Below are 121,896 nucleotides of genomic sequence, written 5' to 3'. Positions count from 1 at the left end.
TTTTCATGTGAACCAACCTATTGTGGTGCCTGCGGCTACTTGGGACTTGGAGGATTCCAAGTTACTGGACGTAGTCAGGGCCCTGAAAAGTATATGTTTCCAGGACGGCTGGAGTCAGGAAAACTGACTCGCTATTTATCCTGTATGCACCCAACAAGCTGGGTGCTCCTGCTTCTAAGCAGACTATTGCTCGCTGGATCTGTAGCACGATTCAACTTGCACATGCTGCGGCTGGACTGCCGCACCCTAAATCTGTAAAAGCCCATTCCACGAGGAAAGTGGGCTCTTCTTGGGCGGCTGCCCGAGGGGTCTCGGCTTTACAACTTTGCCGAGCTGTTACTTGGTCGGGTTCAAACATTTTTGCAACAGTCTACAAGTTTGATACCCTGGCTGAGGAGGACCTAGAGTTTGCTCATTCGGTGCTGTAGAGTCATCCGCACTCTCCCGCCCGTTTGGGAGCTTTGGTATAATCCCCATGGTCCTTACGGAGTCCCAGCATCCACTTAGGACGTCAGAGAAAATAAGATTTTACTCACCGGTAAATCTATTTCTCGTAGTCTGTAGTGGATGCTGGGCGCCCATCCCAAGTGCGGGTTGTCTGCAATACTTGTTTATAGTTATTGCCTAACTAAAGGGTTATTGTTGAGCCATCTGTTGAGAGGCTCAGTTATATTTCATACTGTTAACTGGGTATAGTATCACGAGTTATACGGTGTGATTGGTGTGGCTGGTATGAGTCTTACCCGGGATTCAAAATCCTTCCTATTTGTGTCAGCTCTTCCGGGCACAGTGTCCTAACTGAGGTCTGGAGGAGGGTCTTAGTGGGAGGAGCCAGTGCACACCAGGTAGTCCTAAAGCTTTCTTTAGTTGTGCCCAGTCTCCTGCGGAGCCGCTAATCCCCATGGTCCTTACGGAGTCCCAGCATCCACTACGGACTACGAGAAATAGATTTACCGGTGAGTAAAATCTTTTTTTTTTGCCTTTTGTTCCCCCACAGCAAAAGAAAACTCCACAATATCAGATGCAGTCCTTTCGGTCGCATAAGTCCAGAAGAGGTCGGGGCTCATACTTCCTCGTCAGAGGTAAGGGTAGAGGGAAAAGAACGCCTGCTTCGGCTAGTTCCCAGGAACAGAAGTCCTCCCCGGCCTCTACTAAATCCACCGCATGACGCTGGGGCTCCACTGAGGGAGTCCGCACCGGTGGGGGCACGTCTTCGACTCTTCAGCGAGGTCTGGGTTCTGTCAGACGTGGATCCTTGGGCGATGGAAATTGTATCCCAAGGCTACAAACTGGAAAGGGTACTATTCAACTCTGTTTCGTGGTCCCGAAGCCGGATGGCTCGGTCAGACCCATTTTAAATCTAAAATCCCTAAATCGGTACTTGAAAAAGTTCAAATTCAAGATGGAATCGCTCCGGGCAGTGATCTCCAGTCTGGAAGGGGGGGATTTTATGGTGTCACTAGACATAAAGGATGCATACCTTCATGTTCCCATATATCCTCATCAGGAGTACCTGAGATTCGCTGTACAGGACTGTCATTACCAGTTTCAGACGTTGCCGTTTGGGCTTTCCACTGCCCCGAGGATTTTCACCAAGGTGATGGCGGAGATGATGGTTCTCCTGCGCAGGCAGGGAGTCACAATTATCCCGTACTTGGACGATCTCCTGATAAAAGCGAGATCGAGAGATCAATTGCTGAAAAGCGTGTCGCTCTCCCTGAGAGTGCTACAACAGCACGGTTGGAGTCTAAATCTGCCAAAGTCACAATTGATTCCAACGACCCGACTATCGTTCCTAGGCATGATTCTGGACACGGAACAGAAGAGGGTTTTTCTCCCGATGGAAAAAGCCCAGGACCTCCAGAACATGGTCAGAAACCTGCTAAAACCAAAAAGAGTGTCTGTTCATCAATGCACTCGAGTTCTGGGGAAAATGGTGGCAACCTACAAGGCCATCCCCTTCGGCAGGTTTCACGCGAGGACATTTCAGTGGGACCTTCTGGACAAGTGGTCCGGGTCCCATCTACAAATACATCAGAAAATAAGCCTGTCCCCCAGGGCCAGGTTGTCTCTCCTGTGGTGGCTGCAGAGTGCTCACCTTCTAGAGGGTCGCAGGTTCGGCATTCAGGACTGGGTCCTGATGACCACGGACGCGAGCCTCCGAGGATGGGGAGCAGTCACACAAGGAAGAAATTTTAAGGGACTATGGTCAAGCCAGGAGGCTTGTCTACACATCAAAATACTGGAATTAAGGGCCATATACAACGGCCTACGACAAGCGGAGAATCTTCTTCGCGACCTACCGGTTCTGATTCAATCAGACAACATCACAGCCGTGGCTCATGTAAACCGCCAAGGCGGGACAAGGAGCAGAGTGGCAATGGCGGAAGCCACCAGGATTCTTCGCTGGGCGGAAAATCACGTAAGCGCTCTGTCAGCAGTCTTCATTCCGGGAGTGGACAACTGGGAAGCAGACTTTCTCAGCAGGCACGATCTCCATCCAGGAGAGTGGGGACTTCATCAAGAAGTTTTTGCAAAGATAACAAGTCTTTGGGGAATTCCTCAAATAGACATGATGGCGTCACGCCTCAACAAGAAGCTTCGGAGGTATTGTGCCAGGTCATGGGACCCTCAGGCAGTAGCGGTGGTCGCCCTGGTGACACCATGGGTGTTTCAGTCGGTCTATGTGTTCCCTCCTCTTCCTCTCATTTCAAAAATATTGAGAATCATAAGACAAAAAAGAGTGCAGACAATACTCATTGTTCCAGATTGGCCTCGAAGGGCCTGGTACTCGGATCTTCAGGAAATGCTCACAGAAGATCCGTGGCCTCTTCCTCTCAGGGAGGACCTGTTACAGCAGGGGCCCTGCATGTTCCAAGACTTACCGCGGTTACGTTTGACGGCATGGCGGTTGAACACGGAATCCTAGCTGGGAAAGTTATTCCGGAAGAAGTCATCCCTACGCTGATAAAGGCTAGGAAGGAGGTGACGACGAAACATTATCACCGTATCTGGAGGAAGTATGTTTCTTGGTGTGAAGCCAAGAATGCTCCTACGGCGGATTTCCATCTGGGCCGTTTTCTCCACTTTCTACAGACAGGAGTGGATATGGGCCTGAAGTTAGGGCTGAAATTTGTACCTTAATGGAGCCTATCTATATTCTTTCAGAAGGAATTGGCTTCTCTCCCAGAAGTCCAGACTTTTGTAAAAGGAGTGCTGCACATCCAGCCTCCTTTTGTGCCCCCAGTGGCACTATGGGACCTTAACGTGGTATTACGGTTCCTAAAATCTCACTGGTTTGAACCGCTTCAGACGGTTGAATTCAAATTTCTCACTTGGAAGGTGGTCATGTTGTTGGCCTTGGCATCTGCGAGGCGGGTGTCCGAATTGGCGGCCTTGTCTCACAAGAACCCCTATCTGATTTTCCATGTGGATAGAGTGGAGTTGAGGACTCGTCCTCAACTTTTTCCCAAGGTGGTTTCATCATTTCATATGAACCAACCTATTGTGGTGCCTGTGGCTACGGGTGACTTGGAGGACTCCAAGTCCCTGGATGTATTCAGGGCCTTAAAAATCTATGTTGCCAGAACGGCTCGGGTTAGGAAAACAGAAGCACTGTTTGTCCTGTATGCTGCCAACAAAGTTGGCGCTCCTGCTTCTAAGCAGAGTATTGCTCGCTGGATCTGTAACACGATTCAGCAGGCTCATTCTACGGCAGGATTGCTGTTACCAAATTCGGTAAAGGCCCATTCCACTAGGAAGGTGGGCTCTTCTTGGGCGGCTGCCCGAGGCGTCTCGGCTTTACAGCTTTGCCGAGCAGCTACCTGGTCGGGTTCAAACATTTTTGCAAAGTTCTATAAGTTTGATACCCTCGCTGATGAGGACCTTGCGTTTGCTCAGTCAGTGCTGCAGAGTCATCCGCACTCTCCCGCCCGGTCTGGAGCTTTGGTGTAAACCCCATGGTCTTTACGGAGTCCCCAGCATCCTCTAGGACGTAAGAAAAAATAAGATTTTAAACCTACCGATAAATCTTTTTCTCCTAGTCCATAGAGGATGCTGGGCGCCTGTCCCAGTGCGGACTATTTTCTGCAAGGCTTGTATATAGTTGTTGCTTCCATAAGGGTTATGTTACAGTGGAAATCAGTCTTTGCCTGATACTGTTTTGTTGCATACTGTTAACTGGTTGCGTATATTCCATGTTATATGGTGTGGGCTGGTATGAATCTTGCCCTTGGATTACCAAAATCCTTTCCTCGTACTGTCCGTCTCCTCTGGGCACAGTTCTCTAACTGAGGTCTGGAGGAGGGGCATAGAGGGAGGAGCCAGTGCACACCTATTCTAAAGTTCTTTGTAGTGCCCATGTCTCCTGCGGAGCCCGTCCATACCCCATGGCCCTTACGGAGTCCCCAGCATCCTCTACGGACTAGGAGAAAAATATTTACCAGTAGGTTTAAAATCTTATTTATTAACAGTTTCTTATATGGCGCAGCAAATTCCGTTGCGCTTTACAATTATGCCAATGCTTAAGACCTGTGAAGCGTGCCTCTGCTTTGATTAGCTTACAGGCCACTTGGGTAACAAGAGCTCAAGTTAATCAGAACAGATTAGGTCTAGTGATAAGTGCTTGGATAATGATTGAGATGATGGTGCTGGTCCAGGAGGTAGTGTCACTGACTAAAGGAGTTGATTTGAAATGCAGATAAGTAAGGAGGGATGAGAAAACAGCGAGGAGGATTGTCGACATCCATTGCCGGGGGACATATATGATAGTTGCTCAAATGGTTTTGTCCACAGCAACTGATTAATCATTAATTGTGCTGGTATTAGAAAATGTATTCTAACGTTTGGTTGCTATGAGTAACATCTAGATTTTCCCTTTCCCAGATTGTATTAATGTTACTGTCTTAAGTCTGAGGAGTATATTTACTTTTGGGGTCCTATCATGTCCCTGTAGTCTAACAAGTTATTAGTGCTATTTTCTTTGTATAATTGTAGAACATGACTCATCCTTTATAAATAACTGCGTATTATGCTGCATGTCTCTTTGCTGGGTCATTACTGGCTTCTGGCAGCTCACACACTGTGCCACGTTGGGTACTTACCTGGCAGGACCGCGCTGTAGTTGGAGCTTCATTCTCATGGACTGTACAAGACACATTTATGGGGAGCTGATGTCCCTTAAAACACAACCTAGGCTCTAATTAGCAACCCCAACAGTGTCTGAACTTCCGAATACAAGGCGGCAGTGTAAGTATTAGACCAGGTTGCTGGGGCGTGTTGGAGATATACTGTTTTGAAAACCGCACAAAGTAAAACAGGCACATAGAAGAATGCTGCTATACAGTGTGCATACAATTCATAGGTTTTATTTTGCTACACAGGGGAAGATTTATCAAAGGTTGGAGATGTATAACGTGGACAGAGATAAAACACCAACCAATCAGCTCTTGACTGTCATTTTACAGGCTGTTTGAAAAAAAATGACAGGGGCTAATTGCTACTTTATCTCTCTCCACTTTGTCTCCCAAGTATTAATAAATCTTTGCTTAGTTTTGAGTGTAGTAAACCATAATTTTCAGGTTGTTTGACCCCACAGTAAAACCTACCCTTGGCACTGAGCCTGATTCGTCTTTGTAAGTGAAGCAAAAAGGCAAGCAACTGGGTAAAACCATGTGCAGTGCAGGTGGGGCATAACAACATGTGCAGAGAGATTTAGATTTGGGTGGGGTGTGTTCAAACTGAAATCTAAGTTGCAGTGTAAAAGGAAGCTAACATTTGTTGGCTACGTGCAAAAGCAACCAGTATTTACCCTGCATGGAAAAAATCTAAATGTATTTGTTCCCCACGCATTGCAACATGAAACATAGAATTTGACGGCAGATAAGAACCACTTGGCCCATCTAGTCTGCCCCTTTTTTATTTTATCCTTTAGGCAATCTCAACCCTTTTTTAACCTTAATTCTTTGTAAGGATATTCATATAACATGGTTTGTTCCAGACACGAAGAGGGGATATTCAATTACTGCAGCTAATTGATTCGCTGGGGGCTACTCATTTAGCCTCGATACCTGGTACTTGATAACACATGGGTCGGGTACTTCTCCTAGATCCCATGTGTTATTATCACACCAAAATAGGACATTTTTCTCCCGAAAAAAATGGACTTTAATTTAAAAGGCCGATAATGACCATTAGTCAAAGATTGTGCTATCATCCCGTATTTTTGGGGGAGAAAAGTGATTGGGGCTAATTGAATACCGGCCAAAGTTACTTGCTTTTTTGGCTTTACTTGCAACATGAATCAGGCTCTATGTAATAAAGACATTTAAAGTTAATATAGACCCACATGCTTCTCTTCTGTAAACCGGGTGTGTGCCACACTGATCTGAGGATTCAGCTCATTCCTAAACAGTTTCATCCAATATGGATTAGAACTGGCGTCTACTAATTTGTCTAAGGTTTTCTGTTAAATCAGTTTATGGTTTTCTCTGCATTGATGAACGTGAATGGAGTTTTGCCGCAAAACAAACTTCTGATAACCTTTGTGTTCTGCTGTGACCTCACTTTTTCATGGAAAAGGAACACTACTTTTTTTTTTTTTTTAACTATTAAACTGAAAAGCAGCTGAGGGACGCGTGTGAAACACATGTAATTAGCAAGTTCCATGTGTTTGATATGAAACTCATGGGAATAAACTGGATTTAAGTTTTAATTGAGGGTCTCAAATCAGCTTCCAACATAAATGCACAAAAGTTGCTCTGATAGGGGTAATTTTAGAATGGAATTTAATATCTTTGCCTACACTCCCTGTTTTACGATGATAAATATGAAACTTACATAATTTTAAAGAATGTAACACACGTAGAACCTATGAAATGTAGCTCCGGGTATAACTAAAGATCGATCGATCTAGGGAAGCATTTTCCTTATTAATATTCCACATGGCAAAGCAGCTTATCCATATGTCACAAAGCGGAGTATGGTTTATTCAAATAACACATTCATATTAAGTAAGCTGTCTCCATTATGCAATTGACACATCCGTTTAAAAGCTAATATTTATTTTAATCTCATTTACATAGCCAAACATAATGTCATTGTGCCTGTACTGTGCAATATAGTTAAGTCCCACTTCAAGTGCCTGTGATTTTTCATTGAAGAAGCAGTTCAAGAGTTATAGCTGCCCTGCATCAAGCAACAAAAGGGTAATTATCTCTGACAGGGTGCTAACATATTTTAGATAAAAGAACATAGTACGTGAAATCAATAAACATGGCCAGCATTACGATAATCTTCAAGATGAGTTGATGGAGCAACTGCTCTGAAGGATTATCGTTAACTGGATGGACATGAACAATAATCACAGCATGATAATGTTCGATTGGTCATGGATGGCCATCGATGGTCTGACTGAATGGAACCTAGTTTAGGCATATGCAATCTCTCACCCCCCACCGATTGTTAAATACCATTGATAGTGATCACCAGGATAATTTTAAACATGTTGGATGGTCCTGTCATTCAGCCTATTCCACGTGCCTATATGTACACGCAGACACACGCGGCCTCTATCTGAGTTTGCTGGGGTAGCCAGATCTGCTACCTTATGCTAATGACAATGTGGGAAGCAGATAGTTTCCCGGCGGTCAGGATACCGACGTCGGAATCCAGACCAGCGCCCGAAATCCCCACTCGGGGGTGGATGTCCAGTTGCCACCCAGAAACCCCTATTTCACAGAAGCTAAGATCTGGCTGAGGTTGTAGCCTCCCTCAAGGTGCATATGCATGGCGCTGCACATGCACAGTTTGCAAATAATCTCGATGCATCTACATCTTGAGTGGTATGAAACTCAGAATCAGGCTCACACACATACAGTGCATCCAGAAAATATTCACAGCGCTTCACTTTTTTCACATTTTGTTATGCTACAGCCTTATTCCAAAATGGAATAAATTGTTTTTTCCCCTCAAAATTCTACACACAATACCCCACAATGACAATGTAAAACAAATTTATTTTTTGTGTGATTTTTGCAAATTTATTAAAAATAAAAAAACGAAGAATTCACATGTACATACGTATTTACAGCCTTTGCTCAATACTTTGTTGATGCACCTTTGGCAGCAATTACAGACTCAAGTTTTGAATATGATGCCACAAGCTTGGCACACATATCTTTGGGCAGTTTCGCCCATTCCTCATTGCAGCACTTCTCAAGCTCCATCAGGTTGGATGGGAAGCGTCTGTGCACAGCCATTTTCAGATCTCTCCAGTGATGTTCAATCGGATTCAAGTCTGGGCTCTGTGTGACTTACCTCCTTCATTGCATTCTGGCTGGGAGTTCCTCCCTGATGGTTGAGGTACGCAACTGGCGTTGCATTGTCCGAGCGGATTTGGACTGGTTTTTCCTGAAGGATGTCCTTTACCTGAATAAGTGCCATATATATGGCCCGAAGTTCTCATATATATTTATTGGCAGGCAACTTTCCTCCTTGGTCCACTGCCCCTGGAAGCAACTCCTTCCTGACACTGCTCCCCAGCCCTGAAGACTGGCATCCGTTGTCAGAATTTCCCAATCTGATATCCAAAAGGGTCTCCCTTTGTCCAGATGGGATGTCTGCTGCCACCAGGCTAATGGCCTCCTTACTCCCTGGGAAGGACCATAGTCTGCGTTTTAATTGTCTGATTACAACCATTCCATTTGGAAATGATCAGACGTTGCAGAGGCCTTGAATGGAACTGAGCATACTCCACCATGTCGAATGTCGACACCATCAACCCCATCACACACATTGCGGCGTGAATAGATACCATTTGACTGTGTAGCAGCTCCTGAATCCTTGACTGAATTTTGGATATTTTGTTCAGAGGAAGAAATACTCTGAAGACCTGATTCCAGCACAGCCCCCAAATGAGTTATCCGTTGTGACGGAACCAGGGATGACTTTGGCCAATTTATGAGCAAACCGTGTCTCTGTAAACAAGCTATTGTCTGTTGCAAATGACACTGAAGCAATTCCTGAGACTGTCCCAGGATTAATAAGTCGTCGAGGTATGGAAAAATCCTTATCCCCTGTTCACGGAGATAAGATGCCATCACCACGATAATTTTGGTGAATACTTTGGGAGCTGTGGCCAGTCCAAAAGGTATGGCCTGAAACTGAAAATGATGCTGGAAGATAGCAAACCTGAGATAGCGCTGATGGGACAGTGCTATAGGAACATTTTGGTAAGCATCCTGGATATCCAGGGATACCATAAAATCCTCCGGCTCCATGGCCAAAATAATGGAATGTAAAGTCTCCATAAGAAACCGAGGCACCCAAATGTACTTGTTCAGCGCTTTGAGTATGGGCCGGAACAACCCAGTTGGCTCCTGGACCAGAAACAGGTTGGAATAAAAATATTTTCCTCGTGCAGGAGGAACTGGAATTATCACTCCTGACTAAAGCAACTTCTGAACTGCCTCTTGCAAAACCCCGGCCTTCGTTTCCACTGAAGATGGACTGGTACACAAAAACCTTTGAGGAGGGTGTTTCTTAAAAGCAAATACATAACCGTGAGATACCGCTTCTTGCACCCAGGCATCTGTGGTAGACTGCTGCCAGATCTGTGCAAACTGAAGAAGTCTGCCTCCCACCCTGGGATCCCCCAGGTGGAGGCCGGCACCATCAGTCTGGTGGCTTATCTTCTGATTTGGAAGCTGGTCCTCAGGTTTTCCAATGCTTTTTAGTCTTATCAGACTTGTTGTATTGGGACTGTTTGCCATCACCCCTTCCTTTTTGCTTTTCCTTGATTCCGAAAAGCTGGAAATCTAGACTTGCATTTTTGCGTGGAAGGAAACTTCACTTTCTTGGAGGCTAATACTGTTTAATTCTTTACCTAAGAGAATATCTCCAGTAAAAGGCAAAGACTCCAGAACCTTTTTGGATTCTGAGTCCGCTTTCCATGTACGTAGCCAAACTGCTCTACGAGCTGCTACTGCTGAGGCTGATGCCTGAGAGGCAATTGTACCCATATCCAAGACTGCTGCTTCCATAAACATCGCCGCCTGTTTATGTGCAATATGAGATTTTTGCTCTCTAAATGCCATTGAAAGATAATGCATCAGCCCATGCTGCCACTGACTGTCATCCAGGCTGAAGCCATAGCTGGTCTTATGATTGCCCCAGACAAGGAAAAAAATAGTTTTAAGAAAACCTTCAATTCTCCTGTCCGTGACATCATTTAATGATGTTGACGGCAGAGGTAATGTAGATTTTCGCACCAGTCAAATTGCATGAGTATCTACTTTGGGAGCCACCTCCACTTTTAAACAGTCCCCAGCTGGAAGAGGATAACTGGAATTCCATTTCTTAGGAATTCTAAACTTCTTACTGGGCGTAGCCCAAGCCTCTTGCATAATTTCCATCAGCTGTTCTGACCCAAGAAACTCAGTCCTAGCTGTTTTAGGACGTTTAAACACAGGTGCCTAGGATTTTAACACAGGCTCTGCCGCCTCCTCTGAGTAAAGAATTGCTTTCATTGCACTAATCAGCTCAGGTATGTCTACGGAGCTGACTCCTTCCTCCTGGTCTTTGTATGCAGACCCAGAGTGTTTTGAGTCCTCATCCTCCGATGAGTCCTCATTTGAAACGTGTAGACTGTGAAGATGTTTCATATCTGTGATTTACTTACCACCGGCCTTTCAGCCTCTTTGTTGAGAGGCTGCCGCTTCCCCTGCTGAATGTAATAAACTACAGGTGGCAGGTTCCATGTAAGGGTTAACAGGGTAACCTATTCCTGGTATCTGAGCCTGCATTATCCGCTCAGCTATACTGGATAATGTCTGTGCAAAAGTAGCCCATGGGGGTTCAACGTGAACCTGTGCCTGCCTTGGATTACTTCAAAGGCTTCGGTGAAAGCTAAAACAATTTGCACATAATCCATTTTGAACCTGATCCTGAGAGGTTAACCCAGCTTTGCAAGACAAACATAAAATGAGTGTTGGTGCTGTTGTGGAAAGTGTATTTCTCTGACGTCCTAGTGGATGCTGGGAACTCCGTAAGGACCATGGGGAATAGCGGCTCCGCAGGAGACTGGGCACAAAAGTAAAGCTTTAGGACTACCTGGTGTGCACTGGCTCCTCCCCCTATGACCCTCCTCCAAGCCTCAGTTAGATTTTTGTGCCCGGCCGAGAAGGGTGCACACTAGGGGCTCTCCTGAGCTTCTTAGTGAAAGTTTAGTTTTAGGTTTTTTATTTTCAGTGAGACCTGCTGGCAACAGGCTCACTGCATCGAGGGACTAAGGGGAGAAGAAGCGAACTCACCTGCGTGCAGAGTGGATTGGGCTTCTTAGGCTACTGGACACCATTAGCTCCAGAGGGACCGAACACAGGCCCAGCCTCGGAGTCCGGTCCCGGAGCCGCGCCGCCGGCCCCCTTACAGAGCCAGAAGCAAGAAGAGGTCCGGAAAATCGGCGGCAGAAGACATCCTGTCTTCACCAAGGTAGCGCACAGCACTGCAGCTGTGCGCCATTGCTCCTCAGCACACTTCACACTTCGTTCACTGAGGGTGCAGGGCGCTAGGGGGGGGGGACGCCCTGAGCAGCAATAACAACACCTTGGCTGGCGAAAATACATCACATATAGCCCCCAGGGCTATATGGATGAATTTTAACCCCTGCCAGATTCCACAGAAAAACGGGAGAAAAGGCCGCCGAGAAGGGGACGGAGCCTATCTCCTCAGCACACTGGCGCCATTTTCTCTCACAGCTCCGTTGGAGGGAAGCTCCCTGGCTCTCCCCTGCAGTTACTACACTACAGAAAGGGGTTAAAAAAGAGAGGGGGGCACTAATTAGGCGCAGTATAACAATACAGCAGCTATAAGGGGAAAAACACTTATATAAGGTTATCCCTGTATATATATATATATATATATATATATATATAGCGCTCTGGTGTGTGCTGGCATACTCTCCCTCTGTCTCCCCAAAGGGCTAGTGGGGTCCTGTCCTCTATCAGAGCATTCCCTGTGTGTGTGCTGTGTGTCGGTACGTTGTGTCGACATGTATGAGGAGGAAAATGAGGTGGAGGCGGAGCAATTGCCTGTAACAGAGATGTCACCCCCTAGGGAGTCGACATCTGAGTGGATGAGCTTATGGAAGGAATTATGTGAGTCAGCTCTTTACAAAAGATTGATGACATGAGACAGCCGGCGACTCAGCCTGTGCCTGTCCAGGTGTCTCAAAAGCCATCAGGGGCTCTAAAACGCCCGTTACCGCAGATGGCAGATACAGACGCTGACACGGATACTGACTCCAGTGTCGACGATTAAGAGACGAATGTGACTTCCAGTAGGGCCACACGTTACATGATTGAGGCTATGGAAAATGTTTTTACACATTTCTGATAATACCAGTACCACTAAAAAGGGTATTATGTTGGGTGAGAAAAAACTGCCTGTAGTTTTTCCTGCATCTGAGGAATTAAATGAAGTGTGTGATGATGCGTGGGTTTCCCCCGATAAAAACTGTTAATTCCTAAAAAGTTATTAACATCATACCCCTTCCCGCCAGAGGATAGGGCACGTTGGGAAACACCCCCTAGGGTGAATAAAGCGCTTACATGCTTGTCTAAACAGGTGGCACTACCGTCCCCGGATACGGCCGCCCTTAAGGAACCTGCTGACAGAAAGCAGTAAAATATCCTAAAATGTATATACACTCACACGGGTGTGATACTGCGACCAGCAATCGCCTCAGCCTGGATGTGCAATGCTGGGGTGGCTTGGTCGGATTCCCTGACTGACAATATTGATACCCTAGATAGGGACAGTATATTACTGACTATAGAGCATTTAAAAGATGCATTTCTATATATGCGTGATGCACAGAGGGATATTTGCAGACTGGCATCAAGAGTAAGTGCGCTGTCCATTTCTGCCAGAAGAGGGTTATGGACAAGACAGTGGTCAGGTGATGCTGATTCCAAAAGGCATATGGAAGTATCGCCTTATAAAAGGGAGGAGTTATTTGGGGTAGGTCTAACAGACCTGGTGGCCACGGCAACGGCTGGAAAATCCACATTTTTACCCCAGGTAGCCTCTCAACATAAGAAGACGCCGTATTATCAGGCGCAGTCCTTTGGGCCCCATAAGGGCAAGCTGGCAAAAGGCTCCTCATTTCTGCCCCGTTGTTATGATTCCAGTACTTCTGACCAGAGGAGATCTTATGACAGAGGCCAGAGTACTGGAAGGAAATGCTGGTTACGGGAGCGGGAAAGCCTAGTAACCCCTGGCGCCCTAACTCCGTTGTCTCGCCCGTGTAATCAGAAATCCCCTGCGAGACTATGGTTGCTTGAGCCCATGGCAGCCGCGTTTGAAGGGCGGATTATGTCTGCCCAACTCCGATGCCCCCTCAGGTCTTAATGGGAGACAAAGGGAAATCCGAGACAGGGTGATAACAAGGGGCCCTCTGACTAAGCAACCAGGCCAGGGGCTACAAGCTAACTAACTTAAACCAGAAGTATGTGCGGACAAACCGCCAGGGAAAAGGACAACCAAAAATCCACTAATCCGTTACTCCTATCCAGCACCGCTGGATACCAGAGTGGATTTGTGAGAGCGGAATCCTCCGCAAAAAGCTCCGAAACACAATATAACCAAATAATAAATAGTAAGCGGTCAAGCCGCAACACACGGCTACGCCGCGACTCACGAACACCACAGGATGTTAAAGGTGCTCGGTCTGGACTCCAGGAAAGGATGACAACTTCCGAGTACTGGATCACTGAGGACAGGAACGACCGGATAGAACAGGACTGGAAAACTCTCTGCAACTGACACAGCAAACAGGAAGCTATAACTGGCGTCTGTGAGAAGTCCTGAGAGTGCCTTTAAATGGAAGCCCTCCAATCAGGAGCCAGACAGGGCTAATTACAACATGCCGTGCAGCTGCATGCTGCACGGCCAGGAACCAATGAGGTGATTAACTTAGACCCAGCAACGGGGAACGCGGTCCGACAGTGGCGTCCCCGTTGCTAGGGTCTGTGCGGCTCCGTGCGCCCGGCGTCTAGCGTTGCTAGGGAGCCGGCGGCTGTCCGCATGCGGCGTCCCTAGTTGCTAGGCGCCGGGCCGCACTGACGAGCGGACCCTCGGCGCCTAACACCCGTGGCAGAGGGAGAGGAAAAAGGCTGCAGCAAACAGCCAGTTCCCAGGAACAAAAGCCCTCTCCCGTTTTCTGCCAAGTCCTCAGCATGACGCTGGGGCTTTACAAGCGGACTCAGGCACGGTGGGGGCCCGTCTCAAAAATTTCAGCGTGCAGTGGGCTCACTCACAGGGGACCCCTGGATCCTTCAGGTGGTATCTCAGGGGTACAAATTGGAATTCGAGACGTCTCCCCTTCGCCGTTTTCCTAAAGTCTGCTTTACCGACGTCTCCCTCCGACAGGGAGGCGGTATGGGAAGCCATTCACAAGCTGTATTCCCAGCAGGTGATAATCAAGGTACCCCTCCTACAACAGGGAAAGGGGTATTATTCCACGAAGCCGGACGGCTCGGTGAGACCTAATTTAAACCTGAAATCCTTGAACACTTACATACAAAGGTTCAAATTCAAGATGGAGTCACTCAGAGCGGTGATAGCAAACCTGGAAGAAGGGGATTATATGGTTGTCTCTGGACATCAAGGATGCTTATCTCCATGTCCCAATTTACCCTTCTCACCAAGGGTACCTCAGGTTTGTGGTACAGAACTGTCACTATCAGTTTCAGACGCTGCCGTTTGGTTTGTCCACGGCACCCCGGGTCTTTACCAAAGTAATGGCCGAAATGATGATACTCCTTCGAAGGAAGGGAGTTTTAATTATCCCTTACTTGGACAATCTCCGGATAAGGGCAAGATCCAGGGAACGGTTGGTAGTCGGGGTAGCACTATCTCAAGTAGTGTTGCGGCAGCACGGTTGGATTCTTAATATTCCAAAATCGCAGCTGATCCCGACGACACGTCTTCTATTCCTAAGGATGATCCTGGACACAGTCCAGAAAAAGGTGTTTCTCCAGGAGGAGAAAGCCAGGGAGTTATCCGAACTAGTCAGAAACCTCCTAAAACCAGGCCAAGTGTCAGTGCAGCAGTGCACAAGGGTCCTGGGAAAAATGGTGGCTTCCTACGAAGCAATTCCATTCGGCAGATTCCACGCAAGAACTTTCCAGTGGGACCTGCTGGAAAAGTGGTCCGGATCGCATCTTCAGATGCATCAGCGGATAACCCTGTCACCAAAGACAAGGGTGTCTCTCCTGTGGTGGTTGCAGAGTGCTCATCTTCTAGAGGGCGCAATTTCGGCATTCAGGACTGGGTCCTGGTGACCACGGATGCCAGCCTGCGAGGCTGGGGAGCAGTCACACAGGGAAGAAATTTCCAGGGCTTGTGGTCAAGCCTGGAGACATCACTTCACATAAATATCTTGGAGCTAAGGGCCATTTACAATGCCCTAAGCCAAGCAAGACCTCTGCTTCAAGGTCAGCCGGTGCTGATCCAGTCGGACAACATCACGGCAGTCGCCCACGTAGAGAAGCTGCAAGGATTTTTCGCTGGGCGGAAAATCATGTGATAGCATTGTCAGCAGTGTTCATTCCGGGAGTGGACAACTGGGAAACAGACTTCCTCAGCAGAAGTCTTCCACATGATTGTAAACCGTTGGGAAAAACCAAAGGTGGACATGATGGCGTCCCGCCTAAACAAAAAATTGGACAGGTATTACGCCAGGTCAAGGGACCCTCAGGCAATAGCTGTGGACGCTCTGGTAACACCGTGGGTGTACCAGTCAGTGTATGGGTTCCCTCCTCTTCCTCTCTTACCAAAAGTATTGAGAATTATAAGACGGAGGGGAGTAAGAACTATACTCGTGGCTCCGGATTGGCCAAGAAGGACTTGGTACCCGGAACTTCAAGAGATGCTCACGGAGGACCCGTGGCCTCTACCTCTAAGAAGGGACCTGCTCCATCAAGGACCCTATCTATTCCAAGACTTACCGCGGCTGCGTTTGACGGCAGGGCGGTTGAACGCCGGATCCTGAAGGAAAAAGGCATTCCGGATGAAGTCATCCCTACCCTGATCAAAGCCAGGAAGGATGTAACCGCAAAGCATTATCACCGCATTAGGCGAAAATATGTTGCGTGGTGCGAGGCCAGTAAGGCCCCGATGGAGGAATTTCAACTAGGTCGATTCCTGCATTTCCTGCAAACAGGAGTGTCTATGGGCCTAAAATTGGGGTCCATTAAGGTTCAAATTTCGGCCCTGTCAATTTTCTTCCAGAAAGAACTAGCTTCAGTTCCTGAAGTTTAGACGTTTGTAAAAGGGGTACTGCATATACAGTCTCCTTTTGTGCCTCCAGTGGCACCTTGGGATCTCAATGTAGTTTTGGGGTTCCTAAAGTCACAATGGTTTGAACCACTTGAATCTGTGGAGTTAAAATATCTCACATGGAAAGTGGTCATGCTGTTGGCCCTGGCCTAGGCCAGGCGCGTGTCAGAATTGGCGGCTTTATCCTGTAAAAGCCCTTATCTGATCTTCCATTCAGACGGCGGAATTGAGGACTCGTCCTCATTTTCTCCCTAAGGTGGTTTCAGCGTTTCATCTGGACCAACCTATTGTGGTACCTGCGGCTACTAGTGACTTGGAGGACTCCAAGTTGTTGGACATAGTCAGGGCCTTGAAAATATATGTTTCCAGGACGGCTGGAGTCAGAAAATCTGACTCGCTGTTTATCCTGTATGCACCCAACAAGCTGGGTGCTCCTGCTTCTAAGCAGACTATTGCTCGTTGGATTTGTAATACAATTCAGCTTGCACATTCTGTGGCAAGCCTGCCACAGCCAAAATCTGTAAAAGCCCATTCCACAAGGAAGGTGGGCTCATCTTGGGCGGCTGCCCGAGGGGTCTCGGCTTTACAACTTTGCCGAGCAGCTATTTGGTCAGGGGCAAACACGTTTGCTAAATTCTACAAATTTGATACCCTGGCTGAGGAGGACCTGGAGTTCTCTCATTCGGTGCTGCAGAGTCATCCGCACTCTCCCGCCCGTTTGGGAGCTTTGGTATAATCCCCATGGTCCTTACGGAGTTCCCAGCATCCACTAGGACGTCAGAGAAAATAAGAATTTACTTACCGATAATTCTATTTCTCGTAGTCCGTAGTGGATGCTGGGCGCCCATCCCAAGTGCGGATTGTCTGCAATACTTGTACATAGTTATTGTTAACTAAATCGGGTTATTGTTGTTGTGAGCCATCTATCCAGAGGCTCCTCTGTTATCATGCTGTTAACTGGGTTCAGATCACAGGTTGTACGGTGTGATTGGTGTGGCTGGTATGAGTCTTACCCGGGATTCATAAATCCTTCCTTATTGTGTACGCTCGTCCGGGCACAGTATCCTAACTGAGGCTTGGAGGAGGGTCATAGGGGGAGGAGCCAGTGCACACCAGGTAGTCCTAAAGCTTTACTTTTGTGCCCAGTCTCCTGCGGAGCCGCTATTCCCCATGGTCCTTACGGAGTTCCCAGCATCCACTACGGACTACGAGAAATAGAATTATCGGTAAGTAAATTCTTATTTTTCCTCACCCTTGCCGCTCTTAGACATGATAAATAAATCACACACCTATACAGTGTTACTACACAATTTGTGACTGTAATCACTTTAAAATTTGTTAAAGTGACACAATCCAACCCTACCCTGCTTTGCACCAGCATTGAGGATCGGAATACACAGATAAACTGACAGAATTATAGTAAAGTCAGCAATCACACTAGCAATCAGTCACAGGTTATACATCAGTATAATAAGCAATATGAGCACATAATCGACTACAAATACATTTCAAGTATGTAGGAGAAACATATTACTGCATTACCTTATATAGGCATTTTAACCGTGTTTAGTCGCACAGCGAAAGAAAACAGCAGCAATAGTTTACAGATTCATATGCATCAAACACTTATCCAACTATTCGTACTCAAAGGTAGATGGAGACTGAAGGGTCTATTTACTAAGCCTTGGATGGAGATAAAGTCGCTGGAGATAAAGTACCAGCCTAACTGTCATTTTTCAAACACAGCCTGTAAGATGGCAGTTAGGAGCTGATTAGCTGGTACTTTATCTCCAGCAACTTTATCTCCATCCAAGGCTTAGTAAATAGACCCCTTAATGCTGTATTACCCAGCTCAGAAGAGTGGGATACAGGGAGACTTCCCTCCGCTTCCAGGATCGATCAATACGTTCGCGAACGCTGAGTGGATACAGACGCTATTAGTGTACACACTCGCCCTGTGAACCTACAGTGAACACAAGACGCCCAAGTGGACACTGATACACCAGTCACACAGCTGCCTATGCTGTGACTGGGTCCTATTAGATACACAGCGTCTCAGACGGAAGCGGGAACTCAGTTTAGGGCAGAGACTCGGAGGAAAGTGGTAATGAACCGGGGGGAGGGATGACCAAGTGAGCGTCTGACTCCCCACTGCTGACATCAACCCTAGGGATTGTGGCATCATACTACCCCTGGAGCCTATGATCCCTAGGGCCTAGCGTTGGTGCACCCTAGGTGGCAGCCGTGTCAGCGACTGTTTGGTAGTCTCCTCCCAAAACAGTACGGCTGTATTTTTGTTCCCCCTCTAAACGGAACCGATGCCTTACCTTCTCCCTGTGCTCCAGCCACAGCCTGGTAACGTCTGCTGGACTCGCTAGTACATCCTGTACACGTGGGTAAGCGTTGTCGCGACCCGGCGGGGAGTTGTTGGAGCCACTCTTTTTAAAGTACCTATAAGATGCCTTTTAGACAAGATCGCTGAAAAAAATAGACTATTAAAAAAAAAAAAAAGCTTATGGCTAAAAACCAGCAGCCGTCTGACCATGGTCCGGCTCCTGCCGCACCAAACAAAAAACTGATTTGCCTGAGCCAGGAGGCGGGGATATATGGACGGGCCCGTTGCATGCTGGGAGGCCGAAAGCTTTGACCAATTGGTGCAAATCCGCTGTCACGTCATCATATCCCAATGATAACCTGTGGACCCTGCCGGAGAAAATGATGTTTTATTAAATATCCTGTAAAGTACCAAAAGTTTCTGTCATTTTTCAAACACAGCCTGTAACATGGCAGTTAGGAGCTGATTGGCTGGTAACACTTTATCCAGTCACTTCATCCTCTCCAAGGCAGTGGCAGACTGGGCTAGGAGGCAGGGTGCCGGCTGCCTCCTGGGCCGGTACAATTTTAGTCACCTAGGGCCGCCTGCAGCCACTCTCTGTATGTCCATGGCTGGCTACGGGAGGCAAGCAGAGGATGTCCCTGGTCACTCTGTGCTGCAACACATTCCCTGCCTTTCCCCCTAGCCACGGCCACAGAGTGCTGCTAGCATTCTGATTGGTGGATGGTGCTGGCTATCTACCAATCAATAGTGTGAGTCAGGGCTCTGGAGGTAGCACCACCTCTGCCCGCCCCAGTGTCAGCCTATAATCTTATTGCTTGTCCATTATGCCAGGCTCCCACAGCTACAACAAGCAAGAGGTCCACCTGGCTGACACGCCTCCCGCTGGAGAATTACAGACTGCCGGACTCAGCGCCGCCCTAGTAGTTAGATTTGACATCTCATCGGGCCCAGAGAAGACCAGCCTGCCCTGCAAAGGAATGATGTGCGTTTAGCCTGTCCCAACCAGGACCAGCGCAACATTGTAATATAAATTCAAAGATGCTTGATAACAAATTGACCTTTGCATATTACATAAGTGGTGTGGCGAGGGGCACACTTTTCAATATCATCAAGTATATAAGGGGTGGAAAGTGGTTGGGTGTAGGGAGGCCAATCCCGGGCAGTTTTTTCAATCCCGGAATTCGGGATTGAAAAACGGTCAATCCCGGAATTGCAGTAGGGACCAGTGAAAGATGTAGGGAGCAGCGCAGGAGGGAGGGTGTAGGTAGCGGTGCGGGAGGTAGGGAGGGGGTAGACATAGGCGTGCGCAGACACTGACAGGCGGGTGCCGCTCCGGACTCCCCCCCCCCCCCCCCTCCACGGCATTATAGTGTTCTCTCACCTCCCCTGTCCTGGATATAGACTGCTCACCTGGGCGGCCCAGGTGAGCAGTCTATGTCCAGGACAGGGGAGGTGAGAGAACACTATAATGCCGTGGAGGGGGTGGGAAGTCCGGAGCGGCACCCGCCTGTCAGTGTCTGCGCACACCTATGGGGGTAGGTAGCAGTGTGGGAGGGTGGGTGTAGGTAGTGGCGCGGGAGGGAGGGTGGGTGTAAGTAATAACACTTACTATTAGGCGGGCGGCCGCTGCAGCCATGGACACACTGAACACGGCGGCATTTCAAATGAAGCGCCGGCCGCCAGCCAACCAGAGCTGGCGGACCGGCAGCCAATCAGGGAAGCTGCCGCAGCAGTCGCTCCTAATTGGCTGCCGCTGCTGCGGCAGCTTCCCTGATTGGCTGCCGGTCCGCCAGCTCTGATTGGCTGGCGGCCGGCGCTTCATTTGAAATGCCGCCGCGTTCAGCGCGTCCATGGCTGCCGCGGCCGCCTGATAGTAAGTGTTATTACTTACACCCACCCGCCCTCCCGCGCCGCTTCCAACCCTCCCGCACATGCGCTCTGTAATCCCTTGAATCCCGGGATTGGAGGCTCCAATCCCGGGATTCAAATCCCGGCATTTTTGGGCCCAAATCCCGGGATCCCGCCGATCCCGGGATTGGCCTCCCTAGTTGGGTGTAACAAGACTATGTAAAAGCTTCCATTGATGAAAATGACATCACACCTGCAGCACACACATACATGCTACACTTAACGTGCATGGCGTGTATTATGGGATGGATGGTGCTGCTCACTTGTACAGGTCCCCAGTCCTTTTGGCTTTTTTAACCCGGGTTAGAATCCAAGTCACACACAACAGCTGCAAGCAATGCCGGTGTCCATAGTAATTGTGCACTGAACATTTTTCGCAAATGCAGAGTAAACATGACACACAACTGGTATAAAAAAAAACTGCGTAGCGGACATATGGCGCAATTTAGTTGCATAATCTGGAGCATCACCCAGGGTTATTTGCTGCCTTTTTACAGCAGGCCCATGAAGCCAGCTCTGTGTAGGCTTACCCAAGGGCGTACTTAGCAAGGAAGGGACCCGTGTGTAATCTCTGGGCCTCCTCCTCTCTTGACAGCAGCGGAACTCTAAGCACTAGGGTCACTAGTGATAATGCTGATTTGATTACCTTATAACCTTCACATAAATGGGTAAGAGACTTAATACGCAATTGGCGTATGGGGTACCGTAAGGGTACGCACTTAGCGTAGCATACGCTCGGCCGTGATCGAGACGCACATGCGGCACGCTCGCTCACAGCTTAATGCGTGGTGTCGAGCACGCTATAGGCGAGCGACTACCGTAATGCTACGCTACCAGCGTAGCGGACGCTCGAGACCACGAGGAGATCACGAGCGGCGCAGACGCTCACAAGATGACATTCAGTAAACCTCGAATGTAACACACAGAAAGGATACTCTTATACTGTAAACCTTGTACTGAAACACTGTAGCGATATAACGCTGCTTAACCTGATTAACACTAAAGCTGTTTGAGCGATCGAGACGCTCCTATTACCCACTGCAATGTAATGAACACACGATACCGTGCTAAGGATCCAACACCTTTACTAACAAGCTTTTAAGTTATATTGAAAAAGGTTAACAGTTCACAAGTCATACACTACAGACTAACATATAATTCTAACAGATTATCTAGACAGAAATATACAATAACTTTACAATCTTATACTATAACAGAGAGAAAGGGAATGGCCAATACACACAGAGAATAAGTTGGTTTGCAGAGAATTACTTACACACACTGGGAACGATCGCTGCGCAGCCTGGTACCAGCTCCGAGTTAGTCAATATGAAAACCGTTTGTGGAGTGAGAGAGAGCTGCCCAGGCTGGCTGATCTTATATACACTGAGTACAGTATACTACAAAGGGGCCTATAATCTCATTGTTCATTGGACACAGGAATGTCTCCTCGCATCATAACAAAAGGTCATAGGTTAGTTTGAACAGGTGGGCTGTGACTATATCAAACTGCTCAAGTGGGAGGGAATCTGAAGATTCCCGCCGCATGGGTAATGAACCGCAAATATATGAAATGTCCAGAATCTATTAATGGCCATAACTATACGCAGGAGCGATTAATCTTTACCCAACCAACACCGGATTGTTGCTATTAAAATGTTCTTTAGTTAGGTACCAGACACAGCTGTTCAAACCCTGTCTGACCCTTCGTACCATACAAAGAGGAATTCCTCTGTCCAGCGACCATTTACATTAACCAAACTTACAGTCATTATTAAGGGGAACATTATCTATAAAACATGCTATTTGGTTCTATTATTAAACGATTGAGTCGCCCGCTAGACGCACACAAACTCTACCGTAAATGCACATACCACGCGCTCGAGCGCATGGCTGAGGCGCCATCACGCGGCTGCGTATATCCGCACGCACGGGAGAGAATGTGCACGTGCAGCAGGCACGCGCATGAGGTGAATATATGTCAACGTGTAGCATGATATTTTTCTGACTTTGACAGTCCACCCTTTGGCAGTCATCAATAACTGCCACTTCCAAAAACAGATCAAAAAGAGAAAAATATATGTCATGTATAAATACATTTCTATGATTGGGTAAGGGAGTAGAGAAGAAGGTGGGAAAAAGGTATGACCTAGTGAGATAGTAGAAGCATGTGTATGAGTCCATGTTTGAGGGGTCATGTATCATCGTGCCGTACGTGTTTTAAATCAAGCTTCGAGGTATTGCGAAGTATACATTTGAATTCCTTCTTATCCCGTATTACGGGCCTGTGGATGGGCTGTCAAACTTTACCGAGCTCTTTTCGGCTCTTTGTTGTAACAAAAGGGGGGAGCACATTTTAGTTGATGATACATGAATGGGGGGGTATGTGAGTGCTGATATCTGTGCCTATGTTCCCTATCGACTATGTGTGTCATTACCTGAAGGTTGTAGAAATGAAGATAAGGAGCAATTATGGTAAATGCAGTCATAAACTATGTGAGTTTAATATACATTTGTTGATTGAGGTCTTGTCTTGTGTCTTGTCTCGATGTACATGTTGACTGTAGTCTCCCAATGCTTTTGCTATAATTGCTTGAGCAAAAAGCTTTCTCAATGTCCATAGACTTACAATCTTTAAAGTGTTGGGCTATCGTAAAATTTTAAAGTCACTAGGGAAAATGGGGGTCTATGGCATTGTCCATCAATGGTCTGTGTATAAGGTTGTCAAATTCTTCTTCCAAGCGGATGTCTTTGTACCTTGGAGGAAAACAAAGGAGAAACGGGTGAAAGAAACGGACCGTGGAATCACATTTTCATCACAACATTGTCTCTATCGTTGGGTCATACATCAAATTAGTTGTTGTTAGTACAGTGTCCTCGCTCCTTAGACTCATCACCCTGGTATTACTTTTACGCTTCGCTAAAACCCGAACGCATCTAAATATCAGACCGACCAATAAGGCGACTCCCAGAATACACAAAAGAAATTTCCCTACATCCATGATAATACCTTGGGCCCATTCTCCTAAACCAGAGAACCAATTTCGTGGGTTCAACCATGACACCCAAATGGTCAGCTCATTACCCACAGCAGCGAGTGTGAGATTGTGTTTCCTTCGAAACTCCCACTTTAAATGTAAAATGTCATCCATCTTTTGGTCAATGACCTCGGCTGGGTCCTCCGTGCTGTTTGTAATGTACGTGCAGCACTTGATTTCATATTGAGTCGCTAGGGTAACACAATACCCGCCTGTCACAGCTGTGAGGTAATTGAGAATCATCCTATGCTGAACCAGTTCTGTTTTGTAGGCTTGTAACTCTTTCCCAGTGTACCTGAATGTGTCGTCATACATTTCGGTGATATTGTCTAATAAATTTGCAAGCGCAGATATATATTTGTAATTTATCACTCCTCTGGCGGTACGAGTGATATCTAACGCGAGTAGGAATTGAATCCCGGTGGATTCATGGATCAGGTCAGAGGCCGAATGCTCTGTTCTTTCTATCAGGTGCCGCTTAACGATGTGCTCGTAATGAGTATGAGTATAAGGAGCTTGGGCACTGCGGTGAATATCTTTCATTTTAGTGTGGGATACAGTCATTACCTCAGGCAGTACTTTTCCAATATAACATAACCCTTCTGAGTTTGGGGCAAGCCACTTATACGCCTTCCTCCCGCATATGAAATATGCATCATCGGGGAGAACATATGGGACGGAGTGTGACATAACCATATTACAAATTTTCCATGTGAACTCTCCTAACCCTAATTCTTCCATCTGTTTAGTACACGTATCTGTTTGTACGACATGTGCACAGTATCCTGGTGATACTTCTCCAACTCGCATGATCCTACTTCCTAGGGTGTACCTATACCGAAAGAATTTCCTATGGTCGGCTATCTGGCGTATAAGTTCTGTGTCTATGGGCAATCTGTCGGCTCTATGTGAGAATGTCATGGTTTGATTACTCCATGACACTTCCCAATTTCCCGGCTTTCGGGGATTGGAAATGTTAAAGCACACTAAGGACCTATCCACATGATATTGGTGGAGCTTCAAACTAGGAGGACTAGAGATATTAAACCTCTTGTCCACCGGCCTCCCACCACTTAGCTCAAGTACCTCTCCTACAGTTAAATGGAATGGTACTAGTCCTGATTTGCTATGGCCTTGAGGTACTTGAGAGCATACCCAACAGTTTGTCTGATTTAACACTTTACCCACTAAGGAGTGATAGTCACTCAATGGATGCCGGTCCATGTGGACATTAAAACTGGACTGACATTTCTTTATGCACCCATCCTCAACTATATTGTCACAATGCCTACAGATGCAGTTCTCTTCAGCTAACAATCCTTCACAATTCCTTCTATTGTCAATGCTACCAGATCGTTTTCTGATACTCGCCTTTACTCGGAGATTATGTTGTTCTTGGAAATCTACGCCTGCATCCTGGTCATCAGAACCCATTCCCGATCCTTTCTCGACCTCCATGGTACTCTCACCGAAACAGACTGCTCTGATCAACATTATGGTCAACAGGAAAATCCGGATCACAGTCTCTTGGGGCAAGTCCATCTTAGAGGAGTAAAAGGAGAAAAATAAGAAGGGGGAAAGGAAATAGGAGGGAGGTGGGAACTGGAGAAAATAACAAATGGGAAAAAGAAATCTGGCTTGACAAGCTTCCGGTCTTGTTATTCTCAGCGCTCAGGTGTCGTCTCAATCCTCCCTGAACAGACACTCTAGTGATACAACCTCTACCGTCTGTTCTTTATCACGGGACCTCTCTGGGTCAGTGACCTTTTTACAATGAGACGAATGGACCCAAGTCTCTCTCTCGGCAACCTTCAAAGTAGTTGTGCTGGTCAATAAGACTTGATATGGTCCTTCCCATCTGTCAATAAGGCAACCTGAGCGTAGAAAATTCCGTATCATTACATAATCCCCAGGTTCAATGTCATGACAAATGAATTTCATGATTGAATAGCCTAGGTATGATTCGTGGAACTACACATCCCAGCAAGTTGTACTGCATTTGCTGATTATGTCAAATGAATTTCATGATTGAATAGCCTAGGTATGATTCGTGGAACTACACATCCCAGCAAGTTGTACTGCATTTGCTGATTATGTCAAATGAATTTCATGATTGTATAGCCTAGGTATATTGAAAAAGGGTGGTTTTTTTTTTTTTTGTATGTTTTTCTCTTTGTGGAGATATAGTTGGCTGCCTTATTGGTATGTAATGTCTGTTTTTCTAAGCTAATTTATGGCCTTAGTTTAAAGGGGGGTGGTTTTGGGTGGAGTTTGCAATCATTGCATTCACATGGATATTGTTCCTATTTGAAGTCTAGTATACGGCTGGATAGCCATCGGCTGGATGTGCTTCCATAGAAGTGCTGACATAAAAGTGTTATTATAAAAATAGCATTATACCTGCGTTAAACCAAAGGAAACCAGAAGAAAAACATCAACACACCAACACTACCACAAAAGGACTGCCTTAATGCCTCAAAAGTATGTAATTAATCTTATGCATATCATCTGTTTTTAAAAAACCTATGAAAAGGCATCCCCAATCTGCTCACTACAGTTCTCTCTTATGCAAACTTATGTATGTTTCTTTATGTAATAATTTCTTGTAAATGTCATTGCATGTGTGGGGAAGTAGCTCAGTGAAACAGTTTATTATTGCATACTGACTGGTGATTACCTCCTTTGAACATTTACCCATTGTGGTCAGGTGTACTATGTCTTTATATTTAGTAAGGTATAGTCATGGTGTAAAGGACAGAGTATGATTACTGATTAGTAAAAGAAAACAAATACTGAGCAACATCCCCAAACAGGTAATTTCAACTTTAAACTTGTCATTTATTTTGTACGCTCTGGACATGGCTACTACTAACAAATGCACAGAAAAAAATCTTAAAGCTATGTCTGCAAATGCTAGGAGCTTAGGAGACAAAATTCCAGAGCTAATTGCGATAATGACAAGGGATAACCTGGATTTTGTGGCAATTACAGAGTCTTGGTGCAATGAGAATCATGACTGGGACTTAGCTATACCAGGATACAATTTATTTAGGAAAGATAGAATAGGAAGAATAGGAGGAGGGGTAGCAATGTATGTGAAAAAAAGCATAAATGCTACTTTAATACAAAATATTGAAGCCAAAACTGAGGCCCTTTGGGTCACCATAGAAACTGGGAAGAAGGACATTATTCGCATTGGGGTGATCTATAGACCACCAGGCCAGGGGCAGGATTTGGACAGGAACCTATTGTTGGACATCTCTAAAATGGCTTTTAAGGGACAAGTCATAATCATCGGAGACTTTAATTACCAGATGTAAATTGGGAGGGGTCTTTTGCAAGTTCAGCTACAAGTGGCAAATTTCTACATTCCTTACAGGGAGCATCTCTCAAGCAATTGGTGAGGGAGCCCACTCGCAAAGACTCAATATTAGATCTAATTCTTACAAATAGTGATAGGATATCTGATATATATGTGGGTGAGCACCTGGGATCCAGTGATCATCAAGCAGTATGGTTTAGTATAAAGACAGGATCCAACTCCTCTCACACAAAAACAAAGGTGTTGGATTTTAGAAATGCAGACTTTGCAAAAATGGGAAGATGTTTAAGTGATTCATTGGCAGACTGGAGGAACTTGGAAGGAGTGCAGGAGAGGTGGAAAAAAATGAAAAGTGCATTACTAAGTGCAACAGACCTTTGTATCAAAATGGTTAGGAAAAGCACCAGGAAAAGGAAGCCAGTGTGGTTCACAAAAGTAGTATCAACTAGTGTGAAAGCAAAAAAGATGGCTTTTAGGAAATACAAACAGACTCAAAATAATAAAGACAAAGAGGTGTATCTGGACAGACGGAAGGATGCTAAGAAAGTGATCAGACGTGCAAAGGCAGAAGCTGAGGAGAAAATGGCCCAGTCAGTAGATAAAGGGGGAAAAACTTTTTTTAAGTATATAAGTGAAAGGAGAAAATCAAATGGAGGAATAATAAGACTTAAGACAGAGAGTGGGCATTTGGTGGAGGGAGACAAGGCAATAGCAGATCACCTAAATAATTATTTTTGCTCAGTATTTACTACAGAAGAAGGGATGGGGCCACAGTTAAATTGCAAGGACATTCATAAAAATAAGGTAGATGAAAATACATTTACAGAGGAGAAGGTCCTAACAGAACTTTCAAAACTAAAAGTGGATAAATCAATGGGACCAGATGGGATACACCCAAGGATACTCAAAGAGCTAAAAGATGTGCTGGTTACACCTTTAACAGATTTATTTAACCAGTCACTAAATACAGGTGCTATTCCAGAGGACTGGAAAAGAGCAAATGTAGTTCCACTGCACAAAAGTGGAAGCAAGGAAGAAGCAAGTAACTGCAGACCAGTAAGCCTTACATCAGTAGTAGGGAAAGTAATGGAAAAACTATTAAAAGAAAGAGTAGTGGAATATCTTAAATCAAACAACTTACAGGATCCAAAACAGCATGGATTTACTGGTGGGAGATCATGCCAAACAAATCTTATTGACTTTTTTGACTCTGTGATGAAAATAATAGATCAAGGGGGAGCTGTAGATGTAGCATATCTAGACTTTAGTAAGGCATTTGACACTGTCCCACATCGCAGACTGCTAAATAAACTTGAAAGCCTGGGGGTGGATTATAAATCAGTTAAATGGATAAGAACCTGGTTGCAGGATAGGAAACAGACAGTCGTAGTTAATGGAGTGCAATCTATGGAGGGAAATGTTACCAGTGGAGTACCCCAGGGATCTGTACTTGGTCCAGTTCTCTTTAATATCTTTGTTGGTGACATTGCAGATGGTATTGAAGGGAAGATATGCCTTTTTGCAGATGATACAAAGATATGCAACAGGGTAGACACACCGGGAGGGGTCAAACAAATGATTAATGACCTAGGTAGGCTTGAGAAATGGTCAAGAACGTGGCAACTACAGTTTAATGCTAAAAAATGCAAAATCATGCACTTGGGTCTCAAAAACCCAAAGGCTAAGTATAGTATCAAGGGTACTATAATGGAAACTACTGAGGAGGAAAGAGATTTAGGAGTCACTATTTCAAGTGACTTGAAGGCAGGAAAGCAATGCAACAAAGCAATGAGAAAGGCAAGTCAGATGCTTGGTTGCATAGGGAGAGGAATCAGTAGCAGGAAAAAAGAAGTGATAATGCCACTGTATAGGTCATTGGTACGGCCCCATCTGGAATACTGTGTCCAGTTCTGGAGACCCTATCTCCAGAAGGATATAAATACATTAGAGAGTGTACAAAGAAGGGCAACTAAAATGGTGCATGGCCTACATCACAAAACTTACCCGGAAAGGCTAAAAGATCTTAACATGTATAGTTTGGAGGAGAGAAGGGAAAGGGGAGACATGATAGAAACTTTCAAATATATAAAAGGTCTTAACAAAGTTCAGGAGGGAAACATTCTTCAAAGGAAAAGAAGTATTAGAACTCGAGGGCATACATTGAGACTGGAGGGTGGGAGGTTCAGGGGAAATTTAAGGAAAAATTACTTCACAGAAAGGGTAGTGGATAAGTGGAATAGCCTCCCATCAGAGGTGGTAGAGGCTAAGACTGTAGGGCAATTTAAACATGCTTGGGACAGGCATATGAATATCCTTACAAAGAATCAAGGTTAAAAAAGGGTTGAGATTGCCTAAAGGATAAAATAAAAAAGGGGCAGACTAGATGGGCCAAGTGGTTCTTATCTGCCGTCAAATTCTATGTTTCTATGTTTAATTACTGTCTGGCAAATCAGGAATCACCAACTTTAGATTATCATTCTGATTCCTCAATTGCTTACTCATCTTAACCAAGTACTTTACGGTTACTTCATTGTTACATTTCAAACCATCCTGGGGGTTAATCATAACATGGGGTTGTCGACCAAACAGAATTTCAAAAGGAGACAGATTAAGAGGGGACCTGGGGGTGGTTCTGATGCTGTATAGTACGATTGGCAAAGCTTCAGGCCATAACAGTCCTGTTTCAGTCATTACCTTGCTCAATTTATTTTTAATAGTGCTGTTTACTCTTTCCACCTTCGCGCTCGCCTGGGGGCGGTACGGAGTATGCAGCTTACTATTAATTCCCATCAACTTACACATTGTTTGAAAGACTTCACCTGTGAAATGGGTACCCCTATCACTTTCAATTATTCTAGGGATACCGTACCTACACACAAATTCCTGCACAATTTTCTTTGCAGTAAATACAGCGGTATTTGTGGCCGCAGGAAATGCTTCAACCCAATTTGAGAACACATCAATACAGACCAAAACATACTTTAAATTTCTACAAGGTGGCAATTGTATGAAATCAATCTGTATTACCTGGAAAGGACCATCTGTCGGAGGGATATGGGATGGCTCTGTCGGTATTGCCTTTCCGATATTCTTCCTCAAGCAGGTGAGACATGTCATCGCTCTTTTACCCGCGTGGGAAGAAAATCCTGGGGCGCACCAATAAGCTCTTACTAGCTTACACATTCCTTCTTTGCCTAGATGAGTCAGCCCGTGTGCTGCTTCCGCTAGACTTGGAAGGTATGCTCTGGGTGCTACTGGTTTACCCTGTCCATCTGTCCAGAGTCCTGAGGACTCCTGGCCATATCCTTTTGACCTCCAGACTGCCTTTTCCTGTGGGGAACACAAATTTTGCATTTCACACAATTTCTGTGTGTTTACAGTATTAAATACCATCAGTCGTGTACTATCTGTTTGTATGGGGTTACCAGCTGCTGATTTAGCAGCTTCGTCTGCTCGGCTGTTACCAAGTGATACCGGGTCTTGGCTATACGTGTGAGCTTTACACTTGATAACAGCCACTCTGTCGGGTTCCTGTATCGCTGTTAGAAGTCTTTTGATGTGGGCTGCATGCGCTACGGGTGTGCCAGCTGCTGTCATGAAATTTCTGAGGCGCCATAGGGCTCCGAAATCATGGACTACTCCGAAGGCGTACCTAGAATCTGTGTAGATATTGGCTGACTTGCCCTTAGCCAATTCACATGCTCTGGTTAGGGCAACCAGTTCAGCAACTTGTGCTGAGTGAGGTGGGCCTAGCGGTTCTGCTTCTATGGTACCTTGGTCATCTACGACTGCGTATCCAGTACACAAGTCTCCCGAGTCCGTCTGTCTGTGACAACTACCGTCAGTGTAGAAAGTAAAATCTACATCCTCCAGTGGGTTGTCACTGATGTCAGGCCTTGCCGTGAAATTTTGGGTCAAATATTCCATACAATCATGCGTGTCATCCCCTGTATTAAATCCTCCTTCACCATCACTCTCATCCTCCACCCTTTGTGCCTGTCCAGGCACACCTGGGAGATACGTTGCAGGATTTAATGCGCTGCATCTCCTTATGGTGATTTTGACGGGGGCCATCAATGCCAATTCCCATCTTGTGAACCGCGCTGATGAGACGTGTCTGGTTTGGGCAGAATTTAGTAAGGCTGACACTGCATGTGGTGTATGAATTGTGAGGTTGTGTCCTAGCACTACATCTTCGCTTTTCGTAACTAGCAATGCTATCGCTGCAACACTTCGCAAGCATGTGGGGAGGGATCGCGCTACCGTATCTAGCTGAGCGCTGTAGTAAGCTACCGGCCTGCTGGCATCACCATGCTTCTGGGTTAAGACACCTGCTGCGCACCCAGCACTCTCTGTTCCGTACAGCTCAAAGGGTTTCCCATAGTCTGGCATACCTAATGCTGGTGCCTGCGTTAGGCACTGTTTAAGTCTCTCAAATGCCATCTCAGATTCGTCTGTGTGCGAAATCCGATCAGGTTTGCTTGATGAGACCATCTCCTGCAAAGGTAAGGCCAGTATGGAAAAACCTGGGATCCAGTTACGGCAATACCCACACATTCCTAAGAACGTTCTAATCTGTTGCTGGGTTTGTGGCAGGGTCATGTCACGAATTGCTTGAATTCTATCAGCGGTAAGGTGTCTCAGTCCTTGTGTTAGACAGTGTCCCAAATACTTCACATGGGTCTGGCATAATTGTAACTTGTCTTTGGAAACCTTGTGTCCTGTGTCTGAAAGATGAAACAGGAGCTGTTTCGTATCTCTCAGGGACGCTTCCAGTGAATCTGAACACAGTAGTAAATCGTCCACGTACTGTATCAATATTGATCCACTCTCTGGTTGGAAAGACTGTAAACAATCATGCAGAGCTTGTGAGAAAATACTTGGACTGTCTATGAAACCTTGTGGTAAGCGAGTCCATGTATATTGAACTCCTCTGTATGTAAATGCAAATAAGTATTGACTGTCAGGGTGCAGAGGTACCATGAAGAAAGCGGAGCAGAGGTCAATCACAGTGAAAAATTTGGCAGTGGGAGGGATTTGCATTAGGATAACAGCTGGATTTGGCACTACGGGGAATTGACTCTCAACTATTTTGTTGATCCCTCTTAGATCCTGCACTAATCGGTAACCCCTCCCCCCACTCTTTTTAACAAGGAAGATGGGACTATTTGCAGTGCTGGACGTCCTTACCAGAATGCCCTGTTGTAGCAAGCGCTCTATTACAGGGAAAACTCCTAACTCCACCTCTGGCTTCAGAGGATATTGTGGGATTTTTGGAGCTATCCTACCATCTTTTACTTGCACAACTACTGGGGCTACGTTTGCCATCAATCCAGTGTCTTGTCCATCCTTGGTCCAAAGTGATTCCGGTATCTGGGAAATCATTTCCTCTACCTTGGACGAACACCTATTTACAACAACAGTGTGTGACATTAATCTTGTTGGGGAGTCTAGCATATCCTGCGCTTCCTGAGCGTGGTTTTCGGGTATATCCAAGAACACACCTTCAGGAGTACAGTATATGACGCATCCCATTTTGCACAGTAAATCTCTCCCTAGGAGATTAGTCGGAGCCGATGCAGCCAGCAGGAAAGAATGCTTGGTATGCAAAGGCCCTATTGTAATCTCTACAGGTTTGCTTAAAGGGTAGTGCTGTACTACTCCTGTTACTCCTATGGCTGGAATTGTTTTACCAGTGGTTCTCATGCCCACGGTCGAATTTATCACTGACTTGGCCGCCCCCGTATCTACAAGGAAATTTAGAGATTTACCAGCTACATCAATTGTGACCTCGGGTTCACTTCCAAGGTTCGCAATTAATTTCACTGGCTGCAGATTACAGGTGTGGCCTCGCCCCTATGGTGCGTGGTGGCCTCCCTGCATTGCGCTGGCAGCTATTACCTGTGAAGGGGGTAAATGGGATCTATCAGTGACTTGCCAGTCTCTTTTTGGGGGATACCTTTTTGTTTCCCCTGCGTGTGGCTCATAACTCCGTCTCTGCGGTCCTTGATCCCAATTTCGTGTGTCATGTCGTTGTCTAGGGGGTTGATATGATTTTTGTGCATTCTTTGATCTACAGTCTCGTGCAAAATGTCCCTCTTTATGACAGTAATAACAAGTTACCACATTTGACTTACCCACAGGGGTCGGAGATTTATACAGAGGTTGCCTGGTGGTCAGGGCCTGTATACTTACGGCCATTAACTTATCACTCTGCGACTCCCTGTGTCTAGTGATATTCCGATCATGATCAATAGCGGCCTCTCTCAAAGTAGCCACCGACAGACCTCGCCAACATGGTTGGGTGGTCTGTACCCTCGTCTTCAATACTTCCTTTAAACCATCCATTAACACAGATACTGCTACTTCTCTATGATTCACATTTGTCTTAATGTCTTCTATGCCTGTATACTTAGCCATATCCTGTAGTGCCCGATGAAAATAATCAGCTGCTGTTTCTCCCTCTTTCTGTTTGATGGAGAAAATTTTGTTCCATCTGACAACAGCTGGAAAATACTCTTTTAACTGTAAATTTATTCTCTTTACATTATCTTGGTTGTACACATCCGTAAGGGGTACATCCTCATCTAATTTACAGTCAGCTAAAAATTTCGCTGAGTCGACATTGGAGGGTAAACATGCCCTCAGCAATATCTGCCAGTCTTTGTTATTGGGCTCCACAGTATTTCCTAGCTCTCTAATGTATTCCTGGCTTGCAACTAGATCTTTCCTAGGATCAGGGAATTCAGACACCATTGATCTTAATTCCATTCGGGAAAAGGGGCAGTGCATGGCAATGTGTCTGAGAGGAGTGACTCCTGAAGTGTCAGTTTTCCCATTTGGCACTGCAATTACCCTAACGGGATTAAGTCCAATAACATCATTCTGAGTAGATTCTACAGCATGTGGTGAAATGGTTTCAGTATATTGTATGGTGCCGTACTTACCAGCTGATACGATCTCACCTGTCCCTCCACTAGGGGCCTTTGATACTAATCTTACGGGTTGGGCTGTGCCCACTGTTGTTTCTGCTATGGTGGCTGCTAGAGAGAGTGCCGATATTGTTGTTGGTTCATCCTCTTGGTCACAATCCTGGGGAAAGTTTAAAACAGGGTACAGCTTGCACGGGTTAACATTTGCATCAACAATCTTGGTTACATTAGGCTTAACATTTATACAATTACTAAGTGCATGTTTATCATTCACCAGTGTGCCATTCTCTGCAACCACCCTCTCTCCCGTTATGTATGGTGGTGGTGGCGCGGTGGCTATCAGTTTTCTGATAGGGTTAGATCCACCCGCTTGAGCCAATCCTCTTTGTATTTCACCTTCCTGTTGCCATAACAGTAAATAATCATAATGTTTGATCCGTCTCTTTGCAGATTTAATGAGACATATCCTTCTCCTTAGATTCTGTAACACCTCGGGACTAAAACTGCCTACCCGTGGGAACTTCTCCCCATCGTGCACAGTCATTCTTTCCCATTCATCGCACAAAACTTCTGTGTGTGAACCGTATTTCTCACACATTACATACTTTGCCGACCCGATTGGTCGGTTTACTAAATCAACCCGAACCGAGGTTGATCGCCCCCTACCTGAACAACTGGCCCCCATCTTTGCAGGTGTTGCTTTCACTACCTCTGACCTTCAAATCAGGGTCTTCAGCGAACCCTTACAAAAACCAAGATGTCCGGGGTAGGCCGGCGGTGGCAGTTTACCGAGTACTCCACTCACTCGCCCACGTCGACCAATATGCCCACACACTGCACTAGCGCTGGCGTACTCGACCTAGGGCCCCTGCGACCTGAACCTCTATTTACTGGAACATGTGGGTGTGATCCGAAGAGCACTTAACCCTTTCCAGTAACTATTGGTTGTTGGATAGTTCCCAAGTGACTAGCAAACTTCCCTTAAAATAAAAAAATTACACAAATCACGTTAGAATGTACAAATAGCGTTTATGACCCCTCTAGCGTACGCAAATGGTACTGGGTCAAGTTACTAACTACTGCACACAATTACGTGCGGTACAATCGTTCTGCACATAAGCAACTAATCTTATGTGCGGAGCGACCAGTGGAATCGAAAATTGTGGCTGCGAATTCCTTCAGCCTGAGCTTAATGGCCTAGATGGGTACCGCACCAACCCTTCCTGGTGTTGTGCTCCTTTACTTTTTATCTATAGCGGACTTCTTAGTCTGCTGTACCTGGACCTCCTGGTCTGTTTGGACCTCCTGGTCTGCGCTACAGTAGACCTCCTGGTCTGCTATACTCTAATGCTCTTTTTTAAATGTTTAACAAGGGATGCCTCCCAAGCCACCATGCAGTCACTTACACGTATGTACCTTCACGAGAACTCGATGATTTCCTTGGTTCAAACCCCAAAAATTAGAAACTTATATATATGTATACACACTCTTTCACCTCATATACTCTTTACTTTCGTTTCTGCGCAGAAATCCCTTTCATTCAGTATCGCAGGCTAATCCCGAGGAGTTACAACTAGAGAAGGATCTATTAGCTTAAAATTTTGGACACTGAGTTCGATTTGCGCTATTTTCACGTTGCCTCCTTATCGCCTAATTAAAACAATACTATCGTGTGATTTGTATTATGTGGGCGTACCCAGACGCTCCGTTGCGTAATATACGCTCCGTGCGTCGGCCCTTGCGTCGCGTACACTAGTCCCGCCCTTTGTTAGAGACACGTGTACGCCAGCCAGGTATATCCACAGAAATACAATTAACACGTTTATATCAATGTAGATGATCTTTAACTGTAATCATCTACTGAACACCACACCAAACTTCCTTGTATTTTAGGCAAGCCGTGCGCGTGTATTACAAATTACTCCTTAACGTATTATTTTTACTCTTTAACTACCAATAGCAACAAATCTTTCTCAGCACGTTATCAATTGTGAAATGGCAACCAGGAAAGTGATATGTGAAAATACACAAGTGAAAAGAAATACAGGTGTGTGCGTGCGTGTATACGCAAAACAGAAATAAACAGTTTTTAAAAGACACTAGCGTATTGTTCTTACCTCCGGTTCCGGATTCCACCAGCACTCCTTCAACGTAGCGAAACAGACGCTTATCTAGCCAGCACTACTGTATTCCGATACGAAGGGATACTGCCTTCCCGCCCTTGCTGACAGATAACGTTTGTTTTCGCTAGTGCGGATATGTGGAGGACGGACGAGCCGCCAATTGATAATGCTGATTTGATTACCTTATAACCTTCACATAAATGGGTAAGAGACAATACGCAATTGGCGTATGGGGTACCGTAAGGGTACGCACTTAGCGTAGCATACGCTCGGCCGTGATCGAGACGCACATGCGGCACGCTCGCTCACAGCTTAATGCGTGGTGTCGAGCACGCTATAGGCGAGCGACTACCGTAATGCTACGCTACCAGCGTAGCGGACGCTCGAGACCACGAGGAGATCACGAGCGGCGCAGACGCTCACAAGATGACATTCAGTAAACCTCGAATGGAACACACAGAAAGGATACTATTATACTGTAAACCTTGTACTGAAACACTGTAGCGATATAACGCTGCTTAACCTGATTAACACTAAAGCTGTTTGAGCGATCGAGACGCTCCTATTACCCACTGCAATGTAATGAACACACGATACCGTGCTAAGGATCCAACACCTTTACTAACAAGCTTTTAAGTTATATTGAAAAAGGTTAACAGTTCACAAGTCATACACTACAGACTAACATATAATTCTAACAGATTATCTAGACAGAAATATACAATAACTTTACAATCTTATACTATAACAGAGAGAAAGGGAATGGCCAATACACACAGAGAATAAGTTGGTTTGCAGAGAATTACTTACACACACTGGGAACGATCGCTGCGCAGCCTGGTACCAGCTCCGAGTTAGTCAATATGAAAACCGTTTGTGGAGTGAGAGAGAGCTGCCCAGGCTGGCTGATCTTATATACACTGAGTACAGTATACTACAAAGGGGCCTATAATCTCATTGTTCATTGGACACAGGAATGTCTCCTCGCATCATAACAAAAGGTCATAGGTTAGTTTGAACAGGTGGGCTGTGACTATATCAAACTGCTCAAGTGGGAGGGAATCTGAAGATTCCCGCCGCATGGGTAATGAATCGCAAATATATGAAACGTCCAGAATCTACTAATGGCCATAACTATACGCAGGAGCGATTAATCTTTACCTAACCAACACCGGATTGTTGCTATTAAAATGTTCTTTAGTTAGGTACCAGACACAGCTGTTCAAACCCTGTCTGACCCTTCGTACCATACAAAGAGGAATTCCTCTGTCCAGCGACCATTTACATTAACCAAACTTACAGTCATTATTAAGGGGAACGTTATCTATAAAACATGCTATTTGGTTCTATTATTAAACGATTGAGTCGCCCGCTAGACGCACACAAACTCTACCGTAAATGCACATACCACGCGCTCGAGCGCATGGCCGAGGCGCCATCACGCGGCTGCGTATATCCGCACGGGAGAGAATGTGCACGTGCAGCAGGCACGCGCATGAGGTGAATATATGGCAACGTGTAGCATGATATTTTTCTGACTTTGACACTAGAGACCCCAGCACTGTACCCGAGTCCAGTGCGCATTCGGAGGTCTACGGGAAAATGGCCATTTTTGTCTGCCATTTTCTGGGTGGTTTTTCCACTGCGTGTGACCGCCGCAATATTTTTTCTAGTTGCAATATTTTCCCAGTGATCTGTGCAGTGCTGCCAACTCCAGAGGGACAAGTATTCAAAATATGGGTGCAGGGTTATGTGACCGGCGCTGGCATTCTAATCCGCTGGATCCCGGCGTCGGAATGGTGTCCGTCAGGATCCCAAGTGCCGGTCAGCCATACCCAACACGCCCTGGACACAGTGGTCCTTGTGTACCGCACACCTTGTACCCATTATAGATATGCCACTGTACACTGACATACACACATCCATGTTGGTTCCGGTATGAATGGTCGACCATGTTATTGTTGACAGTCATTAGGTTGACATTGACATGGTTGACATGGTCGACACATGAAAATGGTTGACACATGAAAGGTCGACACATGAAAATGTCGACATGAGTTTTTTTACTTTTCTTGGTGTCGTTTTTTGCGTAAAGTGACTGGGAACCCCAATTAGTGCACCGCTTCGCTCGCCATGCTTCGGGCATGGTGCCTTCGCTCCGCTACCGCTTCGCTCGGCACAGATTACCGTTCCAATCGTAGTCCACATGGATCGTAAAGTATGGAAAAGTTCCCCAAAAAGGAAAAAAAGTTAAAAAACTCATGTCGACCTTTTCATGTGTCCATGTCGACAAATAGTGGTCGACCTAATGACTGTCGACCATCTGAACGGATACCATCCAGGTTATACACCAGCTCCCTTGTTTCCACGTTACTCCAGCTGCCACGGGGTTAAATGTTTGTTAGGCAGTGGTCACGTGTCGCGCTAGCCCCGTCCCCAAACCTCAGGTGATGCTGCGGAATGACGTTGGGCGGGGTGTGGCTACGCAGTGCGGCTCAGTCTCCCTAACACACCGAAGCAAGCGCCGTCATGTCCGAGAACAATAATGGCGAGGAGCCCGCCTTGCACGGTGAGTTGAGTGCGGCCGCCGCCCGCTGACTCCTACGCGTCGCAGTCCGGTGTTTGGAGCGGAAACGGGGATTTGGCGTCCGCTCGGCCTCTGTGTACGGGAGGGACGGGGGCGGGGTAGACTGGACGGACGTAGGTCTGAGCCAATCACGGGAGGTGACATGGCTTGTGGGCGGGTTTTGGGCGACGAATGTCTAGTTTTGACCAATCAGAGCTTGGGGGAGGGTTTTGAGGCAGTGTTAGGAGGAGCCATCGCACAGTATTGTTATTGTGTGTACTGTAGCTATATTGCTGCTGCTGGATCACAGGCAGGCATCCATTATCATATTATACCCGGATGTGCTGCTGCTGCCCTCACATACATGGCCACAGAGCACAGTGTATATGTACTGCAGGGTTATATACCTGTAGCTATTGTTTATGTATAATGTGCCAGCAACCTGATACCTGGCCAGAGGGGGGCAGCCTATGGGGTCACTGCCTGGCATTTGTTGTTCTACAACGACTGTAAGCCACAAGCTGGTCAGTTCTGCCCTAAGTGTAAATTACAGCCATAATTAGAACCCTATTCAGCCATGCAGCAGGTGTTACCATAACTTACAGCCCATGGGTAATGTCCAGTTATCATACTGGGCTGCATATACAATAAAGCAGACTGTGTGTATCCTGTTCAGGTCTTCTAGAGATGCACAGTAATCCTATGGCGCGTTCTGCAAAGTGCTGCGATGAGCCCAGTGACATTTTTTTTTTCTTTTTTGGCAAATGCAGCAATGATGAATATTGTGGCATCCTGGGGCAGATGTATTAAGCCTGGAGAAGTGTTAAGTGGAAGGTGATAACGCACCAGCCAATCATTATGGGTTTGAAAAATGACAGTTAGGAGCTGATTGGCTGGTGCGTTATCACCTTGCACTAATCACTGCTTTATCACTTCTCCAGGTTTAATAAATCTGCTCCCCGTTACATGAGAGCAGACTGATGTCCTGTCAGTGATAAATGGTGTAACGTGTATCATTGGCCACCAATTTCTTTAGCAAATGCTCTATTGGCTGGTGGCGGATAGGGCATGCTTAAGCGTGATCCCTTAAAATGTACACAGTGGAGGCAGCTGGACCAATATTTAGCCAGTTTGTTAGGATACATTTATACAGTAGCAGAGGCATGAGGTACAGAGTACCTCATCTCTATTAATCTAGACTTTTCCTATTGCAATTGTTCAAGTAGTGGGTCCTCATTAACTTGGTTGCATTAGAATTGTGGATTTGTTCTGAATTGCTCAATTACTGTCCCCATAACACAGGTTTAAGACTGTTTCTTAAGTGTCGTCATTTACAGGCTATGGGGTTCAGAGACCTAACGCTTATATCTTCCATCCTCTTGCTTAAATGTAAATATATAGCCTTTGGTGTCCATAATTAGCAACGCGAAACAAGTGACAACTTATGCATAATATGACCTCCTTTATGTATACAGGGGAGAGATCCTGGTAGTGTTTGGATTGTGCACCTGTAATCTTGTCTTTGTATGAATATGACCACCTTACCTGCACCCGCCCCACTCCATTGTTGCTTTGAAGCATGACATGATTGTGATTGGGACGGTGGGATATATAGGAACTGCCCACCCTAAAATCAGAAATTTGTGGGGTATGAAACTACAACTAGCAAGCGTACATTGTATATTTACAGACTTGTGGTTTCTGGTAAGCTAACCTTTTCCCATGTCTGCTGAAGTTAAATATCATATGGTCAGAGCATTAATGAGAGAGGTGCCCTGCGCACTGAGAAGCATCACACTGGGAGAAGACCTCTGGCATGTGGCAGCGTTTAGCACAATGGCTTGTGTATGATCACATGAGGTTAATGTCACATGTTCATCTGCACACAGAACAGCCAACACCATCTGCAAATACTGAGGACATAAAATCTGAATTGCTCTAGAATGTTGTGTCTGGTAATAACTGTATAGGCCCATACACACTAGACGAGAAAGTAAAAGATCTCGCTCAGAAGGGCCAGTCTCAGCGAGATCTTTTACAATCTCGTCCAGTGTGTACACTCAATGTCATTAACGATGCGCGCTCCAGCTCATCGTTAACGACCCCTTACCTCGTCTGAACATGTGCAGACGAGGGAGGTCCTCGTTAGCGACAGCAGCATGGCCGTCGCTTCCTTCCCCGCCGGCATCAGCAAGTGTGTACGTCATTCTTGATAAACTATATACCTGATAAATCTGGGAATATTTTGATCCTTCTGTACACCCTGCCTGCAGTGCTTTATGTGTAGAAGTGAAGATATATAGTACCTCAGTTATGTGTGCCGCAGCTTTGCACCAGGAAGCCAAGAGGGAGGCATATGGAGGCGCTAGCTTTTCTCTGGAGGCACCTCTACTCATATCTCCCAACTGTTCTGATTTCGGCAGGACAGTCCTGATTTGAGAGACTGTTAGAGACTGTCCCATTGGCACACTCACTGGGGGCATGATCACACCGATTATGGCATAGTGACCCCCCCAGTGTGCCCTGGTCACGTCTCCATGTCCTGATTTGGGGTATGTAATTGTTGGTATGAGGGCACTGTGTGCTTAGTTAATATTGCTTTATACTTAATTCATCCAGGCAGTTGTGCGATTTGGCAGATAATGGGGATAAAATGGCTGTGTATATACAGCTCTTAGTAATTGTTACACTGCCCTGTTGTATACCGAATGGGGACGGTGCAGACATGGCAGCGGGGTATGACTGTGAGGGCGCATAGGGGGCCCCATCAGACATTATTAGTTCCACCCCTGGATATTGCAGTTAGAATAGCTGTGTAGTATGATTGGTTCTGACACTGAGGTGTCCCAATGTCCTCTGCTGTTGTAGTTGTCTTTGTTGTTGATCCCACAGGCTAATAATGCTGCCTATGTCTACACATTCTCTCCATTATGTCCATGGTCCCTCAGTAAACCTGCGTCCTTAGTAAAAGTTCATGCCGAGCCTCTGCAGTGTAGCCTGTGGGAACGTGCGGATGGGATTATTAGTGTCCCTGAGATGCCAGTGTGCGTGCCGGTCTGCACGATGTAGGGGCTGTGTCTCGTTCTGCGCACACCCTGAGGTTTCTGCAGGCAGCTCTCGCTCCCCCCCTCCTCCTCCTCTTATTCATTCAGGCCAGTCTGGGAGTATTTCAGGACAGAGATTTGCAGGGAAAAGCAGGGCAGATTATGTGCAGATGGCTTCTGGGTAGCATTTGCAGAGGTGATACCCCAGGTTGGACCCTATTGGGCCTGATGGAGGTTGGAAAAGAGATTTATGACATGAAGAATGTAAAATATGTCATGTGAGTTATTAATAGGCCTAGATCACCTGAGTGTATACAATGTAAAATGAAACCTGTTATGTACTGGGAGAGCTGTGTACTCAGTCACCTGCTGCTGGCATGAATATACAGAATAATACTCAGGACATGTGACCGACGTTTGCTCAGATTACAATAGTGATGTCAAAGAGCAGAACTGTTCTAGATGGAGGCAATATATAGCCCATGTGCCACCTGGAATACAGTGATTAGTTTGGCCCTACCTCTTTATTTTGCACTAGACAAATGCAAACTGATTAAAAATTGTGTGCCTAACTGCAATGGAGGTAAGTGAGCCCCAGTAGTAATATGTCCCAGCAGGTCAGACACCTATCAGGCTTCCAGACACTCACTCACTGGGCCTACTTTCCCCAGTGATGAAACCAAAGTATATAGTACACATAGGGCCTTATTCAGAGTTGGACATAGCCGCTGCGTTCGCATGCAGCGGCCGTGTCCATAGGGTCTGTGCAGCAGATATACTGCGCGAGTGCAACCCTTCACCATGCGATTGCACAGTGTTTGGATGCGATAGCTAGGTGTTTGACAGGCAACAGCTTCTGAGGGCGGTGAGGCGGCATTGGGGAGAAAGAGACCAGGAATCGCAGGCAAGTCACTGCTGTTTTGGGGGCCGGCCTATGCTGTCGTCTGTGTTTCCTGTGTATGGAAACATGCCGGCGGTGCAGGCTGCGCAGGCAGGGGTCAATTTCTATTAATTTTGTTTGCAATTAAATTGCGAATGCATCGTGGGGCAGTGCCACGCATGCAGGGCCCTGCTCTGTGCTGGGCAGCCCCCAGCATGTGGAGGGGATGTGTCCCAACGTGCACATCACTGACAAAAAGGCACAGCTGCTTAAAGTATAGAATTAGTGCTTTGTGGAATTAAATGAGTTAAATACAGATGTAAATAAAAGAGACAGTTTTGCTCTTCCATTTACATAGAGTGCTCAGTCTGTGAGAGTGTACTCCATAAGGCGATTGTTCCAGCTGTACGTTTCCTTCCACAGTTCTGCTAATCTGTACAGTACATCACATAACTTTCAGCCTGGCCTGTCGCAGGAGTCATGCATGACATCTGTACAGTACATCACACAACTTCCATCCTGGCCTGTCGCAGGAGTCATGCATGACATCTGTACAGTACATCACACAACTTCCAGCCTGGCCTGTCGCAGGAGTCATGCATGTCATCTGTACAGTACATCACACAACTTCCAGCCTGGCCTGTCGCAGGAGTCATGCATGTCATCTGTACAGTACATCACACAACTTCCAGCCTGGCCTGTCGCAGGAGTCATGCATGTCATCTGTACAGTACATCACACAACTTCCAGCCTGGCCTGTCGCAGGAGTCATGCATGTCATCTGTACAGTACATCACATAACTTCCAGCCTGGCCTGTCGCAGGAGTCATGCATGTCATCTGTACAGTACATCACACAACTTCCAGCCTGGCCTGTCGCAGGAGTCATGCATGTCATCTGTACAGTACATCACATAACTTCCAGCCTGGCCTGTCGCAGGAGTCATGCATGTCATCTGTACAGTACATCACACAACTTCCAGCCTGGCCTGTCGCAGGAGGAGTCATGCATGTCATCTGTACAGTACATCACACAACTTCCAGCCTGGCCTGTCGCAGGAGGAGTCATGCATGTCATCTGTACAGTACATCACATAACTTCCAGCCTGGCCTGTCGCAGGAGGAGTCATGCATGTCATCTGTACAGTACATCACATAACTTCCAGCCTGGCCTGTCGCAGGAGGAGTCATGCATGTCATCTGTACAGTACATCACATAACTTCCAGCCTGGCCTGTCGCAGGAGGAGTCATGCATGTCATCTGTACAGTACATCACATAACTTCCAGCCTGGCCTGTCGCAGGAGGAGTCATGCATGTCATCTGTACAGTACATCACATAACTTCCAGCCTGGCCTGTCGCAGGAGGAGTCATGCATGTCATCTGTACAGTACATCACATAACTTCCAGCCTGGCCTGTCGCAGGAGGAGTCATGCATGTCATCTGTACAGTACATCACATAACTTCCAGCCTGGCCTGTCGCAGGAGGAGTCATGCATGTCATCTGTACAGTACATCACATAACTTCCAGCCTGGCCTGTCGCAGGAGGAGTCATGCATGTCATCTGTACAGTACATCACATAACTTCCAGCCTGGCCTGTCGCAGGAGGAGTCATGCATGTCATCTGTACAGTACATCACATAACTTCCAGCCTGGCCTGTCGCAGGAGGAGTCATGCATGTCATCTGTACAGTACATCACATAACTTCCAGCCTGGCCTGTCGCAGGAGGAGTCATGCATGTCATCTGTACAGTACATCACATAACTTCCAGCCTGGCCTGTCGCAGGAGGAGTCATGCATGTCATCTGTACAGTACATCACATAACTTCCAGCCTGGCCTGTCGCAGGAGGAGTCATGCATGTCATCTGTACAGTACATCACATAACTTCCAGCCTGGCCTGTCGCAGGAGGAGTCATGCATGTCATCTGTACAGTACATCACATAACTTCCAGCCTGGCCTGTCGCAGGAGGAGTCATGCATGTCATCTGTACAGTACATCACATAACTTCCAGCCTGGCCTGTCGCAGGAGGAGTCATGCATGTCATCTGTACAGTACATCACATAACTTCCAGCCTGGCCTGTCGCAGGAGGAGTCATGCATGTCATCTGTACAGTACATCACATAACTTCCAGCCTGGCCTGTCGCAGGAGGAGTCATGCATGTCATCTGTACAGTACATCACATAACTTCCAGCCTGGCCTGTCGCAGGAGGAGTCATGCATGTCATCTGTACAGTACATCACATAACTTCCAGCCTGGCCTGTCGCAGGAGGAGTCATGCATGTCATCTGTACAGTACATCACATAACTTCCAGCCTGGCCTGTCGCAGGAGGAGTCATGCATGTCATCTGTACAGTACATCACATAACTTCCAGCCTGGCCTGTCGCAGGAGGAGTCATGCATGTCATCTGTACAGTACATCACATAACTTCCAGCCTGGCCTGTCGCAGGAGGAGTCATGCATGTCATCTGTACAGTACATCACATAACTTCCAGCCTGGCCTGTCGCAGGAGGAGTCATGCATGTCATCTGTACAGTACATCACATAACTTCCAGCCTGGCCTGTCGCAGGAGGAGTCATGCATGTCATCTGTACAGTACATCACATAACTTCCAGCCTGGCCTGTCGCAGGAGGAGTCATGCATGTCATCTGTACAGTACATCACATAACTTCCAGCCTGGCCTGTCGCAGGAGGAGTCATGCATGTCATCTGTACAGTACATCACATAACTTCCAGCCTGGCCTGTCGCAGGAGGAGTCATGCATGTCATCTGTACAGTACATCACATAACTTCCAGCCTGGCCTGTCGCAGGAGGAGTCATGCATGTCATCTGTACAGTACATCACATAACTTCCAGCCTGGCCTGTCGCAGGAGGAGTCATGCATGTCATCTGTACAGTACATCACATAACTTCCAGCCTGGCCTGTCGCAGGAGGAGTCATGCATGTCATCTGTACAGTACATCACATAACTTCCAGCCTGGCCTGTCGCAGGAGGAGTCATGCATGTCATCTGTACAGTACATCACATAACTTCCAGCCTGGCCTGTCGCAGGAGGAGTCATGCATGTCATCTGTACAGTACATCACATAACTTCCAGCCTGGCCTGTCGCAGGAGTCATGCATGTCATCTGTACAGTACATCACATAACTTCCAGCCTGGCCTGTCGCAGGAGTCATGCATGTCATCTGTACAGTACATCACATAACTTCCAGCCTGGCCTGTCGCAGGAGTCATGCATGTCATCTGTACAGTACATCACATAACTTCCAGCCTGGCCTGTCGCAGGAGGAGTCATGCATGTCATCTGTACAGTACATCACATAACTTCCAGCCTGGCCTGTCGCAGGAGGAGTCATGCATGTCATCTGTACAGTACATCACACAACTTCCAGCCTGGCCTGTCGCAGGAGTCATGCATGTCATCTGTACAGTACATCACACAACTTCCAGCCTGGCCTGTCGCAGGAGTCATGCATGTCATCTGTACAGTACATCACACAACTTCCAGCCTGGCCTGTCGCAGGAGGAGTCATGCATGTCATCTGTACAGTACATCACACAACTTCCAGCCTGGCCTGTCGCAGGAGTCATGCATGTCATCTGTACAGTACATCACACAACTTCCAGCCTGGCCTGTCGCAGGAGTCATGCATGTCATCTGTACAGTACATCACACAACTTCCAGCCTGGCCTGTCGCAGGAGGAGTCATGCATGTCATCTGTACAGTACATCACACAACTTCCAGCCTGGCCTGTCGCAGGAGTCATGCATGTCATCTGTACAGTACATCACACAACTTCCAGCCTGGCCTGTCGCAGGAGGAGTCATGCATGTCATCTGTACAGTACATCACATAACTTCCAGCCTGGCCTGTCACAGGAGGAGTCATGCATGTCAATCATGTAGAGTCATGTGCTGGAAAGTTGAAAGAAAGGCTGGTCCGTATATGATGTAATTAATTGGCCATTTCCTCCCTGCTGCTCATTCCATAGTGTGCCACTCATACACGTGGAGCTGTGGTGTGGGCATGTACTAAACGTGTCACAGGACCAAGCCGTTAAGCAGAAGACACAGTGAGTTTGTTCCTGGGCATTCTTACAAAAAGCTCTGGTGTCACTTAATCCGTGCGCTGCCAGTTGTGTGTTTATCTGTAGCCCCGGCTGGTGCTCGCCTGGCTGCTGTGTGTGATTAGATTGTGCAGACAGGCTTCAGGATCATTCTGGCTAACAAGTGCAGCCCGTGTCTTCAAACAGGTTCCTGGGTAGAACTGCAAATGAACAGCAACGGGAACAATGTAGACAGCAACAGGAATGGGGGCCTGGAACATGTGCCGTCCTCCTCCTCCATCCACAACGGAGACATGGAGAAGATCTTGTTGGACGCACAGCATGAATCCGAACAGAGCAGTTCCCGTAGCAGCTCACAGTGTGACAGGTCAGTGCTGTCAGGGGGCATCTGTTGGGGCACAGTTTATCTTGGTTGTCATTTGGCCATTGTCCTAGGATGTTTAGGGGATTACGGGCATCATATAATGGTCTCTGAGTGGCATAAACATAACGTTCTTCTCCTTACATTCTTTCTTTAGCTTTAAACTGCTTTTTATCTTTATAGTTGTCTTGTCTTTCGTTGTCTTGTGCCAAGCATGCCACTGTGTCCTACTTACTCTTTGTGCCCATTACTAAGTACCCTGGCAAGCGTAATGGCCAGTCCCAGCCTGGAATGCTTATTTATGAGTGGCGAATAAAAGCTCTTGTGAGATTTGTGTGGTGTTATTATTGGTTTGGCACTCGGGGTGTCTGTATATTGGCCAATCTGCTAGTATGTATCATCTACGTGTAATGAGTTTGAGGTCTCTCTAGTGACGGTATATTGAATGTTGCACTAGGAAATTGGGGGTGTCCATTGGTTGACTTCGTACTGACTGTTCTTCTTGACTATCTCTATTATGACCCTTCTGATGCAATATTCTATGTATACACATACAGGTATACAGAATTAGTATTCATCATGCAGCCCTTCAGCTGATACTGCCATGTTTGTGTAGTGACGTTATAGGACGTCTACCTTTAAGTAGCTGTTGATTATTTATGATGTCAGTATGGTGACTGTTATGACACTAATGTATATCTCGCATAGAAACAAGTGTCTATATAGGAGAATAGGGGAAGCGCAGTTTTACTCTTGATGTGTCTATATTCCTTCCATATATCACCTTCCACCCCATGTTAGGCCTATTACAGCTTCATGCCTCCCTTGCCATGTCCACCAGTTAATCTGCCTTTTTCTTCCTCTGCCATGCAGCCCTGTACCCGAGGAAGGACAGATCACCTTCGATGTGGAGATGCACACGAGTAAAGACAGCTTCCAGGTACCAGTCCCATATGAAACCCACTGTACTGCCCTCATGACCACACACACAGTTGTCACTGAGTACCAGGATCTAATTCTAGGACTTAGCACAGAACGTTCCAGCTCATCATTGTCAGCACCCTCCTCAGCAGTAACATTTGGAAATATAGGGGGTCATTCCGACCTGATCGCACGCTAGGTTTTTTCGTTGCGGTGCGATCAGGTCAAAACTCGTCAAAACTGCGCATGCGTATGCACCGCAATGCGCAGGCGCATCGTACGGGTACAAAGCGGATCATTGCTGAGAGATGGATTTAACGAAGAATCCATTCGCTCAGCCGATCGCAAGGAGATTGGCAGGAAGAGGGCGTTAGTGGGTGGCAACTGACTGTTTTCTGGGAGTGTTTGGAAAAACGCAGGCATGTCCAAGCATTTGTAGAGCGGTTGTCTGACGTAAATTCCGGACACGAACAGGCTGAAGTGATTGCAGCGGCTGAGTAAGTTCAGAGCTACTCAGAATCTGCACAATACTTTTTTGTACCGCTCGGCTGGAAAAGCGTTCGCACACTTGCAAAGCAAAAATACACTCCCCGGCGACTATCTGATCGCAGCGCTGCAAAAAGTAGCTAGCGAGCGATCAACTCGGAATGACCCCCATAGATCTCCGAGATAGCATCTGAGGTTCCCATCTGTTCTAGTGATCCCTTGTCCTTCTGCCACGCATACCTGTGCTTATTGCTGCGCTGTGAAACAATGTAAAACCCTTATAGTGTTTAAGGCAAAGGGCAAATACTGATCCTGTGTAATTGTAAAAATTTACAGCAGTTTGGGTTCTTCCTGCAGCACCTTACGTGGGTGTAGTTTGCTGCCCTGACGTGGCTTAGGCTCCACACACTTCCGGATTCTCAGGACAGAGATGGTGAGGAGAACCGGTGCATGGGACTTCCACTCTAGTGGTGACTCTCCCTAAAGCAATTACAGAGAGAGGCGGATGGCCAGGATAACTAAGGGTTAAAGGGGTCGATTCAATTCGGCAACAGATGAATAGCGCCGGGAATTAGCTCCCGACGCTATTTAATTCAGCTAAAGTTAAGTCGGCGAATGCCCGTTCTCGCCGACTTAGCAGGTATTTTTGTCGGGAGAACGGGCATTCTCCGACTTAACTACCCGCGGCGATGCTGATTCCCGACAGAATCAGCCTCGCGGCAGCATTTTTGTCGCTTTTCTTCTCTCACCCGCCAGGGGTGAGAGAAGAATTCCCGACAATTGCGGGTAACTAGTAGCTGAATTGAATAGTGTCGGGAGCTAATTCCCGGCGCTATTCATCTGTTGCCGAATTGAATCGACCCCAAAGGGTTTATTCCCACTGGTGTTTTTTAAATGCGCTTTATATACATTGCGAATGCATTTAAATGCATGGTGTGTCACTAGAACCCATCAGCGTTGCTATACCCACCGGTGTATTTCTGCATTGTGATAGTGTTTTACGGAATACTTCTTCTGTTTGCTGTGTTTCAGTCTGATATATTCCGGGAAGCCTACAGGGGCTCTGAGTGCTGGTAAGGCGCCAGCTGGGGTGTGGCCCATGGCTTCTGTAAGTTTTATGTTGTGTAGCGTGTGCAGTAAAGACTGTACTATGGCTGAGAGGTTAGATCCCAATGCTAGCTTTACTACATGAAGTTATAGAGTTTCACCGCAGGCAGATGGTAATAACCAATCACAGATCATATAAGCCATTCATAATAACTGCACTTTGTGTCTAGATTGCATTTAACGGCTTGGATAAATGACCATTGTCACTAGGCTTATGTCTTACATGTGATGTCACCAAACAGACGTTTCAGTATCCGTGCTACCCACTGTCTGAAGATTACTAATCCACCATCCACATGTGACCATATTACCACACATGCTCTGGATGAGTGAAAGTGACCTGCACTTGACTATAGTCAGTGTGTAATGAAATGCCTAAATATTATGTGGATGCGCTATTGCAGTGTGTTCTCTGTAAGAGTAATACAGTAATCCTTAAGTTTATGGCAGGAATAGATTGCAAGCCATGTTTTCTTGGGGAGAGGTAACTTGTTCACGCTACACAATATATGATGCCAATACTATGGGTATACACACACATTTATTTATTTATATAGCGCACACGTATTCCGCAGCGCTTTACAGAGAATGTTTGGCCATTCACATCAGTTATATATATATATATTTATTGATACACATATATTACTCGTTACTACAAATGTGATCTATGTAGGACGTCACTGTACAGATTTGTTGGTGTCATTATTTAACATTTATCACATAGGATGTAACAGTAATTATACACACAAGTTATATGTAGAACGTTACCGTTCAGATATGTCTGATACTGTCATTGTTATACATAAGCAGCATACACTCAGTGCCTACACTATTAGGTAGACCTACTCGCTCAGGCAAATATCTAACCAGTCAATCATATGGCAATAACTTGGTGCATAAACGCATGCCAACATGGTCAAGAGGTTCAGATGTTGTTCAGAACAAACACCTGTATAGGGGACAAATGTGAAACAAGTGACTTTGACCATGGAATGGTTGGTTGGTTTTGAGTTTCTCAGAAGAAGCTGCTGATTTCCTGGGATTTTCACCCATAACAGTCCCTATAGTTTACAGATTAAAGCGGTGTACACATTTTGCCGATGTCTGGTCCAAGGTGGGGGATGGGGGGCATGATGTCATCACCAGCGATATTCCCCATTGGCCCTAGGGACATCGCTGGTGACATGTGGGATCACGCATATCATGGGTGCACACTAGACAATGTACCTCATATGTCGCTCCGATCCGTGGGATCGGGCAACATATCATCTAGTCTAGTGTGTACCCAGTTTAAGATGAGGAAAACCAGACACATTCAATAAGTGACAGTTCTGTGAGCAAAAACATTAATGGAGGTCAAGGGAGAATGGACAGACTGGTTTTAGCTGATAAGAAGGTGGCGGTAACAGTAATAACCTTGCGTTACATCTGTAGTATGCAGAAAAGACTCACTGAACATACAGCACATAGCAGCTTGAAGTGGGTGGTCTGCAGCAGCAGAAGACTCAGCACAGGTAATAGAGGCTATAGTGGCACAGGGCCTAATTCAGCATGGGCTGTAGTTGTGCGAAATAACGCACAAGTACAACCCATTTCTCTAACGTGTGGGGACGCCCAGCACAGGGCAAGTCTGCCCCGTTTTATGCCGGGTCCTGTCACCCCTTCCCACACTAACAGCGATCCACTTGCATGATTAGGGTTGCCTGCTGCCTACGCAGCCTACGAAGGCACTCAGAGGGCATCCATCTTTTGGTTTGCAGCGGCTGCATGTGACGTCACCCCCCCGTAACCGCCCCTTCCACCGGCTCTTAAACTGTGATCACGTGCGATTGCAGTATAAGACCTCGCCCACGAAGTGCGGAAATCGGCAAATATTGATTTCCGCACTACTGCGGTTCTAGCTTAATATCCAGAGGCTCCTAATGTTTTCTTGTTCCCACAAATGCCGATTGAGCATTATTTAAATTACACAGACTGAGTATTCTTGCTGACCATGTGCATCCCTTTGTGGCCACATTCGATCCATTTTGTAATGGCGACTTCCAGCAGGAATGGGCATTGCCACAAAGCACACGTCGTCACAAGCTGGTTCCCAAAACAAGACAGTGAGTCCTTTGTACTCCAAAGGCCTCCTCATTCACCAGAACCTCGATGCAACAGGGCACCTTTGGGATGTGGTAGGACGGGAGATCTGCAGCATCTGTGTGATGCTGTCTCGTTATCATGGATCTCTAAGGACTGTTCCCAACACCTTACTGAATCTATGCCATGAAAAATCTATGCTGTTCTGAGGGCAAAGGGTGTAGGAGAGTCTAGAAAGGCAATCAGTGTAATTATTACACATCAGTTACTAGGACGTTACTGCTCCGGTATGTCACTGACGTTATTATACACATAGGGCGTCGCTGCACTGGGATGTTGGTCTCGTTACTATACGTAAAGTCTACGTAGAATGTCACTGCCCAGACATGTCACTTTTATTGCTATGGGTAAGGACTTACTGCTTTGTTTTCCATGTCATTTCATTGTTTCAAGGATGTCAGTCTGGTTATATCTGTTCATTACTGGCTCAGATTGTGCACAAGCTCCATAAACAAGTTAATGTCATATATATAAAGATGGATTTCTAAGCTTAAGCTCTTTATAGGCAAGTCTCAAAGACTGAACATTGAATACAGTCACTGAAAGCGTGGTAAAGAGGCATAATTAGCTGGGTGCCTCCCAATATTTACTGACTGACTCAGTCCTGTTAGTGAGGTCTGTCTGTGGACCAGAAGAACCTGCTCAGTGGACTCGCTCCAAGTCTCCCAGCACTGTATTAAATACCAGGTTACAGCGTGTAGCATCCGTTGGCAGATGTCAGGGTGTGTTGCCACATTCTGGTAGAAATGGCATTAGCTGCTCCATATAGAGGACGTTGCGTATCCCCAGGAGTGTATAATGTGTGTGAAGACATTGGGGCAGTAGGGTTCGAGTTTCCCGGAGGTGCGATATGCCGGCCGATCTCGGACGTTTTTTTAAAGCGCCAATCATTTACAAGGCATGGCTTTGCCTTGTACATGACTTCCGCTTTAGAAAAACATGTCCGAGATTAACCGGCATCCCGCACCTCCAGCAAACTCTAACCCTATTACATATGCCCTATTATGTCAGCCTATAGGTAGAGGGTTAAATTGCATGGCTTCATCAAGTGAACCCAAAAACTTAGGATCTTCTGAGTGTGACGTCCCACCACCCTGTACACAGGGCCTGTGAATGTGACATCCCACCACCTTGTACACAGGGCCTAGGAGTGTGTCATCCCACCACCCTGTACACAGGGCCTATCAGTGTGACTTCCCACCACCCTGTACACAGGGCCTATCAGTGTGACATCCCACCACCCTGTACACAGGGCCTGTGAATGTGACATCCCACCACCTTGTACACAGGGCCTAGGAGTGTGTCATCCCACCACCCTGTACACAGGGCCTATGAGTGTGACATCCCACCACCCTGTACACAGGGCCTATCAGTGTGACTTCCCACCACCCTGTACACGGGGCCTATCAGTGTGACATCCCACCACCCTGTACACGGGGCCTATCAGTGTGACTTCCCACCACCCTGTACACGGGGCCTATCAGTGTGACATCCCACCACCCTGTACACGGGGCCTATCAGTGTGACATCCCACCACCCTGTACACAGGGCCTATCAGTGTGACTTCCCACCACCCTGTACACAGGGCCTATCAGTGTGACTTCCCACCACCCTGTACACAGGGCCTGTGAGTGTGACGTCCCACCACCCTGTACACGGGGCCTATCAGTGTGACTTCCCACCACCCTGTACACGGGGCCTATCAGTGTGACATCCCACCACCATGTACACGGGGCCTATCAGTGTGACATCCCACCACCCTGTACACAGGGCCTGTGAGTGTAACTTCCCACCACCCTGTACATAGGGCCTGTGAGTGTGACTTCCCACCACCCTGTACACAGGGCCTGTGAGTGTGACGTCCCACCACCCTGTACACAGGGCCTATGAGTGTGTCGTCCCACCACCCTGTACACAGGGCCTATGAGTGTGTCATCCCACCACCTTGTACACAGGACCTATGAGCGTGTCATCCCACCACCCTGTACACAGGGCCTATGAGTGTGACATCCCACCACCCTGTACACGGGGCCTCTGAGTGTAACGTCCCACCACCCTGTACACAGGGCTTATCAGTGAGACGTCCCACCACCCTGTTCACGGGGCCTATCAGTGTGACATCCCACCACCCTGTACACGGGGCCTCTGAGTGTGACGTCCCACCACCCTGTTCACGGGGCTTATCAGTGTGACGTCCCACAACCCTGTACACAGGGCCTATGAGTGTGACGTCCCACCACCCTGTACACAGGGAATATGAGTGTGACGTCCCACCACCCTGCACACAGGGCCACACTGCATGGATGATGTCAGAGGCTAGGTCAGAGACTCTGAAGAGATTGTGAATTTTCAGCACCCCACATGTTACATGCCAGGAGCTGATATTTCCTGGCATTAAGTGTGAAGCTCTTTTAAATACACAGATTATGGGGTGATCATTACTGACAGTGGCTGTGATGGAGGCGCAGCGAAGTTGATAATTAGAAAAAGGAGTTTGGTAGAGTGAGGACACCCACCTACTATGGACCTGACTTTTTCTGACCATGTCCTCTAATAGGTGATACTGATTAGATGGAATTGGATAACATGAGTAAAGTATACAATTATTATGCAATCCTCAATGTTTTGCTGTGTAAAGCATAGTGGGCCTGTGTAAGAGGCAATGCCCAATGAGGATTTCATGGCAAAATGATTGAGAGGAAGTGACTGGTTGGAGAATCGCTTGCTTGTCATGGCCGTTTTAGGGGTGTGTATCTACCGTCAGCTGCGAGCTCTAACGTACAGAAACATGGCGCCAGCATCGCTAATGCCGTGTCCAGTCTGCGTATTCATAGGGCTACCCTTAAACCCGATGTTTCTTGTTCTTGCGTATAGGCTGCGAATGTGTAGACCATTGCGAATGAGTTGCGATAGCTCTGCTGGACGTCTATTCATTTCATATACTGGATGCACTGTACACATATACTATACACTGAATGCACCTTATAAATAGATACTGGATATACTGTACATTGCATTCACCATATAAATATATACTGGATGCACGGCACACATATACTGTAGACCACAGGTTCTCAAACTCGGACCTCAGGACCCCAAATGGGATGTAATTAATATTCCGGTGGTCGGGATCCTGGCCGCTGGGAATGCCAACAGCTGCGCCAGGGCTATTCCCACTCGTGGGTGTCCACGACACCCATACAGTGGGAATAGAACCTGTGGCGAGCCACCGAGCCCACATTGCTGTGAAGGGGCTTTCAAGTGCTCGCCCCGCTGCCAGCATTCTGGCTTCCGGGATCCCGGCTGCCGGGATTCCATCCCCAACCCCAATAACGTCACATTTTCCAGGTCTCCTCACAGAATCGATAGTGAACTAAATAGCTCCACTGGTGCATGTTTTAAAATGTGTAATGAGTACACCTGTGCTCCTGCTAGGTGACCTGCAAGTCGTCAGCTGTGTGGGGTCCTGAGGACTTAGTTTAGGAACCACTGCTGTAGACTGAATGCAGCGTACACATAAACACAGAATACACTGTACACCTGTACATATGTACACTGGATTTACTGTACACATATACATTGGGTGCAATGCGCATATATACTCTGGATGCTCCATACATATATACATTGGATGCAGTGCACTGGATGCCCTGTACACACATACACTGGATGCACTGTACATGTGTACACACACTGGGTACATGGTCTGCTTGCCAGTGCCATGCTGGGCTTGTCTAGTTAGTGGTTACAATGTCATATTTTTACTGACCTGCCCAGAGTGATGTTTTTGTAACCAAAATGGATTTTATTCCAGGCACCTCAGCCGGCACGCACGTGGTGGCCATATGGCAGACTACATGAAAGCATAAAACTAAACAAAATCTGCTAAAAGCGCCTAATCAGAAATAATTTAAAGTTTGATAATAGCATCAAGAGCGCTGCCAATAAAGCACTGTGTATATGCTTTAATAATTGCTAAAGGCCAAAGAAGAAAGATTGGCTGCGCTTATGATGCTAATAAACAATGTATAAATAATCCTATAAATGGAGAGCTGACAAATCCATGAACAAAAAATAAAAATATTTTATTTAAAATACCAATATGATGTAAGTATGATATCTTAAAAGATAATAAGTAACAATATAGTGTAAATACAATATCTTAAAAGATAATAAGTATAAGAATACTCTGAGCTGACCCTAAAATACTATGTAACAGATGACGATGTTTAAATAATCAATAATCTCATGAGAGATGAAAAATTAAATAGACAAGTGTGTAACAATCAAGTCATTAGTTACTGAAAAGTAAATGTTCACAACAAATTATGGCTGCACGTTCTCTATAAGTACAGAGGCAGCATGTACTTAGAGATATATGGAGAGTCCCGGCAATGAGTTATTTAATTTAGTAAATGAACGAATTACCTCTCCTGGGTTGTCAGAACCGGGCGTCCCCGGTGCGATCCACTGAGGCCCTTTTTTGTATAAGAAAAAGCAGCTGTAGCAAATTAATCCAGACGGGACTGTTTGTATACGCTTTCAAGTGTCTCTGGATGAGAGACTGATTCCTGGAGTCTCCCGTGGGCTGGTGCAGATCCTTTATTATGCCCACCAATGTGCAAGAGGGAGTGAGCCGTTCCACGCCGTTAAATGCTACCAACAGGCTGTTATACCCGATGTGCATAGGTATCGGCTTAGGCTTCCAGGTAGAGTGGTAGAGATTCTCTCTCTGCAGCTGTAATGTCCATATGCGGCAGCCGCCGCCAGCAGCGAGATGAGGCGCTTGATGAGAAGCGCTGGCCGGGGTGATCCGTGAACCGTGGTGTGCAGCCACAGCAAGAATGGGTCAGCAGTCAGCGATATTGGGAGGAGCCTAACGCGTTTCGTCACGATCACGTGACTTTTTCAAAGGAATATCTCCTCCTTGATGTCTCTTTACTTTTATGGTGATCGAATAATTAGAATCAGGTGATAGTAATATATCATACATAGATAATTAATAAAAGAAAAGTTTATAGTCAGCTCTCCATAATATAGAAACTCAAAATAATATATTTTTTTTGATACCTTTTGTAATAAAAATGATACTATAATTGAGTAATTAGACAGTAAAAGAAATATAAAAGAAAACGGGACAGAATATATGTTATGTTTTACAACCACATACCAGTTAGATGTGAAAACTGAAAACAGCTGAAAAGGTCGAATGACAGATGCAACAGTAATTGATTGCTGCAGTTATATATTATGGGACCTATAGTATCCTTAGATGTTTATAATAGTAACATAGGTAGCTACAATATGACAAAATAATTTTAAATAGATATCCTATATATACCGATGGTAGGTTATATTATTCCCCTCCAGTTGCTTTTATATGATCTATATTAATGATTTCTAAAATAGAGAATAAGAGTAAAAAATATATATAAATTTTAAATAGCAGAAAATTGTAGTGAGACCAAAAAAGTTTATTTTACCTAAATTACCAGGTAATTACCTACCCCAATATAAATTGATTTTTATTATTAATTTTATTTTATTTGTATGCTCCTAATATCTTAATTTTCCTAATGGTGGATTAATTATTTCCCCATAATTAAATTGTATTATATTTATATATGTATCCATAAAATTAGAAAATACAAAAAAGAAGATGAGTAATGATCTAAGAAGAAAAAGAGGTGGTGAGACCATAGGATAAAATTGAGTGTTGTATTATTAGTCTAACATTGTTGTTTATATTTATGCCTTGCTAAATGAAATACATTAAAAATGAAATATTATAAATTAATCGTGTATTTAAGACAGGAGCAATATGGCCCCTATCTATATTTATATCTATTCAGACCTTAGGGGTTGAATTCTATAGTCTCATTCAGACCATTGGGGACAAGAGTCCTCAATTTATGGATCCAAAAATTTTCACGCTGGCAGAGCTTCCTGTACCTATCACCTCCTCTTGGGGTAGATGGAATGACTTCTATCCCCATGAGAATAATATCCTGTGGATTTTTGTGATGATATTCGGCAAAGTGTCTAGACACACTATGCAAGAGATGTCCCTTAAGTATGTTACGCCTATGCTCCAAAAATCTGATTTTTAATTTTCGGGTTGTACGCCCCACATACATAAGTTGACAACTACAGGTTAATAGATATATAACAAAATCGCTATTACAATTGATATAGGAATTGATACTAAAGCAAATGTTATCTGTTGAAGAAAAGGTTTTAATTTTATTCTGTATGAAGTTGCAAGTTATACACTGATTGGAGCCGCATTTAAAGCACCCCTTCGTCTTAGTTAACCATTGTGAGACATTCAGAGAGGTATTTGATTGACTCGTTGTTCTTTTGTCTACAAAAAAACTGGGGGCAAGTTGTTGTTGCAGACTAGCAGAGCGTTTAAAGATGATGGAAGGTTTTTCACCAATTTCTGTTTTTAAAATTGGATCAGTTAGTAAAATGGAGAAATTACTAGAAATGATATTCTTAATTTTTGAGGAAGAATTATTGTATTGGGAGAAAAAATGTGGTAGATCCTGATTGAATTTGGAGGTATCTTGTTTATAATGTAATAGATCTTCCCTGTCTATCTGATTTACACGAGTTACACTGGATGCACTGTACATGTGTACACACACTGGGTACATGGTCTGCTTGCCAGTGCCATGCTGGGCTTGTCTAGTTAGTGGTTACAATGTCATATTTTTACTGACCTGCCCAGAGTGATGTTTTTGTAACCAAAATGGATTTTATTCCAGGCACCTCAGCCGGCACGCACGTGGTGGCCATATGGCAGACTACATGAAAGCATGCCTAACAGAGTTCTAATACAGGTTTCTATTTTGCATCTTGTCAGCTGAAACTAACCTCCGCTATATGTTTCTTTCAGTCAGAAGAGGAAGATGGAGTTGTAGAGAAGGATGAGGAAGCATTGAAGAAAAGTGCAGACTGGGTATCTGACTGGTCGAGTAGACCCGAAAATATCCCCCCTAAGTAAGATGTTCTCATTGGCTGATGACTTAATGACTAATATGTGTGACATATCTGTGTAGTCTCTCTGTAGCTGAGTCTCAGTCCTTTATGCTTCTGTAAGAACACACCATAGCTGCACTGTGCGGCACGTTTACAGTGTGATGATGGCATGGGTCCCCTGAGCAATATAATTGTTGCTGAGAATGGACTGTTGTATAGAGCTCCTCACGCACTGTTACTTTGCAGGCCTTTTGTAGTGACCTCCTATTTTTGTTCCCTCTTTATCCCCAGGGAGTTTCATTTCCGCCACCCCAAGCGGTCTGTATCTTTGAGCATGAGGAAGACGGGAGCCATGAAGAAAGGAGGCATTTTCTCTGCAGAATTCCTGAAGGTCTTCATCCCTTCTCTATTCATCTCCCATGTTCTGGCTCTGGGCCTGGGGTAAGTGACTGCCGGACAACCAACGCTAATTGCCTCATTTGAGACACGGATTTACCTATGTAATTCACATGCTAGTGTATTCTTCACTCTCAGGACCCTAAAATGGATGATTTTAAATCTGTGCTCCCGTCATTTGGTAGATCAGGTGCCCCACGTAGTGACAGTCTGGGATTTCTCACTCACTGTTCTGTGTAATGGTATTGCCCGCAGAGCTGTGTACAGTCATTATTATCACGGATGTTTACGTCTTGCACTGAATTCATTAGTTCATAATGAACTCTCTTAAGACCTCTAGTGGTAGTTAAAGGGTACTGATGCTTTTTCAGATGTTTTTTGGAAAGTTGGCCTGCAGGCATTGAAGTAAGGGAAGGTCGGCCTGCAAGTGCTTAGCTGGTGGATGTTTTTTTTCTACTGGTGTTGAAATTGTGGAAAGCTAACCTGCAGGCACTGAGGTGGTGGATGGTTGGCCTGCACGCATTGGGGTGGTGAATGATTGATTTGCATGTGCTAGGTTGGTGGATGGTTTGCCCTCAGGTGCTGAGGTGGTTGATAAATTGGCCTGCAGGTGTCGAGGTGGCGGATGGTTGGCCTGCAGGTGTCGAGGTGGTGGATGGTTGGCCTGCAGGTGTCGAGGTGGTGGATGGTTGGCCTGCAGGTGTCCAGGTGGTGGATGGTTGGCCTGCAGGTGCCGAGGTGGTGTCTGTCTGTGTTTACCCAGTTTTGTTCTATTACTGTTTTTCTAACTGTAAAGCTCAACGTAATATGCAGCGCTATATAAGAAACTGTTAATAAATAAATGGTTGGCCTGCAGATGCTGAGGTGGTGGATGGTTGATCTGCAGGTGCCGAGGTAGTAGATTGTTGGCCTGCAGGTACCAAGGTGTTGGGTGGTTGGACTGCAGATACCAAGGTGTTGGGTGGTTGGCCTGCAGATGCTGAGGTGGTGAATGGTTGTCCAGTAGAAGATGTAAGAAGTTTTGATGTTTCATCCCTTAAACCTATATCCTGCAGTGGATGGATAGTCTATTGGTATGTCATTGGAGCCACTGTTATAAAACATGACGTGACAATGTCCACCATTGGTCAATGGGCTGAAGCTTTGAAATTGTGGCTCTTGTTGAAAGACAGTGTTTTTATTTTTAGAAATTAGTAGTTGTTCTTGCTTTTCAAAAACAAATAATAAGTAAAAAATAATAAACATTTATGTCTGTGTGTGTGTTTGTAAACATTCGAGAAACATATAACAAATACTAATGAATATAATAACATGGCAGCATAATACATACACACAAACGTTTCACATGTAAAAAATAAAAGGAATAACCTCAGAGGCAAATACCATTACAGATGGAGAGGGGTGCACATCTCAGGCACAATATAAGCATAAATATAAGACATTACAGGTATGGGGGTATATCAGATAGTGGAAAGGGGACCTACTAGAGTAGATAACTGTACATCAGAGTGCCGGGGGAAGCACCTGCCCACTTCCAACTCCCATTTCTGGCTAGGTACGTCCCGAGTGAAAGACAATATTTACAGTCTGATGAAAAATATATATCCATGCTGGGTGGCCTGAAGCATTGTCCATTATTATCATTTATACTATTACTAAATTATTATCTATTCATATATAACTTTGTCTCTTCAGTGTTTTTGAGCTACAGGAATAAAGCAGCCGTTATTCAGAGTTCTTGTCACCCAGGCATTACGGCTCGTGTTGCCTTTCAGAGCTTCGGGCTTTTCTGCATGTTACACTAGATGAAGTCTTAATCTGTAATGTACAGCAGCATTTAAATGATGTAAATGTAGCAAGCAGTCCTTAGCAAATATGTAATAGCCTGCAATGTGCAGGCTGTGTTGGTGGGTTCTGCCAGTATGCCTGTATTTTTAAAGCGACGATCGTTTACAAGGCAAACCAACCTGGACTGCTTGCCACATTTACTTCATTGAAATGCTGCTGAGCATTACAGATTAAGACGCAGCACAGAATCAGCTTTGGTTATCTTTTGCATCTCGGCTTGTGCATTTCCACCAAGGCGTCTGTGAAAGTGCATAGACTTACAGCGTAAGATGGCGTTTGCATTGTAGCTGGTTTGCCTCATCTGTTGGGAGACATTGGGTGATTTGAGGACATTCATTGTCAATTAAAGAGTGGGTGCACTGTGCACCTGTGTAACGAGTTCTTAAGAGTGTTGGACAAGGTGCATTTTTTAAGGGGTTATTATTATCCACAGTACGACCATATCTTACACAAGACACTGCAAAAACTGTAATCCATACTATCCATTGCAATAGTATTTGTAGTGGTCTTACCAAATACAGACTTTCATCGCTACAATCCATTCTGAATGCAGCTGTGAGGCTAATCTTCCTTGCTGGACGTTCATTGTCTGCAGATCTGCTCTGGTTACCTGTATTCTACCCTATTCAATATAAAACACTTTTACTCACACACAAGGCTATTAACCCAACAACACCAATGGCACATCTCAAAATATCTCCCAACCCGACCACTCCGCTCTTCACAAGATCTGCATCTCTCATCCACACTCATTATTCGCTCCCATTCACCATTGCAGGACTTTCTTTGGGCTGCACTCACTCTGTGGAATGCCCTCTCACGCACAATGAGACTTTCCTCTAGTCTCCAAACCTGCAAGCGTTCCATGAAAACTCACCTCTTCAGAAATGCTTACCACATTCCGGAACCGCCAACATAACCTTCAGAAACTTTCCTAACCAATTACATCCTCACTGTACAGTCCTCACATATTTTCTCTATTCACTCTCACATCCTCCTGACCCCAGGCCAACATTGCTGTGTAACCATATCATACAGTCTGCCAAGAATCCCTTGCAATCTGGCTGGACCATTATGCAATAGATAGCACCTATCCTTGTGTATCAGTGCCTATTTCCCTATAGATTGTAAGCTTGCTAGCACTGACTGTCTATCATTACTCAGTTTTGGTTTATCATTGTTGTTTCCAGTTGTAAAGCGCAACTGAATTTGCTGCACTGTATGAGAATCTTTTAATAAATAAATAATAAATGATTCTTATCATTAAGGATATGTTAGTGCTTCCACGTTGTTCTTGGGAGGAGAAGCTCCCAGCAATGTAGTTCTGATGAGCCTTCACACTCATGATTATTTAAATCTATAAATGAGGCTAAACTGAGCAATAATTGTGGGAGAGTAGTTTACTAACAATTATTTAGTAAGTCCCTGCCCCAGTAGCGCTTACAGTCTATATTCCCTACCACAGGTACACGCACGCACATAAACACTCGGCATACCGACAGCTGGGCGAGCGCAAATGAGCCCCTTGCGGGCTCGCTGCGCTCGCCACGTTGCTGGCAGCGCGCCACGCTATCTATTCTCCCTCCAGGGGGGTCGTGGACCCCCAAGAGGGAGAAAAGGTGTCGGGATTCCGGCGCCGGTATACTGTGCGCTGGGATCCCGACAGCCGGCAAACTGAAGACCACCCGTTGGCACCATCCCTCTTCCCTCATTTGCTTATTCTTTTCTTACTTTAATAATCTTCAACTGCACCAAATCCCGCGATCTTCTGCCCCCTGATACTTATTTCAGTGTCATCTGCTGATGTAGCTATGTTTATTTACCCTGTACTTGTCCTATATTGTTCTCAACTGTAAAGGTGTGTACACACGGTGAGATCCTTGCTATGGCCGATTTTCACTTTGCGATTTCCCTTGACCTCCCCTGAGCCCAGCACCACGGATTTTGACTAACTTTTCTTGAGATATGTACTATGTGTGCTTATGATTTTGGCTTGTGTGAGATGTAATTGACGCGTGAGATGAACTAGATAGTACACCGATCTAGCAAGGATTGACTTGCCTGCCCAGTCTATCTTTTCTTGCGATGCCGACCTGGCGGGACCGCACATCGGGATAGAATCAGGATCGCAAGGTGACTTTCACCTTGCGATCTGCACTAACTTTTCTTGAGATTTTGACTATATAGTCAAAATCGAAATAAAATATCTCACCGTGTGTACACACTTTAAGTTGCTGTTTTCCTGTTTTATTTGTTTATGTACTCTGTAATTGTGCGGTGCGGAACCCTTATGGTGCCAAATAAATAAACTATAATAATAATCTGGAGGTATGCTGCTTAGTGATTGGGAATCTGTAGCTGCTGCCACAGTATCCGCTTTGGCAATTTTACATTTTTCATTTTTATTGAAACATACTTCTGTGTTATATGAAAGCCCCAAAAAAGCTGTTTAAAATGAGACCTTGACCAACTCTGTAGCTCAACTATCTGAGCTGCAAAAGCAATTTAAAAAACGTTAATACAGATTGAGTATCCCTCATCCAAAATGTTTGGGACCAGAAGTATTTTGGATATCGGATTTTTCCGTATTTTGGAATAATTGCATACCGTAGTGAGATATCATGGTGATGGGACCTAAGTCTAAGCACAGAATACATTTATGTTTTATATACACCGTATACACACAGCCTGAAGGTCAGAGCTGCTCTTGTGATAGACCTCTAGACCTTAGCCAATATTTTTAATAACTTTGTGCATTAACAAAGTGTGTGTACATTCACACAATTCATTTATGTTTCATATACACCTTATACACACAGCCTGAAGGTAATTTACTACAATATATTTTATAACTTTGTGTATTAAACAAAGTGTGTGTACATTAAGCCATCAAAAGAAAACAAAGGGTTCACTATCTCACTCTCAAAAAAATCTGTATTTCGGAATATTCTGTATTTTGGAATATTTGGAAATGGGATACTCAAGCACATTTTTTGGTTCAAGGTATTTAACTTCAAATCCAGTGTACATATCAGCTTAAGATTTTAAAGTTTTCTTCACACCCAAGGCATGAATTAATATACCAAATTTCATTACAATCCTGAAATGGTTCGTTTGAAACCCTGTGTTGATTTGGTGTCGAATAACTCTTAACAGACCTATAAATATTTGTTTGTTCCTTTCTAATGTATCACCGAATGTTTATGTCATTTCAGCATCTACATTGGGAAAAGACTGACCCTCCCATCAACCAGTTCCTATTGATGGAGCATGATCTGGAATTGAACCCATGACCCTGTGAAGGTGTGTTCCTGTCACATTTGTGCATTTGAACTTTGCACCACGTTAAGCATGATTCAAAGCACCCTCTTCCCTTCACCCATCTTTCAAACCTGGAAGCCCTTTCTAGCCATCTCGTGGGTTTAAAGCAGTAATCCCCAATGTGAGGAACCTTACTCACCAAGCAGAGTACAATACTTCTCTTCAGAGTCAGAAGCACAGCGTGTCCTGGAATGGTTGAGTCCATTGTCTGAAGGTGTCCAGCAACATTCTCACTCTTGTTGTCTGTCTGAGGCCAGCAGTGCTCTCACTGTGGGATAACCCATATAAGCAATGAAGAACACCAGGGCAGGTGACCTGTGCAAACAGCAGTAGCTCCAGATCTATGACCGTCAACTTGATGGCCCTGTCACCTTCTGCAGAGAAAGCCCAAAGATACCTTCATCAACCGAAGCGTTGCCCAGTCATGCACCCTGCCCAGCCTGTGGCTCATACAAGGTCTAGAGGTCTATCACAAGAACAGCTCTGACTTCTATTTGGACATAAGGATTATATTCCAGAAATGCTGAGGGATTTAAGAATTTTCTCTTCTAGTTCCATCTCAGGACTTCCACAGAATATTTCATAAAGTGGGAATTTGAGTCTTGATGCTAAAAAATAGTTTAGGAAAAATGTTTTTGGAAGGTTGAACTAAAATAATTAGCCCACTGATATACACATATATAAGATGCTCTGTATACACTTAAATCTAACATAGGCAAAAAGTAGTGTGAAATGTACTGACTATGAACATCTCATTTCTAATAACACTTCTGTCCCTGGGGTTAGTACATAGCTAGCGTAGTACTCAGACACTGCCTGCCCTATATCTATATATATATATATATATATATATATATATATATATATATATATATATATATATATATATATATATATATATATACAGTGATATACACCACTACTTTGTGGAGATTAGAATACATTTTGGGGGCTCAAAACTAAAAGAAAAAATCCAACTGTTGGCTTTCCTGGTGTTTTCTGTTAATACCAAAAAAGCCCAAATTCTGATTGTTGGCAAGAGTCCACATACCGCATTTGTGGACCTTTCACACCACTGGCACTTTAGCAAGTCCCCACTGACCGGATACCTGAATTATGATTACATAGAGCACAGCTTCTATCATTTGCTGTCAACCAGGATGTTTTCTGTATAAGTTTACACACTGCTCCTTACCTAACATGAGTTTCAGGGGGTAATTCAGAGTTGATCGCAGCAGCAAATTTGTTAGCAATTGGGTAAAACCATGTGCACTGCAGGAGGGGGGGACACAGATATTACATGTGCAGAGAGAGTTAGATTTGGGTGGGCTTTTTTGTTTCTGTGCAGGATAAATACTGGCTGCTTTATTTTTACACTGCAATTTAGATTTCAGTTTGAAAACATCCCATTGAAATCTGTCTCTGCACATGTTATATCTGCCCCCCCCTGCAGTGCACATGGTTTTGCCCATCTGCTAACAAATTGGCTGCTACGATCAGGTCTGAATTAGGCCCTCAGTTTGTTTTCCCGCTCCGCGCTTCTCCGACAAAGGATCCTGGACAGGACTCCAGATCGTGGGCTGCACAGTTCCTCACTGGCTTTTCCTTACATTGTAAGCTCTTGGACAGAGCATTCCCCTGATGTCTTCTCACAACCTGTTTCCTTGTCTCTCATGTGCCTCTCTCCAGGATGCGAGAATAGTGAATTTCATCTTTTTAGTATGTTTTATGTATCTGTTGTTGTCTTGATGTATAATGTGAATTTGTATTACTATAATATCCTGAGCCTTTTAATGCTAGGACATCCCCTTGTGAGGATCATATCTTATCATTATGACAGTGCTCTCCCAAGCTAATTCCCATAAAAGTACTATAAAGGTATCAATGGAAGATGTAAGGGAGACTGCGAACCACCTGATAAGCTTTGAAGACCACCAGACCTACTCAGACATTGTCACACAAGCCTGAAGATGATTACATTAGCACTGACATAGACTGGAGAATAACATGAGCAAAACATCACGCAGTTGAGCCTTTATTTGTAACTGTGCATGAGCAAAACGTTCTAAAACCCACACGCCGCATGCGTTACACAGAAAGGTGGCGGGAAAGTGATGGTGTTCCTGGTGGCTAGTAGTGCATGCAAAAATGGTCCGTTCAGTGGGCGCATTATAGACGTGTCGGAGGCTTTTCAATGCAAGCGGCTGCGTTCACTGACACAAGCGTAGGAGGCTGTGGTCAGACGGAGACACTTTTGATGGTGCAACCGATAATGACGCGCAAGGATGCACCAATCGATACTGCAGCATGCACAGGAGCTAAAAGTGGGCGTCTCAGTCCCTGCACATTCGGCTGCACGAATGTACACAAGGGAACAGTTTATAGGCCATTTACATAAATTCACAGACCGTAGACCGCCAATAAACCTTGCTGCGGCTGACTGCATTGTGGAGTGTTGTTAAGCTACCTGTGCTGTCTAGGTGCTAGTTATATGGTGCTTTGAAAAAGTATTCATCCCCAAAACGTTTTTCATTTTGCTGCAGATTCTGTACTTGAAATTAGAATATTTGGACACGGATTTACAAAGTATCAGCTACCATGTAAGGTCAAAATATTCCAGAACCTTTCCAAATTTAGAAATAATTACTTTAGTATTTGTATTGTATAAGAAAAGTGACATTTCCAGAGGTGCAGTACATTATCTCAAACGTCACATGTGAGATTCTTAAAGAAAGATGGACTGATTACACTTTTAAGGCACTGTATATAAAATAAAACAAGTTCCGAGAACTATATACGTAGACTATAAGTAGCGACCGGCGCAGCAGCCAGGGGAGAAGATGTTAGTCTTAACAGACGCAGAGTTGAACATACGCGGAGCATATCTTGCATGAATTTGCAGTGTACATGCCCAGCAGTGGGAGCACACAAAAATAGGTGGTGCAGAGCGGTATTCATTTCCATCACACCTACACTTCTGACCAGTGAGTCAGAACTGGTTGTAAGGGGGCGCATAGGCAGTGTTCAGTGAGGGCTGGTTCACGCTAACACTGGCTATGCAGAGCCTATTTGGAGGTGTACATTTTGGTTTAGAGAAGGTGCAAGTGTGTACTGATGATGATTAGGAGGGCAGATGCGTATAACTCACTATGGGTTAATAAATGCGTTTTCCTGTGCATGCCTTTCAGCATTATACACCTAATTTAATAATGATACTGTTTGAGGCCCATTCTATTTTAAACTGGAGACTGGTAAAATTATAATAACCATCATCCAGTAGTGAGATCTGGAGATCTTAGCAGTGGACCACTAAACAAGGTGCAGTCCACCTCCAAACACCACCTCCCTTCCTTATAACTGCTAAGGCGTTTGGGTGCAGCCCTGTCATAAAGGTAAATGGTTCTACAAAATATTCTATAGTATTTTTACTTTCATACTAATACAGCAATTAGAAATAAAGTTGCAAGAAACCGTAACCCTTTCACTGTATTTTATTTAGACTCTGGTTTAACAAAAGCTGGAACCCACTCTACATGTAGGTCCATGATCCAGTGTTATATTTATCAATGCATATGTGTTACAATTCCACAGGAAATTGTACTCATGTTTACAGGACTAGTGGAGTCAAATCAAAATGGCTGCTGTTATGTTCTGGCCTCTGGCGAACGAAGCCCTAGAGTGCAGCATTTACCACTCACAGTTGGGGTGAGGAGAAAGCGAGAGCTGAGGTTTAGAACTAGCAGCGTTCTCTTTTTAACAAATTCATGTTAGAGTGCAACTTACTGTGTTTGGATATGTTAAACTGCATCGGTTGCCTACACATAATGGAGACAGACATTTTTGAGGGCTTCACTAATATGGCTGACATCCTGGAAAACACATACTGCTTCAGTAGCATCCATTGAACTCCTAGGATGCTTTCATGTATTAGTTCAGCCCCCAAATTTACTGTGTCTCCATTTTGTGCACTCCTCAGGGGCTCACAAGCCAATGTGATGAGGTGTGTATTGAAGTTAACCTTTACACAACTATACCCAGTTTCCAGGGAAATGCCTAAAATGTAGCTGTAATTATTTTGTATCATTAAAGCTCTCACTTTAACCGTGTTTCTGTGTCTAGTCACTTTAGGGGAGAGGCTGTAGAAAATAAGAATTTACTTACCGATAATTCTATTTCTCATAGTCCGTAGTGGATGCTGGGGACTCCGTAAGGACCATGGGGAATAGCGGCTCCGCAGGAGACTGGGCACATCTAAAGAAAGCTTCAGGACTATCTGGTGTGCACTGGCTCCTCCCCCTATGACCCTCCTCCAAGCCTCAGTTAGGATACTGTGCCCGGACGAGCGTACACAATAAGGAAGGATTTTGAATCCCGGGTAAGACTCATACCAGCCACACCAATCACACCGTATAACCTGTGATCTGAACCCAGTTAACAGCATGATAACAGAGGAGCCTCTGAAAGATGGCTCACAACAATAATAACCCGATTTTTGTAACAATAACTATGTACAAGTATTGCAGACAATCCGCACTTGGGATGGGCGCCCAGCATCCACTACGGACTATGAGAAATAGAATTATCGGTAAGTAAATTCTTATTTTCTCTAACGTCCTAAGTGGATGCTGGGGACTCCGTAAGGACCATGGGGATTATACCAAAGCTCCCAAACGGGCGGGAGAGTGCGGATGACTCTGCAGCACCAAATGAGAGAACTCCAGGTCCTCCTCAGCCAGGATATCAATTTTGTATAATTTTACAAACGTATTTGCTCCTGACCAAGTAGCTGCTCGGCAAAGTTGTAAAGCCGAGACCCCTCGGGCAGCCGCCCAAGATGAGTCCACCTTCCTTGTGGAGTGGGCATTTACAGATTTTTGGCTGTGGCAGGCCTGCCACAGAATGTGCAAGCTGAATTGTACTACAAATCCAACGAGCAATAGTCTGCTTAGAAGCAGGAGCACCCAGCTTGTTGGGTGCATACAGGATAAACAGCGAGTCAGATTTCCTGACTCCAGCCGTCCTGGAAACATATATTTTCAGGGCCCTGACAACGTCTAGCAACTTGGAGTCCTCCAAGTCCCTAGTAGCCGCAGGCACCACAATAGGTTGGTTCAGGTGAAACGCTGAAACCACCTTAGGGAGAAACTGAGGACGAGTCCTCAATTCCGCCCTGTCCGAATGGAACATCAGATAAGGGCTTTTTCAGGATAAAGCCGCCAATTCTGACACGCGCCTGGCCCAGGCCAGGGCCAACAGCATGACCACTTTCCATGTGAGATATTTTAACTCCACAGATTTAAGTGGTTCAAACCAATGTGACTTTTGGAACCCAAAACTACATTGAGATCCCAAAGTGCCACTGCAGGCACAAAAGGAGGCTGTATATGCAGTACCCCTTTTACAAACGTCTGAACTTCAGGGACTGAAGCTAGTTCTTTTTGGAAGAAAATTGACAGGGCCGAAATTTGAACCTTAATGGACCCCAATTTCAGGCCCATAGACACTCCTGTTTGCAGGAAATGTAGGAATCGACCCAGTTGAATTTCCACCGTCGGGCCTTACTGGCCTCGCACCACGCAACATATTTTCGCCAATTGCGGTGATAATGTTTTTGCGGTTACATCCTTCCTGGCTTTGATCAGGATAGGGATGACTTCATCCGGAATGCCTTTTTTTTCTTTCAGGATCCGGCGTTCAACCGCCATGCCGTCAAACGCAGCCGCGGTAAGTCTTGGAACAGACAGGGTCCTTGCTGGAGCAGGTCCCTTCTTAGAGGTAGAGGCCACGGATCCTCCGTGAGCATCTCTTGAAGTTCCGGTTACCAAATCCTTCTTGGCCAATCCGGAGCCACGAATATAGTGCTTACTCCTCTCCATCTTATCAATCTCAGTACCTTGGGTATTAGAGGCAGAGGAGGGAACACATACCCTGACTGGTACACCCACGGTGTTACCAGAGCGTCTACAGCTATTGCCTGAGGGTCCCTGGACCTGGCGCAATACCTGTCGAGTTTTTCCCAACGGTTTATAATCATGTGGAAGACTTCTGGGTGAAGTCCCCACTCTCCCGGGTGGAGGTCGTGCTGAGGAAGTCTGCTTCCCAGTTGTCCACTCCCGGAATAAATACTGCTGACAGTGCTATCACATGATTTTCCGCCCAGCGAAGAATCCTTGCAGCTTCTGCCATTGCCCTCCTGCTTCTTGTGCCACCCTGTCTGTTTACGTGGGTGACTGCCGTGATGTTGTCCGACTGGATCAACACTGGCTGACCTTGAAGCAGAGGTCTTGCTAAGCTTAGAGCATTGTAAATGTCCCTTAGCTTCAGGATATTTATGTGAAGTGATGTCTCCAGGCTTGACCATAAGTCCTGGATATTCCTTCCCTGTGTGACTGCTCCCCAGCCTCGCAGGCTGGCATCCGTGGTTACCAGGACCCAGTCCTGAATGCTGAATCTGCGGCCCTCTAGAAGATGAGCACTCTGCAACCACCACAGGAGGGACACCCTTGTCCTTGGTGACAGGGTTATCCGCTGATGCATCTGAAGATGCGACCCGGACCATTTGTCCAGCAGGTCCCACTGGAAAGTTCTTGCGTGGAATCTGCCGAATGGGATTGCTTCGTAGGAAGCCACCATTTTTTTTCCAGAACCCTTGTGCATTGATGCACTGAGACTTGGCTCGGTTTTAGGAGGTTCCTGACTAGCTCGGATAACTCCCTGGCTTTCTCCTCCGGGAGAAACACCTTTTTCTGGACTGTGTCCAGGATCATCCCTAGAAACAGAAGACAAGTCGTCGGAACCAGCTGCGATTTTGGAATATTGAGAATCCAACCGTGCTGCAGCAACACTACCTGAGATAGTGCTACACCGACCTCCAACTGTTCCCTGGATCTTACCCTTATCAGGGAATCGTCCAAGTAAGGGATAACGAAAATTCCCTTCCTTTGAAGGAATATCATCATTTCGGCCATTACCTTGGTAAAGACCCGGGGTGCCGTGGACCATCCATACGGCAGCGTCTGAACTGATAGTGACAGTTCTGTACCATAAACCTGAGGTACCCTTGGTGAGAAGGATAAATTTTGACATGAAGGTAAGCATCCTTGATGTCCCGAGACATCATGTAGTCCCCTTCTTCCAGGTTCGCAATCACTGCTCTGAGTGACTCAATCTTGAATTTGAACCTCTGTATGTAAGTGTTCAAAGATTTTAGATTTAGAATCGGTCTCACCGAGCCGTCCGGCTTCGGTACCACAACAGTGTGGAATAATACCCCGTTCCCTGTTGCAGGAGGGGTATCTTGATTATCACCTGCTGGGAATACAGCTTGTGAATGGCTTCCAAAACTGTCTCCCTGTCAGAAGGAGACATCGGTAAAGCCGACTTTAGGAAACGGCGAGGGGGAGACGTCTCGAATTCTAATTTGTACCCCTGAGATATCACCTGAAGGATCCAGGGGTCTACTTGCGAGTGAGCCCACTGCGCGCTGAAATTCATTGAGACGGGCCCCCCACCGTGCCTGATTCTGCTTGTAAAGCCCCAGCGTATATTGAGGGCTTGGCAGAGGCGGGAGAGGGTTTCTGTTCCTGGGAACTGGCTGATTTCTGCAGCCTTTTTCCTCTCCCTCTGTCACGGGGCAGAAATGAGGAACCTTTTGCCCGCTTATCCACGAAAAGACTGCGCCTGATAATACGGCGTCTTCTCATGTTGAGAGGCGACCTGGGGTACAAACGTGGATTTCCCAGCTGTTGCCGTGGCCACCAGGTCTGAAAGACCGACCCCAAATAACTCCTCCCTTAATAAGGCAATACTTCCAAATGCCGTTTGGAATACGCATCACCTGACCACTGACGTGTCCATAACCCTCTACTGGTAGAAATGGACAACGCACTTAGACTTGATGCCAGTCGGCAAATATTCCGCTGTGCATCACTCATATATAGAAATGCATCTTTCAAATGCTCTATAGGCAAAAATATACTGTCCCTATCTAGGGTATCAATATTTTCAGTCAGGGAATCCGACCACGCCAACCCAGCACTGCACATCCAGGCTGAGGCGATTGCTGGTCGCAGTATAACACCAGTATGTGTGTAAATAAATTTTAGGATACCCTCCTGCTTTCTATCAGCAGGATCCTTAAGGGCGGCCATCTCAGGAGAGGATAGAGCCCTTACAAGCGTGTGAGCGCTTTATCCACCCTAGGGGGTGTTTCCCAAAGCACCCTAACCTCTGGCGGGAAAGGATATAATGCCAATAACATTTTAGAAATTATCAGTTGTTATCGGGGGAAACCCACGCATCATCACACACCTCATTTAATTTCTCAGATTCAGGAAAACTACAGGTAGTTTTTCCTCACCGAACATAATACCCCTTTTTGGTGGTACTCGTATTATCAGAAATGTGTAAAACATTTTTCATTGCCTCAATCATGTAACGTGTGGCCCTATTGGAAGTCACATTTGTCTCTTCACCGTCGACACTGGAGTCAGTATCCGTGTCGGCGTCTATATCTGCCATCTGAGGTAACGGGCGCTTTAGAGCCCCTGACGGCCTATGAGACGTCTGGACAGACACAAGCTGAGTAGCCGGCTGTCTCATGTCAACCACTGTCTTTTATACAGAGCTGACACTGTCACGTAATTCCTTCCAACAGTTCATCCACTCAGGTGTCGACCCCCTAGGGGGTGACATCACTATTACAGGCAATCTGCTCCGTCTCCACATCATTTTTCTCCTCATACATGTCAACACAAAAGTACCGACATACAGCACACGCACAGGGAATGCTCTGATAGAGGACAGGACCCCACTAGCCCTTTGAAGAGACAGAGGGAGAGTTTGCCAGCACACACCAGAGCGCTATATATATACAGGGATAACCTTATATAAGTGTTTTTCCCCTTATAGCTGCTGTATAGTTAATACTGCGCCTAATTTGTGCCCCCCTCTCTTTTTTAACCCTTTCTGTAGTGTAGTGACTGCAGGGGAGAGCCAGGGAGCTTCCCTCCAACGGAGCTGTGAGGGAAAATGGCGCCAGTGTGCTGAGGAGATAGGCTCCGCCCCCTTATCGGCGGCCTTATCTCCCGTTTTTTTTATGTATTTTGGCAGGGGTTAAATGCATCCATATAGCCCAGGAGCTATATGTGATGCATTTTTTGCCATCCAAGGTGTTTATTATTGCGTCTCAGGGCGCCCCCCCCCCAGCGCCCTGCACCCTCAGTGACCGGAGTGTGAAGTGTGCTGAGAGCAATGGCGCACAGCTGCAGTGCTGTGCGCTACCTTGTTGAAGACAGGACGTCTTCTGCCGCCGATTTTCCGGACCTCTTCTGCCTTCTGGCTCTGTAAGGGGGCCGGCGGCGCGGCTCTGGGACCCATCCAAGCTGGGCCTGTGATCGTCCCTCTGGAGCTAATGTCCAGTAGCCTAAGAAGCCCAATCCACTCTGCACGCAGGTGAGTTCGCTTCTTCTCCCCTTAGTCCCTCGATGCAGTGAGCCTGTTGCCAGCAGGTCTCACTGAAAATCAAAAACCTAAACTAAAACTTTCACTAAGAAGCTCAGGAGAGCCCCTAGTGTGCACCCTTCTCGTTCGGGCACAGAGATCTAACTGAGGCTTGGAGGAGGGTCATAGGGGGAGGAGCCAGTGCACACCAGATAGTCCTAAAGCTTTCTTTAGATGTGCCCAGTCTCCTGCGGAGCCGCTATTCCCCATGGTCCTTACGGAGTCCCCAGCATCCACTTAGGACGTTAGAGAAAAACTATTAAGCTAAGATTTTTCTATACAGGTTGAGTATCCCATATCCAAATATTCCGAAATACGGAATATTCCAAAATACGGAATTAGTGAAATCTTTGTTTTTTGATGGCTCAATGTATACAAACTTTGTTTAATACACAAAGTTATTAAAAATATTGGTTTAAATGACCTTCAGGCTGTGAGCATAAGGTGTATATGAAACATAAATGAATTGTGTGAATGTAGACACACTTTGTTTAATGCACAAAGTTCTAAAAAGTATTGGCTAAAATGACCTTCAGGCTGTGTGTATAAGGTGTATATGAAACATAAATGCATTCTGTGCTTAGAGTTAGGTCCCATCACTATGATATCTCATTATGGTATGCAATTATTCCAAAATACGGAAAAATCCCATATCCAAAATACTTCTGGTCCCAAGCATTTTGGTCAAGGGATACTCAACCTGTATTTCATAACTGCACTTATAGTGAGTTTGATAAGATGTCTCTGAATCCTGCCAGATTTAAATCTAGTGTTTGGTCTTAGATATCAATCCAAGGGAGGAGATTCCTACCCCTATCACACCAAAAAACCTGGGTCCAACCTGAGTTATTGAACACTGTTCCAAGTGATGCCCAGCGGCTTGAAACCCTGTTCACACCACATGCTGGACCCATGTTATTGCTGGGTCTTCCCTTCGCCGGTGCTTGAAGATGGTCATCCTGCTGTCTGTGTGCTTTTAGCGTGACCCGGGTCGGAAAACCTAGGTCACACCATTCACATTGCGGGCTACCCAGGACGGTGCCGGGTTTGACCATGGTAGCTACCAGGATTGGATTCCCAGGTGACACAACCCGGGTAATCCCTTTCTCACCCAACCTGCACCCCGGTTGCCCCTGGCAATAACATGGGTTATAAGTTTGATGTGAAAGTTTAATTCTGTTTTAAAGTTGGAGCCCTTTCACACATGAATTAAAATGTGTATCTAAAAAATAAAGTGTATTGTAATAGATGAGTATTAGTTATAATGAGTTAACACTTCTACATAATAACTAATGTGCGTTTGACACTGCAACCTATATTTTGTTTTTTTCTCTTAACCCAGATCACAGTATAAATCAGATTTTGGCATTTTTGAAATGGTAAAAAATGTCATGAGTTTTTTAAGTCTGCCCCTGAATCCATTCACATATACCACACTCCATTCATAGACCTGGATAACTATGTGATTTAGCAGAAAGTAATTTTAGGGCTAGATCATCAAATATTACAGTGACAACTACAGCAGTTTGTGGTATTTGTTATACAAGTGCCACTGTAACCACTTTTACTTGAACTGCCGTTTCCAATTTACCACTGCTTCCCCTAAGTGCCAGCCTGGCCTTTGGTGGGCTCTTTGCTCTGGCCACAGCTCTCTACAGCTGGCCTTAAGCACTACAGTGATGTTGGCACAATGTGCTGTTCCGTAAGAACATATTGCCTACATCGCTCAGTGTGTACGGGGGATTGTGCTCTCCCGCAGACACTAGCGACAGACGCTTGGTTGTATGTTCTGCACATAAAACCAAGCATTGACGCTAGCGTCCTGTAGTATGCTAATGAAAGACAGAACATGTTTGTTCCGACCTTCATTAGCATCGCCCCAGTGTGTACACACCATCTAGGGCTGACGTGGATTCGTTCCAACGTCGGAACGAATCCCCATTGCTGTAGTGTGTACCCACCATTACACCTCAAGATGATCTGTCCACCCATACAACTAGTTGGCTGGTTGGACAATATGGGAACGTAAAGGGAGCAAATGATAATCGACCATTTGCTCCCAAACACTGGAAAAATTTACAAAAATGGTTGTTCAGATAGGGGGTCATTCCGAGTTGATCGCACGTAGCAACTTTTTGCTGCTCTTGCGATCATCCTGACGCCGCCTATGGGGGAGTGTATTTTAGCATAGCAGGGCTGCGAACGCTTGTGCAGCCCTGCTATGCTAAAAAAGTTTCAAGTAATACAAGACCAGGGGTGCAGTTACTCACCCAGTGCGACGGATCCAGCGATGAAGGTCCTGGTCCTGACGTCGGACATCCGCCCTCGAAACGCCTCGTCATGCCTGCGTTGGACTCCCCACGCCTGGAAAACGGTGAGTATCCGCCCCGGAACGCCTCCTGCATGTCTGTCTTCTTGCAATCACCGCAGCGATCACATTTCTCGCTGGCGGCGGCGTTGCCGCGCATGCGCATTTCCGACCCGTTCGCACCGCAGCGAAGAACCACTGCGTGCGAACGGGTCAGAATGACCCCCACAATCCGTTTGATTTAACCAATTTGTCTGAGCTCCTACACATTACAAGAATGTCGTTCCAACCAACCAAGTAGTTTGATGATTGGACAGTTAATGTGTATGGCCAGCTTTAGGCACTTCCTTGGCTACCTCTTCTTATCAAGATCAACAGTGTCAGTAGTTGGTAGCGTGAGGTGGCATTGGTGAATTACAGTTGCCAAAAGCAGGGTTTTTTTCAAATGTCACTCTACCTGTCTGACTAATTACCATTCTGATGTGTGCCGGTTGCATAGAATTTACAGGTTTGTCTCTGGAAATGTCTATGTATTTCAGTGTCACCTTCTTATATAGACATAATTAATTTCTTAGTATTTACTTTAAAATAATTTTTAAAATGCAAAGAATTGCATTTCATGCATAATCCAGTTATCTTGTTGTGACAGGGATTGTAGCGCCTCACTTCCTGCCTGTACTGAACTGTAGGAGTTGCGCAAAAATGCTTTCCCAGAACTGTAAAATCTTCCCGAAAGCGATGCTCCAATAATGAGTGGCCACATCCGCGGCTAGCACTTAGCAACAAGAGTAGGTAGAACTTGTTTATAATGCCATAACTCTTAAGATTCCTGGCCCCATAAGATGGACTTAATTTCATAGGATCCCAACTCAATTGGATTCCCATCATATAGGGCTCGATTCATGTTTGTATGGAGTTGCACAGCTGCAAGTAAGCGGCTGTGCAATTCCATCTAATTAAAATTCTAATGCAGCAGGAGGCATCTATAGGACATTGATCCTCACTAATACTAACAGGAGGCATCTGAGTGCTGCGTCCTTGGGGCCTCATTCCGAGTTGATCGCACGCTGATGATTTTCGCAGCGCAGCGATCAAGTTACTACTGCGCATGCGTATGCACCGCATGCGCGTCGTACGGGTACAAACAGCATTGTTGCTGTGCAATGCTTCTAACGACTATTCCATTCGCACAGCCGTTCGCAAGGAGATTGACAGAAAGATGGCGTTTATGGGTGTCAAATAACCGTTTTCTGGGAGTGGTAGGGAAAACGCAGGTGTTTGCAGGGCAGGCATCTGACGTCAATTCCGGGACTGGACAGGCTGAAGTGATTGCAAGGGCTGAGTAAGTTCAGACCTACTCAGAAACTGCAAAATACTTTTTCAGCCCGCTCAGCTGCACATGCGATCGCACACTTTCAAAGCGAAAATACATTCCCCGTGGGCGGCAACTATACGTTTGCACGGCTGCAAAAAGTAGCTAGCGAGCGATCAACTCGGAATGAGGGCCTTGGATCACTGTGATTCACGAAAGTTACAAGCACCGGCCAGCCGACGACACATATCCTGTACCCGTCACGCCTTCAAAACAGGGGCGACACGCCCCCATTTTGAAGAACAGTGCTGGCTGCCGCCCCTGCAGCATGGGGATTGCGAGCGACATCACAAGACCCATTCTGCACATGTAGACCCCCAAACATTGCATTTGTATGCAATATACAAATAAGAATCAGGCCCATAGTAACATGCTGTTCTGAAGTGCCATTCAATATCGCAAGTAGGAGTCCAGAAACAGGGAACCAGATAAAGGTGCTAGTGCCTCCTTCTACGAGGATACTTCTTGCCAACGGCATTAGCAAAATGATCTGATTGTGACACTGACACTGCTTGGACTGCCTCCAGAAAAATACTTTAGGATTAATGTATTAAGCAGTGAAAAGGTGGAGAAGTTGCCCCTAGCAACTACCGTCTGCTTCTCATTTTATAGAATATACTTGATTACTACCTCAAAGCTGGTTGGGCTGCTATGGCTGACTTCCATCATCCTGGTTTACCTAACAAAAGTGAAGCTTTCTTGAGCCCTTGAAGGTGCAAATATGGATGCATGTATTACGTTTTTGTTTTACTGTGCGTTTTTCTGAGAGAAGGAAACAGAATGTGCTATTTATTCCATACTGTATATACACAAGTTATCCACTTACCATCACTCACATTTCTCTAAAACATCTACACTTCATCCTGAGCCTTAACCATTGCTGGTGTATTTCATTTGAGGACCTGCTGAAGAGAGTGGCTGGTGGAGTGTCAAAGATCTTTGTAGGTAATGCTGTAAGTGACGCCAGTGTAGCTAATTGTCTTTACAGGAGGTCATAGAAGAAAAAGCTAATTGGGGGACTTATGAGCATGCCAGTCTAAGTCACTTTAACTTCTGATTTTTACATCAATAGAAGATTAGAGAAGATAGGGCTATCTTACATGATTAATTCCCATGTATTGATGATATAGGATTCCACATTTGCAGAATTTGATTGACTGCCTTCTCAGAATCATAGGTTCCAAAATATCTCTGATAAGAAGATTGCTGATCATCTGCCTCCCATTAGACCTTCTGATTATCCCATTAAACTTCTGCCAAGACCTGCTATACCTTTCAGTTGTGTTCATTTTCTCTCCAAAATAGAGTTAAAGTTCTCAAGAAACATTTGGTTCCGCCTATGCAGTTGGACTATTTGTAATTTCTCTTACGTCCTAGAGGATACTGGGGTCCACATTAGTACCATGGGGTATAGACGGGTCCACTAGGAGCCATGGGCACTTTAAGAAATTGATAGTGTGGGCTGGCTCCTCCCTCTATGCCCCTCCTACCAGACTTAGTTTAGAAAATGTGCCCGGAGGAGCCGGTCACACTGGGGAAGCTCCTGAAGAGTTTTCAGCATTCATTTTCTTTTTTATTGTGTTTTAGGCAGGTCTGGCTAGCACCAGACTGTCTGTTTCGTGGGACTTAGGGGGGGAACGGCCCAACCTCCCTATGGTTAATGGTCCCGTTCCCCGCTGACAGGACACTGAATTCCTGAGGGTCCTATTTGCAAGCCCCACCACGGCGAGCGCACAGACCCGCAGCACGCCGCCACCCTTAACAGAGCCAGAAGTCAGAAGAGTGGTGAGTAGGTGGCCGGCGTCCCGGTTAGTGGGTCGCCGGCTGTAATGGCGGCACAAGGGTAGGAACGCTGCGCTCCAGGCTACAGAGACACTGTAGTGACCGCTGTGAGGGGCGAGCTGAAGCCACTACTGATACCCACACTAGCAGTGCACTACAGGGGTTTTAACCCACTGTAGAACAGAATAATTACCTCAGCCAGTATAAAAAACACGGGAAGACCACGCGCCATTAAGGGCGCAGGGCTTCACAATGAGCGAACCCAGCAGCTCACCAGCGCCATTTTCCCTCTGCAGCTATACACAGGCAGATTGACAGGGAAGCGCAGCTCCTCCACAAGGACTCTAGATCACCTCAGCGGTATCAGTGGGTCATAGCAGGGGTGGGGGGGAGCAATATTTGGTGTACTAAGCCCTATTAAGGGTGCTTAGTTTGCGACCCAGCTAAACTTGTTATTTAGCTCTAGGGGTGCTGTGTAGCTGGCTCCATTATACTTTGTGTCTCCCTAGGAGGGCTCTGTGTGGGTTAACTGTGTTTTTAACCTATTTCCAGTGTGTGTGTGTGTGTGTGTGTTCTTTCACATTTACTATGTCTAAGGAGTGTGTATCATGCACAGCAGAGTGTTTTTCTCAATCTGGGGGATTACTGCCGTGTACTCAGGATAGTACACATTCTCAGGCTAGTGGATCTGAACCAGTATGGTTAGATTAATTAAAAGGGAAGATTTCAAATATTTCGAATAAATTATCTCAAAATGAGGAGACGCAATACCTAAGGCAATCTGTTGATGACCTGATTAATAGAGATTCAGTCGTCATTCCAGTGTCTCAGACCCCTGCCATTTGTCCACAGAAGCGTACTCTGGCCCAAATCATGCAGGCTGATACCGATGATGTATCAGACCCAGAGGAGGGTGAGGAGGACAGGCCCTGATAGAAGCTATTAGAGAGGTTCCTGATAAGGTGTCAGAGGACGAGGAGGAATCTTATTTTAATGTGAAAAAGAAATCCTCATCTACTTTCCCTGCATCTAAGGAATTAAATTCCCTATTTGAAGCAACTTGGGTAAATCCTGACAAGAAATTTCAGGTCCCAAAACCACATCCTTCCCGTTTCCTCAGGATGACAGGAAAAAATGGGAAAACCCACCGATAGTTGACGCATCGGTTTCTAGGCTGTCTCGTAAGATAGTTTTACCTGTTCCTGGGGCAGCTTCCTTGAAGGATGCTGCAGACCGCAAGATTGAGACCACTCTCAAATCTCTGTACACAGCTGCGGGGGTGGCCCAGAGACACACTATAGTTTGTGCATGGATCTCTAGGGCCATTGCAAAGTGGTCAGGTAATCTAATTGACGGGTTAGATTGCTTATCCAGGGGGGAGATAATTTTACTCCTACAACATATACAGGATTCTGCTAACTTTATGGTGGAGGCCATAAGGGAAATTGGTTTACTCAATGCACACACAACTGCCATGGCAGTGTCAGCACGCAGGGGCTTGTGGCTACACTAGTGGACTGCGGACGCAGATTCCAGGAAATGCGTGGAAAGCATACCATTCACAGGTGAAGCCCTTTTTGGAGACGAACTGTATATGTGGATATCCAAGGCTAAGGTGGGTAAGTCTACATACCTTCCTTCCGCAGCTCCCCAGGCTATAAAATCCTACACTGCTCCAACTCTGCAGTCCTTTCGGACGGCGAAGATTAAAAACAAAACCAAAGGTTCTTCTACGGCCTTTAAAGGCAATAGAGGTAAACCCAGAAAACCAGCAGCTGCAGGTTCACCGGAACAGAACCCCGATTCTGCTTCCTCTAATCCTTCAGCATGATGGTGGTCTGCACTGACTGGAAGACAGGCAGATGGGAGCCCATTTGAGATTCTTCAGTCACATATGGGCAACGTCATGCCAGGATCCCTGGGTCAAAGATCTTATAGCCCAGAGCTACAGACTGGAGTTTCAGGAACTCCGACCTCACAGATTCTTCAAAACAGGCTTAACAGCTCCTCAAGAAGCAATTATGACTTTACAGGAAGCAATTCAAAAACTGGTACATACTCAGGTCATTGTTCTAGTTCCACTTCAACTGCAAAACCAGGCTTATTATTCCAACCTGTTTGTAGTTCCGAAACCGGACGGTTCGGTAAGGCCCATTTTAAATCTCGAGTTGTTAAACCCGTACTTACGGGTGTTCAAGTTCAAGATGGAGTCTCTGAGAGCGGTGATCTCGGGTCTGGAAGAGGGGTAATTCTTGGTGTCTCTGGATATCAAGGATGCATACCTTCATATTCTGGTTTGGCCGCCTCATCAGTCTTATCTAAGGTTTGCCTTACAGGACTGTCACTACCAGTTCCAGGCCCTGCCATTTGGCCTCTCTACGGCACCGAGGGTGTTCACCAAGTTAATGGCAGAAGTGATGTTTCTCCTCTGCAAACAGGGATTGAACATAATACCGTACCTGGACAATCTGCTGATAAAAGCTCCATCCAGGGAGAGGTTGTTAGTCAACAATGCCCTCTCAATCCGACTACTCCAGGATCACGGATGGATTCTGAACCTACCAAAATCTCATCTGGAGCCTGGTATGTGGATCTACTGGAGATGCTCCTAGAGGACCCGTGGCCTCTACCTTTTCGCGAAGACCTTCTCCAACAGGGTCCGTTCGTTTATCAAGACTTACAAAAGCTACGTTTGATGGTATGGAGGTTGAGCGGCAAATTCTAGCCCAGAAAGGGATCCCGGATAGGGTTATTCCAATCCTGATCCAAGCCAGAAAGGAGGTATCGTCTAAACATTACCATTGTATTTGGAAAAAATACGTCTCTTGGTGTGAGAACAGGAAATTTCCTGCTGTGGAATTTCAACTGGGACGTTTTCTCCTTTTTCTGCAGTCAGGTGTGGATGTGGGCCTACGTTTGGGCTCCATAAAGGTCCAGATTTCGGCCTTATCCATTTTCTTCCAGAAACAATTTGCTTTTCTCCTTGAGGTTCAGACTTTTTTAAAGGGGTTCTGCATATCCAACCGCCCTTTGTGCCTCCTACGGCACCTTGAGATCTGAACGTGGTGTTGCAGTTCCTACAATCGGAATAGTTTGAGCCTTTACAGGATGTTGACGTCAAGTTTCTTACGTGGAAGGCCGTCACGCTGTTGGCCTTGGTTTCTGCGAGGCGTGTGTCGGAGCTGGGGGCATTGTGTCACAAAAGCCCCTATATGATTTTTCATGAAGATACGGCTGAACTCAGAACTCGTCAGCAATTTCTTCCGAACGTGGTGTCTGCGTTTCATATCAACCAACCTATTTTGGTTCCGGTGGTTACCGACACCTCTGCTACTTCAAAGTCCTTGGATGTTGTGAGGGATTTGAAGATCTATGTGAAGCAGACAGCTTGTCACAGTAAATCTGACTCACTGTTTGTTCTCTATAATCCCAATAAAATTGGGTGTCCTGCTTCAAAGCAGACAATTGCACGCTGGATCAGGCTTACTATCCAGCATGCTTATTCCGTGGCAGGTTTGCCGTGTCCAAAATCTGTACAGGCCCACTCTACTAGGTCGGTGGGTTCTTCCTGGATGGCTGCCCGGGGTGTCTCGGCTTTACAACTCTGCCGAGCAGCTACTTGGTCAGGTTCGAACTCGTTTGCTAAGTTCTACAAGTCCAATACTTTGGCCTCTGAGGACCTTCAGTTTGGTAAATCAGTTCTGCATGAACCTCTGCTTTCTCCCACCCAGTTTGGGAGCTTTGGTACATCCCCATGGTAGTAATATGGACCCCAGTATCCTCTAGAACGTAAGAGATAATACGATTTTAATTACCTACCGGTAAATACTTTTCTCGTAGTCCGTAGAGGATACTGGGCGCCCGCCCAGTGCTTTGTTTCTTCCTGCACTGTTACTTGATTAAGTATTGTTGGTTCAGCGGTTGCTGTTCCTGGTTTAAAGTTTTGTTAGCTTGGCTTTCCTCTAGTTTGTGTGTGCTGGTTCGGAATCTCACCACTATCCTTTTATATCCTTCTCTCAAAGTATGTCCATCTCCTCGGGCACAGTTTCCTAGACCCGAGTCTGGTAGGTGGGGCATAGAGGGAGGAGCCAGCCCACACTATCAATTTCTAAAAGTGCCCATGGCTCCTAGTGGACCTGTCTATACCCTATGGTACTAATGTGGACCCCAGTATCCTCTATGGACTACGAGAAAAGGATTTACCGGTAGGTAATTAAAATCCTATTTTTTGTTCAGAATAAAGATGTGACATTACGTAAAAGTATTGTCTACAAGTAACTTTTAAAATACTATTGAGAATCAGTATAACATACCTCCCAACATGACCCTCCCCAGGAGGACACAATGCTCTGCCCCTGGACTTTTCTCTTAATGTATAATTGCCGGCACCTGTGTTGAACAGGTAAATGGATAAGAGCTGGGCCACACATAGCTTGGCTGGGAGGGGGGGTTTGTGTGAACACGAATACTGTTCTGCGGGATCCTGCAAAACAGGATCCGGCCAGTGACACACAGGGTTTCAGTGCGACACAGCTATGAAATCCCGCCATCCTTTCATCCATGCTGCGGTCGGAGCCGGCGGCGGGGCTGCCGTACATGTATGAATGGGACCCGCTTGGCCACTATGTATGGGCGTAGCCTAAGAAAGGTGTTTCAGCACAGGTGATGGCAATTATACATTAAGAGGGAAGTCCAGGAGCAGTCCCTCCTGGAGATGGTCATGTTGGGAGGTATGGTATAATCAGAGTTGCCTACCCTCCCTCATTCTGCAGGAGACTCCCTGAAATAGTAGCAATCTCCCTCACTCCCTGAATAGATCAGCAATCTCCCTGATTTTACTTTACATTCCTGGGGTAAAAAAAGAAATCAGAGATACATAAATTCAAATGAGTTCATCAGTGACATTTCCCTGCATTGTTATAAGGCACAATGAACCCTAGGGCTACATGCATTTTAAATAAGGTTTCTCTTGGCCACTTACAGTATATGGAAGCTCTTCTAAAAGCTCTTCCTGAAAAATATTAGTGTCTTTTCTTTAACAAGTAGATCTTACAAACTTTGGGGCTCATTTACATTTGGATATGTCATTTTTATGACACGCCTCTCTGATATAGCAGTGCACATCCACGCTGATAGGTGTTCCTTTCACAATCTCCCTGAAATGCTTTTTCAAAAGTAGGTAAGTATGGGTATAATCTACCATTGATCCCTGAATTACTGAAAAGATTGCAATCTGCAAAGATCATCTAGGGTTGCCCTGCACCTCTCTAATGCCTAAGTAAAACTTTAAGAATGATTTCCAATTATAGTATCCGTTTGTGATTTCCTCTCTTGATGACATCCTGATGTTTCCGGAAAAGCTGTAAGAACACTGGGCTTGATTTGCATGCATTGGACTAGGGGGGTCATTCCGACCTGTTCGCATGCTGCCGTTTTTCACAGCGCAGCGATCAGGTCACTACTGCGCAGGCGTATGCACCGCAATGCGCAGGCGCGTTGTACGGGTACAAAGCGGATCGTTGCTGAGCGATGGATTTAACAAAGAATCCATTCGCACAGCCGATCGCAAGGAGTTTGACAGGAAGAAGGCGTTTATGGGTGTCAACTGACCGTTTTCTGGGAGTGTTTGGGAAAATGCAGGCGTGTCCAAGCATTTGCAGGGCGGGTGTCTGACATCAGTTCCGGGACCAAGTGATCGCAAGGGCCGAGTAAGTTCAGACCTACTCAGAAACTGCACATAATGTTTTGTACTGCTCAGCTGCACAGGCGTTCGCACACTTGCAAACCTAAAATACACTCCCCGATAGGTGGCGACTATCTGCTCGTAGTGCTGCAAAAAGTGGCTAGCGAGCGATCAACTCGGAATGACCCCCTAGGTCTACGCATGTGCACAATAGGCCCTGCATGATCGCTCACACACCTGTCAGCCACAGCATGACTGACAAAAAAAGTCCTTGAAAAAGTGCTGTAGGTCCATTCAATTGCTTTTGTACTACTGAGAGGGGGTGTAGTACGGTATGCCGGCACTCGGGCTCCCGGCGACCAGCATACCGGCGGCGGGAGCCCGACCGCTGGCATACCGACAGCGTGGCGAGCGCTAAGGAGCCCCTTGCGGGCACGGTGGCGCGCTACGCGCGCCACACTATTTTATTCTCCCTCCAGGGGGATCGTGGACCCCCACGAGCGAGAAAAGCTGTCGGCATGCCGGGTGTCGGCATGCCGGCGCCGGTATAATGTGCGCCGGGATCCAGACATTCGGCATACTGAAGACCACCCACTGAGAGGGTTCTCTAAACTGCAGTTCTTGAGGCACTATTTCTGATAGTTCCTAATCACTCTGAGCTACATATGTTGCTAATTGGTAGCAAATCAGAGGAATGGGATGTTTAAAACCAGCTGCCTCCCATTTCCCTTGCTTGATTATTGTTGTTTGTTCCAGTGATCTCCTTTTGCTATTTCTGTCCGCTATGTACCGAGCTGGCTCGTCCTGGACTATGGGTCTGATTTAGAGATGTACACAAACCGATGGCTTATGTACAGCCCTGATGTTTTGTCCACTGACCATGTGCAGAATGGGTCCTGCATCATCGGGGGCGGTGCCCTCCAAAGCCACAGCCAGACTGTGGTAGTTTGGGGCCGGGCGAGTGTCTTTTACTATCATTACTACTGTGTCGGCATGATGCTGTCCACATATTGCTGTCGACCAAACATTTGGCTTCCCCCGTTCGTAGTAGCAAATGTGAGGGGTAAAAAAATGGAAAAAAAACAAATAAATAAATTATATTTTATCCGCCTAAGGTATAATATAAACCAAAGCTAGACAATTCACAGTAGACATAATGGTCTAGTTTCCATGGTGATCATAGAATCACTTGTTAGACGCACCTACATATATTTTCCCATATAACTGAGAATGCTTAGGAAAATACAGATTTTATCAGTGCTGAATTAATATCTATGTGTATGTAATCTACAGGAAGAACATTTTAACTATTAATCATAATGAATAATAATCTCTGTGTTTGGAAGATAATTTTAGCCATAAATTATTGGACTCCTTTTTAGAAGCTGGGTGATGACTCTATAATGTATACCATATACATGGAATATTTAATGTGGAATATGGGCTGGTCAACCACGATACATATATACAAATAGTATAACTGTGTAATATGCGTGTGCTATATACATAACTGTTAATAATAATAAAATTAAATAATTGGAACGTACGACTACCAAACCTAGCAAGTTTTTAATGCTGGTAATCCTATATAATAAAATGCTAATGCTGCTCCTCACCTCTATGGGGGAAATTGAAGTGTTTGCATGGCGGCGGCCACTAGATGGCGTCCAATGGAGCAATTCAAGTGTTTCTCCATTTGGGAGCACACAGCCACTGGTGCTGACATTACTTTTATGTTGTTCCATCATGTGACACTGACACCGGAATCCTGGCACCCTTCAGAATCCTGACATGGGAACTCCGAATGGATCGGGATCCTGATTCCAGAATCCTGAGAGCCGCCGTCCCGACTGTAAGTATCTCTGTGATCTTAGGTTTAGGGCCGGGGGAGGGGGGTTAAGTTTAGGTGTCAGGCAGGGGGGTTAGGATTAGGCTGCGGAGGGTTAGGAGTAGGCTGTGGGGAGGGGAGGTTAGGGCTAGGCACCCCCGGGGGAGGTTAACGTTAGGCTGCGGGGGAGGGTCCTCCCACTTGGACTGGAGGTGACTTCACATGTTTAGTAGCAGCTGCCTTCCTGCAGACTTTCTTTATTGGTTTGCTGACCTCCTCACCTCTTCTGGCTTTAGTATATTACATCCTAAAGTGGTTGATTTTCAGGCAGCCGTAGAGTTTTTTCCCAACCAGGGATTTGGTGGTGTCTGACAGCTGCTAGGAACATGACATAGCAGTGTGTGGTTAGTAACACCTAAGTGTGTGCATACACGCCTTAGTAGGAAATGAGCAGTGGTGAGCAATAAAGAGCTGTTTCCCTAATTGTACAGTCCTTTGGGGCAGGCACCAGTGTTGGACTGGGGCATAAAGGATCCACCGGGGGGAATGTATTTTTAGGGGCCCAAACTTCAGAGTCTTGGCTAACCATTAAAGAGTGCATGGACTGCTAGTGCATGCATTATAATGTACCAGATTAATAACAGAAATGCACTGTAGAGAATACACCATAGTCCTGTGCAATATAAGGTAATATATGTATAATCTATAATTCAAGTGCACAGTCTGGAACCTGATTCCCTAGAGGAGGTGGAAACCCCCCAGGCAGTGGGGTCCACCGGTGGTTTCCCATGTTCCCCTGTGGGCCAGACCAACCCTGGCAGACACTGTTGCTGGGCTGGTGCTTCTACCAGTTTTCTAAACAAACGTACATTGGTTTGTTAAGCAGACAGCTTCTTGCCAACAAGGAGGCTCTTGCTCCAGTGCCCATTTTGTTTATCTGCATTGTGCACTGCTATTGGAACTTGCCCTATCAAAAAAGGTCCATTACCTCTCCTTAATCTGGGCGTCAGCTCCAACCACGCATCTCACTGTGAATTGCTGCAGATGTTTAGCCTACGCCTCATGGGTGATATAAATGTCCATGGCAGTTTTACTGGTTGATGGAAAAACATCTTCAAAATAACTCTTGCTTGCTACATCATAGTGCACATATTTGCATACTGGAGCTGATTGGCTGGTGCGTTTATCACTGGTTTATCACTTCCTTATGCCTTCTCCAGGTTGATACATCTGCCCCACAGTCCTTTGCGGCCACTCCACAGAAGACTTTATTTGTATGCGTTGGGAAAAGGATGCCGGCGGCCGAGATCCCGGCAGTTAACACACCGATGCTGGGAACCTGGCCGCTAGAATGCCATCTGGGGGGGGGGATGTGAGCGCAACAAAGGCTCGCCGTGCTTGCCACAGGTTCTATGTTGTGGAATAACCCCTGTTAGCCAAGATTCTTGCTGGAGACATTGTCAGTGGTCGAGATTCCAGCGTCTGTATCCTGACCGCCGGAATCTCGACTGCCGGCAATGTAACTACATCCCAATTGTACACCTTAGTGTTAGGGTCATTTGTGTTTTGATTTTTACCTGGATAAATAATTCCTGCTCTGACCAATCCTTTGGCATTCTTTCAGAATAATTACAATTAAAAGATGGACAGTAGGCCAAGCACTTGCCCAAACACCGATATGTCATCTATTGTAATCCTGATTGAGAGCATCATCCCCACAGGCAGATATACTATAAATAGACTTGATAGAACAGTTTGTCAGTGCAATAGTTAATCATCATGCAGGGAATACAGCTGTGGGAGACTGCGCCTTCCTGGCTGGGAGCATTGCTATGCTGAGGGACAATTATTATGTATCTGACTGAACCATGCAGTGGAAGCAACTGGCAGCCGGTCAGACTACAGAACATGATCAAATAGCAGGAACGCCGGGCAGTAAGCTGGGCCAATATGCAGGCATGGAGATCAGGAGAGGCCACAAATATATCAGTCCAGTAACATGAGTAGTAGATCTGTGTGTAGTCTGAGCCAGGTCAAGTGTTCAATTAAGAGCAAAGTCTCAGCAGTAGCTACAAAGGAAACGACCAAGACTTTGATAATGGAGTAAAGTCCCGTGATTACTCATATAGGGGCTCATGTAGAGATGAACGTAAGCACAACTTCTGTTCTTTATTGTGCATGCAAACCAAAAATTGTTATGCAGCTATCTCATGGGTGACTAGGACGCATTTTACACTTATGGCTCCCTACACTTAGAGAGGTGGAACAGAAGTTGGAAGGAGCTTGCACCAATGGGCGTAGGACAATAAGGGCACAACCCATGCTGCCCACAACAAAGATGTATATGTGGCTGTCAGGAAGCAGATCAGCAGATCCCATGGTGCAAAATACAAAATGACAATGATGACGATCAGAGCCTACTTCCGATTGTCCGTTAGCTTCTTGATCCATCCCGCTGATATTTTTACTATTTTCAGAGTGGCCAGAGGGCCTCCTTGCAAGATACCGTTTTGTTCCCCCATGCGCCTTGAATAATCCCTTCCCAGTCAGTCAGTGTATGCCAAATCGCCCCCTCAAACACCCCCCCACCGCATCACCACCACTACCAAAACCAATACAACCACTACCACCGCCGACTGTATGATACAGAGCGAAGGGACAGACCTGGCAGATTGTGACTATCTCAGCATGCCCCAGTACTTGCCATCAAAGGCTGTGACCTGCCTGTCTAGCCCACCTCATAGTTAAAGACACTGATTACCAAGGGGATGAAATCGTGGAAGCCGCTCTGAATGCTGGGAGCCGGGGTAGGGTACACCTCCTTGTCCAGCATCGATCAGGTCACTCTGACTCCGGTCACATGAAAGACACACACACACACACACACACACACACACACACTCTCTCTCTCTCTCTCTCTCTCTCTCTCTCTCTCTCTCTCTCTCTCTCTCTCTCCTTGTGCACCAGTAAGCGACGCGACACTGTGACAGGAGATAGACAGATAATCTTGTCATTATTGTAATAATTATTATTATCCTGTATATGGCGCCACATGGGATCCGCAGCGCCCAATTACAGAGTACATAAACAAATAAGCAAAACAAGAAAACAGTGACTTACAGTTCAAGACAATATAGGACAACTACAGGGTATATATAAACATAGCTTTACCAGCAGACGACACGGAAATAAATATCAGGGTGGTAGAAAACTGGAGAATTTGGTGCCATCAAAGGGAGTATTGAAAAGAAGACAGGTTGAGTCAGAGATAGTAAAGCACATGGGGGAAAAGGGTCCTACTTGTGAGAGCTTACATTCCAAAGGGGAGGGAAGTGGCAAACGCAGGATTTTCATGGGGTGGTTTCCATAGATGTATGTCACTGCATGGAGATTTATGTAATACAGGAATGAAGAGACAGCACTCAGAGTCTCTTAATCACTTGATAATAGTGTATTAGGGATGTAGTTATGTCACCAGCGGTCAGGATCGGTCACATTTCCTCCCCCCACATCCCGCACCCTCACAATCCCGATGGTCAGCATGCCGACCAACAGGGTCTACTCCCACAATTCCCACTCATGGGTGTCCACGACGGCCGGTCACGCAATACACACCCATGTATTAGATACACATATAAGACACAGTAATATGTGTGTCTAATACACTATTATCAAGTGATTTAGAGACTCTGAGTGACGCCTCTTCATTCCTGTATTGTTGATACCACTGGAGGGCACCGGAGCAATTTACTCACGACAGGGGAGTGCCGGCCATCTACTATATATATATATATATATATATATATATATATATGTATATATATATATATATATTAGTGATGAGCGGGTTCGGTTCCTCGGAAACCGAACCCCCCCCGAACTTCACCCATTTTACACGGGTCCGAGGCATACTCGGATTCTCCCGTATGGCTCGGTTAATCCGAGCGCGCCCGAACGTCATCATCCCGCTGTCGGATTCTCGCGAGATTGATTCTATATAAGCAGCTGCGCGTCGCCGCCATTTTCACTCGTGCATTGGAAATGTTAGGGAGAGGACGTGGCTGGCGTCCTCTCCGTTTATGAATAATATTTGTGCTACTGCTTATTGCTTAATTGTGGGGACTAGGGAGCAGCTGTATTATATAGGAGTAGTACAGTGCAGAGTTTTGCTGACCAGTGACCACCAGTATACGTTGTCTGCCTGAAAAACACTCCATATCTGTGCTCAGTGTGCTGCATATATCTGTGCTCACACTGCTTAATTGTGGGGACTGTGGAGCAGCTGTATTATATAGGAGGAGTGCAGTGCAGAGTTTTGCTGACCAGTGACCACCAGTATACGTTGTCTGCCTGAAAAACACTCCATATCTGTGCTCAGTGTGCTGCATATATCTGTGCTCACACTGCTTAATTGTGGGGACTGGGGAGCAGCTGTATTATATAGGAGGAGTACAGTGCAGAGTTTTGTTGACCAGTGACCACCAGTATACGTTGTCTGTCTGAAAAACACTCCATATCTGTGCTCAGTGTGCTGCATATATCTGTGCTCACACTGCTTAATTGTGGGGACTGGGGAGCAGCTGTATTATATAGGAGGAGTACAGTGCAGCGTTTTGCTGACAGTGACCACCAGTATACGTTGTCTGCCTGAAAAACACTCCATATCTGTGCTCAGTGTGCTGCATATATCTGTGCTCACACTGCTTTATTGTGGGTACTGGGGACCACCAGTATATTATATAGGAGGAGTACAGTGCAGAGTTTTGCTGACCAGTGACCACCAGTATATATAGCAGTACGGTACGGAAGGCCACTGCTCTACCTACCTCTGTGTCGTCAAGTATACTATCCATCTAGATTCTATACCTGTGGTGCATTTTAGTTTTGCAGTTTGCTGACAGTGACCACCAGTATATATAGCAGTACGGTACGGAAGGCCACTGCTCTACCTACCTCTGTGTCGTCAAGTATACTATCCATCTAGATTCTATACCTGTGGTGCATTTTAGTTTTGCAGTTTGCTGACAGTGACCACCAGTATATATAGCAGTACGGTACGGAAGGCCACTGCTCTACCTACCTCTGTGTCGTCAAGTAAACTATCCATCCATACCTGTGGTGCATTTCAGTTGTGCGCAGTATATATAGTAGTAGGCCATTGCTATTGATACTGGCATATAATTCCACACATTAAAAAATGGAGAACAAAAATGTGGAGGGTAAAATAGGGAAAGATCAAGATCCACTTCCACCTCGTGCTGAAGCTGCTGCCACTAGTCATGGCCGAGACGATGAAATGCCATCAACGTCGTCTGCCAAGGCCGATGCCCAATGTCATAGTAGAGAGCATGTAAAATCCAAAAATCAAAAGTTCAGTAAAATGACCCAAAAATCAAAATTAAAAGCGTCTGAGGAGAAGCGTAAACTTGCCAATATGCCATTTACGACACGGAGTGGCAAGGAACGGCTGAGGCCCTGGCCTATGTTCATGGCTAGTGGTTCAGCTTCACATGAGGATGGAAGCACTCATCCTCTCGCTAGAAAACTGCAGTGCCACTCCTAGATGGGCCAGGTGTTTGTGTCGGCCACTTGTGTCGCTTAGCTTAGTCACACAGCGACCTTGGTGCGCCTCTTTTTTTCTTTGCATCATGTGCTGTTTGGGGACAATTTTTTTGAAGTGCCATCCTGTCTGACACTGCAGTGCCACTCCTAGATGGGCCAGGTGTTTGTGTCGGCCACTTGTGTCGCTTAGCTTAGCCATCCAGCGACCTCGGTGCAAATTTTAGGACTAAAAATAATATTGTGAGGTGTTCAGAATAGACAGAAAATGAGTGGAAATGATGGTTATTGAGGTTAATAATACTATGGGATCAAAATGACCCCCAAATTCTATGATTTAAGCTGTTTTTGAGGGTTTTTTGTAAAAAACACCCGAATCCAAAACACACCCGAATCCGACAAAAAATTTCAGGTAGGTTTTGCCAAAACGTGTCCGAATCCAAAACACGGCCGCGGAACCGAATCCAAAACCAAAACACAAAACCCGAAAAATTTCCGGTGCACATCACTAATATATATATATAGTATGAAGAAGAGAGTGGCACTCAAACGGACTTCTTACTTAACTAAACAAATGGGCGCCGCACGCCTCTGCAGGTTAACGTTTCAGTTTTATTTACAAAACTTTCATCAGACGAAAGTTTTGTAAATAAAACTGAAACGTTAACCTGCAGAGGCATGCGGCGCCCATTTGTTTAGTTAAGTAAGAAGTCCGTTTGAGTGCCACTCTCTCCTTCATACTACATTGCCCTGCTGCATAGCATCGCATTGGAGGCACCATCATTGGCTAGAGACGGTGTGCCGGTACCACAGCTGCGTATATATATTTATATATGTATATATATGTATATATGTATATATATATATATATATATATTTATTTGCTGTACAGATGTTTCACGTATAGCTGAGTGATGAACCATATGCAACACACACACACACACACACACACACACACACACACACACACACACACACACACTGTATGTGTGTGTGTATATCTATATATATATATATATATACATACACACACACACACAGTACATTTGAACATGTACATACATATGGCATACTTACAAACTTACAAACAGCAGAAAGACATACACGCACCCCCCCCCCCCCCCCCCCCATTCTTCCCTCCCTCTCATTAGCTCCTGGCCAGAACAATGAATTATAGACTACCTTCCCCCACCACTGAGTCTCCTCAATTTATGACACACACACACACACACACACACACACACACACACACACACACACACACACACACACACACACCTGTCTGCTGTAGAGAGGAGACAGGCAGTCACTACTGTTTGATCCTTTTCCCCTTTGCCGCTACACCGCACCTTTTCCGGCTCCCTGATCACCCCCTGCATGAACTGCTGCCTCAGAGGAGTTGCGCTATGCCACTGCAGTTCCCCGTACAGGCAGCCAGCGGATACCTAGTCAGTTTCTCAGTTAGGACGCTGCTGCCGCGTCACAGACACAACCCGCCCAAGCTTCTCCCTTATTAAGAGTACAGTAAATCGGTCTTCTCATCTGATGGATCGGCGAGCAGGGGGGTTTCTGGGTACTCGGAAACCCCCCCTGCGTGCGGGTATGGAGGGGCACACAGACAGGGGTCACAACAGATGGGTTAGAAAGTGAGCGCGGAACAGAGGGTTAGGATGAGATTTGGCTGGGTTGGTGAAGAAGTGGGTCTTAAGAGCCTGTTTGAAGTTTTGTACAGAGGTAGAGAGTCTGAAGGGGAGAGGTAGAGAATTCCAGAGAAAGGGAGCAGCACGTGTGAAATCTTGGAGGTAGGCGTGGGAAGTGGTTATGAGTAGGCAGGAGAGGCGATGTGCATTAACAGAGCAAAGAGGACGGGCAGGAGTATAAAGGGAGATAAGGTCAGAGATGTAAATGGGTAAGGAGTGGGTGAGGGCTTTGTAGGTCATGTGGTGGTTTCTGTCGAAGCACTGCTTGGGTTGCATTTCAAGCCTCGATTCTGGATTTGGGGCCTAATTCAGACCTGATCGCAAAAGCAAAATCTTACTCTAATGTGCAAAACCATGGGGGTCATTCCGAGTTGTTCGCTCGTTATTTTTTTGTCGCAACGGAGCGATTAGTCGCTAATGCGCATGCGCAATGTCCGCAGTGCGACTGCGCCAAGTAAATTTGCTATGCAGTTAGGTATTTTACTCACGGCATTACGAGGTTTTTTCTTCGTTCTGGTGATCGTAATGTGATTGACAGGAAGTGGGTGTTTCTGGGCGGAAACTGGCCGTTTTATGGGTGTGTGCAAAAAAACGCTACCGTTTCTGGGAAAAACGCGGGAGTGGCTGGAGAAACGGAGGAGTGTCTGGCCGAACGCTGGGTGTGTTTGTGACGTCAAACCAGGAACGAAACTGACTGAACTGATCGCAGATGCCGAGTAAGTGTGGAGCTACTCAGAAACTGCTAAGAAGTGTCTATTCGCAATTTTGCTAATCTTTCGTTCGCAGTTTTGATAAGCTAAGATTCACTCCCAGTAGGCGGCGGCTTAGCGTGTGCAAAGCTGCTAAAAGCAGCTTGCGAGCGAACAACTCGGAATGAGGGCCCATGTGCACTGCAGGTGTGGCAGATATAACACGTGCAGAGAAAGTTAGATTTGGTTGGGTTATTTTTTTTTCTGTGCAGGGTAAATACTGGATGTTCTATTTTTACACTGCAATTTAGATTTCAGTTTGAACACACCCCACCAAAATCTAACTCTCTCTGCACATGTTACATCTGCCCCTCCTGCAGTGCACATGGGCCCTCATTCCGAGTTGTTCGCTCGTTATTTTTCTTCGCATCGGTGCGATTTTCCGCTGACTGCGCATGTGCAATGTTCGCACTGCGACTGCGTCAAGTAAATTTGCTAAGAAGTTTGGTATTTTACTCACGGCATTACGAGGTTTTTTCTTCGTTCTGGTGATCGTAATGTGATTGACAGAAGTGGGTGTTTCTGGGCGGAAACTGGCCGTTTTATGGGTGTGTGTGAAAAAACGCTGCCGTTTCTGGGAAAAACGCGGGAGTGGCTGGAGAAACGGGGGAGTGTCTGGGCGAACGCTGGGTGTGTTTGTGACGTCAAACCAGGAACGAAACTGACTGAACTGATCGCAGTGGCAGAGTAAGTGTCGAGCTACTGAGAAACTGCAAAGAAATTTCTATTCGCAATTTTGAGAATCTTTCGTTCGCAATTCTGCTAAGCTAAGATTCACTCCCAGTAGGCGGCGGCTTAGCGTGTGCAATGCTGCTAAAAGCAGCTTGCGAGCGAACAACTCAGAAAGAGGGCCATGGTTTTGCCCAACTGCTAACAAAGTTCCTGCTGCGATCAACTCGGAATTACCCCCATGAACTGTTTGAAGGACTGAGTTCGAGAACCTATGCTCTATCAAAAACATCTAACTCTCTCTGCACGTTATATCTGCCCCTCTTGCATTGCACATGGTTTTGCCCATGCGAGAAAACATTTGCTGATGTGATCAGGTCTGAATAAGGCCCTATGTTCTGCGGATTACACTGTGCATCAGACGCAGTTCTGCGGATTACACTGTGCATCAGGCTCTGAGATTCAGCATTAAATACACAGGATTACACAAAGCTTCCAGAAACTAAACCTTCTTCCTTTCTTCTTAGAACTGTATTGTCGCCTTCACAGAGGAACCATTTTCTGAAAAAAATAATATTTCTCTTACGTCCTAGAGGATGCTGGGGACTCCAAAAGGACCATGGGGTATAGACGGGATCCGCAGGAACTTGGGCACACTAAAAAGGCTTAATCTGGGTGTGAACTGGCTCCTCCCTCTATGCCCCTCCTCCAGACCTCAGTTAGACTTTGTGCCCAGGAGTGACAGGACACACACTAGGGGAGCTCTCCTGAGTTTCTCTAGAAAAGACTTTCTGTTAGGTTTTTTATTTTCAGGGAGACCTGCTGGCTACAGGCTCCCTGCATCGTGGGACTGAGGGGAGAGAAGCAGACCTACTTCTACTTAGTTAAGGGCTCTGCTTCTCGGCTACTGGACACCATTAGCTCCAGAGGGTTCGATCACTTGGTGCGCCTAGCTGCTTGTTCCCGGAGCCTCGCCGTCACCCCCCTCACAGAAGCCAGAAGAAAGAAGTCGGGTGAGTATGAGAAGAACAGAAGACTTCAGGACGGCAGAAGACTTCAGTAACGGAAGGTACAGCACAGCGGTAACGCTGCGCTCCATGCTCCCACACACATCACCAACGGTAATCACAGGGTGCAGGGCGCTGGGGGGGGGGGGGGGGAGCTAAATAGCTCAGGAGGCACTGACTAGCACCAGAGCCAGATCTACATGCAATATTTGAGCCAAAATGTACATCTGGGCATTATACACAGGTGCAGCCATATAAACTCCTGGAAATTTGGTGAGTTTTAATCAGAGATGTGCGGAAAAGATAGCCAGGTGAGGCACTGCCTCACCTGCCATAGACTTTTTACTCCAGAGTTTTGGCTATAAAAATTATTATAATAATGCAAAGAAGTTATTTCAACCATATTCTTTGTATTTTTCATATACTTTACGCAGTCAAAACTTTGGCACAAACGTTAGTATGACAGGAGAGGCTCTGCCTCACCCCACCGCACGTCACTGGGGGGCACCCTGGGCAGCATGTTACTGGAGTTCAGGGCCGGCAGAAAGTTTTTCGGTGCCTCGGCACCGTTTCTAAAACCCCCGCCGGCATCTTTTCATTTTCAAATTTGGCGGCCCGAAGCGCGCCGGGAGGGGGCGGAGCTACGTCCCGCGGCTCACAGGCACCATCTTCTCCTTCAACACGCGGCTGAAGGAGACGCTGCCGGGACCTCCACAGCTCCTTTCACAAGTAACGGGGAGATATTCAGATAGGGGGGGGGGGGCCGCAGTGTGGTGCTTCTTATCATTATAAAGCAGCGCTGGGTACATATATCTTGTCTTGGGATATATGGGTGCTGGGGTGTGAGCTGGCATACTCCCTCTGTGTCCTCTATCTGGGCTTCATTGTGGGCCTGTCACCTAGCTGGGACGTTCTGTGTGTCGGTACTACGTGTCGGCATGTCTGAGGCTGAATGTTATTCACGAGAGGGGGTTATTGGGGGAGCAGATGCGTGGCTAGATTTGGGACTGTCGACGCAGCCGACATCTGATTTACTCGTATTGCTCAGTACGATAAATTCGAATGTAGCTTCTTTATCAAAGAGGTTAGATAAGTCTGAGTCACAGACGCAGGAGTGGAAAAAGTCCATGGAAGAGGCTTTGTATCAGGTTCAGACCCCATCCGGGTCACAAAAGCGGCCATTTACTCAAGTGGTAGATACTGATACCGACACGGACTCTGATTCCGAGGTCGATTTCACTGAGGCTGCTTTACATCCACGATTAGTTAAGAGTATTCAATTCATGATTGTGGCTATAAAAGATGTTTTACACATTTCTGATGAACCTGCGGTACAGGAAACAAGGATTTGCTTGTTCAAGGGAAAAAAACCTGAGGTGAAGTTTCCCCCCTCTCATGAAATGAATACTCTTTGTGAAAAGGCTTGGGAGTCGCCGGATAAGAGGTGGCAGATTCCCAAGAGGATTTACATGGCATATCCGTTCCCCTCTGATGACAGAGAAAAATGGGAGTCGTCTCCAAATGTTGACAAAGCTCTATCTCGCTTGTCTAAGAAAGTGGCACTTCCGTCTCCTGACACGGCAGCTCTCAAAGATCCGGCGGATCGCAAGCTGGAGACGTCTCTGAAGTGCATTTTCGCTAATTCGGGTGCGCTGCTCAAACCTGCTGTGGCGTCGGTATGGGTGAGTAGTGCTATTGCTAAATGGGCTGAGAAATTAGCTAATGATATGGATACCCTTGATAAAGATAATGTCCTTTTGACTCTCGGTTATATCAAGGACGCTGCAGATTACCTGAAGGATGCGGCGAGGGACGTCTGTCTCTTGGGTTCAAGAACCAATGCCATGTCGATATCAGCCAGGAGGGCGTTGTGGATCCATCAATGGAATGCTGATGCCGACTCCAAGAGGGCTATGGAAGCGTTACCCTTCAAAGGTACTGTCTTGTTTAGGGACGGCTTGGCTGACCTGGTCTCGACCGCGACTGCGGGTAAGTCCTCTTTTCTTCCTTATGTTCCCACACAACAGAAAAAGGCACCACATCAGCAAATGCAGTCCTTTCATCACAATAAATACAGGCGTGGAAAAGGTTCGTCCTTTCTCGCTTCAAAAGGTAGAGGAAGGGGAAGGAAACCACCTGCAGTGTCAGGCGCCCAGGACCAAAAGTCCTCCCCTGCTTCTACCAAGTCCACCGCATGACGCTGGGGCTTCCTTGGGGGAGTCCGGACCGGTGGGGGGCCGTCTACAAATATTCAGTCAGGTCTGGATTCAATCAGACCTGGATCCTTGGGTCCTAGAGATTGTGTCTCAGGGATACAAACTGGAGTTTCGGGAGATACCCCCTCACCGGTTCTTCATTTCGGCGTTACCAGTAGCTCTTCCGGACATTGAGGTGGTGCTGGCAGTGATACAAAAATTGTGTCTACAGAGGGTCATTGTTCCCGTTCCCTCGTCCCAACGGGGGGAGGGGTTCTACTCGAGCCTCTTTGTTGTGCCGAAACCGGACGGTTCGGTCAGACCAATTCTAAATCTAAAATCCCTCAATCCATACTTGAAAGTTTTCAAGTTCAAGATGGAATCTCTTCGAGCGGTAATTACCAGCCTGGAAGGGGGGGATTTTATGGCGTCAGTCGACATAAAGGATGCCTACTTACATGTCCCGATATATCCTTCGCATCAGGCCTTCCTCAGGTTTGCAATACAGGATTCTTATTACCAATTTCAGACGTTGCCGTTTGGGCTTTCCACGGCTCCGAGGATTTTCACCAAAGTCATGGCGGAAATGATGGTTCTCCTTCGCAAACAAGGGGTTACAGTTATCCCGTACTTGGACGATCTCCTGATAAAGGCGAGGTCCAAGGAACGGTTGCTGAGAAGTGTAGATTTGTCACTGTCGGTTCTGCGACAGCACGGTTGGGTACTCAATTTGCCAAAATCTCAGTTGATTCCGACCACTTGGCTGCCTTTTCTGGGCATGATTCTGGACACGGATTTACAGAAAGTATTTCTTCCAGAAGAAAAGGCTCTGGAACTGCAGACGATGGTCAGGGAACTTCTGAGGCTGATGAGTGTGTCAATCCATCACTGTACTCGGGTTCTGGGAAAAATGGTTGCGGCGTACGAGGCCATTCCATTTGGCAGGTTTCATGCCCGGGTGTTTCAGTGGGACCTGCTGAGCAAATGGTCCGGGTCTCACCTGCACATGCACCGGAAGATAAGTCTATCTCCCAGAGCCAGAATTTCTCTCCTGTGGTGGCTACAAAGTCATCACCTCCTGGGGGGACGCCGGTTCGGTATCCAGGATTGGGTACTTCTGACAACAGATGCAAGTCTCCAGGGGTGGGGCACAGTCACCCAAGGAAGAAACTTCCAGGGGAAATGGTCGCTCCAGGAAGCCTGTCTCCACATAAATGTTCTCGAGTTAAGAGCCATTTACAACGGCCTGCTGCAAACAAGAAGCCTTCTTCAGGGTCGACCTGTCCTGGTACAGTCAGACAACATCACAGCGGTGGCACATATAAACCGTCAAGGCGGAACAAGGAGCAGAGCGGCAATGGCGGAGGCAACAAGAATCTTTCGCTGGGCGGAACAACACGTGAGCGCCCTGTCAGCAGTCTTCCTACCGGGAGTGGACAACTGGGAAGCAGATTTCCTCAGCAGACACGATCTCCATCCGGGAGAGTGGGCTCTTCACCAAGAGGTATTTGCAGAGGTGACAAAACGCTGGGGAATTCCGTTGATCGACATGATGGCATCTCGTCTCAACAAGATGCTCCCGAGGTATTGTTCCAGGTCAAGGGACCCCAAAGCCAGTGCAGTGGACGCCCTGGTGTCTCCGTGGGTGTTCCAGTCGGTGTATGTGTTCCCTCCACTTCCTCTCATTCCAAAGGTACTGGGGATCATTCGATGAGCAAGGGTTCAGGTGATTCTCGTCGTTCCAGATTGGCCAAGAAGGGCCTGGTACCCGGACCTTCAGGAATTACTGGTGGAAGATCCTTGGCCGCTTCCTCTAAGAGAGGACCTGTTGTTGCAAGGTCCATGCGTGTTTCCAGACTTACTGCGGCTGCGTTTGACGGCATGGAGGTTGAGCGCCAGATCTTAGCTCGTAAGGGTATTCCCAGGGAGGTCATTCCTACTCTCATTAAGGCTAGGAAGGAGGTTACGGCGAAACATTATCACCGTATTTGGAGAAAGTATGTTTCCTGGTGTGAGTCTAAAATGGCTCCTGCGGAAGATTTTCACTTGGGTCGCTTTCTCCACTTTTTACAGGCGGGAGTAGATGCAGGCCTGAAATTAGGTTCCATCAAAGTGCAGATTTCGGCTTTGTCTATTTTCTTTCAAAAAGAGTTAGCTGTCCTCCCAGAGGTTCAGACTTTTTTAAAGGAGTAATGCATATCAATCCTCCGTTTGTGCCTCCTGTAGCTCCATGGGATCTTGATGTGGTCTTACGTTTTCTCATGTCTTCCTGGTTTGAACCTTTGCGTAAGGTTGAGTTAAAATTTCTCACTTGGAAGGTAGTTATGCTATTGGCGCTGGTGTCTGCCAGGAGGGTGTCAGAGTTGGCGGCCTTATCTCATAAGAGCCCGTACTTGATTTTTCATTCGGATAGGGCGGAATTGAGGACTCGCCAACAATTTCTGCCGAAGGTGGTTTCTTCATTTCACATTAACCAACCTATTGTGGTCCCGGTGGCTACGGAAGCTGTGGCGATTCCAAAATCTCTGGATGTTGTAAGAGCGTTGAAGATCTACGTCACTAGGACAGCTGTTACCAGGAAAACTGAGGCACTGTTTGTCTTGTATGCTTCAAACAAAATTGGTCATCCTGCTTCAAAACAGACTATTGCACGCTGGATTTGTAGTACGATTCAGCAGGCTCATTCTTCGGCCGGATTACCGGTGCCGAAGTCAGTAAAAGCCCATTCTACCAGGAAAGTGGGATCATCTTGGGCGGCTGCCCGAGGCGTCTTGGCGTTACAGCTTTGCCGAGCAGCTACTTGGTCGGGTTCAAACACTTTTGCTAAGTTCTATAAGTTTAATATCCTGGCTGAGGAGGACCTCCTGTTTGCTCAGTCGGTGCTGCAGAGTCGTCCGCACTCTCCCGCCCGTTCTGGAGCTTTGGTATAAACCCCATGGTCCTTTTGGAGTCCCCAGCATCCTCTAGGACGTAACAGAAAATAGGATTTTGGTACTTACCGGTAAATCCTTTTCTCCTAGTCCGTAGAGGATGCTGGGCGCCCATCCCAGTGCGGACTATTACTTGCAGTGTTTTCTTGCTGGTTAAATTTGTTTATACACGGGATGTGTATTTCTTGTTTCAGCTTGTTGCTGTTGTTGATTCATACTGTTATCTGGTTTAAAGTTACTCCGGTTGTACGGTATGTTTGTGGTGTGGGCTGGTATGTTGGTAGCCCTTAGTTTAAACAAAAATCTTTTCCTCGAAATGTCAGTCTCTCCTGGGCACAGTTCCTATAACTGAGGTCTGGAGGAGGGGCATAGAGGGAGGAGCCAGTTCACACCCAGATTAAGTCTTTTAAGTGTGCCCAAGCTCCTGCGGATCCCGTCTATACCCCATGGTCCTTTTGGAGTCCCCAGCATCCTCTACGGACTAGGAGAAAAGGATTTACCGGTAAGTACCAAAATCCTATTAAAAGCCCTTACAATCTCTTGTGTGTTTACATAGATGAGCTGAGTGGAAGAACACTTTCAGTACACATTGGCCCTCATTCCGAGTCGTTCGCTCGGTATTTTTCATCGCATCGCAGTGAAATTCCGCTTAGTGCGCATGCGCAATATTCGCACTGCGACTGCGCCAAGTATCTTTGCTATGAAGAAAGTATTTTTACTCACGGCTTTTTCATCGCTCCGGCGATCGTAATGTGATTGACAGGAAATGGGTGTTACTGGGCGGAAACACGGCGTTTTATGGGCGTGTGGCTGAAAACGCTACCGTTTCCGGAAAAAACGCAGGAGTGGCCGGAGAAACGGGGGAGTGGTTGGGCGAACGCAGGGTGTGTTTGTGACGTCAAACCAGGAACGACAAGCACTGAACTGATCGCACAGGCAGAGTAAGTGTGGAGCTACTCTAAAACTGCTAAGTAGTTTGTGATCGCAATATTGCGAATACATCGGTCGCAATTTTAAGATGCTAAGATACACTCCCAGTAGGCGGCGGCTTAGCGTGTGTAACTCTGCTAAATTCGCCTTGCGACCGATCAACTCGGAATGAGGGCCATTGTGTGCTCTACAAGTAAGCACATCAGTGTTCTGGCCTGTACAATGGCCCAGCTGGTTCCAGAACTATTTTTATCAGTCTGTGACTGTTTCCTACAACATCCTGAAATACTTAACATTCAAAACTATTCTGCAAATGTTTCATTCACCAAACTGGACAAAAATGTTTTTGTAGGTCACAGATTGCATCTTTTGAATGCATTATTTATGTGTTCCAATAAACCCTTTATTAGTAATTGTGTCATTAAACTGACCTTAACTAATTAGCTGAAATTTATGCAATTTTTGTAAAGTTTTGCAAACTATCAGTTTATCAAAGACTATGTAAATGCTCCCACTACGGCTTTCACTATAAGATGCAGTATCCAGCAACCAGCTCCTGAAAAAACGTTTTCTACAGCCCTTATGGTAATAATGTACTGATCTCACTCTACCTCTCTGTTAAAGCTGATGTCTCTGGAAATGTACAGTAGTAGGATCAGTTCTATTACAGTGCATTAAGTCTTGTAAATACCATCTGTGCTGATTCATTTCTCAGTTCCTGATAATAATATTATTATTATTATTATTATTATTATTATTATTATTATTATTAACAACAACAACAACAATAATAATAATAATGATAATGATAATAATAATAATAATTATTATTCCATATGAGACAGAGAACCTTTTACTGTGTGACTTACCTTAGAGAAATGGAGCAATCTTAAGAGTTTTCCCATTACAGAATTCATGGATTCTAAAAGTCAACAAAATCTTAAATCCTAATCCTGAATCCTAATCTCAGTTTGTCTGTATCGTCACCAAAAAAATGTTGGCTCTCCCTTGATGTTTTGATCCTTTGTACATCAGAGATCTAATAGTCTGGCGTTAGGCATTGTTTATGCTATGGATATCTCCTCTGTGAAAGCTTCTGAGCTCAGCCATTGGGCTTGTGCCTGTAACTCCAGCTACTGGTCCACCCTCACTAAGAAGACCCTGGAACCGATAACCAGACCCCTTTTGTTGCCCAAGCATTTTCCTATTTTGTTTCCCAAAGAGGGATCTCATCCATCATCTGTTATTTTCATCTCATTCCCATGCCAGCTCATACATAGGGATCTATTCAATTAGTGTCGGAATTTTCGACAAGTCGTAAAAACTGCACTTTCCGACTTTTTTTTAGGTTGAATCTGTATTCGACCTATTCAACTCTAGTGCCGTTTTTCCGACCTGTCAGAAAACACGTGGATTGTCAGATTAACCCTGGATGCATGTTTTTTGTCGAATTTGCGGGCGTTTCCGACAGGTTTTTGGCCCCCATAGAGGTATATTCAATTAGTGTCGGAGAGGATCTGACACTTCACTATTCAATTTGCGGGCATTTCCGACAGGTTTTTGCCCGTTTCCGACAATGCCGATGCAACTTTTTTTAAGGGCCAAAAACCAGAAATGCCCACAAATTTGACAAAAAATGTGGGTCCACAGCTAATCCGCCGATCTACGTGTTTTCCGACAAGTCAGAATTTCCGATCAGAAAAACGACACTAGAATTGAATAGGTCGAATCCAGATTCAACCTAAAAAAAAAATCGAAAAGTGCAGTTTTTCCGACTTGTTGGAAATTCCAACACTAATTGAATAGACCCCAGAGACTTTTATTTTAAATTCTGTATCATGACCCAAATGATGATGAAAACTTTGGAGGGTGGATAATGGGTAACAAAGTTGTCTCTTTATCTTTTCTTGCAAAACTCTATCAAAAAGATCTTCTGTATCCGAAGTCTGCCTCTTCGCACAGTATCTGTTATGCACACCAGTGCCTGCAGGAAAGTACTAGTGTCAGAACTGTTATGCACTCCAGTGTCTGCAGGAATGTACTGGTGTTTGAACTGTTATGCAAAACAAATGGACTCACAGACAAACTGGGGAATATGACATAACGTACACAGAAGGTGATAGGGTAACAAAATACACACACAGTGAACAGAGAAGCCCAGAGGCTAAGGAACTGGGTATCTCCCTTGTATTAGAACTGCTCAGATGTAAAAAGCAAGATGTTGTGTTTTAATACGTAGAGAACCCGAAATGCTGTTGCTAAGGGCAACAGCAAAACCCTAAAGGGTTACCAACGGGTGTGGCAGTAAACTCCTTGGTCAGAGATGGAATGATAGACACAAGGAGAGCCTCCACAATCCTGATTCTCACTTGCAGTGCACAGGTTTAAGCTTACTGCCACTAAACTGACCCCTGACACCTAGCACAGTGAGACAGGATTAGACAGGCAAGTGTTAGAATACAGCCGCAAACTTGCTAAGTTCACAGAGTAATAACAGAACCCCAGCAAGCTAAACGACTGACTCCAGTCTTACTGCTAGGTCTGGATTGGCAGAGTGTAATACCAAATCCCCAGGCCTATTTGCAGTAAGCAACAAACAAATACAAAGCTACACAGTACTGGCTAACTTTCATGAACTGACTAACCAACAGAGATTCAGCAGCATCTGCTTACCCTGAAAAGAGGCCTTATAAAGCAGGTGCTGTCCACGCCCCACTCAGACCTCACAGACTGTGAGCACAAAAACCAGCACCGGATCCCCTGCCGTGCACAGAGCCTATAACCACTGCACAGCAAAAGACCCGAACCGGAGTATCAGCTGCGCTCAGGTTACTCCACTAGCACTTGTCTCCCGGTTGCCATGACGACGTGGCAGCACAGGGCAGGAGACCCTAACAGTACCCCCCCTCTGACGAGGGGTCAAAGAACCCCTACCACCGGGTTTATCGGGGAACTCCGAGAAGAAAGAGCGTATCAGTCTGGGGGCATGAAGATCACAACTGCGCACCCACGACCGCTCCTCCGGGCCATACCCCTTCCAGTGCACCAAAAATGACAGCCGACCCCGAACCACCTTGGAGTCAAGAATCCTTTCAACAACAAACTCCCTCTGGCCACGTATCAGAAGAGGGGAAGGTCTTCCACTGGAAGAAGGATTACTAATCGCCCGTTTTAAAAGGGAACAATGAAATGTTTTATTGATACCCAAAGAACGGGGCAGATCTAACTGAAATGCCACCGGATTGATAACCCTGGTGATCTTATAAGGGCCGATGAACCGGGGCCCTAACTTATGAGATGGCTGTCTCAACTTCAAATTCTTGGTAGACAACCAGACGAAGTCTCCTAATTTGAAGCTGCAGGGTCTTTTCCGCTTATCAAAAACCCTTTTGGTCACTAATGACACAGACACAAGGGCTTTCTTCACTTTCCGCCAAATACCTCTAAGGACCGAAACCACAGAGGAACCACCAGGCGTGGAGTCCAGGGGGTCAAAAGAATTGGCCTTAGGATGATGCCCATACACACAAAGGAAGGGAGAGATCCCTGTAGCAGAGTGAGCCGCGTTGTTATAGGCAAACTCCGCCATGGACAGATGAGCAACCCAGTCAGTCTGACACTTGGAGACATAACACCTGAGGAACTGCTCCAAGGACTGGTTCACCCTTTCAGTCTGCCCATTAGACTGCGGATGGTAGCCTGACGACAAGCTGACAGAAATCTGGAGATCGGAACAAAATGCCCTCCAGAATTTGGCCACAAACTGGGATCCGCGGTCAGAGACCACATCAAGTGGCAACCCGTGGAGACGCACAACATGCAGCATAAATAATTCAGACAGGCGTCTGGCTGATGGCAGCCCAACCAGTGGAACGAAGTGCGCCATCTTCGAAAACCTGTCAACAACAACCCAGATGGCTGTCATCCCGAGGATTTGGGCAAGTCCACTACAAAATCCATTGAAATGTGGGTCCATGGCTTAGATGGGATAGAGAGTGGATGTAATGGGCCAACAGGAACCCCTCTAGGAGTCTTATTTCGGGCACAGATGTCACATGCCCGAACCCACTGATCCACATCCTTAGCCACCGAGGGCCACCACACCGCCCTAGATAGCAACTCCCGAGTTCTGGCAATACCCGGGTGACCTGCCGACTTCTTGGCATGGAATTCCAGGAACACTCGCTGTCTTAACCTAGGAGGCACAAACAAAAGACCTACCGGAAGGTCTGGAGGAGCCTGCTCCTGTGCTCTAAGGACTAATGATAAGAGGTCCTGGGTAATGCCCACTTTAATACATGATGGGGAAACAATGGGCAACGGCTCCTCGGTGGTCTCCTGGATTGGAGCAAAACTCCGCGAGAGCGCATCAGCCTTGATGTTTTTTGACCCAGGGCGATATGTTATCAAAAAATTAAAGCGAGCAAAAAACAAAGCCCATCGTGCCTGCCTGGCATTGAGACGCTTCGCTGACTCTAAATATGCCAGATTCTTATGGTCAATGAGAATTGAGACCACAAACTTAGCCCCCTCAAGCCAGTGTCTCCACTCCTCGAGTGCATCCTTAATAGCCAACAATTCCCGGTTACCCACGTCATAATTCATCTCGGCAGGCGAAAATTTACGGGAAAAGTAAGCACAGGGATGAAGGCGATTATCAGACACTCCCATCTGAGAAAGCACTGCCCCAATACCCATCTCAGAGGCATCCACCTCCACCACAAAAGGACGCTCTGGATCTGGGTGTCGCAGCACCTTGGCCGAAACAAATGCCCTTTTGAGACGGGCAAAAGCCGCTTTAGCCTCACAAGACCAGTGAGCAACATCCGCCCCTTTCTTAGTGAGTGCCACCAAGGGCGCCACTATAGACGAAAATCCAGCGATAAATCGTCTATAAAAATTCGCAAAGCCCAGGAAACGCTGAAGCGCCTTCAAACTAGTGGGCTGCACCCAATCCAGGACTGCCTGTACCTTGGAACCCTCCATTTGGAAACCTTCTGGGGAGATAATATATCCTAGAAATGCGATTTGCTGAACTTCAAATTCGCACTTCTCCAGCTTCGCCCCAAGCCGGTGGTCTCTGAGTTTCTGGAGGACTAAGCGTACATGCTTCCGATGTTCCTCCAGGGAATGGGAGAAGATTAGGATGTCATCTAAGTATACAACTAAGAATCTATCCAAATATTCCCTGAGCACATCATTCATGAAATCCTGGAAGACTGCCGGGGCATTACAGAGCCCAAAAGGCATCACCAAATATTCATAATGCCCTGAGTGGGTATTAAAGGCAGTCTTCCATTCATCCCCCTCTCTTATTCGGATTAGATTGTACGCACCGCGTAGGTCAATCTTAGAAAAAATGGTGGCAGTACGAAGCTGGTCAAACAAGACCGAAATGAGAGGCAGTGGGTATGAGTTTTTAATCGTGATACGGTTCAATTCCCTGAAGTCGATGCAGGGTCGCAACGAACCATCCTTTTTACCCACGAAGAAGAACCCCGACCCAACTGGAGACTGTGAAGGTCTGATAAATCCCTTAGCCAAGTTCTCCTGAATGTACTCTGCCATAGCCTGAGTCTCAGGACGTGACAGGGAGTACAACCTGCTCTTGGGAAGCTTAGCATTTGGCAACAAATCAATGGCACAGTCATAGGGGCGATGGGGAGGTAGTACCTCTGCAACTTTTTTGGAGAACACGTCCGCAAAATCTGCATAACACCCTGGCAATCCTGGCAAACTTAGCTGCGAGAGCCTGACTGGAAGGCTCAAGCAACTCCTGAAACAATCAGTACCCCAACTAAGAATCTCCCCAGAGACCCAGTCAAATTGAGGATTGTGGGCCCTTAACCAGGGTAACCCCAACACCAATGGGGCAAAAGTACAGACAGTCACATAAAAGGACAATTTTTCAGAGTGTGTGGCTCCAATAAACAAAGAAATCTGGCTAGTGCAAGAGGTAATTTTACCTTGGGATAATGGTTCCCCGTTTAACCCACAAATCTCAATTTCCGATGCCAAGGGTACTAAGGGAACAGAGTGTTTTAGGGCGAATTGGCGGTCCATAAAAACCCCGTCGGCCCCACTGTCCACAAAGGCCTCAGTCTTGACAGTTTGACCGAGGATCTTCAAGGTCACCGGAATGATAAAAGTCTTCTTGGGAAATTCTGACTTCTGGCCTGACAGGATATTTCCCATCACCCTCAGGCCCTGAAGTTTTCCGGCTTTTCTGGGCATGATACTACCACATGACCTTTATTCCCACAGTACAAACACTACCCCTGCTGTCTCCTCCGCGTCTTCTCACGCGAGGAGAGGCGGGTAGCCCCAATCTGCATAGGCTCCTCAGAAAATTCCTCAGAGTCTGAGGCTCCCTTGGGAAGGAAGGAAATCTCAGTCTCCCTTTCAAGCCTACGCTCTCTCAGCCGTCTATCCACCCGGATGGATAACTGCATGAGCTGATCCAAGCTATCAGGCAAGGGATATTGTACCAGTTGGTCCTTTATCTGGTTAGAAAGACCTCTTCGGTACTGGTGTCTCAGGGCTGGGTCATTCCACTGGGTATCATGGGCCAACCTCCGAAACTCCGTACAGTAAACCTCAACTGGCCTTCGCCCTTGCTTAAGGATCGAAATCTGAGCCTCGGCTGAGGCCGTCTTGTCAGGGTCATCATACAACATGCCCAGTGCCGTAAAAAAAGCATCAACACTTTTAAGCGACGGACAGTCAGGCTGCAACCCATATGCCCAGACCTGTGGGTCTCCTTGTAGCAAGGAAATCACTATGCCCACCCGCTGAATCTCCGACCCAGAAGACTGAGGCCTAAGCCGGAAGTATAGCTTGCAGCTCTCCTTGAAACAAAAGAACTGCGAGCGATCTCCAGAAAAACGATCCGGGAGATTTACTTTCGGCTCCTTAACCCCTGCAGGTGCTGCTGCTGCGGGAGCTCCGCCAGCAGCCTGGGAGGTGTGCATTTTAATGGACAAATCATTAAATTGCCGAGTCAGGACCTGCACCTGATCGACCACCTGTTGCAACGTATTTTGAGGGGTATGCTCCATATTCCCACAAAATTTCAACAGGAGTATTAGGCTGCTGAATATGTTATGCACACCAGTGCCTGCAGGAAAGTACTAGTGTCAGAACTGTTATGCACTCCAGTGTCTGCAGGAATGTACTGGTGTTTGAACTGTTATGCAAAACAAATGGACTCACAGACAAACTGGGGAATATGACATAACGTACACAGAAGGTGATAGGGTAACAAAATACACACACAGTGAACAGAGAAGCCCAGAGGCTAAGGAACTGGGTATCTCCCTTGTATTAGAACTGCTCAGATGTAAAAAGCAAGATGTTGTGTTTTAATACGTAGAGAACCCGAAATGCTGTTGCTAAGGGCAACAGCAAAACCCTAAAGGGTTACCAACGGGTGTGGCAGTAAACTCCTTGGTCAGAGATGGAATGATAGACACAAGGAGAGCCTCCACAATCCTGATTCTCACTTGCAGTGCACAGGTTTAAGCTTACTGCCACTAAACTGACCCCTGACACCTAGCACAGTGAGACAGGATTAGACAGGCAAGTGTTAGAATACAGCCGCAAACTTGCTAAGTTCACAGAGTAATAACAGAACCCCAGCAAGCTAAACGACTGACTCCAGTCTTACTGCTAGGTCTGGATTGGCAGAGTGTAATACCAAATCCCCAGGCCTATTTGCAGTAAGCAACAAACAAATACAAAGCTACACAGTACTGGCTAACTTTCATGAACTGACTAACCAACAGAGATTCAGCAGCATCTGCTTACCCTGAAAAGAGGCCTTATAAAGCAGGTGCTGTCCACGCCCCACTCAGACCTCACAGACTGTGAGCACAAAAACCAGCACCGGATCCCCTGCCGTGCACAGAGCCTATAACCACTGCACAGCAAAAGACCCGAACCGGAGTATCAGCTGCGCTCAGGTTACTCCACTAGCACTTGTCTCCCGGTTGCCATGACGACGTGGCAGCACAGGGCAGGAGACCCTAACAGTATCTTACCAGGGGTGCAATTTGTTCCCAAATTCGACTGGGTCTTCTTTTAGACTTTAGCTTTCACAGTCAAATAGAGTAACAGTGATGGATAATTACATTTTCAACCTTGGGCTAGTATTCTCATTTGTATTCGAGGTGGCAGGTCTCTAACCTTTCTGCCGTTTGTCAACTGCTGCAGTACCGTGTAAGACTACCCTGCCATCTGGTGTAGCTGGTGCCAATTGCTAGTGATAATGTAGATTCACATCTAGGTTTTAGGTTCTAGCTACCTCTGGATTTATGCTGCCTTTGCCTATCAAGATGACTAGGAGGATATGGACACATGCACAAATCTATTAATACAACTTTTTTAAATTCCAGTCTCAAACTTAATAATTCAATTTGTAAATAGGAAATCTCACCCTGAACCGTAACTAAGCAATTAGCAACAGGGGTTTGAAGTAAAAGACAGTTTATGCTCCAAGGTTTCCTGTTATTTATGTGACTGGAAGAGTTATGTACAGAAGGCACCTACCTTCCATATTAAAGCCCTTGGAGTCAACCACATAAAATTAGAGATGAGCGGGTTCGGTTCCTCGGAATCCGAACCCGCCCGAACTTCATGTTTTTTTTCACGGGTCCGAGCGACTCGGATCTTCCCGCCTTGCTCGGTTAACCCGAGCGCGCCCGAACGTCATCATGACGCTGTCGGATTCTCGCGAGACTCGGATTCTATATAAGGAGCCGCGCGTCGCCGCCATTTTCACACGTGCATTGAGATTGATAGGGAGAGGACGTGGCTGGCGTCCTCTCCATTTAGATTAGAAGAGAGAGAGTGAGATTGATTTGAGACAGAGACACTTGATTTACTGGAGCTTAGGAGTACTGTAGAGAGTGCAGAGTTTAGTAGTGACTGACCACAGTGACCACCAGACAGTGCAGTTTTATTTAATATAATCCGTTCTCTGCCTGAAAAAAACGATACACAGTGACTCAGTCACATACCATATCTGTGTGCACTGCTCAGCCCAGTGTGCTGCATCATCTATGTATATATCTGACTGTGCTCACACAGCTTATAATTGTGGGGGAGACTGGGGAGCAGTGCCAGTTATAGCAGGAGCCAGGAGTACATATTATTAAAATTAAACAGTGCACACTTTTGCTGCAGGAGTGCCACTGCCAGTGTGACTGACCAGTGACCTGACCACACTGACCACCAGTATAGTTAGTAGTATACTATATTGTGATTGCCTGAAAAAGTTAAACACTCGTCGTGTGACTTGTGTGGTGTTTTTTTTTTTATTCTATAAAAAACTCATTCTGCTGACAGACAGTGTCCAGCAGGTCCGTCATTATATAATATATACCTGTCCGGCTGCAGTAGTGATATATATATATTTTTTATATCATTATTTATCATCCAGTCGCAGCAGACACAGTACGGTAGTTCACGGCTGTAGCTACCTCTGTGTCGGCACTCGGCAGTCCATCCATAATTGTATACCACCTACCCGTGGTTTTTTTTTCTTTCTTCTTTATACATACATACTACATCTCTTTATCAACCAGTCTATATTAGCAGCAGACACAGTACAGTAGTCCACGGCTGTAGCTACCTCTGTGTCGGCACTCGGCAGTCCATCCATAATTGTATACCACCTACCCGTGTTTTTTTTTTCTTTCTTCTTTATACATACATACTACATCTCTTTATCAACCAGTCTATATTAGCAGCAGACACAGTACAGTACGGTAGTCCACGGCTGTAGCTACCTCTGTGTCGGCACTCGGCAGTCCGTCCATAATTGTATACCACCTACCCGTGGTTTTTTTTTTCTTTCTTCTTTATACATACATACTACATCTCTTTATCAACCAGTCTATATTAGCAGCAGACACAGTACAGTAGTCCACGGCTGTAGCTACCTCTGTGTCGGCACTCGGCAGTCCATCCATAATTGTATACCACCTACCCGTGGGTTTTTTTTCTTTCTTCTTTATACATACATACTACATCTCTTTATCAACCAGTCTATATTAGCAGCAGACACAGTACAGTACGGTAGTCCACGGCTGTAGCTACCTCTGTGTCGGCACTCGGCAGTCCATCCATAATTGTATACTAGTATCCATCCATCTCCATTGTTTACCTGAGGTGCCTTTTAGTTGTGCCTATTAAAATATGGAGAACAAAAATGTTGAGGTTCCAAAATTAGGGAAAGATCAAGATCCACTTCCACCTCGTGCTGAAGCTGCTGCCACTAGTCATGGCCGAGACGATGAAATGCCAGCAACGTCGTCTGCCAAGGCCGATGCCCAATGTCATAGTACAGAGCATGTCAAATCCAAAACACCAAATATCAGTAAAAAAAGGACTCCAAAACCTAAAATAAAATTGGCGGAGGAGAAGCGTAAACTTGCCAATATGCCATTTACCACACGGAGTGGCAAGGAACGGCTGAGGCCCTGGCCTATGTTCATGGCTAGTGGTTCAGCTTCACATGAGGATGGAAGCACTCAGCCTCTCGCTAGAAAACTGAAAAGACTCAAGCTGGCAAAAGCACCGCAAAGAACTGTGCGTTCTTCGAAATCCCAAATCCACAAGGAGAGTCCAATTGTGTCGGTTGCGATGCCTGACCTTCCCAACACTGGACGTGAAGAGCATGCGCCTTCCACCATTTGCACGCCCCCTGCAAGTGCTGGAAGGAGCACCTGCAGTCCAGTTCCTGATAGTCAGATTGAAGATGTCAGTGTTGAAGTACACCAGGATGAGGAGGATATGGGTGTTGCTGGCGCTGGGGAGGAAATTGACCAGGAGGATTCTGATGGTGAGGTGGTTTGTTTAAGTCAGGCACCCGGGGAGACACCTGTTGTCCGTGGGAGGAATATGGCCGTTGACATGCCTGGTGAAAATACCAAAAAAATCAGCTCTTCGGTGTGGAAGTATTTCACCAGAAATGCGGACAACATTTGTCAAGCCGTGTGTTCCCTTTGTCAAGCTGTAATAAGTAGGGGTAAGGACGTTAACCACCTCGGAACATCCTCCCTTATACGTCACCTGCAGCGCATTCATAATAAGTCAGTGACAAGTTCAAAAACTTTGGGCGACAGCGGAAGCAGTCCACTGACCAGTAAATCCCTTCCTCTTGTAACCAAGCTCACGCAAACCACCCCACCAACTCCCTCAGTGTCAATTTCCTCCTTCCCCAGGAATGCCAATAGTCCTGCAGGCCATGTCACTGGCAATTCTGATGAGTCCTCTCCTGCCTGGGATTCCTCCGATGCATCCTTGCGTGTAACGCCTACTGCTGCTGGCGCTGCTGTTGTTGCTGCTGGGAGTCGATTGTCATCCCAGAGGGGAAGTCGTAAGCCCACTTGTACTACTTCCAGTAAGCAATTGACTGTCCAACAGTCCTTTGCGAGGAAGATGAAATATCACAGCTGTCATCCTGCTGCAAAGCGGATAACTGAGGCCTTGACAACTATGTTGGTGTTAGACGTGCGTCCGGTATCCGCCGTTAGTTCACAGGGAACTAGACAATTTATTGAGGCAGTGTGCCCCCGTTACCAAATACCATCTAGGTTCCACTTCTGTAGGCAGGCGATACCGAGAATGTACACGGACGTCAGAAAAAGACTCACCAGTGTCCTAAAAAATGCAGTTGTACCCAATGTCCACTTAACCACGGACATGTGGACAAGTGGAGCAGGGCAGGGTCAGGACTATATGACTGTGACAGCCCACTGGGTAGATGTATGGACTCCCGCCGCAAGAACAGCAGCGGCGGCACCAGTAGCAGCATCTCGCAAACGCCAACTCTTTCCTAGGCAGGCTACGCTTTGTATCACCGCTTTCCAGAATACGCACACAGCTAAAAACCTCTTACGGCAACTGAGGAAGATCATCGCAGAATGGCTTACCCCAATTGGACTCTCCTGTGGATTTGTGGCATCGGACAACGCCAGCAATATTGTGTGTGCATTAAATATGGGCAAATTCCAGCACGTCCCATGTTTTGCACATACCTTGAATTTGGTGGTGCAGAATTTTTTAAAAAACGACAGGGGCGTGCAAGAGATGCTGTCGGTGGCCAGAAGAATTGCGGGACACTTTCGGCGTACAGGCACCACGTACAGAAGACTGGAGCACCACCAAAAACTACTGAACCTGCCCTGCCATCATCTGAAGCAAGAAGTGGTAACGAGGTGGAATTCAACCCTCTATATGCTTCAGAGGTTGGAGGAGCTGCAAAAGGCCATTCAAGCCTATACAATTGAGCACGATATAGGAGGTGGAATGCACCTGTCTCAAGTGCAGTGGAGAATGATTTCAACGTTGTGCAAGGTTCTGATGCCCTTTGAACTTGCCACACGTGAAGTCAGTTCAGACACTGCCAGCCTGAGTCAGGTCATTCCCCTCATCAGGCTTTTGCAGAAGAAGCTGGAGACATTGAAGGAGGAGCTAACACGGAGCGATTCCGCTAGGCATGTGGGACTTGTGGATGGAGCCCTTAATTCGCTTAACAAGGATTCACGGGTGGTCAATCTGTTGAAATCAGAGCACTACATTTTGGCCACCGTGCTCGATCCTAGATTTAAAACCTACCTTGGATCTCTCTTTCCGGCAGACACAAGTCTGCTGGGGTTGAAAGACCTGCTGGTGAGAAAATTGTCAAGTCAAGCGGAACGCGACCTGTCAACATCTCCTCCTTCACATTCTCCCGCAACTGGGGGTGCGAGGAAAAGGCTCAGAATTCCGAGCCCACCCGCTGGCGGTGATGCAGGGCAGTCTGGAGCGACTGCTGATGCTGACATCTGGTCCGGACTGAAGGACCTGACAACGATTACGGACATGTCGTCTACTGTCACTGCATATGATTCTCTCAACATTGAAAGAATGGTGGAGGATTATATGAGTGACCGCATCCAAGTAGGCACGTCACACAGTCCGTACTTATACTGGCAGGAAAAAGAGGCAATTTGGAGGCCCTTGCACAAACTGGCTTTATTCTACCTAAGTTGCCCTCCCACAAGTGTGTACTCCGAAAGAGTGTTTAGTGCCGCCGCTCACCTTGTCAGCAATCGGCGTACGAGGTTACATCCAGAAAATGTGGAGAAGATGATGTTCATTAAAATGAATTATAATCAATTCCTCCGCGGAGACATTGACCAGCAGCAATTGCCTCCACAAAGTACACAGGGAGCTGAGATGGTGGATTCCAGTGGGGACGAATTGATAATCTGTGAGGAGGGGGATGTACACGGTGATATATCGGAGGATGATGATGAGGTGGACATCTTGCCTCTGTAGAGCCAGTTTGTGCAAGGAGAGATTAATTGCTTCTTTTTTGGGGGGGGTCCAAACCAACCCGTCATATCAGTCACAGTCGTGTGGCAGACCCTGTCACTGAAATGATGGGTTGGTTAAAGTGTGCATGTCCTGTTTATACAACATAAGGGTGGGTGGGAGGGCCCAAGGACAATTCCATCTTGCACCTCTTTTTTCTTTTATTTTTCTTTGCGTCATGTGCTGTTTGGGGAGGGTTTTTTGGAAGGGCCATCCTGCGTGACACTGCAGTGCCACTCCTAGATGGGCCCGGTGTTTGTGTCGGCCACTAGGGTCGCTTATCTTACTCACACAGTCAGCTACCTCATTGCGCCTCTTTTTTTCTTTGCGTCATGTGCTGTTTGGGGAGGGTTTTTTGGAAGGGCCATCCTGCGTGACACTGCAGTGCCACTCCTAGATGGGCCCGGTGTTTGTGTCGGCCACTAGGGTCGCTTATCTTACTCACACAGTCAGCTACCTCATTGCGCCTCTTTTTTTCTTTGCGTCATGTGCTGTTTGGGGAGGGTTTTTTGGAAGGGCCATCCTGCGTGACACTGCAGTGCCACTCCTAGATGGGCCCGGTGTTTGTGTCGGCCACTAGGGTCGCTTATCTTACTCACACAGTCAGCTACCTCATTGCGCCTCTTTTTTTCTTTGCGTCATGTGCTGTTTGGGGAGGGTTTTTTGGAAGGGCCATCCTGCGTGACACTGCAGTGCCACTCCTAGATGGGCCCGGTGTTTGTGTCGGCCACTAGGGTCGCTTATCTTACTCACACAGTCAGCTACCTCATTGCGCCTCTTTTTTTCTTTGCGTCATGTGCTGTTTGGGGAGGGTTTTTTGGAAGGGACATCCTGCGTGACACTGCAGTGCCACTCCTAGATGGGCCCGGTGTTTGTGTCGGCCACTAGGGTCGCTTATCTTACTCACACAGCTACCTCATTGCGCCTCTTTTTTTCTTTGCGTCATGTGCTGTTTGGGGAGGGTTTTTTGGAAGGGACATCCTGCGTGACACTGCAGTGCCACTCCTAGATGGGCCCGGTGTTTGTGTCGGCCACTAGGGTCGCTTATCTTACTCACACAGCGACCTCGGTGCAAATTTTAGGACTAAAAATAATATTGTGAGGTGTGAGGTATTCAGAATAGACTGAAAATGAGTGTAAATTATGGTTTTTGAGGTTAATAATACTTTGGGATCAAAATGACCCCCAAATTCTATGATTTAAGCTGTTTTTTAGGGTTTTTTGAAAAAAACACCCGAATCCAAAACACACCCGAATCCGACAAAAAAAATTCGGTGAGGTTTTGCCAAAACGCGGTCGAACCCAAAACACGGCCGCGGAACCGAACCCAAAACCAAAACACAAAACCCGAAAAATTTCCGGCGCTCATCTCTACATAAAATAGGGTTAGAGCCACGAGTGTGGATATTATCCTTATTATCAAATAGTTCCATCTATATTATCCACTGAAGCTGTGTGAAGGATGACTGAGGTTATCTGTTGCTGGCACTGAGTGTGCTCTGATTCTACATTGGCATGCACCTGCACCTCTGCTCTTCCTTTAGCTATAGGACCCAATGTGCAGCAAGTGTGGTATGTTTGCTCAGAGCACTGTGGCTAATCTGGTTGTTTTGACTATTGTCAGCTGCGGGGTCTATTCATGAAGCAGTGATAAAAGTGGAGAAGTGAGCCAGTGGAGAAGTTGGCCATGGCAACCAATCAGCATTGAAATAACATTTATAATTTGCATACTATACAATAGTATGGAGCAGCTGATTGGTTGCCATGGACAAATACTCCACATGCTCATTTCTCCAACCTTTTCACTGCTTCATGAATAGACCACTAATACCCCTTTTACATTCGCAGGCTCGGGTCATTCCCGGGAATGTGTCCCGGGATATTTCCCGGGACACATTCCCAGGAATGACCCTTTTACATTAGCGGCCCAACCCGGCATATTGCCGGGTCGGTGACGTCACCGCTGACTCTACCGGAGGCGGTGCTTGGAAATAATCTTCTCCAAGCATCGCCTCCTCCTATGCAGAGAACGGGTGCCGGGTCGCCTTGACCCGGTATACCCGTTCACACTGCACAGCTTCCCGGGATGGTCCCGGATTCAACCCTGGTTGAGACCTGGGTTGAAATCCCAGGATGCTCGTCCCGGGAAATTGTAAGTGTACCCTTTACACTGACAAAAATCCCGGGATGATGTGCATTCACGTGCAAAATCCCGGGATAAAATCGTCAGTGTAAAAGGGGTATTAATTGGTCCAGTTATTTTCTTCTCCCATTTCTGACCAGGATTCCCATCAGACTCTGACCTTCAGCTTGTTTGCTGACATTGAACCTTATGCTGCCTGCCCTGGCCTTTGGTATGTATCCTACTATGGGGGAAATTTACTAAGCTCCCGATTTTGACCGAGATGCCGTTTTTTCATCAAAGTGTCATCTCGGTAATTTACTAAGCACTAATCACGGCAGTGATGAGGGCATTCGTAATTTTTTGCAAGTTCAGGTAAAAAATTACGAATGAATACACCATCGGTCAAAACGCGGCTGTTTAAGTATGAATCTCGGTCATTTACTAAGAAGTGCAAAGCAAAAAAAGAACAAACACTGCCGTGAAAAATTACAACTCGTAAAAAAGTGCTAAAAAAAACCAGACCTTTTTTTTCCCCCCGTGATTAGATAGGCATGCAGGGATCCATGAGATCCGTGCATGTATATCAATGGGAAGGGGTGGGAAAGTGCTTATTTTGTCAAAAAAATTGCGTGGGGTCCCCCCTCCTAAGCATAACCAGCCTCGGGCTCTTTGAGCCGATCCTGGTTGCAAAAATATGGGGGGAAAAATGACAGGGGTTCCCCCATATTTAAGCAACCAGCATCGGGCTCTGCGCCTGGTCCTGGTCCCAAAAATACGGGGGACAAAAAGAGTAGGGGTCCCCCGTATTTTTAAAACCAGCACCGGGCTCCACTAGCTGGACAGATAATGCAACAGCCGGGGGTCACTTTTATATAGTGCCCTGCGGCCGTGGCATCAAAAATCCAACTAGTCACCCCTGGCCGGGGTACCCTGGGGGAGTGGGGACCCCTTCAATCAAGGGGTCCCCCCCCCCAGCCACCCAAGGGCCAGGGGTGAAGCCCGAGGCTGTCCCCCCCCCATCCAATGGGCTGCGGATGGGGAGGCTGATAGCCTTTGTTGTAAAAGAAAAGATATTGTTTTTAGTAGCAGTACTACAAGTCCCAGCAAGCCTCCCCCGCATGCTGGTACTTGGAGAACCACAAGTACCAGCATGCGACGGAAAAACTGGCCCGCTGGTACCTGTAGTACTACTACTAAAAAAATACCCAAAAAAAGACAAGACACACACACCGTGAAAGTATAATTTTATTACATACATACACACATACATACATACTTACCTTAAGTTCCCACGCAGGTCGGTCCTCTTCTCCAGTAGAATCCAAGGGGTACCTGTTGAAGAAATTATACTCACGAGATCCAGGGGTCCAGGCTCCTCGGGAAATCCAGGGGTAATCCACGTACTTGCATAAAATAAGAAAACGGAAAGCCGAGCCACGAACTGAAAGGGGCCCCATGTTTTCACATGGGACTCCTTTCCACGAATGCCAGAAACCCACTCTGACTGATGTCTAAGTGGGTTTCTTCAGCCAATCAGGGAGTGCCACGTTGTAGCACTCTCCTGATCGGCTGTGTGCTCCTGTACTGAGTGACAGGCATCACACGGCAGTGTTACAATGTAGCGCCTATGCGCTACATTGTAACCAATGATGGGAACTTTCTGCTCAGCGGTGACGTCACTTTAGGTCAACCGCAGGGCAGAAAGTTCCCATCATTGGTTACAATGTAGCGCATAGGCGCTACATTGTAACACTGCCGTGTGCTGCCTGTCACTCAGTACAGGAGCACACAGCCGATCAGGAGAGTGCTACAACGTGGCACTCCCTGATTGGCTGAAGAAACCCACTTAGACATCAGTCAGAGTGGGTTTCTGGCATTCGTGGAAAGGAGTCCCATGTGAAAACATGGGGCCCCTTTCAGTTCGTGGCTCGGCTTTCCGTTTTCTTATTTTATGCAAGTACGTGGATTACCCCTGGATTTCCCGAGGAGCCTGGACCCCTGGATCTCGTGAGTATAATTTCTTCAACAGGTACCCCTTGGATTCTACTGGAGAAGAGGACCGACCTGCGTGGGAACTTAAGGTAAGTATGTATGTATGTGTGTATGTATGTAATAAAATTATACTTTCACGGTGTGTGTGTCTTGTCTTTTTTTGGGTATTTTTTTAGTAGTAGTACTACAGGTACCAGCGGGCCAGTTTTTCCGTCGCATGCTGGTACTTGTGGTTCTCCAAGTACCAGCATGCGGGGGAGGCTTGCTGGGACTTGTAGTACTGCTACTAAAAACAATATCTTTTCTTTTACAACAAAGGCTATCAGCCTCCCCATCCGCAGCCCATTGGATGGGGGGGGACAGCCTCGGGCTTCACCCCTGGCCCTTGGGTGGCTGGGGGGGGGGGGGGACCCCTTGAATGAAGGGGTCCCCACTCCCCCAGGGTACCCCGGCCAGGGGTGACTAGTTGGATTTTTGATGCCACGGCCGCAGGGCACTATATAAAAGTGACCCCCGGCTGTGGCATTATCTGTCCAGCTAGTGGAGCCCGGTGCTGGTTTTAAAAATACGGGGGACCCCTACTCTTTTTGTCCCCCGTATTTTTGGGACCAGGACCAGGCGCAGAGCCCGATGCTGGTTGCTTAAATATGGGGGAACCCCTGTCATTTTTCCCCCCATATTTTTGCAACCAGGATCGGCTCAAAGAGCCCGAGGCTGGTTATGCTTAGGAGGGGGGACCCCACGCATTTTTTTTAATGATTTTACAGTGTTTAATTTAAAAAAAAAAAAAACCCCAGCACGGATCACACAGATCCGGCCGAGATTGATTGTAAAAAAAGTCGGCAGTGTTTTGCTAATCACTGCCGTAAAAATAGGTAAAAAACCACGAATGACATCGACATCGGAACAAAAGAAAAACCCGAATACGACAGCTTAGTAAATCCATCGTAATCAATTCAAAAAGTTGCAATTTTACACTGTCGATGTCATTCGTGATTGAACTTGGACATGATTCTGGAAAATACGAATCTTAGTAAATGTACCCCCATGTTTGAGACTCTGGGGTAAATTTACTAAGAATCGTATTTTCCCGTTTGAGGTCAAAGTTCAATCACGAATGACATCGAAAGTGTAAATCTGCAACTTTTTGAATTGATTACGACTAATTTACTAAGCTTCCGTATTCTGCATTTTCGGTTTTTACGATGTCGATGTCATTAGTTTTTTTAGGCAGTGTTTTACGTGAGTGACTTGTAAAACACTGCCGACTTTAATACAATGAATCTCGGCCGGATCTGAGAGATCCGTGCAGGGCTTCATTGTGCACCTTGTAAAAAAAATAAAAAATGTTTAAACTTAAAAAAAAAATTGTGTGGGGTCCCCCCTCCTAAGCCAAACCAGCCTCGGGCTCTTTGAGCCGGCCCTGGTTGCAAAAATATGGGGGGGAAATTGACAGGGCTTCCCCCATATTTAAGCAACCAGCACCGGGCTCTGCGCCTGGTCCTGGTCCCAAAAATACGGGGGACAAAAAGCGTAGGGGTCCCCCGTATTTTTGAAACCAGCACCGGGCTCCACTAGCTGGACAGATAATGCCACAGCCGGGGGTCACTTTTATACAGTGCTTTGCGGCCGTGGCATCAAATATCTAACTAGTCACCCCTGGCCGGGGTGCCCTGGGGGAGTGGGGACCCCTTCAATCAAGGCCCCCCCCCCCCAGCCACCCAAGGGCCAGGGGTGAAGCCCGAGGCTGTCCCCCCCATCCAATGGGCTGCGGATGGGGGGCTGATAGCCTTTGTTGAAAGTAATGAATATTGTTTTTAGTAGCAGTACTACAAGTCCCAGCAAGCCTCCCCCGCAAGCTGGTACTTGGAGAACCACAAGTACCAGCATGCGGCGGAAAACCGGGCCCGCTGGTACCTGTAGTACTACTACTAAAAAAATACCCCAATAAAGACATTACACACACACCTTGAAAGTATAACTTTAATGCATACATACACACCACCATATACACATACTTACCTTATGTTCACACGAGGGTCGGTCCCCTTCTCCAGTAG

At 46.3% G+C, this 121,896-nt stretch overlaps 1 protein-coding gene across 2 annotated transcripts; it reads left to right on the top strand.

Annotated features, from left to right (window-relative positions):
- Window positions 1-5,153: 5,153 nt before the first annotated feature.
- BNIP3L (BCL2 interacting protein 3 like) lies at window positions 5,154-68,245 on the top strand. Of its 2 annotated transcripts, none has more exons than XM_063931848.1 (6): window positions 5,154-5,247; window positions 46,765-46,945; window positions 47,813-47,879; window positions 58,497-58,600; window positions 58,871-59,020; window positions 64,039-68,245. In XM_063931848.1, the coding sequence occupies exons 2-6, from the start codon at window positions 46,785-46,787 to the stop codon at window positions 64,085-64,087; spliced, it is 531 nt and encodes a 176-aa protein (XP_063787918.1). In that variant the 5' UTR covers window positions 5,154-5,247; window positions 46,765-46,784; the 3' UTR covers window positions 64,088-68,245. The 2 variants fall into 2 exon arrangements, with proteins under 2 accessions (XP_063787918.1, XP_063787917.1); XM_063931847.1 differs by lacking the exon at window positions 5,154-5,247 and adding an exon at window positions 38,441-38,568.
- The last annotated feature ends 53,651 nt before the right edge of the window (window positions 68,246-121,896 follow it).

Source organism: Pseudophryne corroboree, chromosome 6 (assembly GCF_028390025.1).
Source record: "Pseudophryne corroboree isolate aPseCor3 chromosome 6, aPseCor3.hap2, whole genome shotgun sequence".
Taxonomy (NCBI): domain Eukaryota; kingdom Metazoa; phylum Chordata; class Amphibia; order Anura; family Myobatrachidae; genus Pseudophryne; species Pseudophryne corroboree.
This window is presented reverse-complemented; position numbering and strand designations above follow the sequence as displayed.

Coding starts and splice junctions, on each gene's coding strand:
- BNIP3L (XM_063931847.1), top strand. CDS start 38,529: ATGTCCGAGAACAATAATGGCGAGGAGCCCGCCTTGCACG. Junction 58,601..58,870: donor CCCGAAAATATCCCCCCTAA/GTAAGATGTTCT, acceptor CTTTATCCCCAG/GGAGTTTCATTTCCGCCACC. Junction 59,021..64,038: donor GTTCTGGCTCTGGGCCTGGG/GTAAGTGACTGC, acceptor ATGTCATTTCAG/CATCTACATTGGGAAAAGAC.